Source organism: Boleophthalmus pectinirostris, unplaced genomic scaffold (genome assembly GCF_026225935.1).
Source record: "Boleophthalmus pectinirostris isolate CB_2022bp ecotype Guang Dong unplaced genomic scaffold, ASM2622593v1 HiC_scaffold_14, whole genome shotgun sequence".
Taxonomy (NCBI): domain Eukaryota; kingdom Metazoa; phylum Chordata; class Actinopteri; order Gobiiformes; family Gobiidae; genus Boleophthalmus; species Boleophthalmus pectinirostris.
Window position 1 is genome coordinate 19,548,754 of NW_026571047.1, and position 116,125 is coordinate 19,664,878.

At 37.4% G+C, this 116,125-nt stretch overlaps 7 protein-coding genes and 1 non-coding gene across 12 annotated transcripts; 4 read left to right on the top strand and 4 right to left on the bottom strand.

The window, feature by feature from the left end:
• Nucleotides 1–25,471: 25,471 nt before the first annotated feature.
• arl4d (ADP-ribosylation factor-like 4D) lies at nt 25,472–28,035 on the bottom strand. The gene is made up of 2 exons (XM_020918190.2): nt 27,889–28,035; nt 25,472–26,669 (listed from the first exon to the last, which is right to left on the bottom strand). The coding sequence occupies exon 2, from the start codon at nt 26,584–26,586 to the stop codon at nt 25,978–25,980; it is 609 nt and encodes a 202-aa protein (XP_020773849.1). The 5' UTR covers nt 26,587–26,669; nt 27,889–28,035; the 3' UTR covers nt 25,472–25,977.
• An 8,548-nt stretch (nt 28,036–36,583) lies between these two features.
• LOC129407878 (interferon a3-like) lies at nt 36,584–38,365 on the bottom strand. 2 transcript variants are annotated; one of them, XM_055150378.1, is made up of 6 exons: nt 38,152–38,365; nt 37,407–37,491; nt 37,244–37,327; nt 36,989–37,138; nt 36,808–36,900; nt 36,584–36,717 (listed from the first exon to the last, which is right to left on the bottom strand). In XM_055150378.1, exons 2-6 carry the CDS (start codon nt 37,461–37,463, stop codon nt 36,634–36,636), a joined length of 468 nt encoding a protein of 155 aa, XP_055006353.1. In that variant the 5' UTR covers nt 37,464–37,491; nt 38,152–38,365; the 3' UTR covers nt 36,584–36,633. The 2 variants fall into 2 exon arrangements, with proteins under 2 accessions (XP_055006353.1, XP_055006352.1); XM_055150377.1 differs by having other exon boundaries at nt 37,407–37,825.
• An 894-nt stretch (nt 38,366–39,259) lies between these two features.
• Nucleotides 39,260–53,666, top strand: plekhm1 (pleckstrin homology domain containing, family M (with RUN domain) member 1). Of its 2 annotated transcripts, none has more exons than XM_020918181.2 (12): nt 39,260–39,470; nt 40,832–40,913; nt 42,877–43,115; nt 43,969–44,613; nt 45,824–46,406; nt 47,085–47,247; nt 48,099–49,043; nt 49,127–49,272; nt 49,881–50,074; nt 50,294–50,357; nt 50,820–50,977; nt 51,057–53,666. In XM_020918181.2, the coding sequence occupies exons 2-12, from the start codon at nt 40,860–40,862 to the stop codon at nt 51,163–51,165; spliced, it is 3,300 nt and encodes a 1,099-aa protein (XP_020773840.2). In that variant the 5' UTR covers nt 39,260–39,470; nt 40,832–40,859; the 3' UTR covers nt 51,166–53,666. The 2 variants fall into 2 exon arrangements, with proteins under 2 accessions (XP_020773840.2, XP_020773842.2); XM_020918183.2 differs by lacking the exon at nt 39,260–39,470 and adding an exon at nt 40,016–40,211.
• Nucleotides 53,667–53,814: 148 nt separating this feature from the next.
• LOC110154348 (kelch domain-containing protein 1-like) lies at nt 53,815–65,471 on the top strand. Of its 2 annotated transcripts, none has more exons than XM_020918340.2 (13): nt 53,815–55,089; nt 55,558–55,628; nt 55,760–55,877; nt 58,101–58,213; nt 58,907–58,997; nt 59,090–59,188; nt 59,684–59,758; nt 60,609–60,667; nt 60,752–60,864; nt 62,018–62,090; nt 63,482–63,566; nt 63,965–64,044; nt 65,099–65,471. In XM_020918340.2, the coding sequence occupies exons 1-13, from the start codon at nt 54,982–54,984 to the stop codon at nt 65,247–65,249; spliced, it is 1,236 nt and encodes a 411-aa protein (XP_020773999.2). In that variant the 5' UTR covers nt 53,815–54,981; the 3' UTR covers nt 65,250–65,471. The 2 variants fall into 2 exon arrangements, with proteins under 2 accessions (XP_020773999.2, XP_055005949.1); XM_055149974.1 differs by lacking the exon at nt 53,815–55,089 and adding an exon at nt 55,117–55,460.
• Nucleotides 65,472–66,402: 931 nt separating this feature from the next.
• Nucleotides 66,403–79,338, bottom strand: LOC110154304 (LIM and SH3 domain protein 1-like). Of its 2 annotated transcripts, XM_020918293.2 has the most exons (8): nt 79,171–79,338; nt 78,410–78,504; nt 77,269–77,353; nt 73,253–73,360; nt 71,710–71,817; nt 68,548–68,617; nt 68,383–68,459; nt 66,403–67,934 (listed from the first exon to the last, which is right to left on the bottom strand). In XM_020918293.2, the coding sequence occupies exons 1-8, from the start codon at nt 79,237–79,239 to the stop codon at nt 67,761–67,763; spliced, it is 786 nt and encodes a 261-aa protein (XP_020773952.1). In that variant the 5' UTR covers nt 79,240–79,338; the 3' UTR covers nt 66,403–67,760. The 2 variants fall into 2 exon arrangements, with proteins under 2 accessions (XP_020773952.1, XP_020773953.1); XM_020918294.2 differs by lacking the exon at nt 73,253–73,360.
• Nucleotides 79,339–80,008: 670 nt separating this feature from the next.
• Nucleotides 80,009–80,080, top strand: trnac-gca (transfer RNA cysteine (anticodon GCA)). The gene has a single exon. It is a non-coding gene; the product is annotated as a tRNA-Cys (tRNA).
• A 462-nt stretch (nt 80,081–80,542) lies between these two features.
• LOC110154302 (plexin domain-containing protein 1-like) lies at nt 80,543–100,997 on the bottom strand. Its single transcript, XM_020918291.2, has 13 exons — nt 100,791–100,997; nt 91,841–91,974; nt 88,619–88,753; nt 88,479–88,548; nt 88,110–88,232; nt 87,169–87,287; nt 87,002–87,101; nt 85,986–86,081; nt 85,831–85,912; nt 85,351–85,411; nt 84,354–84,477; nt 83,497–83,657; nt 80,543–81,173 (listed from the first exon to the last, which is right to left on the bottom strand). The coding sequence occupies exons 1-13, from the start codon at nt 100,864–100,866 to the stop codon at nt 81,048–81,050; spliced, it is 1,407 nt and encodes a 468-aa protein (XP_020773950.2). The 5' UTR covers nt 100,867–100,997; the 3' UTR covers nt 80,543–81,047.
• An 11,277-nt stretch (nt 100,998–112,274) lies between these two features.
• Nucleotides 112,275–114,193, top strand: LOC110154190 (dickkopf-related protein 3-like). Its single transcript, XM_020918147.2, has 3 exons — nt 112,275–112,520; nt 112,618–112,792; nt 113,988–114,193. Exons 1-3 carry the CDS (start codon nt 112,380–112,382, stop codon nt 114,191–114,193), a joined length of 522 nt encoding a protein of 173 aa, XP_020773806.1. The 5' UTR covers nt 112,275–112,379.
• Nucleotides 114,194–116,125: the final 1,932 nt, after the last annotated feature.

Genomic DNA, 116,125 nt, shown 5'->3' on the forward strand with positions numbered 1-116,125 from the left:
AACGGCTTAACTCTTTACCCCATGAAGACGAAATTTGACGACCGCCCTTGTATCCTTAATGACGTGATTTGACACCTCCGCTGTGTCACTAAAGAAGTAAATTTGATGACGAGTTGAATAAGCTAAATGGAAAAACAACAGGTAAAAACAGGTGTACATTGGGCTATACTGTATCTGATGATATGAAATCTGTTTAAATACTTTGACAAATATATTTTAATTTTTTTTAAGAATATAGAACTCAGAACATGCATATATCAGATGCTGAATGTAGTTTTTTGTTTTCAATTTTGCACAGGATCAGGTAAACTCTCATTTTCAGTAAGCTGTTATACACCTGTAAATGGGATGAATCACATTTATACATCCATAAATGAATAGTTCAGAGTCTAAGGTTTCCAGAGATACCAAATATGTCTGTGTTTCAATAAAGTTCATGGCAAGGCAAGTTTATTTGTATAGCACAATTCGTACACAAAGTAATTCAAAGTGTGAAAATCATTTACAATCACTCGTGGAAGTCCATTTTCTTTTATGCAATTATGCTCTATGGGTAGCCCTAGAAATATATGTATGGGTTGTTCCTGGTAGGTGTCCAAGGGGGAAAGAGTTAAAGTTCACAAGAGTAAATTTTGCATAATATAGGCCCTTTAAATGTGGACAGATTCAGACCAGGTAAAAGGATCGCAAAGTTGTCACCTGTTATATTTGCTGGTTAATAGTCAGTGTTTTATTGTACAGTACAGGTTCAGTATTTTTACTTATTTTGGTAAAACCTTTCATGCTTTTATTACAGACTTAATGGTCTTCTTTTATTATATGTACCCCTCATATTACAGTACAAAATTGCACTAAAGTAGTTATTTATTGGTAGTTTTCAGATCAGAATGATGGCATACATAGAGTGATCAGGCGTCTCTATTTAGGACTGTCCCAGTTTTGAGCTTGGTGTCCCATGTTCCAGCAGATTTATCCAAAACCAGTGATTTGTCCCAGTTTTTTAGACAAGTCTCATGCATGTGTCGCTATTTTTGATCAATTTGAAAACCGTCAACAGTACAGGGGGCGATATATTGTCATTTGTTTTGCTAAAATACAGAAAACCATGCTTGAAAATGACCATAAGGTAAAAATGCACTCAACAGAAGTCCTCTCAGATTATGACTGACCCATAAGTGAGTCGAGAATGGACAATGTTACTTGCTCTTTTCACAATTTTATTTATACCAACCCAACCCGGGTATGTCCCAGTTTTTAAATTTGAAGACCTGGTCACTCCAGTCATACTTTCAGATAGAGCAAGAGCCAGATTTTCAGATAGATTTTATTGATAACATTGTACTTAACCATGAAATATTATAAAATTATATTAACAAATGTTTACTGACTAGACTCATTAAAATCTGCAACAACCCCACCTCCATCTGTTTTAAATATTACTGGACTATTAAATATTATGATGTCATCTGAAACTCAGCTATGTCTGTACGGATTACATTTAGAGAGAATTAGGTTAGTAGGAAGTATTTGTGACATTAAATACATTATATAACAACATTCTTTCTTATAACACATGGAGGAGTTATGTCACAATTGTTTCATTGTTTGCAGAGAGAGATTAGTTCCAGATTATGTGGTGTAATTCCACTTGCATTAACTACTTTGACCAAACACAAAACAATATATTCAGATACATCACATGGACGGTCAAGTTCACGATGGAAAAGGCTTTGTCTCTGTTAGAAAATTCTGAATATCTGTGCTGGTCTACTGTATATTAAAAATGCATGTATAACCACTTTTGAGCAAGAAACTTTTCAACAAAGTCAGGCTGTATCATTTCATCCTCCAAGCAATATTCTGAACATTCTTGACAAAGTAACAAGATTCGCATAAAGACAAGCAACTGCAGAGAATGCAAGTGTCATCAGGCTAAGTTACAAGTCAGTTCTATGGAAAAGTCAGGTCTTTTTGATGTATTTCGTGCAATAAAACATCTGCCATGAAAAGCAGCCTTTATCATTGGCTGAAATGTTACACAGCAGGGCTTTAATTAACAACATACAGGGCAAACTTTTGGTCTCTTCATGCCATTCCCAATTAGCTGGATAAAATAAGGGATACAAGGGAGGGCATCTGGCATAAGAGAATAAGAGAGAATACACATTACACAGTTTTCCATAACAAATTACATTGACATATATTTAAAAGTTAAGTTTAAAAGTTAAACCCACTATAACAGCTCATGTGTGACTTGTTAAAAAAGACCTGTTGTGCTTGTGTCTGCTTTAGCTTTAATCACCCCAGTGCATCATTCTTTTATAATTTGCACATTTTAAATCACAGCGTATCTAAAATTACCTAATTTTAGATTTGTTCTATCAGCAGCATCAGCTCCCATTGGGGATGTTATGTTATCACAACTGCTCATCACGATTATGAGCAGCAGATTTTTTTTTGTACCAAAATGACTAACCAACGCTGCCCAATCACTGATTAAAAAAATAAAACTGGAGAATGAAGAAAGTAAAGAGCAGTGAGCGTGTGGTTGGTGCTGGTGGTAAAAACTGAGGTTGATCGTTTTGAAAGTAAGCATTTAAAGATTATTCTACCACGCATGAATCACTCTAAATAGAACTTCTAGAGGGTAAATGAGAAGGGGAAACAACTATAACATGGTTAAAAGCTCTAAAAAGCCAGTTTTGCAAAATAGGTCTGTTTTAAATGTAAAAATGTGATGAGTAACTGTTGACTTCACCCTTTGGGCCCTCACTCTTACCCCTCTTGTACTATGTGTCTAACCTTGACAGTGAAGGCTCAGCTCCAGTGCCTGCAAGCTCCACTGTGCTATCTTTAGCTGAGTGCCCAAGCTTTCACAGTGCTCTCCTCTTCTCTCCTCTCCTCTTCTCTCCCTTGCAAACTCACTCATGCATGCTTTTTACTCAGCTGAAATCCACGCATGCACAGTTGTAGCGTGCATATGCGTGCCTGCTGCAAGAACTGTTACCGGGCAGATTAGATGGGGCAACCTACTTCTGGATCTAGCACATGTTTAGATCTGAGAGCAGAAAGCAGAAAGCAGCGTTGTCTCTCACTCTGCCTCAAGCACACTCGAGCCATGGGACCACCAACCAAAGCAGCTGGACTCTGATTGGATGACATTACAGCAAATCAAATCACTCAACATGGGCAGTAATTATCAATGATTTATAAAGAAAATGTGAATACTAATATAATTGAAGTGGTTTGTGCAATATAGAGTCACCATTTTTGCGTTTCGTGGTTCATTAGGTCTGTGAGGCTGTGAGTTCCCATCAGCAGTGTACACATGTTTACATTAAGCCTAATAGGATTCTTAATTGTCTGTTTGTTCAGAGATTCTGTTAAATGACCCAGCAACAAATTAAGCACTTATACTATTTGCACATGCAATTGTACATGCAATTGTAATATGCATTTGCTCTGAAACATGTTTTTGTAATGGGTTGTTTGTCAGTTTGCAAAAGCTTTGTTGATTATTATTAAATTGCAACATTTAGTAGCAGATGGAAATGCATCTATAGAAATGCATTGCTATAATTAGATGCATTTTTCCTCAGTTTTGCACCAGTTTTCACTTGGTGGTAATATTTTATAATAACTGCATCTTAATCAGTGTTGAGAGTAATGCATTGTAAAAGTAACAAATTAGTGTAGTGCATTGCTTTTTGCTGTAACGCAGTAATATAAGGCATTACAGGGAAAACATGGTCATATTTTACTCAGTACAAATGAGAGTAATGCACATCACACTGCTTTTTTAATCTGGATTGAAGTGGTGGGTTTTTTGTTTTTCTTCATATAAATTCATTAAGATCACAATATCAGCAGCCTGCTCCACGGACTGGGGGTGCTCTCAGGATTCCAAGACCTAGTCCAACATTAGACCTGGTTTAGACCTGGTTCAGTCCTGGATCGGCTCTGGTTTAGTGTTAGTTTAGTCCTGGTTTAGACTTGGTTCAGTCCTGGTTCAGCTCTGGTTTAGTGTTAGTTTAGTCCTGGTTTAGACTTGGTTCAGTCCTGGTTCGGCTCTGGTTTAGTCTTAGTTTAGCCTGGTTCAGTCCTCAGTTCAGTCCTGGTTTAGACTTGGTTCAGTCCTGGCTCAGTCCTGGTTCAGTCCTCAGTTCAGTCCTGGTTTAGACTTGGTTCAGTCCTGGTTCAGCTCTGGTTTAGTCTTAGTTCAGTCCTGGTTTAGTCCTGGTTCAGTCCATATACAGCGCAAAAGTTCGGCATCTTCGCACAGTTATTTTGGTGAGAGTAACTTAAAGTGCTGTTATGGTCACGTAATATTTTACATTTTAAATACAGTAATATTGTAATGTAACAAATGACTTTGAAATGACAGTAACAATAAGACAGTCATAAATAACACATTACAGTTTTGAAGTAACTTGCCCAATAGTGACCTTAACTAAGCATAATAAAGAATTAACTTATGGATGAACGTATTTTCTGTTCTATGTTTTAACGTTGTTTCCTCATCAAAAAATATACCTGACGTTGTGTTTTGTTTCATTCACACATGTTTAACACTCACAAACCCTTTGTATTTTGTCTGTTCTTTTCTCAAAATGAAAACACTGTTCCACCTTGTGATGTCATGTGGTAATACAGGAAGTTCTCAATCACAATCACAATTTCACTGCAGTCATTTTGGTCAGTTTTTGCCCTGAAATTGCCAATAGCTACTAAACAAAAGGTAAAAGGTCACTATTAACTTGAAAAACCATCACTACATGACATCACAACATGGAGCCGAGTATTTTGAGCTTTGAAAATATAGACAGACTAATAATAAAGGATTAGTCAAACATGTGTGAATGAATCAAAACACAAGTCCAGGTTTGTTTTTGAAAAAGCAACAACTCAAGTCAATTTTGTATAGAGGAATTAAACTCTATTGAACTTTCAAAAAATAGTGAAAAAATTAAAATAAAATAAAAATTTGCTATGTACATGGATAGGATTTTCTGAAATGTCTCAAACTCTGAAAAAAAAAAATGCAGAAACAACGATTACTTAAAAAATTAAATTGTAGGAGAAATGCAGAAGCTGTTCTAATTGTGTAGTGTGGGAAAGAGGAAGTGATCAGGGCAGGATCAGGTTATGTCACCTTGTAAATCCCATTAAAGACGTCTGTACTGAGCTCAGGCCAGTTCCCATAAGGCTGTGGGGTTTAGAGACAAGCAAAAGACCAACTTTACTTTTAAGTTCACACCATTATTTACAGATTTTAATTCATATTTTGGGATTAAGTAGTCAAAAAGTTCTCCAGTGTTGCTTTCATAGACAAAAATGTATTGATTTTTGCCACTATGTTGAGTTTTAGAGATTATTTGATTCATTCCTTTGGCTATCACAGCTTTCTCAAAGTTAGTCCCATCATTTCACAGTTTTCCTTTGCAGCAAATAAACCAAAACAAAACATACACCACCACTACATGGGTCACGACAGGAAGAGTCTGAGCTGAAACAAAAGGTACCAAACGCATGAACAACAAGTTTGCATTCACAACTCCACTCACTGTACATAGAAAAGACAAAACCTAGCTCAATGCACAATTCATCAACTCCAAAGCTCCATATTTTCCGAAACACAACAGGCTATACTCTTTTTAAAAGGTTTCTACAGTGTTGAAATGTTTAAATATTTTACAAACCAAAATCTCTACCAGAAATTTCTATCTTCCTCGTTTTTATTCTATTTTATTTTTTTAATTTTATTTTTTTCCCCCATTTATGGTCCTACAGACTAATAATAATGTTAACGAAGGCGTAAAAGTTTATCGTTTATGATCGTATGAAATAAATGACAATGAGAATTTTTTTTTAATGTAAGGATTTTTTGTTTTTTGTTTATGGTCATACAGACTAATAATAATGTTAACAAAGGCGTAAAAGTTTGTTTATGATCGTGCGAAATAAACTACAATGAGAATTTTTTTTTTAAATGTAAGGACATTTTGTTTTCATTTATGGTCGTGTAAACTAATACTAACATTAACGAAGGCACAAAGGTTTATCGTTTAGCATTGTACAAAATAAAAGTTAATGTTTTCCTACTTCTAATAAACACACCGTTGGTATAGACATCGCCTACTAACTCGAAGGTTTCTAGAGAAGTTCTGTTCCTGCTTTATAATGCAGTTTGAGTTCACACTGAGCCTATATTCACATGAAACAAAACCAGCTTGTAATTTTCTCTGTTTGCAATAAGAAACCAATCAATAACGTATATTTTTTCACTCAAACTTCACAGTAACAGCAGTATTCAGTCGCATATATAATTGTCAGCTGAAAGGACACAAAGCCATATTGTTAATACAGCTATAAGTGAATGATCAAGTTCAACACGTGTGGATTTCTTTGTTCTTTTTATACAAGTGAGAAAGAATAAAGAGAAAATGGGTCAAACAGTTGTCTTTGTGAAGTTTTGAAAAGAATACTTAAGAAAGGAAAGCTCAGCATGGGGCGCTCACACAATTTAAGTCACGTGCAAAAGTCATAAAACTGTTATAAAAGATTAGAAAAAAGTGGAAATGGTACAAAACAGCACAGAATCCGCAAAAAGTTCATTTGCGAAATCAGTCAACCGGTGTTTCAAAAAGTAATCAGAGGCTTGCAGTTTATTGTTTATGTTTTGTAGATGTCAGATGAGTTTAAGTGCTATCCAGTTTCTGTTTTTCATACTTTTTTCCCACCTCTTTCTTTGCCGAGGAGGGTCTAAGAGGCGGTATGCTCTGGAATAGTTATTTCCTATCACTGTTAGTTAATCTGTAGTCTGGTTAGATTTTTATTAACGGGACAGTTCGGCATTTTGGACATAGGGCCTCATTTCCTAGTGAACCAGAGTGTTGGAGACGTGTGGAGACACTTTTTAAAATATTCCATCCAGTCCTTGTATTTGCAGAGGTCGCTGGTGCTAGGCTAGTGCATGTCAATGGTCATAGTTATCCTGCCACTAAAAACAGTCTTACCCACTCCACAAAACACCTAAAACAAAACAGTTATTACACCAGACAGTCGATGTGAATGTCTGTGTTGACAGAATAATGTTTGAAATAAATCTAACCTTGCGTCGCATGAATCGTCGCATGTTGAGGGACTATTTTCTCATATATCAATCCGCCGCTGCCGAACTTTCTATCAGGAAGAACAACTCACTGTTGCTGCTCAGACATAAATCCTTCAAATGCAACGTTGGTTTTACTTCTGAAATTATTCTATCGATACTGGTGTCAGTTCACTAGGAAATGAGGTCTTATGTCCAAAATTCAGAATTGTCCCTTTAACATGACCGTTTCAGTATTTGATATTTTAACTTTCTGTTGGCTGGATCAACAGTTTTGTTGAGCCATGCAAGGTGACTGCAGTTGTGATTTTGTACCCACCGTAACATTGAAAATCAGATCTACAAGTCCTGGTCACTTCTGGATCCAACAAACTCAAATCACAAAGGGTCAAAAGGGCAGCATCTTATATGACACAATTTATTTTTCTTTGTACTACCTCTCTGACAGCCAATTCTACAACGTGAACCCTGTCCAGTACTAGGTAGTGGAGTTGACTTGTATCCCGACCTCTCTGCATTGCACCATCTAATATTCACCAGAGTCTCATTTTGTGTTCTCTGAGCTCAGACCACCAGGCCACGCTCCAGGAACCTGATATGCCATCTCCCTCTGTCCTTCTGCTTCACCTTTTCACCAGTGGTCCCCTGACACCCCTCTCTGAGCTGCAGGCAGTGTACACGGAGGAGAGGCCTGCTCTAGGTGGTTATGCTGCTGTTGTCACAAACGGTTGCAGTTAAAGGTGCATTATGACATTAAACATATCCATCTAGCACTTATTCAACACGGGTGTTTCTATTGCTCATAAATACAGTGATTGCTGTGAATAGGGGCGATTCTCCACAGATCTGAACTGTAACGTAGCATAGTTTTGTCTTCCTTGTTATAGATAGGTTTAATCCATACTGTAGAACATTTTAGACAAAGCAAAACCATTTCCTTTAAGTGGTAAATGCTCATTATATTTTACAATGATGAAAACAATTATTACCGTATTTTTTGGACTATAAGTCGCTCTGGAGTGTAAGTTGCACCAGCCAAAAAATGTGTAATGAAGAAGAAAAAACATATATAAGTCACACTGGACTAAAGTTGCACTTTTTGGGGGAAATTTATTTTATAAAATCAGAGACCAGGAAGCGACATTTCATCAAGAAAGTCAAGTTATAGTAATAACAACAGAAGAGAGAACAACAGACTGTTAACCTCACATATGAACAGTTCTTCAAATAACTACAGCATAAACAACAGAATATCTCACTCTACATCACTAAATCCACTGAATTCTTCATCCTTGCTCAGAAGTGACACAGCGGCAAGTGACGGAGGTAAAACAGAGCGCCGCTTCCACTTCTGTGTAGCTGTCGTCAAACTCAGCATCAGTTCCAGTTAGAATTATTCCGGCCTTTCTGAATCCCAATAAGATGGTTTCGGTTGTCTTTATGATTGTTTAAAATTTTAATTGTTAGTGGTACAGAAGTAATGGTTCAATCGACTGACATGATACAGACAGGACAGTGGCTCTTTCTCTTCTGCAGCCGACATGCACAGTAGAGTACGAGGTGACAGTGGCTGTCAGTGTGAAAATATTAACATATAAGTCGCACCAGAGTATAAGTCGCAGGACCACCAAAACCATGAAAAAAAAAAGTGTGACTTATAGTACGAAAAATATGGTATTTTTTTTCTTAAAGATGCACTATGTAACGTTTTTTGGTGGACTGATTTGCTTGTATCATGGAAAACCTTTTGCTTTTGTTCATTAAACATATCTACATTGCATTTATTCATATACAGGTGTTTTTATTGTGTTGAAAACATTTGTTTGTACTGTGAGTTCAGATAGATTTCACATTGCATACAGAGCTTGAGGTTGTCGTCACACCTTATCAAATTTTCAGTTATACCAGTAGAGACTTTGAGATGCAAAAAACTTAAGTTCAAGCAGTGACTGCCCACTGTTCTGGAACTAAATTTCTCATTAATTTTTCCCATGAACTTTCTGAAAAAATTTAATATTAAAAGCTTGCTCAGGGCTAATCAGCTATGCGGTAACTAATGACCACAAGTCCTATAACTTTATTTAAAATCTGTTTCTGAAATGTTATGGACTGACAAGTTATTAAAGCATTTCACAGAATTTAGCGTTTTAATATTTCCTCAAAATATGCCCATCACTGTTAATAATTTAAAGAAAATCATGCACTTCAATCACAAACCTTATATATAGACTAATATACAGTCTCATTATGCTGCTCAGTCTTTGGAGGAGTTCAAATTCTGTCTTTCATTACAACAGCACTTTGCCCTTGACAGAATGACAGCTATTTAGTCACTCATTTGACGCCTGCAGCCTATTCCTTCACACTTTCACATTCAGATTCAGTTGCAAATGAAAAACTGATTTAAAAAGCCTGTACCTGATTTTTTACCCATGTATTTCAGCACAGATCTATTGTATAAGCAGCTACTGAGGTGAAAATAAGACCACTGTGTTCTGTATGCATCTAATTATAAAGCGCCGTATTGTCCGATAATCAGGAAGTGCACTGCTAGCATGCTATTTGCTGTTTACTTTACACTCATGCTCCCATCTCTGCCTTGTGAAACGCGTTTACAAACTCATAGTGAATAATTAGGATGAATGAGGAATAACCATAGAATGAAGTGGACTAAGAGAGTGTGACGTCACCCTAGTGTTCAGCTTTAGTCAAATGAAGCTCATCGAAACTGGCAGGTATGGGGCGAATTTGAAGCCAAGTTCCTTTTTAGAAATAGGAATTGATTTACAGACAAAATAATGAAATAAACACATCAGGATCATGTAAACAGATTGATACAAACATTTTAAGATCAAAATGAGGAGCGTGACAGCAGCAGTTACAGAGAGAGGTCACGTTTTGTCAATACTAAGTTAATTGGAGCCAGAGGTCCCTATTTGGAATGCTGTGGCTAGCAGATAAGCTATGTCTATGAAAATACTGTATTTTTTGGACCATAAGGTGCATCAGATTATAAGGCAATATCAATAATGTTGAATTCTCTCATCTATTTTCACACATAAGGTGCACCAGATTATACGGTGCATTAAGCGAAACAAACGGACGACACTTGAGACTGATCCCTTAGCCCAGACATCCACGATCCTTTGGCAGATCGTGGCGTAATTTGCCTGGCGTCGCCTTTCTGTCTTGGTGAATTTGTATTATGAATGTGAATGTGGGTGGATCATTTAAGTTTGTTTTTTTATTTCCTATAACAAGGCCTCAGATATACACTGAGTAATAATGTGTTTAATGCAGTTTTGCACACATTTGTTTACATTTTCCAGAAAAAAAAATTAAAACCACATCGCTAATTTGCATAAACTATAAGCGCTGAAAAAACGTCTTGCTCCTTGTGCGCTGATGAGGTCAGATTCTGTCGGTCTAAAGGACACGACTCAGTGGAATATGTGTGTTTTTTATGTAACAAAGGCAACAAGGTGACAGCGGCAGTGTGTGTTGAGTCGACGCAGAATTATACTTCGTCCTTTCCTCCACAAGGCCTCTGACTACAGTAGCCATAATGCTCCGACAATCCATCAAGCCAAAGTCTTACTAAAACATTTTGACAGATTTTTGAGTGCTGTATACCACATAAAATTGGTTTGAGGTCAGTTAACACAACCAGAATTAATACATAAGGCACATTGTCAATTTTTGAGAAAATTAAAGAATTTTAAGTGTGCCTTATAGTCCGAAAAATATGGTAACTTAAGATCACTGCAATGTGTTTAAAATGAACTAGTTCTGTTCTGTTTTCCCACATTTAAGACAGTAAAAATTAGGTACATCATTTTTAAAAGTGAAACGCTTTTTGCTTGGTTTCAGATCATTGGATTCACAACATTTTTTTTTAAGGGTCACATCTCCTAAATGCTATAAACAATTTCATATTGACTTTCATAGTTCTTCTTCCTTCTTGTGATAGTAACAACAGCAAGCAAGCAAAAAAACTAAATGTTATATGCCCTCCCCCAGTGCAGCTCTCCTTGCAGTTCCCAGTGTCATTAAATATAAATAAATAAAATGGCTGGCTTAATGGAGTGTGACAGGAAAACTCAAAGCCTGGATCCTGGGGTTTCTCCACATTGCACCATTTGTAGGAAGCACAGACAAGAATTGCACCATCCTGGGATTTCAAAATAATAAGAAATTCAATATATCTATTTCTGACAAGACATTTTATTAATGCTCCATTGATTAAGCTGCAAAACCTACCTACCTCACAATGAAAATAGATTCAGATTTTGATATTTTATTAGCCAGGATGTGAATTTAGCAGATTTAATATCACGTTTAGTTTCATGATTTCATTTTAGACAGTTAAGTTGAACAACAAATATATAAGTCAATATACAAACTAAGGTAAATATTCTGTTCTTTAATTGATCTGGTGATGAGCAAACCTAAATGTATACTTTTAATAAGTTTAAATTCTTCTTTCAAATCAATTAAGGATAATATTTTTAATTCATGTCATTTTAACCTGTGCAATTACGCCCTTTTTTTGGCCTTAAAGAAAGATGTCCCTATCTTAACTCACACCTTTTCCACTTTAAGTCCACTATATTTATTGAGCCACACATCTTTCTCCTATCACACAAGGGTTGACAGTTTGACCTTTTCACAGATAATTTCTTAATGATATGCAGCAACACATAAGGGCAGCGTGGCAGGGTGCAAGCATATCTCCTGTCTAGACCAGAGTTAAGGCTATTTGTGATTAGCGTGGTGGTGGTGGTGGTGGTGGTGGATTTCTGGCCACAATCCCAGTTTTTGACCTACATGGTTGAAGACGGCAAACAGGATTAAAGCAGCAGGAACTTAGAGCTTAGTTTTCAACAATGGGGTCAGAGGAGAAATAAGAAGTACTGAGGAACAGAGCATCAAAAGATAATACTGGGAATACAGTGAGTAGTTGTGTAAATGTTGACAACCATAGGGAAGCATGATAACATAACTTTATCAATATGAGAGGCCCTATATTATATAAAATTGACTCTTGTGAGCTTTAAACCATGTGTTATGACCCAGTGCTGCTAGGGACAGGGGAAGTAATGAAACAACCAATGGTAAAACTAAAAGGGTAATTTATTTAAAAGGAATGTAGAGTACCTAAATGTACAACTAAAAGTAGGCTAACAAAAACAGAGTACATAAATGACAATAACAGAAACACAAACCAGTCTCAGTACTACGTCACAAAGAACTACTGGTGTCTCAAGGTTCATAAAGTTGCACAAAACTACAGGGAGACACAACAAATGTGACATGAAATTCATAGACAGAACAGCAGCCAGGAGCGGCAGGAAGCTGATCCTTTTAAGGTGTGGCAGCCTCAGGTGAAGGCCCAGGATTGGCCACATGTTAGGGCGATACACCAATCAGTAGGAGGGACCAAGGGGCCAGACTGAAGTGAATCCACCAATCACTGCAGGAGCCTGGCAGATGGAGGCTTGCATGCACACCCACGCACACGCGCACGCACTGACGCACGCATACACGCACACACACACACACACACGCACACACACACACCCCTACACACATGCATGCACCCACACACGTATACACACGCACACACACACCCATGCACACACACGCATGCACACACACACACACACACACACACGCACACACACACACAGGGATCATCAGCAGGAACTTTAACATACTGTATATGGCTGTCGGAGGAGCTGGAGGCCTGTGGACGTAACACCATGTTATACTGTTGTTACCTCCTCAAAAACATACAATACATGGGGTTGTGTTTTATTTCATTCACACATGTTTGAGTATTCCTTTCTTCTTAGTGTGTCTTCATCTCTAAAGCTCAAAATGCTCTGTTCAACCTTGTGATGTTGTGTAGAGGTAGTTTCCATAGCAAAGGAAAAATTCAATTCTGTCAACTGGAAGAAAAAAAATGATAATGAAATAACATTACATCACAGATCAGATCAGCGTGATATGATCCTTTCAAAGAAGACTGACAGAAAGATGTTAGTTATATGTAAAGGCTTCAAATGGAGGCAAAAATATTCTACATTTCAGCCGCATGGGGGAAAAACATTTACCCCCAAAACAGAAAATAATTGGTTTGACTCATGGCAGTAATTTATCTTCATTGAGAAATACAAAGAATGCCTTCTGTCTCTTTGTACTGGTTTGCTGTGACCAAAGTTTTCACAGAATGTAAAACTTGTCATTTCAATGTGCCCATAAATATCATAGCTTTTTATTTACACTGTTCTTCCAAACATTCTTTCAAAAATTTCAATGAACAATTTTTGCCAGAACCAGGGAGTGAGAATGCCCCAGCTCACCTAATTTCACAGTAACACCATTAGTGGAAGAACAATACACTTCAAAACAAACATGGTGACAGCTGTAATAGGGGATGGCAGGAGGAACAGAGTGTCCACTGTGCACCGCTCATTTGGAAGCGGAAGCCCCAAATACCTAATCATATCCGCATGGGATCCTCTGCACAGTACTGGTCCTGTCCCGACAATAGTGCTGTGAAGTTACTGTAGTAAAGTTACACAAGTTGTAGAGACAATAAAAAGGAGACGTGCCTGGTGGGTCGTGTTGTTATGATACTAAAATTTCAAACTCTATTTCGAAACTAAGGAAAGGACTCCATACTCAATACCGAAATTGATACAACTGTGATAATTAAGAACATTTGTAGTAGTTTCTTTTATATCATATGACCTTAAATCTGTGTATTGTGCTCTTATACTTGTTCTGATGCAGCTCAAGGTCAGTCTAAAGCTATTCAAAGGTTAATTTCTGTCCTGTGAATGTGAATTTTTAATATCTATACCTGCTCAAATGAGTATTTAGTTTTAGTATTTATTAGTATCTGATTTTTTATACTTTTGACAATTCTCTTAGAGAAGAATGAAGGTGCAAAAACAGAAAAAAAGAAGTTATTGCAAAGACTTGTATCATGGTATTTGATGCACAGTAATTGTAAATGATGTAGGAGGCAACAACTCAAATGAATGTAATCGTAAAACAGACTGGAGTTCAGATGAGGGCAGCGCTGGGAGAAAGGGATGACTACACAATTTTTTATCTTCCCTGGCTTTACTTCACTCTAGTTTCGTACGCACATGAAGTATGCAGAATTGCTTGTACCTGTTTTCCATTATCTTATTTGATCTGTGCATTTTTCTTGTGGTGTGAGGTGTTACAGCGTTGTTTAACTCCCACACAGTCCTTTCATTTGCCCAAAGATTGGTGTTGTAGATGTTGTTGATGCTCTGATAATGGTCAGTGCCGCAGCCACGAGCTCCGGAGCTCACGTGCATCTTCACATCTCCCTCCCACGTGTCGCGTTCCTCTGCATCTACAAGGTGCAGCTGAACTCTAACACCAGCACTCACCACAGCTGCCCCAACCCTGCACAGAGACGGAGAGGGGGAGAGAGAGAGACGAGAGGGGGAGAGGAGAGGGGGAGAAAGGAGAGAGGGAAGGAGAGGGGAAGAAAGGGACAGGTAGGAGAGGGGAGGGGGGAGAGTGAGGGGAGAGAGGAGGGAGAGAAAGAGAGAGAGAGGGAGAGGAGGAGAGAGGAGAAGTGGAAAGAGGAGAGATGGGGAGAGAGGAGGAGAGGTGAAGAGGGAGGAGAAAGAAGGGGAAAGGGAGTGATGGGAGAGAGAAAGAGAGAGAGAGAGAGAGGAGAGAGGAGGAGAGAGGGGAGAAGTGGAGAGAGGAGAGATGGGGAGAGAGAGAGAGAGAGAGGAGAGGTGAAGAGCGAGGAGAAAGAAAGGGGGAGAGGAGAGATGGGGAGGAGGGGAGGGAGGAGAGAGGAGAGGGAGAGAGAGAGAGAGAGAGAGGAGAGAGAGAGGAAAGAGGAAGAGGAGGAATAGAGAGAGAGGGAGAGGAGGAGAAGAGGAGAGATGGGGAGAGAGAGAGGGAGAAAAAGGGAGAAAGGAGGAGAGAGAGGGAGAGGAGGAGGAAGAGAGAGGAGAGGAGAGAGAGGGAGAGGAGGAGAAGAGGAGAGAGGAGAGATGGGGAGAGAGAGAGGGAGAGAAAGGGAGAGAGGAGGAGAGGGAGAAGAGGGGGGAGAGAGGAGAGAGGGGGAGAGGGAGAGAGGGAGAGAGAGGAGGAGAGGGGAGAGGACAAGAGGAGGCGGGAAAAAGGAGAGAGGGAGAAGAGGAGGAGAGGGGAAGAGGGGAAAAAGGAGAGAGGGAGAGGAGGAGAGAGAAGGGGGGAGAGAGAGAGGGAGAGGAGGGGAGTATGTGGCCTTGAAGTTGCAGGCAGGATGCTGTGTCAACAGAGACGGCACTTAATACAGACTGGTTCTACATGTGGGGCAGAGGGCAGAGTGGACTGGATCTACTCAATATAAACATGTATAAGACTCGTCAAATCAACCAGTACTGTTTTTATTGTGTAATTCTTTTTCTTAAGTCTTAAAACCCACATAAGAAACTGCCTTGTGTTCTGCACTAAACCATCTGCTGTTTTTATTACTGCTGATAATACTGAAATGCACTGTACTCTACACTAGTGTTTTTAGTTTTATTTAATTATCTATGGTTACTGTAGGGGTTAGAGATGATGTTATTTCTTGCTTGTGTGGAAACTGGATAGAGAGAAACGTAATTTTGATCCCTTGTATGTTTAGTACATGTGAAGAAAGCTAACTTTGAACTTTGAACTTTGAACTTTATAGTGTAAAGTAGGATCTTTCTCCACCAAAGTTTTTGACTTTCCAAATTTTAGTCATACCTGTAAAAAACTGTAATTCCTTTCATCTAAATTCAACTTCCTCCTCCTACTACTGAAGCCTATAGCTGCCCTGGGACCAAGTGACAGAGAAGTGGATGCCAATCTGCAACAATAGCCTCTCCAGCCAACACAAATCAAGATGTGTGAAAAACGCCTCAGTCGTTCAGGCAGAATCCATGGCAAAGGAGATTTGGGATTAAAAAGGTTATCCTGTTTTGTAAGTTTTGAAGTTTTTAATTTCATAATTGAGACGGCTCATTCTAATTTAATTGAATTTCTCCTTTTCCACAACAAATCACTTATTCAAACCACATACACAAACATAACATAGACAAAGTGGATGTAGTGCCTTTGCCCAGAGATACAATGTCACCTAGAACTGAACCACAAAACGTTCACATATAGCCAACAACTTTACCACCAAGTCACTGCTGTGTGAAAATTCCATTCGTGTTGCCCTGCAGTGTTCAAAGCGGGTTAACTTGCTTGTTTCTTGTTTGCAAATGAGTGTAGGGAGCAGAGCCAGAGGTTAGGGCATCTGCGTTAGGGGCACGTGCCAGCTGGGTCTGTGGGTAATCCCAGTCTGTAATCAGTGAAAAACAGTGTGACTACAAGCTCAACATCTGCTACAAGTTCTGCTTCTAACAAAACAAGAAAAACAAGAGAGACTTGGAAAATGTACTCTTGAAAACCTACCCATAATGAAAGGGTGTGGTTTATTTGAGATTAAGAAACTGTCCATAGGTTTCAGAGTGATGAAACATGAGCATTGTTGCCATAGCGATCAACAATTCAGCAATAACAAAATAGTCCATCTTCTGGTTGAGTGGTGGAAAGTACTCAAAATGGTTTCTATAAATATAAACCAATGCACTCTGCTCTTGCCAATTCTGGAAGAAACTGATGGTTTAAGATCATATCAAGGTTAAAAGTTATACAGTAACAGTATATAAATTGAAGCAATATGGAAGTTTTTGTGAAATTTTCAGCAGATTTCATTAAAATGTTTCATCACTTTCAGGCAGATGTGGGATCAAGTCGTTGTTTTGCAAGTCTCAAGTAAGTCTCAAGTCTTTGACCTCAAGTCCGAGTCAAGTCCCAAGTCAAAAAAAGACAAGTCTAAGTCGAGTCCCGAGTCACTGGCCCATAAGTCCAAGTCAAGTCCAAGTCGTCTGCTTTGAGCTTCAAGTCATTTCAAGTCTTAAACCAAAGTACCAATAATAGCTTAGATTTTTTGCAAATTATATAAATTTTAAGATAAATTGTACTTTAAAAAATTATAGTATATTTATATATGGGTATTTACAGAGTTCTCCACCAGGGCTCCCCTTTGTCACCTGTTCTGTTCATTGTATTTATGGACAGAATTTCTGTAGTTCTGTGGTTCTGATGGATGGATGGATATTTATAGAGTATATAAGAGTTGTAGAGTTGTTAATTTTTTCTTTTTAAATGTCTCAACAAGATATTAGTGTGAATCTTTACAGTCAGAATAGAAAGAATTCAGATTTAAAAGTGCTTCTCAAATCTTCTCAAGTCACAGACCAAGTCCGAGTCAAGTCCCAAGTCATTGACCTTCAAGTCCAAGTCGAGTCCCAAGTCTTAGTCCATTTTATCAAGTCAAATCTCAAGTCCTAAAAATAGTGTCTCAAGTCTCTCAAGTCCCCACCTCTGCTTTCAGAGGTTTGGCAGAGTGGTTAGCTCTTTGTTCTCTCTGCTTTTCCCAATCTCTTTAATAATATTTATTTCAATTGTGCATCAACTTACTCATATAGGAAAGAATGCAAGACTGTAGGATAATAACTATGCTGGAGGATATTCAGTTTCCCATTTTACGGCTCCAGTTTGGGTACCTGTCACCATTCAGAATAGAGAATATTTTGATTTGCTATAGCAACGATGCAAAGGATAGGTTGCTAAAATAAATATAAATACATTTGCACATTTGTTTCTGGTTAGATGATATCTTTCTTGCTATAGGATGAAGTGTTTACATTGCACTAGCCAGTATGTAATGTTTTTGGGATTTGAGAATGAAAATTACACACCCATTAATTTAGTTTCAAGATGTCCACAAAAGTCTATTCTTATATACTGTGCCAACTGAAAGTCAGGACTTTCTTAATACCATGACACTATTCCCTTTACAGTCTCACAAGTTCAGTGGTGTCTGGGAAATTTCAAACCACCGAATCCAATATTTTCCTCATATAGTAATTCCCCTGTGCAATGAATCATCCCAGAGGCCTGGAAATGTGTTTAAATGAAAACATGATAGTCTAAACGTAATAACAGGGATGGTTGTGTGACTAGATCCACGGTGCATTTAAGTACAATCAGACATTTCAGCTCCACCCGATGTATAAAATGCCCTTTTCACTTGCAAGAATTATGGCTTTAGAGCCTCCATAGATAACCCCGGGGGTGTGACCAGACACAGTATGGCAAACTAAAGCTTTTCAATCCCGTTCTCATCCATCTAATTCTGTGGGTTGACTCTAAACGAAGGCCCAGTGACAGCTTTATGACCTTTTGGGGAATAAAAGCCAGAGCAACTAATCTCTCTCCCTCTCACACAAATACTGCAGAGGCTATAGGACGGTCAACAAGAAGCACACTGCATGGTACCGCCAGCAAGCCACGTTTAATCTGGTTTTAGTAGTAAACTCAAGTGATTTATGTGCGGTTGTTTTTGATAACATTAACATAAGATTTGACTACACCTGGTCGTTCCTTTGCTTCCTTTACTATCTGATTGGATTGTAAGATTCTATTTACTGAATGTGTCTTTTGTGTGAATATCTGTACTGAATCTAAAGCATGTAGACTGCAAAGAGCTGTACATAAACATAAAATAAAAAAGCATCAATGATTAAAAAAAAAGTCTGAAAGTCTGTATTTATTTATTGTATGGATAGGTAAACAATTATTGACACATTATTGAACTGAGTTGAGCAAAGTGAATGTTATTAGCAGATATTAATAATTTGCAGAAGCTTTTGTTTTGAAATAGTACTACTTGCAGTAATAGAAGTATCTTCTACACAGGTAACAGAGTGAAAGTTAAACTAAGAAAGACAGGCATCGGTGTCAGCTGTAGTAGTTAGTAGTAGTAGTACCAGCAGTAGATGTAATCATTGTTTTAATTAGAGCTGGGTATCATTAAGAAGCTGCCAATACGATACTTACCTCGATACATAGGGCACGATACGATACCTATCTCGATATTTTCGGATCGATACTATATATTTTAAATTAATTCAATACGGTTCAATAAAAAATAATCACAAACTCATGGCTGTGATACTAAAAGTCTTTGTTAAACTACTTGTGCAAAGTTAATATGAAAAACACCCATTTTAATCATCAAAAAGCATTTCCTTCCTCTAAACAAACAACAAAACTGTAGAGCTGTAACAAAATACTTTAGTAAAATATACCAAAAAATACTCTTGGCAATATATCGATACAGCTGCCCATGATATCGATACTGTATCATCACATTAATTGATACGATATATTGATATTTTTTGCACACCTCTAGTTGTAATAGTAGTAGTGGTGGTTGTAGTAATAGACCTTGAATAGCAGTAGTTTACAGTAGTGCCATTACTCTTTCTACTCCCAGAATGAAACTCTTTATTAACTAAAAATTTGCTTTCAGTAATAATAATAATGTAAATATATCTCCAAATCTTCCCTGAAATCCGCTTGGAGGAGGTGTACTCTTCTGCATTGAATAGTATTGATCCGTGCTTCCTCCCTTATCCCCTGCCCCCTCTGTGTAGTCTCAGCTGCAGTGGACAAAAGCCCCCTGCCCTCAACTCTGACCCCTGGACCACCTCGTCCCATCACCGTTAGTGACTCACTGCAGCCCTTGCGTTTCCATGGAGATGCTAAATTACATCGTCTTTGGTCCCGGTTTGAGACGCTGATAGGACCTGGATCTGTGCCCATTGTCCTGTTTCTCTACGGGGCAATAGAGAGACAGTAAAAGCAGTTAAATTCAGGTGGCGCTTGGCTGTAAAGGAGAAAGGAGACATTTTATTGTTTACAAGCCCCCAGGTGGGTAGTTTGTTTCAGATTGGAGCGCCTTGAGATGGTAGTACAATATTATAGGAGTATGTCATATTTGAAGAGCTATATCCTGTGTGCAATATGCATGAAGTCATTCAAGTGGTTAAAAATATCCTTTACATCAAGCAAATTTCCAAGATTATGCATTTTTACAAGATTTCACAGTGGGCATTCTTGAATTTAAATCAGAAAGTCTAAAGATTAGATAGTATAGGAATATAATGCCAAGAAATAAAGTACATGTTTGTATGTTTTTAGTTTTTAACTGTAAACACTATACTATAATATACCATGGAATTTGCCACTGTACACAAAAAGTGTATTTCCATTCTCACAAGATGTTCTTTTGCCTGAAAAGCTCCATAAAACTGTATGAAATTTAACATTTGGGTGTCAGTAGCTCAGTTAATAGACTGTTGATTGATCCAAAGGTTGACAGTTTGAATTCTACTCTCAACATCATTGAGCAAGACACTAAAAGCACCTCGCTCTCAGGCTGCGTTTATATGATGACGGTCTGAACAGAAGCTGCAAAAGTGACGTCGCGTCTTCACTTTTTATTTCACGTTTTGTCGAGTGTTTTCAGGAGGAAATCTGCGTGCATACAGTGACACAAAATTGTGTGGCATTCAACTGGGTATGTTTGTACTTAAAGCAACAAGAGCATCTTTGGACATACGGATGTTTTCAGGCCACACATTTTCATCAGCTACTCCTTCCACAAAGTTGTCCCACTATCGACTGGTTCTCCAGGTCTCGTCCATATGCGTCTGACTTACCTGCGACCAACTGGTGCATCCAGAATTTAAAAGAGGTGATTGCAGATCCTTCTCTGTTCACTAATAGTATCTCTGCATATTCTGTACATTTGTTGGGTTGTTGGTTTCAGATTTTTTAGCTTTTAACCCCCAAAAAACGCTGTCACCATCTAAACGAAAGGCACTTCCAATAAAATATTTTGTTGTTTTTACCCGCAAGCGTACTCCTGTAAACAGGCCCTCAGTGTCCATGTGTACACTGGTGTGTGTGTCTGTGTTTGTGTGTCTGTGTGTGTGGGAGTGCGTGTGTGTGTGTGTGTGTGTGTGCACGTGTGTGTGTGTACATATGTGAGTGGGTGAGTGGTTCCTTGATGTAAAGCACTTTGAGTGGAAAAGTGCTGTAATTTTACCATTTACCATTTAGCAATTTTCACTAAGACAAAGAGATGACTCCACCAAACCTGATAAAACGCCAGTAATTGAATAAATGAAAGTTAAAACAATAATGCAAAACAACACCATTAGGCAAAACAAAACCATTTTCATGAGGCAAGCAGATGATGGACCAGAAATCTTGTGTATTGCGCCTTTAAAGAATAACTTGCTGGTGTGACACGGGGATAAAATTTAATATACTCTAATCATATAGGGTCTGTGTACATTTTTGTCGCCATCACGATGTAATTTTTTGGCTTGGAAGGTTTCACAGTATGGTATTAAACATAACTATCTCCTTGGAAACAAGCAGGAGATGCCACCAGACCAAGATCTGTGCGGAGGATGACCTGCTGACTGTAGGTGTGCATGTTCTATGAGCAACAAAAAAAAACATAACTTAATGAATGAAAGATGGATAAGTTTAATGCCACACTGTGAACCATTTCAGACAAAGTAATAACCACCTCAATGTGATCAAGCAGGCGATGAAGGTTACACAATGCATCCTTAAGTGAAAATAGTGTTAGGATTTACAATGTATATTTGTGTTATTTCCAAATGTTTATTTCTTTAAAATAAGTCACATAAAGTTGAGTCAACTTTTCCTTTGTTTTACTCTGGCACTGATGTGAAACCTTAATCAAATCGCTGTTGTATTTTGCACAAACCAAAGAATATGCTTAATTTAATTTAATTTAATGCCCAATTTTTGTCACCACAGGCTGGCCGTGTGTTTTGTCTGTTGCAATCAGCACATCACTATGCAAATGTATTCAGACACCAGCTGCTGTGTGGAGAGGATATCGCAAAGACACCCTTGAAACTAGCAACTTTTTTAATGAGCCCTCTGTACTTCATGAATACCGTGGACAGGTAGGTCGGAGGAGTCAAGTGCGGCTATTGTGAATGTTGCCGGACTTGGCCAAAGCAGCGGATATCTTAACTAATGCCGGATCTCATACAAATAGGGTCAGAAATGTGTGAAAAGATGATCAGAGCGTGATGTTTGTTGCGTAATATGATTTATGAGTGACAGATGAAGCTTTAGTGGGTAAGCTGGTGGATAAAGACTGCTATAAAGATGTGTGTAATTAAATAGGCTCAAGTAAATCCAACGGAAATGTTATCTAATGTTTTATAATGCATTTGAGGTCAACTTTTTCACTACATTGTATTGTTCATTAACTTTTAATTTTGTGCATCCATGCTAAACTTCCAAGACTGGGTATTCTGAAACTGGTGTATCTGTGGAACCTCTTCTCCATCGTTGCCACAGCTGTCCTGGGACAGACTGACATACACCTGGCTACCTATCTGCGACTCCCAACTACTGGATTAAGGGCCTGTTTACACGAGAACGCTTGCGACGAAATGACAAAATATTTTATCGGAAGCACCTTTCATTTAGATGGCGATGGCGTTTTTGGGGCTTAAAAACGAAAAATCTGAAACCACCCTCCAGAGTGGAAAAGCTGAATATGCTCAGCTGTAGCGTTTCCGCCTACACTGCCCAAGACGCAAAACTCTGGTCAGATCTGCTCACGTTGCGTACTTGTTTACCTCACATACATCGCCACTTAGCGTCACCACCTAGCGTCACCACCTAGCTACCTGGCATGCATACCCAATTGAATTCCATACACTTTTGCGTCACCTTGTGCTCGCAGATTTCCTCTCAAAAACACTTGTCTAAACGTGGAATAAAAAGTGAAGACGCTACGCCACTTTTGCGTCTTCTGTTCAGACCGTCATCATATAAACGTAGCCTAAAACTAGTGTAGCTGTAAAACCTCTTCTACTTCATTGCCACAGCTGCCCTGGGACAGACTGACCTACAGCTGGCTATCTATCTGCAACATTGGCCTCTCCGACTATCGTACTCCCAACTACTTGATTAAGATTAAGTGATTAAGTGTCATTAAGGGACACAACAGCAGTATGCACTAGCTGGATCTGGGAATACACTGCAATCAATTAGATAATATTGCCTCTAGAAGCAATATAATATATCTTGAATTTATGCATTTTTGTTTACTTTTAAACCACTTTAAAACAGTGGCTGTTCAATGTCCAAATATGTCACCATGTTTAACCAAATTTTTTTTTTAAAGAAATGTTTGTATTGAGGGGTTGTCGGTTTAACCCTTGGTTTAACTCTGAAACTCTTGACTTTGAACTTCAAATGAACAGTTTGAAATAAATTTTTATGTATAGTGAATGTGTGGTTTTATGTACTTTTCTGTGATTGTTGTTGTACTTTTCTCTGTCCTGTAGATGATTTTATATCAACCTGTCAAGGGACTGAAGAAATTAGCCACGCTGGCTATAATCTTTACATATTTACATTTTTAATGTTCATTAATATGTGCAGTTCTTTTACAAATAAATAAATAAGAAATACTTTTTTTGTCCATTACTACCAACAGTAGTAGTTTCATTATTCTATTAGTTTTGCATGATTGCCCCAATTTTTTTTTTTTTTTTTTTTTTTTTTTTTTTTTTTTTTTTACAATCCTGAGACACCTAATGAACGAAATGACAACTGACCTGAAGGGGTTTATAAGGTCAAATCACAAAATCTGCTCCTACTGCTAACCTTTTCACCACTAATTGATGTAATTTGACTGTTAGCAGCTGCAGACTGGGAGGTGGCAATCAAAACAAATGGGCTGTTTTGGCTTCTGTGGGGAGGGGCAATGGGGGGTATAAATACAAACACTTAATTACTTTCCGCCTTGGATAAGAGGAGGTGCTTGGAAACCTCTGGTACCAAGAATGACCTAAGAGAGAAGAGATATTAGGAGATATAATGTAACTTTCTGGAAAATAAAGAAGGCAAAACCAGATGTAATCCAAAAATTAAAGATGGACTATGTAAATGTTCTGTTGGAGTAATCTGCCATCTTGTCTGGAATGTTACAAAGTATGACATTTAACAGACCTGCCTTATACTTATTCTAAATATAGACTTAACTGGATCCATACTAGTATATAGTGGTCTATGTCTGTACTTTTGAGAACTCGTAAAAAGAAATAACCTAACCAACATATCAGTATATGAACATTTACTACATACATACATATCACTTAAAGGGACAGTTTGGAATTTTGGACATAGGGCCTCATTTCCTAATGAGCCAGAGTGTTGGAGACGTGCGGAGACACTTTTTAAAATATTCCATCCAGTCCTTGTATTTGCAGAGGTCACTGGTGCTAGTCTAGTGCATGTCAATGGCCATAGTTATCCTGCCACTAAAAACAGTCTTACCCACTCCACAAAACACCCGAAGCAAATCTGTTATTGCACAAGACTGTCGATGTGAATGTCTGTGTAGAAAGAATAATTTTATAAGTAAAACCAACATTGTATTTGAAGGATTTAAGTCTGAGTAACAGCAGTGAGTTGTACTTCCTGATAGAAAGTTTGGCAGTGGCGGACTGATATATGAGAAAATAGTCCCTCAACATGCAACAATTCATGAGATGCAAGCTTAGTTTTATTTCAAACATTATTCTATCAACACAGACATTTACATTGACTTTAACTACAAGAGTCCCTAACACTACTTCATACCAATGAGAAACACTGATAAGACTCACAATTGCAAAAATTCAGAATGGAGAACTTATCGTTTCAATACAGTGCTTTGTTTTATTACTTCTTTCAATTGTTACAAAAATTGTACAGTCATAATAAACACATCTGTTGTACTAAAGCTTTGTGGCAATTACAGAAAGGTATGTAAGAATCATTTCAAAACTACTATTTCTTGGTGCTTAATTGATAATTTATATATCATTTACATTAAAGTTTCTCCAACCCAACATTACCTCTTGATAAACCATTGTAGCATAACATCCAACCATACGAGTGGGTCAAATACTGTGCGAGCATGTGTAGAAATATAAACATTACAAGGTGTGCGAATCCAAAACCTGGAAAAATGGACGGAAATGCTTCAGAAAGGGCATAAAAATAACCTTACTCCAACGTAATATCCAAATCAGAAGCCACCTAGGGTAAACAGACATACTAGTCCGGCCACAAGAGGTAACAAGTCGTATACTCTTTGTGCTAGCCCAAACCTTAGATAAATAGATGATGCAACAGGGAAGGGCATCTGGCATTTAAAAAAAAACACATATGCCAACTTAAAATGCAAATCACAGCACAATAGGAAGCTTCTGTTTGCCTTAGAGGATCAAACGAGAGTCCATCAGATAACATGTCATGTACACTTGTGCTCGCCAAAACCCTGGGTAAATACAGTAGATAGAGACAAAACCCTCATCAAAACATCAGGTAGGGCATCAGGTGTAAAAATAGAAACATTAGGAGGAAGATGGTTTGTTGTGGAGAGCCTCATATAAAGTAATATTACTATTCCAGCCACACACACTATATATTTGTGCCAGTCCCAAGCTTGGTTAACTTGATTATTATTATTATAAACTGTGAATTGTCAACCATACATAGAAAATAAGATGTGAATATAAAGACATTTTAGCATATCATAAATATTCTTTAACATCTACTTGTAAAATGTCTTCTAGTGAAAAATCCTTGAGCACTTAGTGACGACTAATTGCTTTGAACAAGTTCCTTCAGCTATCACTTTAAGACCACTGCCAACTACTGTGAATGTTCAATACTGCATCAGCTCCTTTGGCCAAATCCATTATCTCTGCCCCGAAGGTTGAGTGTGGTTTAGTTGGCACAAATTGTTCTCTCATTCAACAGACCATTGCGATTGGAAGCTGTGGATTATGTCCCAGTAGAGTCCAATCCGTGCAAATACCATGTTTACTAGTTTACCTCTTCCTAGTTTTGTTATGTTTCACCATTTTCTTCTTTTTTATAATCATTTCGTACAGTTTTTCAAGTCCAGGCTGGAGTCCTTGCCCGTCTACAGCACTGCAGCCTTGTATGTGGTGCAGAGTGTACATGGTGAGTTCATGAATGGCCAGCATCTTTTCCACTTCGGTCACGGACAGCGCAGATTCCTGGTCTTGTTTATTAGCCAGGATTAGCACCGGGACTCCCTGGTTTTCGGACGTGCGGGTGATTTTGTGCAGCTCTACTCTGGCTTCCTCCATTCGCTCCATTTCAGTAGAGTCCACCACAAAAACAATCCCGTCTGTACGCCTTGTATAGGATTTCCACAGTGGACGGAGTTTATCTTGACCGCCAACATCCCAGACCTGGAAGTTGATAGCTCGCGATGCCCCCATGGCTACTTTGATTTTTTCCGTGTTGAAACCTTTAGTTGGAATTGTCTTCACAAACTCCTTTAGCTTCAGTCTATACAGCAGTGAAGTCTTGCCTGCAGAGTCCAGTCCTATGACAACTATATGGAGCGATTGGAAATTGGGCAAAAAAGACGGAGTTCCAGGAGCGATATCGGTTAGCTGGTTCCCCATCTTTATCTCGAATATTTAAATCCAAATGATTCCTGGTTTACTTCAGTTACATGGGCATGGGCTGGATCAGATGGTCTGGCCTCCTGAATAAAAACACATAAAGCAAGTTAGCGTATAACTATCACACAATAGCTTCACACATTGGTAATTTTGTGTGACAGAGTGAATACAAAGGGAGTATTAAGAAATTACAGATAGCTTTAGAAAAAGACAGGGGTAGTAATTACCAACAGTCCTTTCAGTAAATTAATGTTTACTTTCAGATAACAGACTGCATTTAAATATAAGGGGATTCACAGCATTGTGTATATAGCAATTAAAGGTTCAGTGGGCTATTTAGGTTTCCTGAATGCCAATTTCACATACTGAGCAGTTTTGTTTTTTTATAAGCATATAATTTTACGATTTTTACCTTTATAGTCTAAAATTGTACAATTTATCACATTTAAAGGTTATTTCAGCCACAAATATGTTAAAGAGCCACATGTATGGTCCTAAGAGTTCCTGTAATCCACTTTGGGGCTCTCAACCACCAGAGACCATCTGAGTATAGATTTTTTTTTCTAGTTACACATTAAACTAGTCTTTAATTAAAAGTTAATATAACACTAACCTTGTGTAAACCAAATCAACAAATCCACAAACACTGAATACCAGTTTAACGATTGCACAGTTATTTAACAGCTGAGCTCTATGAAGAATATTTTAATTTTAACCATTGTTTTACTGTTTTTGGAATTATTTGTTTATTTTATACAGATAGGACAACATTACAGCGTTAGTTTACTGCAGTTAATTGGGTGTCCTGCTCGGGTTATCTCTTCGTATTTGGCCCTGGTTAATCCTCTTATGCTCTAAACCTGACAGAATGTGCAGTGCAGCGGCGTGTACTTCTACTACATGCAACTGCAGTAATAATCCCGTTGTTGTTGACATCGTGATACCCATCTAACTACGAGTGCTTGCTCCAGTGCATGCTCCTGGGAGCACCGCACGGCCATTGTTTAGTTCTTGGAAAATAGTGATATGTTGTTGTCTAATAGTTTTAACTAAAGTAATTAATTCACAGATGATCTCTGCATTTGTGATGTTCTTATGGGAATACTGAGAGTTCTCGAAAATGCAACCTTCACGATTGGATGATTCCTATCGGATAGCGTGCGTAAAATACCCCAAAAGCCGTTAAATTTTACTTAGTCTATCGCATTGAAGCGAACAACAAGATTTAGTCGCTCAAATTGTCAGCAAAGAAGAAACTAAACAAGTTATCTCCATGATACAGTGCGGTTTCCAAAGTCTTACCTCCAGGATGCGCTGCGTAAAACATCATCCACACGAAATAAACACATCCATTGCTTGGATAAAATTGCGATATCCAAGGTCTCTTTGGATGTAGCTCAGAGGCGGCAGCAGCAGCAGAGCTGATGGATGAACGCTGAATGCGAGGAGAGCCGCGCGAGGGAAAAGCATCTGAAGACAGGGTGACGTAAGGATCAGCTGGGACCCTTTGAAGCGCCCTCTAGAGCCGGAGTAGAGCACTGCAGCACATCACAGGCAAAACAAACAAAATGTACAGAATATTATTTTATGTGGTAAGGAAACAGTATGTAGAAAAAGTGAGGAACCATGCTTGGAGAAGACAAACAAAGTCCAAAGCAAGCATGATTTTATTTGATCAGTTTTGGTTTTATTATTATAGTATATAGATATAAAATACAGCCTATGACCATATGATATGATATGATATGATATGATATATCGTGACATAAGGAACGAGATGAGATAATACAATGTGCGGGTTTCAAAAGCTTATAGAGTAACAAACTGTAAAATAACAGAATGTTGATCAAGTTGCAAGGTAGGGCACTTTTTCCTCACAATTCAACTGTCACTGAATGAAAGTTTAATCCCACTAAAAGGCTGGAACTCAGTGTCAACAAACTATGGATAGCAAAGAATACAATTTATAAATTATTTCTATCTTTTGAATGCTTAGATTATCAAAATATATACAGGGCCTAGCAGTTTCCCAATTTCTCAAACAATCTACATTAATTAATATGACCATAAATGACCAAAATATTATTTTGCATGTTTACTTGATGGCTGCTAAAAAAAACTGGCCTGAATATACTCTATCGGTGTCTCCACATTTGACATTGCTCAGGACCCGTGTGCTGGTCAGTGTCAAAGGACAGGCTTTAATTCCGTTTAATCGCTGTGATGTTCACTCCCCCTTCCAAATGGTTTGAAGTCCTTTTCTTTTTTTCCTGTTCATTTTTAAGGCCTCAGTCCCTGCAGGGTTAGGTCCTATTGCTTTAAGAGGGTGAAGCCCATATAGGGTTTTTTTTCTGTTTATTTGTTTTTGTTTTTGTTTTGTTTCTTTCTGTTTATCTGTTTTTTCTTTTTATCTTGGGGCTCTGGAAACCTCTGGGCCAGGCTTCGAACCCACAGTGGACTGAGACACCATCTCTGTCCAACTGGAATGTTTTCTGATTCTGAAGAAGAAAAAACAAAAACAAAGATTGTACCAACCAAATGAACAATTCTAAGTTTTAGTAGCCCCAAACGATTACAATTCCAATTCATAATAGCACTGAACATTTTAAATGACAGAAGAAAAAATAAACTGTTAAAAGATATTGTACATGAGGGACAGCAGACACTATCTCCCCCCAGTGGTCATTCACCCTCACAGTCAGAGTCAGTCAGAGAGGCTGCTGGAGTGTAAGTGTAAATTTATAAAAATGTAATTACAGTTTTTTCAATGACATAAAGTGCAACAAGGAATGTTAACACAAAGATAATGTAAAAGGAAATAGGCTTACAAAAAACAAATGAACACTGACAAATGCACAAAAATATTTGACGTTGTTTATGTTTTGTCCAACAGGACAGCAGGAGGACGGAGAGGTCTCCAGCGCCTGCCCCTCGGACCACACGAGCCCGCCGCGGTGGTCCCTCGGCAAGGAGCAGCTCTCCACCCTCCTCTTCCGCTCCGGTAGGCCTGTTCACAGCTGATCTTTTCTCTTGTTACAATGTTGTTGAAAAGACATTTGTGTTAACCTGTGTGTTTCTGATGTTCCAGCTCCAGAGAGGACAGGCTAGGGCCCTCCACCGCTGGGACACCCGTGACTCGTCGGCAGGTAAGACTCACACATTTGTCTCCACTAAAACCTGTCTCTTGGTGGTTTAGATTGTTTGTTGGAGTTTTACATGTTTTATACCTTTTCCACTTTTTTTCCTTTTCAACCAAAATTGCACTTTTGTAGGCTGCCAGCAGCAGAAGACCTCTGCCTCGGCGGACCGGTCCTTCTGCTCGTGCGCCGGTAAGTTTAACCTTGAATATTCAGTGATCACACATCAGTATGAAATGTCTAATGCAGGGGTGTCAAACTAATTTTGGTCCGGGGGCCGTATCCAAACTACTTTGATCCTAAAGGGGTCGGATCAGAAAACTCATGGCATATATACCCCAAAAACAGCAATAAGTTCAAGTATTTGTGCAGAGAAACGCAAATCTATTACAGAAATCTTTTTTAATTGATGAACTCTTTCTTTTACAAAATATTATAATATTATGAGAAAAAATGCTATTTCAACACAGTGTTTTAACATGAACTTGTATGCAAATAGGAATAAGTCAATTTTTCTTGGAAAATCCTGCACTTGGCGTCCACTTTTCTATTTTTGACATTTTGCTGATGAGGGTGTCACATTCAACAGTCAAAACGATCGTCCTTTAAGAGCATTTGGAAAGAGGCAAGTCTTCATTTGTGCTGCTCTGGTGGGAGGGGCCACGCACAGAGGCGCTGGAGATGCTGCTCTGCTAAGCGGAACAGAAAATTACCAATATTTTAATAGAAAATATGATTAAAATATTTTAGTAGAAAATCAGCCGAGGGCCAGATTAAAGGTCTTGGAGGGCCGGATCCGGCCCCTGGGCCTTATGTTTGACACCTGTGGTCTAATGGGTCATGGTCTTTTTTTTTCTCCATCCTGTTGCGAGTCGCAGCCCTGGGCCCTCCCCCTCTGGCTCTGCCGCCCCGAGCTCCTCTGTTGCCCCTCGCCCTGGTGCACAGGTAAGTCTTATGTTTCTCAGAATGAAACAATGTGCCATAGTTCATTGTTCAAGTCTTAAATTCAAGGAAACCTTTTCTGTTTTCAAAAGCCCTCCAGGAGCCACCTTCCTCGGCCCTCCACTTCAGGGTCCCAGGGCCAGCGTGACCTGGTGAGTGTGGTCATTTCCCTATGGCAGTGTAGTGTGCTTTGTGTTTAATGTGTGTATGTTTTTTGAGCGGCCTGGAGAGCCGCAGCTGTCCCTGCCTCTCTGACTCCATGTGTGAGACTTGGACCGCTTCCTGGAGGTACACAGCACCCTACTATTGATCATGTCAAATGGACACATAATGCTATAAGGTGACTGTGCTCTCTTTCAGATCCTTGGTCCTATGCTTCCTAACCTGCACCACATGGAGGAGGAGGTTTGGATGTACGTCTCCGGCTCAGACTCCATGCTGGTGACACCCCCCTGGGTGTCTGCCTCCACTATCCGTGAGGTTGAGGAGAGCATGGGGTCCATCTTCAGTTTCAGCTGCTCACTCTACAGCAACGAAATGTAAGTCTCGAAGCTGTGTGGTTTAACTGTTCTTTTTTTTTTTTTTCACAGTGACAGGTATTGGGAAGTACTGTAACATGGTCTCAGGTGAGTAGTACTGTCTTTTTATTTGACAATGTCATTTTGAGTTCAAGGTTTGTACCACAGCAGGAGGATGCAACACTCTACTCCACACTGCTGCCCAGTCGTCATGTGTGATGCCATAGTTTAAAGAATGCATTTATTCACTACATGCAGATGTTACAGATGGATGATCAATGGAAAAAGGAGACTAGAGGGATGCATGGAGAAAGTCAACACCCATTAGGACCACCCAACCGTGCCTCTCTGCTCATTGGTGCCCCAGGTAAGCAAATCTTACATGAAACCACAGTGCAACTATCCATCATGTATGTCTCTACCAGTGCTTTCATTTGATCCTTAAATCTTAAATCTAATGCAGTAGCCTTTGATAAAAAGTGGTACAGTAAAAATGTTGAAAACTGTTGAGTGCAGTTGAATAATGTTCATCATGTTTTCTTAGTGAAAAGTATCTTTGATGATGGCGAGGCCTGTCATAGTTCATGTATATGAGCCAACGTAGGTAAAAGACATGTCCGAGTAACTGAGCACGCCTGGAAAGAATCGCGGTGTGACACGTCACAGCGGCCACTATGAGACGCTTCTGACAAAAACTGAAGGTACCAAGAGAATACATTATCATCTCCTATCTACATTTTCTAATATGAATGAACAACTAAACGTAAACGATACTGGACAAAAGTTTATTTGGTCGAATATGTTTCACAGCTTGGATGAGCCATCTTAACATTTCTCTGTTTTGTTTTTTTCAGCGTAGTACAATTCTGAATGGTTCTGGACAGGAGAGGGAGATTCCTTCATAAGAATGCTACCAGGTTTGTTGAGTAGCTTTTTAAAATAGAATTGAATAGAATTTTCAACATGTACCACCCTGTCATCATGAATGAAGAAATAAGACGGAAACTGTGTGAAAACTCTGCTGTGTTCCAAGTGTATTGCAGAGTATGTCCTCTACAGAAAAGCTCCAATATTCAGAACTGCTCATAATGGTCTAGAATATTTTAACTAAAATCATGTTTATTTTCCCCCCAGCTCATCCAATGCTTTCATTTGAAAAATGGACTCTACTGCCACCTGCTGGAGATGCCCCGAAGCTAAAACCAAATGAAGCTGAAGAAGTTTACTGTTGTCATCATGATGCAAATACGTCTATCACAAGGAACTATCAGATGTCCGGTAGGTTTATTGGCAGGTCCCCAAAATGCTCTTTGGTTTTGTAGCCTTTAAAAAATAATCAAAGCTACATTTTTTTATTGACATGTGTGCAGTAATTTGCAACTGATACTGTTTTAAGATGATTAATACTCATAGTGTTTTGCTGCAATATAATTTGGTTGTTGATTTTACCAAACAATATAGATAAGAGATAAGGTGACCAAGAACCTGGGAAGAACCGCTGTTAAGACGCCACCCGAAGACTGAAGTAACTGTGAAAACATGTCAAGGTAATACATCATCATCATATCTATATCGTCTAATATACATTAACAGATAATTATACCCCCATAGTAATAATGTTAGTTTGAGTTGTTTTAAACACACTTTAAACAATGATTGTGTGTTGTTTTTCAACATGGATGGAAAAGCAAGTTAACTGTGGCAAAGACAAGATTTTTATGTCCGTTGAGATTTCTGTGCAAGACAGCCAGGTGGATAAAATAGACCAGAGTGGCCCCTATCTTGTCAAATGTGTTAAAATATGACCTGAAGTGGCATCATAAGAAGGGCAAATAAAGCAGATACCCTCGGACTTAAGTTACACAGAGGATGGTTATGGACAGAAGAGTGAGATGCCTCCGTAAAAGGACCCCAGGTTTGTTGTAACTCTTAGCACAATCTAACATGTGTTAATTCCAAACAGGTTCAAACTGAATTTCTGTTATAGCTTCTTGAACTTGAACCAGAGCCATGCTGTCATGAGTGAAGAAATGAGAAAAACACATTGTGCAGAAGATGCCCTTTATGGAAAAGGTGAAATATTTGAAATTGCTTATAAAGGTTAACAATATTTTCAAATCTAAAATCATGTCTCCTTTTTTCCCAGCTCCACTGGACCAGACAGAGTGGTGGTTCTTCTTCTCCAACATGTCACAGTCCATGTCATGGGTCCTGGCCTGCTTCCTAGCAGCCATAGTCTCAGTGTCCAAACAGTCCATCGCCACGTGTCTAAACCAGTACAGAACTGTGGCACTCAATAAAAATCTTTTGAAATTTTCATCAAATTATTTGACATGGTTTTGTCATTTCAGAGTGAGAATGAAATTTAATAGCTTTTGAAAAAAAAAATATTTTCATGGTAACGTTTTCTACTTGTAAGAATGTGTTGGATGACTTTTGAACATCAGTATCAGATGAAAAAAAAAAATGAATAGGCCTAATTGACAATGCAGTAAACATTTATTTTCCTACTCACGTGAGGGGGTATTTGGACTGTTCTCGATAGATATACTTAATATTCATTTAGCCTACTACATATCAAAAACAGTTGCTATCTTATAAATCATTTTATATTTCAACATTTGAGTGGCAAAGTGAAACAAAAAAACAGTAATAATGTACTTAATGTGTGGCTGAATCAGGACAAAGAGACTAAAGACAAAAATGGTTACATAAACCTCAAGAATTATGAAGCGATGATGCTGATGATGAAGTTTTCTATTCAGAGAATGAAGAACAGAAGCTCCAGATGTGGTTTGGAATCATTTATTTAATTGATTTTGACTTTTACTGAGGCAAATACTAACCTATGCATAGCACTTTTAAAATGTAATTATAAATAAGGCTGACACCATTAACTGGAATAGGCAATGGCAGGTCAACTACTAAAACAATCCTTAGTTGCAGGTCTACTCAGACTGCACTCTAATTTTAGCATAACAAACCTTTCCTGTGGTTTTGAGATCCATATGTGTTTGATTGACAACGCTGGAGTTACTGTAGTGCCAGAAATATGGTGTGAATCCTGAAGCTGGTCTTGCAGTAGGTGCTAAAAAAATACAAAACCAGGTGTTGACATGAGACTGCGCCTGTGATATTTGGTTTTAATTTGCAAAAAAATATCTTACTTTAGGCCATTTTTATCACTTTGTTGCATTGGATCAAACTTACTCTGCTCCTGGTTTAAAATCTGCTGCTTCTCCAGCTTTTCAAAGGTTTTCAGGTCCAGTGAGGTGAGTGCCATGGGTCTAAAGTCGTGAAGACCCTTCGGTGCATTTGGCCACAGTGACAACAGTGGAACAGTGGTCTGAAGAGCGAGAGACTGGGTAACTATTTTCTCAAAAATACCACTTAATTGGGAAGACTTGAACCTGCAGCCCGATATATTGTTAGGACCAGGGCTCTTGTTTAGTCGGTTTAAAAAGTTTTTCTACCTCAGCAGAATCAATGTTGAAGGAAGAGCTGTCCCTTACTCACTCCCATAAATAGGCAGTTTTGTCACAAACATTAATTGAGGATATAAATTCAATTAATTTGCCAATTTTAAGTTACAGTTGAAGCCACCTGAGAAAAATTGTTTCCTTTTTTCCTCCAAGCGTGCCATAGATTTCATTTCTCTCCACACAGATTTGAAGTCAGCCTGGTTGAATTTGGATTCCATTTTCCTTTTATACTCCACTTTTGTTTTTTTAATCTCAACATGGATCACTTTTGTTATTCTGGCAAGCTCTGCTATGTCTTCCATTTTAAATATGTTTTTTTTTTCTGTTTTCTGTCTCCAGTTTCTTCAGCTCCTTTGTGACTCAGAGCTTGTTATTGGGATAGGAGAACACAGTTTTTGTTGGAATTAAACTATCAACACAAAATGAGACACAGATGCAGTTCATTAATAGGGGCTGATTATTCCTCAAAAACAGACCAGTCCATACAATCAAATCATTCCTGGAGAGTCTTAACAACAGTGAAAAGCTTGAAACATTTTACTTTGCCCCAAATACATTTTCTTTGTACTTTCACTGGATTGTATAATGTTATGCATAACCAGAATTGCATTTATTTTATGTGTATGGTTGTCAGAAAGACATACAAAACAAGACACTAAACAATACCAAATCTGGTATCAAAACTAGATACTTATTTGAACATTTTATCAATACTGAAGATATCATAAACAGGACAAAACTGGATTTTTACTCAATGTTTTTAGAATCATCTTGATATGTATTTGAACTAATAAAACGCCATAAGAATCTACTGTTGTTTTACAATAGAAAAGGCACAAAGTTTTCATATGTTGTAATATGTTGCTGTCTACACATTTTAATTAAAGTAATTCATTCAAAGATGATCCTTGGATTCTTTGTGATGTTTTTATGGGAATTCCTTTCTGATAGCGTGCGTAAAATACCCCAAAAGCCACTACATTTAACTTAGTCGGTCGCAATGAAGCGAACAAGATTTTGTTGCCCAAATTGTCAGTAAGAAAAAACTTTTCTGCGGTTTCCAAAGTCTTACCTCCAGGATGCGCTGCGTAAAACATCATCCACACGAAATGAACACATCCATTGATTAGTTCATGGATAAAATTGCGATATCCAAGGTCTCTTTGGATGTAGCTCAGAGGCGGCAGCAGCAGCAGAGCTGATGGATGAACGCTGAAAGCGAGGAGAGCCGCGCGAGGGAAAAGCATCTGAAGACAGGGTGACGTCAGGATCAGCTGGGACCCTTTGAAGCGCCCTCTAGAGCCGAAGTAGAGCACTGCAGCACATCACAGGCAAAACGAAACGTACACAGTATTATTTTATGTAGATGTAGTATGTGGGAAAGGTCAGGAACCATGCTTGGAGAAAACAAGCAAAGTCCAAAGCACACATGATTTTATTTGATCAGTTTTTATTTTATTATTATAGAATATAAATAATATAATTCACACTGTGGTCGCATGTGTTTGGGTCTCCTCTTACAGGACATACAATTCATCAAAGACAGGTGCCACAAAAATAAGGCGCTAAAAACAACACAAAATAGTAATTTCGTCATATTGTTCTCTGTCCATCCATTTGCAGGTCAGCGAGGAGCCTGCACTCCACAGGTCAGGCCTGAGCGTGTCAACTTTATTGTGAACTTATTTATAGGATTTTTAATTGTTGATTATCAGGCTATTAATAAAGAACATTTCAAATTGTGATACAACAACACAAACGTCTTAAAATTCAATTTTTAAAACATTGCATTTTATTAGTTTTAACGGTGTAAAAATACAGTACAAAAATGTGTATTCCATTTTAAATATTCTTCATGAATACCAATAAATGAATAAATAAATAAATAAATACCAATAAATAAATAAATAAATATGAGGTCAGTTATACAATTAAAAAAACTAATTATGATGAAATTATTTTTGTGGTTCAAGAGGAAGCCAGCAGGTGCACTTTATGGAGATGAATTCGGACTTCCTCCCGGACAAATTCCCAGGCATCAGCGCTGTAGTCCTGTAGGAAACAATTATACAGTTTAATCAACATTCAACAGCAACAGTCAAAAGTGTAGAATAATTATCTTTTTTCCCCCCTGAAGCTTACCATGTGCTCCAGGACGTGCCGTGAAAGTCTCTTAAAATACAGACTCATCTTCCTGTGATTCTTCTTGTGGTGATTTGTGGTTTGTTTTCCAGCCTGGACAAAGACAGAACAGTCAGTCAAGCTCCATTTCACGACTCTTACTGATGCGTATTCACTTTTGATCTTTGGATATGACACTTACACAACGCCTCACGCCGTTTGCCTGCTGCGAAATAATGTTCAAAAAGTCATCCACTGTGTTCTCTGGCCAGGACGCATGTGTTTGGTTCTCCTCAAACAGGGCATAAATCTCATCCAAGACATGTGCCACAAAACTCAGACGCTCTTCCCGCTAAACAAATAAACAAACAAAAACAACAAAAAATAGTAGTTATAATTGTAATATTTATTATTTAGGGTTTCATTGCGCCGAAAGTTTCCATAAATCTTCACTTACCGACTGTTTGGAGGCATGTTTGTACAACTGATCTGGGAAGGCCACAGCATCATCCACCTCAATATCATCAATGGAGTTTGTTTTCTAGATAAAAAGACGTATTAATTGTAAATAAACACGTAATATCGGCTGCTCCTCCAGTGCGTAATTGTCCTGAACTTACCATTGTTTTGAGAAGAACCAATGCGCTTTCGCTGTATTGTTTAAAATCCCTGTCCATCCATTTGCAGGTCAGCGAGGAGCCTGCACTGAAAAGGAGGCACACCAACAGGATCTTGTTCAGCATTTTGTTCAGGAGTTTATCAAACCAAATGTGTTGATAGTTGCTCAGTAAAAATCCGCTGTTTTGTGATATGGATCCAGTACAGATTTATTCTCGGGCTGATTGTTTCTGTCATGACCATAGCCTCAAGCCTCCATTTATGTAGGTGTACCTGAGTTCTTTGACTCCACCTGTTTTCGTTTTCCTAGACTCGGGAAATCACGGTCAGGGAGAGTGACTTTCAAGGTGGAAGGATTTCCCACATTCTCTGGTAACATTGGATTGCATCAGCGACAAGACAAGACTATTTTACAAATAGCCTAATAAAAAACGTACACAAAAATAATCACTTTTCCTAAATAATGTAAATATATATATATATATATATATATATATATATATATATATATATATATGCTAAAAGGTTATTCAAACATTAAAACATTAATAAATAAATAATTATAAAAACCGATGCGTAATTGTGCATAAACGCATAATCAGGTAAAAATTGTGGCGCGTAATGACGCTTATAGTGCGTAATTTATTTACTATAATAATGGTATATAGGTTATTACGTCCATATAGCCTACATTTGAATCAACATTTGAAGAATTTGTACATAAATATTATCTTTTTTGTTATTTACCTGATTGTATCTGTTTTTAACAGAACGATTTCCAATTCACTTTGTCATGGTTTAATCACCGGTTGTGGTTTCTAACCTGGATAATTGCTTTTGCATTTCTCACGGGGACGTCCCTGTGCACGCGCGCCTTAGGTGTGTATCCGAAAATGAAAGTGGATTGCGTCACTGAATGAGGCAACACGCACAGCATACCTGCACTTCACCTGACGTTTACGCGGAGGGATTTCTGTTTATTTTTACACACTGTTCATATTTGGCACAAAATACACAAAATAAAACATGTTATACAAGTTTAGACTTATGTAAGCTAATGTACTATTTTCTCCCTATAACGAAATAAGACAATAGAAATTACTTTGGTTGACTCAATTGCGACGCTTGGTGTCAAACGTATGTATTGCATCATGTTAACACACAAGGTGACCAGAATGCATTTCTTTTTAGTCTCTTAATCTTCTTTTTCTTTTGACAGAAGTATTCAAAACCACCTAGCAGAGTAAACCAGACACCTGTAACAAACAATGAAGAGAAAACTTTATTGTGGTGAGTGTTGTTGGGTTTTTATCTTTGTGTTCAAACGCTACTCTACTATTCTGTTTATCGCTGTAAAATATAATAAACTTATTTATAAGCAACAAGGAAGTGAGCTTGGAACAGTTTAAAGAACATGATGTCCTCCTCACATGATGGAGCAAAACATCAAAATGCCACTGTAACTGTGATGCGTTTATATACATTGGAAATATTAAAACTTCTATAGTTAAATCTATAATTTTAAGCCAGTTGGGGATATTATCTATACCTATAACATCAACGTAATTTATGATGTAACTGGGTGTAAATAAGTGTTATTGGCTAAATATGTCAAGAAATTAAACGTGTACAATTGTTAGCTTGACTATAATTAAACTCTCGGTTTAAAATAGTAACGTTATAACTAGTCCTTTATAATTTCTTGTATCTAGCATGTATCTAAATATACAATCTTTTCTTAAATAAATGAAGAGTCCAAACCTTCTGCTAAAACTGTATGAATAGTAAAATGTACTCATATTTCCCAGAACGGCGAAGGCATCGTAAAGACTACCCTACCCACAATGCACTTGTCCTCAGTTGGGCCAGTGGTAGGGGGAGAGCGCAGTGTCACGGCTGTGCGTAAAGAAGACAAAAATCCTGTGTTTTTGTACTTTTTGTGATTTTTACCTCCTGAAACGATGGAGGAAACGTGTCCACACCTATGACAATTTAACGGGATTATTTTTGGGCTCATAATCGCGCTGTTTTTGCCGCATTGATGACAAGATAACCAACCTGTTTCGGTAAGACGGCTAGCGCGAAAGCTAATTAGATACAGTCAAGGCTGGTGTTGTTGTCATTTTCCTTGGTGTTATATAACGCTTGGTTTCTTTCTGTAACACGTTAATTCACAAAGATTAATCATATATTTTGTCGCTAATGTAATAGGCTTAGTAAAGCCATTTAATCGATATGTTGTTCATTACAGCTTCTTATATTCTTGATTTTGACCGTAGACGTACGCTTAAAAGGCTAGACTTCACATTTCAATAGTAGTTGTTTTTTTTGCTCAATATCTGTAATATTACTATCATGCCACATACAGTTATGTGACTGTGCATACTGAGCAGTTATTGACATACATTTTAATAATAAATAGTAGCGATTTATGCTTTAATTTGTGATTTCCGGTGACTTAATAGAATAAGTGTTAGGATTGAACCGTGGTGTGTAATAATGGTCTATCAATACTTCATATAAGGGAAGTCTGTGTGCTACTTCCTTCTACAGTCTCTTAAATATGGGAATCACATGACGCTGCTGAACACAGTTATTCATCGCTGCCATGAAATTGCGGATATTTCACAGAGCGCACATTTGTAGTTGTTTGCGCAAAGGAAGGGCAAAAATAGGACATCACATGCTTTGCTCTCTCACAGCCAGTCTGGAGACATTACTACTTTGTACTACTTGTGTTTACCAAGTTTAGTGTCTTAGTGAGTTAGTGGTGAACAAAGATTTCTGCTAAAACTACGTTTGCACAGGTAATCATTCTTTAATTCAATCTGTAGTAAAAATGTGTATGGATTTTTGAGGAATTCCTCTTGGTAAGATTTTTTAGATGCCAGTACTAGAAGGATAAAGCACAAATTGTCTGTGGTGGAATGTAACTAATTAAAAGTACTAAAGTATTGTAATTAAGTGTAAATTTTAGTTATCTGTACTTTTCTTAAGTAGATTTAAAAGTGAATACTTTTTACTTTTTCTTTGCTACATTTGAGAGTAGGTATCTCTACTTTATACGCCACTACATTTTTAATTGGACTGAAAAGTAAGTGTGGGATAGTGTGAGACCTACAGATTTATTCACTTGTTTCTACTGAACAAAATTAAACAAAATCATTGCATTTGAAGCTTTAATAGATCTCAGAATTTGCATGAAATACTTTTCTTTTTTCTTTTTAAGTACGTTTTTAAACTGGTTCTTTAATACATTTACTTAGTACCTCTTCCACCACTGCAAACTGTTACACTTTGTTGTCCAACTGTGGCAAAGGTTTAAAAAATAATATGTAATAATACTGAGCCACCTTATTCAAAAACTGTTTGTAATCTGTATTTTATTTTGTTCATTATTTTAATATTTTAATCTCTATATCTCTAGGTGTCCCATGTGGACTGAGTGACATGCCATGTTAGCCACGCAGATGCCAGAGACACTGCCCGATCCTAAAGATGTTAAACAGGTAAAACAACTCTTCATTTACCGGCAGGGACCTTACTTTTGCTTTCCGATCATGACTTAACTAGAACGCTTATATGAGCAATACAACGGCACAGTTGTATTTATTCCTAGTTTTCTTAAAGGCAACTTTTTAGTTGGGGGTCCATCACCTGCTTGTTTTTATAGATATCTCATTGCTTTGCCTGGAATGTTCCACAATATGACAAGGAGCTGTACCTTTCATTTATTCATTTATTCATTTACAGGTGGTTTTACTGCTCAAAAATACCTATAGAAATAGGCATTCTGAGTGTGAGCTGGGTTGCCTCTCCACAGATCTGACCTGTAACTTGGTCTGGTTTGGTCTCCGCGAAGATACAAATGTTTAATACCATATTGTCAAACATTCCAGACACAGTAATTACATTTCCTTGAAGATGTAATGCCACACATATTTTTATTAGCTCACAGCTTCTAAGAGTGAAATCACTTCTGAACTGTCTTTTTTCATGGTCTAAGATACCATGATTAATAATTAATATGGGACAGTTACTGTTACAATATTGTCCACGCAATAAGAGTTTACAGCACTACGATGTTACTTATTCAATTTACTAGTTAGATATTATTCAAGTACCAAGATTTAAGGTCAAATAAGTAGGCTTTATATTCAGTTGCAGCTAAATATTTCTTGATAAAGAGGTCAGTTCTCTATTTAAATGTGTATTGTGTAATTTTCCTAGTTGAGGCTCTGTCAAATGCTTGTCTCCATGGAGATGTTATTGCTTTGTCTGTAATGTTTCACAGTATGGTGTTAAACCTTTCTAAACCTGGAAAACCAACCCCACTCACACTCAGAATACCTGTTTTTAAGTGTTTTTGAGCTATAAAACCTGTAATTTAATACAAGTAAAATTGAGCTGTTTAATGTCATACTATGGAATATTCCAGGCAGAGCAATGACATATCCATGGAAACAAGCAGATCACGGATCCCCAACCAAAAGTTTACATGGTGCAACTTTAAAAAGCTAAAACGTTGTGCAAAAGTAACCAACTCGGCAGTCTCTTTCTAATTCTGGCTTCACAAGACAGGAATTTTACAAGTGTGCTTGACTGGGACACTGATTCTGCTTAGTCAGTGAAGTCAAGGAAACTACTTGTACACTGACTTTTTTTACTCAGTCAGATGACATAGGTGTTCTGCTTTGTTACATAATCTTCTATGCATGTTTTGTAACTGTAAATCGCAACATACTACAGGAATACTGACTCACTTCCCCATATTTACTCTTGATGACATTGTAAACCTTTCCTAATAATGTATTGATTTTTCCTTGAAGACTTCCTTGTTTGCTAATAAGAGAAGCATAATCTCATCCACTCACATAGAGGATAAAGATATTGATTACTGATTGGATTAACAGAACATGCTTTGATTGGATAATACCTAAAACAGTTAGAAAACCATGTGTAGCTTGTGGCTTGGCATATGACACCATAACCATTATCAACATGTATCTGTAATTAAAATTTGTATAACTTTTCTGGTGGAGGGTTTTCCTCAAGGAGATGTTATTGCTTTGTCTGGAATGTTTTACAATATGGCATTAAACCTATCTATCTTTTTTTTTTAGCTATAAAACCACATGTAACTGAATAAATGTAAGGCAGAGCTGCTTAATGTCATACTGTGGAATATTCAGAGCAGTGGTATATTTATAGAAAAAAGCAGGTGATGGACCCCCAACCAAAAAGTTACATAGTGCACCTTTAATTCTCCTCTTAGTGGTACCCAACAAATATTTTTACAGTCAATAATAAATCCGAATCGTATTCATTTTCCTTGTTTTAGGTCACAGTTTTGTCTCATTTAATCAAGTTTTGTCTTTCTTAGACTTTTTTGATTAACAGATCTCACTCACTTTCTCTCTAGTAAATGTGTTGTAATTGGAGCTTTAATTTCCTTGTTTTCTTTTGCTGTAGATTAAAGACAGGTTGGTCCAGTCGCTCAAGGCTCTTCAAAAACGCTATGTGACATCGGACGCGGTGGTCACGAGTGAAGATGGCGATGCAAACCTCCTCTGCTCTGCCCTGGAGGCTGTCTTTATCCACGGCATCAGGAGCAAATTCATCCGCTCCGAGAATGGGAACAGAGGCAGGAAGAAGGAGAAAGCACTCCCTCAACCCGCCTTCTGGAGCCTCCTGAAAACAGTTACACATCGGTATGTTCTTTTTATTTTTTTATTGTTAACTTTATTTATTGAATTTTTCAATTTAAGCTAAATATTATACAACAAAACAACTGTGACAAGTTTACTGTTGGTGCCAAATAACCATTGAAATACACCGTAACCATCACCTGACATACATATAACAAAAAGTAAACATACATTTCCACATGACTTGCATAACAAAAAAATAAGTAAAACAGTACATAAATTAAAAACACACACTCACACATAAAAAGATTTGCACAACATAAATGACACACCAGTATGTTCAAGACAAAGATGTTTTAAATTTAAGTCTGAGAATTAAAGGTTCACTATGTAACTTTTCTGGTCTTCATATGTGTCTGTGAAGGGCTCATATTACACTGTTTTCTGATCTATGTTATAATGTTGTTTCCTCATCACAAACATACCTGGATTTGTGTTTTGTTTCATTCACACAAAGCCCTATCCTTTTCTCAAACTGAAAACACTCTGTTCCACCTTGTGATGTCACGTGGTAAAACAGGAAGTGTTCCACTGTGTTATTAAATTCCACACACCTTCATTAAATCATTTGGATAGTTTCAGCCGTGGAATTGCAAATCTCTCCTGAACTAAAGGTAGATTTTAACTTGAAAACTGCCACGACATGACATCACAAGGTGGAACTGAGCGTTTTGAGCTTTGGAGATGTAGTCGACTAAAAATAAAAAGTTATTCAAATGTGTGAATGAAATAAAGCACAACTCCAGGTATGTTTTTGATGAGGTAACAACATTATATCACGACTTAAAGCTCAGTTTTGTGAAAATAGGACCTTTTAAATTATGTTGATCTAATCTTAATGCCTTCCTTTCTCTAGTGACGTGATTACTGAACTGGAGAAACTCAACTTTGTGACAACAGAAGTGGGCCGCTGTCGTGCATGGCTAAGGCTAGCTCTCAACCATGGCTTGTTAGAATGCTATCTGCTGTCACTGTTCAGAGAGGAGTCCAAACTACAGGCCCACTACCAGCCCAACGCCCTGCTATTAAACCCAGAGGAGAGAGAGGTACTTCTTAGCTACCTCCAAGGGCTTTCCTCCCTTACATTTGATCTCTCTTATAAATCTGCTGTCCTGAAAGAGTGGACCACAACCCCTTTAGCCTTAGCTGGACTCTGCCCCATGTCCCATCTCGACGCACTTCAAGTCAACGGAGACACAACAGTTAAAAGGAACATTAGTGAAAGTTGGGATACAACCTCGCAGACATCCAGTTCTTCAGATGCGTTGGATTTGACAAAGGAGGGTTCGGTTTTGCACGCAGGACGGGGGGAAAATGGCGGAACGGATCTCACCTCGTCAAATCTGAGTCTAAACACCAGCGGGTCGTCTCAGCTCTCGTCCAGTCTGAGCTCTGACAGTTTGCTCCAGGGACAGGAGTTTAGGAGTCCAGCCGCCGAACAGTCCTCCACCAGTGACCTAGATGTGTCTGGCACTGTCAGCTCCAAAACACCAGCAAAAGAGTAAGTGGTTTAAGTTTCAAGTTTTGTGTTTTTGTTGGACTATTGTTGAATTATTTCTCAGGTTGAAATTGTGTTATATTGCAATCAAGTGGCAAACAAATTGGTAGTTTTGAGTATTTTGTAGTTCTTACAATTAAGAGTGGGTGATATGCCAAAAAATGAATACCACACATTTCTTTGAGGCAGATCACTATTTATATTTTATCATGATTCGTGCAGATTATAGACCGTATAAACGGACATAGCCAAACCACCAGCCACCGCGTTACAAATAGGAAGTAAACATGGGCATGGTTTTGACTCTATCATCAACTCTGGTTCCAATTCACTTTTATTTAGTCTGGAAATTAATTCGAATTCCTCATATTTTACTGGCTCCAAATTCATTCCTATAACAGCAGGCTTGTGTGAGCTTCATTTGACTGGAGCCGAATGCTGTGGGTGACGTCCCTTAGTCCACTTCTTTATACAGTCTGGTCAGGTGTAGATCTAGAATAGCCTAAGAGGTAACTAAAGTCATCTGCTTCTTCTGAAAGTTCACACTTCATTACAGTTTTAAATCAATCTTCTTGTCTTGCTGATTTTGACCAATAAGACGTGAGTTGGAAAAATGTCTGAACAGACAGCTGAGAAAATTTGTGAATGCTGAATAGCAAAATAACAAACACCGGAACTATATAGCGACTTCACCTGAATAATCACCATTATAAATTAACAAAATTTTAATATCCTTATTTTAAACTGAGCAATAACAAAGGCCAGCTATCATCAGCTGTCACACAGCAGCTGTTAGCTTCCCCTATTCTTCTTGCAATTTAATATTTTGGCCTTGTTTTCCAACATATCCTTTGTATTTCCACAAAGGTACTTCTGTATAATATGCATAGTTTACCATATCAGCCTCCATTGTTTATATACAATGTAAGTGGATGTTATGTTAGCAAAAGACAGTAACATAATCTATGAAAATTCTATGGACCGTGACCAAGTAGGGGAGAGTCTTAGTATTTTTTTTAAAGATAAAATAACTTTTTTTGTACCACATAGGGGAAAGTACCTAAAAATAATGCAATGAATATATATGGTATGTTATATTTTTTCCAAGAATTCATAATTTTGTGGTGTGAGTATCATTTAAATCCTTTTTGATCATTTGCTTTATACATTCTATATCATTTCTTCTTTCTCTTTCTTTGTTCTGTCCCTCTAGTTTGTCTAAAACCCAGGATTACTTCAGTCAGGACTCGATGCGTGAGGACTCCTTCGTCTCCAGCCCGGGTCTGGACCAGCTCTCTGAAAACGCTATTTTGAGCAGCTCTGACAGTGAAACCCAAGAAATGCCAATCCAAAGCGAGACCACCCAAGAGGCCACCCTTACCGCACCTTCACCTGCACCTTCACCTGCACCTTCACCTGCACCTTCACCTGCACCTTCACCTGCACCTTCACCTGCACCTTCACCTGCACCTTCACTTGCATCTGCACCTTCACCTGCACCTCCACCTGCACCTTCTCCTTCACCCCCTGAGCAAACACTCATTCAAGAAGAGACTCAAGAAGATAAACCCCCTTCTATTGACTCTAACCAAAACGCTGAACTCGATTTGGACCCTGACACACCTGAAGAAGTCAAATCCAGTGATGAAGAGGAGAAGTCAGAGCCTGCCTCAAACGAAGAAGACGGTTTAAACATGAGAAAAGACAGTTCTGAAGACAAATCTGAACCAGTGATCAAACCGGAAGCCCGCCGCTCTGACAGCGTCCTCAGCAGACAGCCCTCAGAGTCACTATCAGTAAGTCACGAGTCTTTATACATAAACTGTTTGTGGTTAAGTGAATTGTACTGTATTTGAGATTTGAGTTCAGTGACTATATTAATACAGTATCTGAGTTAAAAGGGTTTATTGGACAGGGTACTATAAAAACATTCAGTCATTTATTTAAAAATTTTAAAGGTGCACTGTAACTTTTTTATTATATATGAGTGGAAAAATTTGATTAAATGATTAGATTAAAAGAAAAAAAAATGTATAGGACATATTCACGGGTAAAAAGGGTTGAGAGAAAATGACAACCACTGTTTAGGGCATGGAATTTGAGTCTTTTTTGATAGTAGCAGATTCAAAACTAAGTAATCTTATAGTTGGAAATATTATATGTTTGCAAGTATCTTTTAGCTTCAGGTATCAATTACTGTAACATTTAGTTTTAATGCTGATTAGGTTTTGCTAAGTCATGCTTCTTGGAGTAAAATCACTTTCAACTTCAACAACTTTCATTCATGAGTTACATCTTGTGACTTAACTGAATTAGTGCAGAGTAAACTGAAAAACTCAAGTAAGATACAAACGGCAAGTGAAAAAAGGAAGTCACTGCACTATTTTCTAGTCACACGTATCGAAATATTTAAATGTGCTATTAAAAACCAGTTACATTAAGAAAATGAGGAAGTTTCTCTTTTGAATTTGCAGCATTCTCGTTCGTGGATCTCAGATGACGATATTTACAAACCGACTCTGGAGGAAGTCCCAGATCTGAACCAAGACGAGACTTCAGTCCAGAGTCCAAACCCACCAGAATCCTACGGCCCCCAATCCACGCCCCCTCCCAGTGTCGTGCATCGCAGAAAAACTGGTAACCAATTTCTCCTTTAGCTAAACAGTCTACTTATGTGTATTAGATTCAAGGGTTTATTATAGAAAGTCTGACAAAAAAGGTTGATCAGCAACTTATCCTGCCTCTACACTGTGAATCAACCAGTTTAATTTGTAATTTAATAAAGTTTTTTTGTTTAATATTTTATTTATTTGAATCCCATTAGCAGAAACCAGTGCAATCAGTGAGACTTACTGGGTCCACTGAAATATAAAATCTCAATTTCAACATTGTACATTAAACACAAATATACATTCACTGTTTTGATTGATTTTTAACTACTACTACTGACTATAAAATAACATTTCTTTAAAAAAAACAATACTACATATAGATTTAGATGTATTTATTTAAAGGGACAAATATCAATGAACATATATGTCATAATGAGCCCAATGGCCATTTTCCATCTGTAATTCCGGTATATAGTGTAAAGTTATTCAAGGTCAAAATTAAAGGTATATCTGTGTTTTGAGATTGTGTGGTACATTGTGTCTATACTTAGATAATGAGTTAATCTTTTATCTTGATAGCACAATATTTGGATGTTCAAGATGACAGCTGATTAAAGGCAAATTTAGTCCATAAAGTAAATGAATGCTGGTCCATGTAAATGATTCACTTGGTGGCATCTATAGTGCAGTGTTTTGTCTCAGTGACTAAAAGGTAAACACTGGTCACACACTGCACACCTGTTACAGCCTGAGAGAGTTTTTTGTCATTCATAAAGTACTTAAAGGGTCATGACCATTGTTATTTACTTAAATTCCTGTACCGTTTGTGTTTAGAAAGTTGAAAGCATGCATCTCATCTATCATTGTCTTGCTCAGGAATTTCCAATCCTTTCCGTGGGCTGTTGAAGCTCGGACACCTGGAGCGGCGTCATGCCATGGGAATGTGGCGTGACTACTACTGTGAGCTCTCTCCCTTTGAGTTCAGACTTTACCTGAACACCGAGGAGCGTACCTGTGCAGAGAACTGTTCACTGGTGCGCTGTGACGATGCCCGCCTCTCTTCCTCAGACGGGCGCTTCGAGCTCTCGTTTTCAGGAAAGAGGCTGTACTTGCGCGCGGCGGATCGTGGAGAGGCCGAGGACTGGCTGGACCGGATCCAGGAGGCGGTGCATAAGTGCAGACCAGCACCCCGTGTGGAGGAGCCCTGGGAGGTGCTGCAGTACCCCCCTGCGACCTCAGCGCCCTCCAGTCCAGACCTGGGAGGGTCCTCTTCAGACTCGGGCATCAGTGAAGAGGCTCCTGCTTCTAAAGTATTCGACTGGACGCGGCCATGTGACGTGGAGAGCGACGCCATCAAAGAGTCTGTGCTGTACTGCTGCACTGACCCTGAGGCGCGCTACTGGGCTCCTCTGGTCTTCTCTCTGTCTTTGGAGGCCCTCAAAGGCTTTAAGCTGCAGGAGAGCAGGAAGCAACTCCGGATAAACCATCCCATTCAGGACATTAGGGACGTAGTGCCGGACGTGTCGATGGGAGGAGCAGAGTTTTTCAAACTGCTGACGGTGAGAGAGACCCTCAGGCTGAGAGCGGAGAACTCCAAAGAGGCACGCTCCTGGAGGGACTTGGTGCGTGGAGCTTTGGACTCGTATCTGGAGAGTGGAGAGGACATGACCACAGAGGAGCCCATCGTCACTCCATCAGGGATTAATGGAAACCTCCACAGACTGGTGCAGCACAGGCTCAAGGAGGATGCCACTCTGTTATCTCACCTGTGCACTGTGCCTACGGAGAAGGGACTGGACTCTCAGAGTTTCAAATGTGCAGGTACTTTTATTCTGAGGCTCCTTATATAGAGGTCTCTTTAGGATCTGCGTTTAACTTTTGACCTTTCTGTGTGTGGGGTCCAGGATGTCCGCGTCAGATTGGTCCGTCGCGCAGTAGAGCTCGGCTGTGTGAGTTCACAGGGCAGTACTACTGTGACTCCTGCCATGTGGGAGACACCAGCATCATCCCCTCTCGTATGGTGCACAACTGGGACCTGGTGGAGAGAGAGGTGAGTCTGACTCCTACACACCTTTAATAGAGTCAGAAGACAACACAGCATTTTAAAATCTTGTTGTCACTAATTAAGATGGTCTTAAGATGTCTTATAAATGTTAATTAATTTGTGGTTGAGCAAATTTAACTATTAAGTACAGTTGTTTTTTTGTTTATGGATCAGTCTAAGGCTACATTTATATGATGACAGTCTGAACAGAGGACACAAGGCATCCGGTCTACACTTTTTATTCCGCGTTTAGAAAAGTGTTTTCAGGAGGAAATCTGTTTTTACTCACAAGTGTTCTTATGTAAACAGGCCCTAAATGTCTTATTTAATATTTGTCTCTTCCAAAACTAAATAAAAGTTGCTTTCAGTATTGATTTCCTGAATATTAACAATGTAGGCTTTTTATCAGTCCTATTTAACAAAAATAAATCTTTCTCCAAGGTGGTCCAAATGATCAAATCTTAATCTCATGTCAATTTAATTAATAGCGTAGTTTAAGTTTAAAAGTTTATCATTATTATATTATCACATTGTACAACCTGCTAGTGAAGTTTAAATGTATGTAATATGTGAAACAATGTACTTATCTCTTTTATGTTTTTTTTTATGTATAGGTGTCAAAGAAGGCGCTGCATCTGTTGGCAGAGGTGCAGCATGAACCTCTGTTGAACCTGGATCAGCTGAACCCAGACCTGGTTTCTCACTCAGAGTCCATGACCCAAATCCACAAACTCAGACAAAAACTCCGGCTCTTAGGTGACTACCTGCTCACCTGTCGCAGCAATGCATGGAAGAAATTACAAGCCAGGTTGGTCAAGAGATATTACTGAGTATTCTCCTTTTTTCTATTCTTACATATCAAAAACTCTCCAAAAGAAAACAAAAAACATTAAATAAAAAACAGAAAAAAAGACACTGCTACACATTTAGGCATTTAGAATAAGAGAGATTTTACAAGTTCATAATTAAAAAGTTCACTACTAGTAAATGTCTAAATCTTGTAAATCCTTTGTGTTAATACCCCCAGAATGGGACAGAGGCCTTACCTTTTGGAGTCCAGTCAGCTGTACAGCATCATGGATCTACGACAGGTATCCATCACATTTAACTATTCATATTATTGTATTGTAACTTTCTAAAGGTGCACTATGTAACTTTTTGGGTGAGGGGCTCACTACCGGTTTGGCTCCATGGAGATGTTACTCCTTTGCCAGAATTGGTTCACAGTATGATATTTAAGTTACTGTATCTATCTCCATGCAAACAAGTGGATGAAGCCACCACGTCAAGATCTGTGGGAGTGCCACACCACACCCTGTATGAATCAAAAGTTTTTCATGGCATTTTTGAGCAGTGAAGACACCTGTATGAAGTATGTTATTTATGATGGAAACATTTAATGCAATACTGTGGAGCAATATCCTCTTGATCGTCATATAAGTGGTGAATTGTCCCCCCGAAATGTCACAAAGTGCACATTTAATAAGTAAAATTATTGTACCGTGACCTGTTAACTGAACTGTTCAACCTATATTTGATGTTGTCTTTTGCAGATAGCAGAGGGACAGTACCCTGTATACTTGATCACACTGGTGCAACTCGCGTCTAACCATGTTTTCCAGTGTGACCTTTGCACTCAGAGAGGTTTTATCTGCCAAACATGTCACTCTAATGAAATCATCTTCCCTTTCCAGTTTGACAGCACCACTCGGTATGTTAACCAGCAAATCCACTAAGTAATGTTCATATTATTTTATTATTAAATTTATCTATGTTTTCCTTCAAAACAGGTGTAAAGATTGCAAAGCCGTGTTCCATCTTCAGTGTAGATCAACTGGCGATCCATGTCCGAGATGTTTGCGATTTAAAAAATACCAAGAAAGGGACATGCGAGACTGAGTAGCATGCAGTACCTCACATGTTTCACTAGAGGGCAGACTTTTCCAAGATAAAAAAAAAACTAAACAGATAGTTATTACATTGAACCTCAAGTGCAATTATGAAAACAACTTGTCTAAAGTAGGAATTGATGGAGAGTTTAATCCAAAGCCTTGTTAACAGCTGTGATACCAGCAAAACACAGCCAATGTTACTGATACCTCTGCCTTCAGTTTTGCCTCAACATCAAACGAAGGGCCAGACATAAATGAAGGATGTTGCCAAGAATTTACCCTTATTATTATTATTTTTTTTTTACAAAGTTGAATTTTTTGTGTTTAATCAGATTGTTAGCAAAAAGATGATACTGTACATATACACTAATGAAGCACAGCATTATGACACTGAATATTTTGATTAACTTTTTATGGCAGAATGTAAAAAAATGTTAGAAAAGTAGTTAAATATTGTCAGAGAAGTGCTTGAAATTTGCAAGAGTAAGGAACTGAGACCAAATTGTGTTGGTTGGACTGGATCAGAGCACCTTTTGTGGGTTGTGCTCAGTATTGAAAGGTTAGTGCAAATATGTAGTTTGGTCTGATCGTGTTGCTCTGGTTGCCATGGTGATGTGTTATCATCTGTAGCTATAAACAGGCCAAAAATGTTGTATTTTTGACTGTTTATGTTTTGTTTTATGGTGTAAGCTGAGATAAGGCTAAGGTGACAAATTCATTTTTTAAAACTTACTTCTGCTAACATGTTAACTAACCCAAAGCATTTTCCTAACCGTAACAAAAAAAAGTCTGTTGAACAAACATTTTATAGTGAAGACGTTTCACCGCTCATCCAAGTGGCTTCACTCTAAACCAGGGGTGTCCAAACTTCTTTAATCAAGGGCCACATTTCAAGATCCAGATGAAGAGAATGGCCAGTCCAGGGCCATAGACTGATGGTCAGTACAGTGAATCATTTAAATTTGTGCATTTCTAACAGGTTAGAATGAGCCACCAAACCTTTATTTATGCTCAGATCATTAATAGGACACAGAATATTTAAGAATGGCTTTATCAAATAACTTAATGTAATATGGGCCAATTCACCTAGAAACCTGAGGTCCAAGAAAAAATGGTCTGAGGGCCACAGTTTGGACGTGCCTGTTCTAAACCTTTTGTCCAATTGACAGAATTCAGTTTTTCTTTTGCCACGTATCATAGCTGGAAGACTTAGGGTCAGGATGTCTGTGTAATCCCTAACTATTTAACTGTCTTCCTCAACTTAGCATCTTGTTCCTAAGCCAACATTAACAACTTGACTTAAAATTAACCATAACCTGTTTTGTAACCTTAAAAAAATAACCCTATTCTTAAATGTGATCACTTTGACCAGTCACAGCAGACCGTCCCTACCATCCCTACATCCGATCATTAACTGTTTTGAAAGAGATACCAGACGATAGGAACTGCGGTGAACCAATGAAACGAAACTGTGCAAACTGAGCTCGCTTAATAAGTTATCATGTTTTTTACAAGAAGTTGCCAGAATTCAGTTTTGAATATTTGGCATGAAGTCATAATGTTGTGCCTGATTGGTGTATGTCTAAAATGCATTATTATAGTATTTAAATGTATATTCACAGGTGTAATTTGGACAAAATGATAAAGGCACTAGGGTTGTCCAGATTACAGATTTTGACTGTGCCTTCTTTGTTTAGCTTTACTTTATTTTTGTTTTTACTTCCAATGTTGTCATGGAAGAGTAGCATTATCATAATTATGAGTCTGATTGCTCATTTACTGTCTGTAAAAATGGAGAACCCAATTTAAAATAACACAATGATGGAAAACACTGATGCTGCTTTTATTCAACAATGATTCATTTTATAACACAAACTTAAAATCAAAACATTTAAGGACCTTTTTTTTCTTTGCAAGTTTGCACATAGCGATGACTGTTAAAATGTTATGAATCTCAACTAAAATAGATTTGTAATACATTTTAGCACACTTTCTGTACATATGCAGTTTTATCACGTAAAGGTGCACTGTGTAACATTTCTGGTGGAGGGTTTGCTATGTGCTATGTTATTGTGTTGTCTAGAATGTTCTACAGTGTTCATATTGTCAGATCAGTGGAGAGTGGTCACTGTTCACAGAAGGAATTATTGTATTTTTGAGCAATAGAAACGGACGGATAAATGCTGGATGGATATGTTTAAAGTCATTCCATGGAGCATTCTAGGCAAAGCAATAACATCTCCATGGAGAAAAGTAGGGAGCTTTTAATTACTTTTCCTCCAGAAAAGTTGCACAGTGCACCTTTAATGTCTGAGTAATGTAGCACTGATTTTATTTACATTTATGGAATACATAACGAACAAGCAGGTTTACTCATTGGGTGCATTCATTCGTCACTTTAAGTTTGTCATTTGTGACAACTGGTGGCTACTCTGCAAAGCTGTTGACGTGGATTGATTTGATGTATTTTTTATGTGTAAATATAAAATAAATATTAATAATAACTTATCTTCTTATTAATCTCTCTTTAATGATTATGATTATTTAATGATAGGGCCTATACAACACTTTTTTCTGAACTATGTTATAATGTTTCCTTATCAAAACAAGTCCAAGTTGTTTTGTTTCATTCACACATTTTTAACAAATGAGTCGATTTTGCTTAGTTTAGCAGAAGTGGGACCGAGTCGTTGTTTTGCAAGTCTCAAGTGAGTCTCAAGTCTTTGACCTCAAGTCCGAGTCAAGTCCCAAGTCAAATACAGGCAAGTCCAAGTTGAGTCTCAAGTCACTGGCCCATAAGTCCAAGTCAAGTCCAAGTCATCTACATAAAGCTTCAAGTCATTTCAAGTCTTTAAACCAAAGTACCAAATACAGCTTAGATTTTTGCGACTTAAACTTGTTCTTAAAAATCATAGTATATTTATATATGAGTATTTATAGGTTATATAAGCGATGTAGAAATGCAATTTTTTTCCTTTTTAAATGTCTTGACAAGGTCTTTATTCATCATCTTCATTACAGTCAGAATGGAAAGAATTCAGATTTAAAAGTGCTTCTCAAGTCCAAGTCGAGTCCCAAGTCCATTTTATCAAGTCAAGTCTCAAGTCCTAAAAATAGTGACTCAAGTCTGACTCGAGTTGGTTTACAGTCCCTTCTCTTGCCATATCCTAACCCTAATAACCCTCCATAGAATATCTGAGGGAGAAAAACTATTATATCTGCAATTTTGGCTTACAACTTCTACTTCTGCATCATCTTTAAAGTAGAAAAGCTGTGTATGTTTTACTTTATGCTTGTCTTAATGTGATTGGACGGAAGCCCGCAGGTGTCATCGATCAGATTAATGATGATGTAATTGTTTGTCTAAAGTGAGTCTGCTGTTAGCATCGCCACTGCAACACCTGACATCGATCAGCGAACACGCACTGGCGACTTTAGGCAAACTTTTACCAACTTGTACGCGGAATTAGTTTCGTATTTGAGGTTAAATGAGTTTAGACATTCAGCAGGTGTGTCCGATATGCTAAAGCGCATTGTTGTTTAGATTTGCAAGGATGAATAACAACAGAGGATAAGCAGATGGGAGGAGTGTAGCCTGTAAAACGCGTTCCGCAAGCAGCCAAAGCCACAATACGGAGTTTCTGGAGCCGCGTATCCATTCGTGTATCCAGTCACCCTGCCCCGGAGCACCACAATTCATACCTCCACTCCCTTCCTACCCAAGTCTTTTAAATACTTTTAATCGTTTCGGGGTTGAGAGACGCGGCACGACCAGGGAGGCAGCAGGTACGGTACAGGCGGATGTCTGTGAGCGTTCGCGGTGATGGATGGCGCGTTTGACGGTCAGATGAGCCTCAGGAGCCGGCTGGAGAGGAGCAGTCACACGGCTTTCATAGATGACGGCGTTCTTTATGTTTGGGGAGGATACCAGGTAAAGTAATCTGAATGTGAAAATATTATTGAAACGCTCTACTGATGAAATAGAACGAGATGGACCGTGCGTAATTTCACATTCGTCTGTCTGTGCGCAAAGTTGGCATCTCGGTTAAAGTTGAGTCTAGTTTGTGCAGTTTTGTCTTTCAGGGAATTCCTCGCGCTAATTATAGGATACCTAACACTTAAGGAGGGCCACTGAGCAAAAAATGACAAAAGCAGGAAGTTTCTACCTTTGCACATCCTTGACTAGAATGTGGAAATGGCAAATGGCAAATATCAAAGAGTGCTTTAAATGCTTTTCAAAGACACAATTTTTGTGAATTTTCTTTATTTTTATTGAGTACATATTGAAGCACTAGGAAAAAGGTAGGCTATGTCTCCAATAGTGGAAGTAGTAGTAAGGTCAAGTGGGTCAAATTGTATTTTTTATTTTTTTTCTGATGTTTTGTCTTTGTCTCAGCAGATGGCTGATGGAGAAGATGCGGTGTTGCCCAGTGATGAGATATGGCTCTTTGATTTGTACAGTGGCATATGGTAAAGTCTAATGTCATTTTTGCTTTCAGTCGATGTTTTCAATAGTTTTTACAATGGCTGCTTCTTCTTTTTCTTTAAAACATTGAAATTTATTGTTATGTACTATTTTTTTTTTTTTTTTTTTTTGACAGGGAGCAGAGAGAGCTGACGGGAGATGTTCCACCTGACCTAAATGGTTTCTGTGGCTCCTATTTGAACGGGACGCTGTACATTTTTGCAGGATCTGATGGCGGGGGCTACACAAACGATGTGAGTTTCTGCTTTAAAGTTATTTATTATTATTTTACTTATTTTTTGTAAAGGAGTGGCTACAATTTGAGCATATTAATGGCTGAAGTTCAGTTGGCACAGTGCGTGTCCACTGATCCAAAGACTGTGATTTTCAAATCCTTCTCCTGACATTAGGAAAGTTGTGGTTGGTGTATCCCAGTTCCCACAAGTGTATGCTGTTGTTGTGTCCTTAGGCAAGACACTTAATCTGCCAGTCTGCGGTTTCTGTGGACACTGTGGTTTTCTATCACGAGGGAGATGAGCTATGCCACGTTATAATTCAGATGTGTGGAGAGTTCCCCTATTCAGAGAAGGAACTACTGTATTTTTGAGTAATGGCAATGAATATATGCCAACTGTATATGTGTAATGTCACATCATGGAACATTTCAAGGAAAGCAATAATATCTCCATGGAGACAAGTAGGTAGCGGACCCTCCACCAGTGAAGTACACCTTTTTAAATCTGTTTTATGTTTTCATGAGTATTCATACTATATTACATGCATTCTGCCCATAGAGATGCATGTAGAACACAGCCAGCATGATGTCACTGCAAAATGTCAGTCATGGTGAAGTGTACCATTAATATTTGACAAATATAGATTTATGTCCAGGAAACATACTGCTTTTCTTATTTGCTTTGTTCACCAGTTGTACCATTCACTGCTACACATCTTTAAAGCATAATACATTTGTTTTGTGGCTATTTTTGTACTAGTAAATTGTAGCAGTAAAAAGGCCCTGAATTCCAAGAAAATATGTGGTTTTTCCAAGTACTACCAGAACTAAATTGAGCACATAACAGGACTTCCAGGTCTCATCTAGGGTTAAACGAGGTCTGGAAATGGACTACATAATATCCTGTGTAGTTCTAAACAAAAAATTATGTTGATAAAATAACCTCTAAATTAGGCAAACTCACAGTTTAAGAAACACTGAATACTTAAAGGACCAATGTTGCCCTATTTTCTGATCTGTTACAATGTTGTTTCCTCATCACAAACAGACTTGGAGTTGTCTTTTTTCTTTCACACATTTTGAGCTTTTGAGACTAATAATTCAGGGTGAATGAAACAAAACACCAAGTATATTTTTGATGAGGTGACAACATCAAAACATGACTTAAAGTTCACCAGACTAAATATTGTGCAATATGTTTTAACAAGTTCAGCAAAAACGACTCCAGCCTCCCTTACATACCTTGCGCGTGCCGTGTGAGTTCATCTAAAGTGGGACATCTCTGTATGGTGGTTTCTTGTTATCTCTGATATGAGAAAGTGTCACAGGCAGAACTTGCTGTAACTTGACTCATGTGTTTTAGATACAGATGGAACAGCGTGTTTCTATGGGTGTGCTTTTTAAAATACTATGGTTAAAGAAGAAAGAAGGCAGGAATGTTAAAGGTGAACTCAAGTTTGCGCCTTGGGCAGTTGTTTTTTATGTAGAAACTTGTTAGAACATTATTGTTGTAGATGGTCAAAAATTACTAGAAAAATTGTTTGACAAGTTTGTCATTTTATAGCACATTGTCGTGACTAGATCCTTTCTGTTAATAATATACAGTAGGTTCTCAGTAAATATTACCTTGGTATTAAAAATACATTTTATTTGCCTAAAGGCTCAAAACTTCAAACATGATGGCAGTCAACATTTCTGTCTGAGACAGATTTATTCGTTGACAGTTGCAGAGCAAATATTAGAATTTTTCTGTTCATTACAAAAGCATTTGCTTGTGGTAAGAAGAATCCTTTGTTATCCTCAAATCTAAAAGCACTAGTTTTAAACATTTGCACTTATGCAGCTCCATTAAGACAAATATGTGACACCACCAGGCCAAGTCACAGGTCAGACCTGTGGAGAAGGAGCCTACTCACAGCACAGATACATGCTTTTCAAACTATTTCTGAGCAATAAAAAAATGCCAATAATTGAATCAGAGAGAAAAATGACTAATGCCATACTGTGGAACATTCAAAACTATAACGTATCCATCAGACAAATTAATGGTACACTAGAAAAGTTACACATTTTACAAACTTTAACTATGGTCTTGGGGTTAAAATGAATGTTCTAATGTTATATTTTAAACCTCAAATATCGATCCACACGCCCCCCTCCCACCCCCTGTGCTCTGTTACTCATAGAGTTTAATGACGCTGATCTAATCCTTCTCTTTCTCCTTCCTCTATCCCTTTTGTAGATGTTTACACTGGACCTTCATAGTGACTGTTATGTTTGGAAAAAGCTAACTGACACCAATGGGAAGACGCCATCCCCACGAAACAAGCACTCCTGCTGGGTCTACAGGGACAGGTATGTGGTGAAAATTATAGTTCACTAATCTGGATTAATGCTGCTTTCAGGTGGTGTCAGAGAGATGGGAATCATGAAAGTGGTACAAATGTTATGATATGATGCTGCCTGTCTTCTATGGATAAACAGTTTGATCAGTCTCCGAAACAGTAGTTGATGTGTTTTTAAAGCGATAAGTATCAATTAGTGTCTATTTCAAATAAATTGTTATTGCCATTAAAGGTCCTATATTATGCAAAATGTACTCTTGTTAGCTTTAAACCACCATTGTGATGTAGTTACCTCACCAATACCTGGAGTTGTTTGGTTTCATTCACACATGTTTGACCAACCCTTTTATTATTATTAGTCTGTCTACATCTCCAAAGATCAAAATGTTGTATAGCGGAAAGTTTCGAGTTAACACCTACCTTTTTAGCCTTCGATCAGTAGACTGGCAATTCCAGAAATCCAAGTGACTTTAGTGAAGGTGTATGGAGTTTAAAACCACAGGGGAGAACTTCCTGTAGAACCGCATGACATCACAATGTGGAACAGAGTGTTTGAGAGAAGAATTCAACCTAAATATGCAGGGTAAACATGTGTGAATGAAACAAAACAAGTCCAGGTGAGTTTTTGATGAGGAAACAATATTATAACATGGATGAGATAATTAAGTAAAAAAAAAAAAAAAAAGCTTTTTTTTTTTTAAAGGTTAATTTACTTTGGTGGCTACGGATGCAAGACAGTTGGAGATGTACAAAACAGTTCACCATCAAGCTTCACTGTAGAAGAAATGTCATGGGTAAAAAAAACCAAAACAAAATCCTTCTGTAATATGTGTATTGGCTATAGAGTTTTTAATGGACATTACTGTAATTTTACTTTTGTCTTTAGACAACAATTGGAGGTACATTATTCAGGTGCTGGGGCTGGAACAATGAAGTGAATCTTTTTGATACTTTAACCTCAACTTGGAGCTTACCAGAAACAAGGGTGAGTAATATATGTATTTTCTGATCTTTTTAAAGGCCCATGTTCTGCAAATTTCTGGTCTGTTATAATCCTTCCTCATCAGAAACTTACCTGGGGGTGTTTTGTTTCATTCACACATGTTTACCCTGCATATTTATATAAGCCGAGTTCTCTCAAACAAAAATGTCCTGTGACAATACAGGAAGTGTTTCACTGTTTTTAAACTCCATATACCTTCATTACAATCATATGGATTATTTGAGATGTGGAATTGCCAATCTGAAAAACTAAACTGCCGCTTCATGACATCACAAGGTGGAACAGAGCAATCTGAGCTTTGGATATGTATAGACTAATAATAAAGTGTTACTCAAACATGTGTGAATGATACAAAACACAACTCCAGGTCTGTTTTTGATGAGATAACAGCATTCTAACTTGGCATAAAGCTCAAGTCAATTTAGCGTATTATAGCACTTTTTTAATTAAACCATATTTTGTCCTTTACTTGTCCAGGGTTCAGCTCCGGCGCCCAGAGGCTGCCACGCTGCTGCTATTTTAGGAAACAGAGGCTACATCACTGGTGGTGTGGTGAGTTCTGCTTATCCAAATATATTCAAACATGTTTACATAAAACACCTGGGCCACTCTCTCTAAGCAGAAATGGTTTGGCTGTAAATGTTGAACAGTTACACACAGTGACCATAAGGGCTGGATCAACTGTGGGAAGAGAACACAATGAATGCACTTCTAAAAACTAAACTAAACTAATGACTAAACGATGAATATTCCAAAGCCACACCTCAGAACATGTGGATTTCATAAATAAACCCCATAAATGAAAAATGTTATGGCATATTGAAGAAATATTTAACTATTTATATTTAAAGTGCTAGTATGTCACTTTCTGTATGATTCTATGGAAATGGAAAGTTAAAATCATATTTTTCCACTTATCTATTCTCCATGGAGATACCTTGGAATATTATAGCCAAAGAAACATCTCCATGGAAACGAGCTGGGTCAAAAATACTGTAACTGCATTGTGTAACATTTCGAGTGGAGGGTCCATCACGTGCTTTCTACCTACCATGAGGGAGACAAGCAGGTTACAGCACTACTCTACATTACAAATCAGATCTGTGGAGAGTCGCCTCTATTCATTAAAGGAATTACTGTACTGTATTTTTGAGCAATAGAAACACCCATAATAAATAAATGCTAGATGGATTTGTTTAATCTCATACCATGGAACATTCCAGGCAAAGCAATAACATCTCCATGGAGACGAGCAGGTGGCGGACCCTCCACCAGAAAAGTTGCTCAGTATATCTTTTAAAATATCTGCTGATATCAACTGATACCAGTGCAACATAATTGTTCATTGTTAATCTAATTAAAAAAAAAAATCATATTTTACTTTTTTCTCTTCCCCCTCCAGGAAAGTGCTCAATTAGACCTTTACTGTTTAGACCTAGACACCTGGACGTGGAGTTGTTTGTAAGTTTTTCCGTTTCACACAACAAAATTATAGCTTTATAAGCCTTTATATATAATTGACTCCTGGTAACCTTTATTTTTCAGGGTAAATTCAGGTTCTTCTGCACCAATGGGCCGCACTATGCACTCAATGACCGCTACACCAGATGGGACACTGTTTATTTATGGAGGTTTTGGGACTTATGGACCCACACTCAGTAAGTTTTAACTTTTTTTTTTTTCTGTAATTGTTCTAAAAATAAATAAATATTTCAAACATATTACAGAACAAAAGATGACAAGAAATGGTAGAGAGGCGTAACAATTAAAGGAACTGACACAGAAACGCACACACATTTGAACTTTTAAACTGTTATGCAAGTATAAACACAGACTTCCAATGTTGAGTCACAATTTCATTTTTAAATTTACCCTCCCCTGCACACGTTACACCATCTCTCATTCTCTCCTCCCACATGTTTAGTGTAGAAGGATCAGGGTCTGTTTTAACATTTTAACATACTGTATAGTCACATGATTATTGGAGATTAATATAAAGATCTGCAGAGACTTGCCTTTATTCACTTGTTTCAGCTGCCCTGTGTTATTTGTTTTGTATATATAAATAGACATGGCTAAACCCACTAGCTGCCACTTTCCAAACAGGAAGTGACCATGGGGGAGTTTCCAGCTCCATTGGCTTTGGCTCCAATTGACTTAACGTTGAAAAATTGTCACCCCTCTCTCTGTATCTGCTAGCCAGGCTGGCTCCACCTAGTGCTTCTGCTCAATTTAATTCCTCTCCAGCGACTAGGTCAGGAATCAGAATACACTGGACTATTTGCAAGAATCCTGGAAGTTGTAGACCAGACTAGAGCTGTGAAGCTGACTATTACTTCAACACTACTGAGTTCCGGCGTGTTACATACATCTTGACCAAATGGCAGCAATTGGTTAAATAAAAAAAAGCACCCGCCTACCATCAAGCGAATGGATTCTAATGCTGAGAGGTCAGGCAATTTCCACGAAGTGAAACCGGCTGATGAATCAGGCTGTGTGTCTGCTGCTTTTGGTCTTAAAATGTTTGTATTAACCCGCTCTACATGATCCTAGTGGTTTTTATTCCACTATTTTGTCCGTAAATTGCTATTCTGAATAAGGAACTGGCTCCAAATTTGTTCCTGACTGCCAGCCTCATGAGCTTCATTTGACTGGGGCCGAATGCTATAGGTGATGTCATAGTCCCTTGGTCCAGTTCTTTATACAATCTGGTTGAATATTTTTAATCTGTAAAGCACCTTGTGAGCTGATCTCAGTGAAAGGCACACTATATATAAATGTTACTTATGATGTGGACTTTGCCTGTTACAGATGATGCTTGGCAGTATAACTTGCACAGAAAAGAATGGATTCAAGTGGATCACCAACATAAAGACAAACCCAGGTACTGTTTCAATAATACATGAAATTGCATTAATCATTCACCCTGCACTGTGGTGGTAAAGTCATTCTGTAGCCTCACCTGCCCTGGGTATATTAGACAGAGGCTTTAACCTGTAAACATTTTTGACTGGAACTGGTCATGGCACACAGCGAGACATGTTTCAGACATTTTTTTTATTTTCGTCTCATCTAAGTGGAGGGAGATTAAAGATCAGGGAACATGAATTTTCTGAGCACTTAAGCCATGATTGAAACTATAGACAATAGGCTCTACTCATGCTTGGGTCACAAACGAGGAAAACGTTTGGAAACATGCAATGGTAACTTCCAGTGTAGTTACACGACAATGGGCTCGCCTGACATGGATCTATTAATTTTTGTGGCGTTGGACCACAGCGACTAAGGCCTTTATCATACATAGGCAGGTGGGTGAGGTGCAGACTGTTTTGTCCTCGGGCAAGACACGCATCTTTCTTTTTTTAGGTACTTTGTATTGAACTATATTTACATAGATCATTTTTACATTTTGTTAACCGGCTTTAACAGTCTGAAAATAGAAACTGATCCACTGACTTCCTGTTAAACTGCAGAACTGAGAGGCCCCAACACTTCATACCGGCATTTCACTGAGAAAGTGGCTATGTGACATGTTAGAGCCTAACATGTCTCACTCAGACTTCATTTTTTTTAATTTTCGTCTCATCTAAGTGGAGGGAGATTAAAGATCAGGGAACATGAATTTTCTGAGCACTTAAGCCATGATTGAAACTATAGACAATAGGCTCTACTCATGCTTGGGTCACAAACCAGGAAAACGTTTGGAAACATGCGATGGTAACTTCCGGTGTAGTTACACGACAATGGGCTCGCCTGACATGGATCTATTAAAACAGACTGTGATAAAACCCAATGAAGTAAATGTGATCAGCGTAAATGAAGACTGCATACATACGTGCTGTTTGGAATCATCTTGAATTTGGCCCCTCGTCTCTTCTAATCACATGTACCCAGTGTGATCGGAGTTCTGTCTCAGTGGGGAAATGATATAAACTGAGATAAGGTTGTAATTGTTGAATAGCTGAACATAACAGAACATTACAATGACATGGAGATGAAGAAAACTGGACCTGGGAAGTTGTAATCGCAGCTTTCCAAACATCTTCCTGGTTTTTGCCATAAGTGTGAATGGAGCCTATTGTGCCTTATTTGACTTAGACAAACTTTATTGATCCACAAGGGACACAGTATCTCACACTAAGTCAGTTATTCTAATATGCATGAAAAGTTCAAATACAGATGGACAGTTTAATGAGGGAACATTGTTATAACATGATCATGTTTCTTTAGCATAATGTTAACTTCACTTAACTGTAACATAACTTTTGTCCCCAGGGTGGGTCATACCTCATGTCTCGGAAACGACAGTGACATTGTGGTGTTTGGGGGAAGCAGCAACTTGACTCTCCAAATGGACCTGGTATGTTTTAGTTCCTCTCCACTCATACTGTGAACTCCTGTTCATGTGTACAGTTTATACACCGGGCTAATAATAACCCAGAGACATGTAAAGCTGTTGCCTAAAGGAACCTATAAGTGGTTTAAAGGCTCAGTGTGGTCTGGGGTCTGATGTGGTAATGTTAGTTTGCACATGTGAAAGCCAAGGCTAATTTAAACTAGGTATGTTTTGGGTGAGGTAACAGGGGAATTGGTAAAAAAAAATGGGCAAAAATATATCACAAAAATACAAATTTGACAAATTGTGTGCTTGTTTCATTACACTGGATAATGTTACTGATTATATTTTTTATTTGTAAAGCACCAAATAAACAATGTTCGAAAGGATCTCAAAATTCTCACTTTTATTTTTTTCATCAGGTGGCCATTTTGCGGTCTCCACGACAACAGCACTGCAGTGATGTGTTGATCTTTCAGACCCAGCCGTACCCTCTCTCCAGGTATGACGTAATGCACACTGGTACTTCCTGGTTCAGGTCACATGACGCAGCCTGTGCCACTGTGTACAGTATTATGTAAAGTCTAAAGGGGAGTCTCAACTGTTGGCATTAAATATTCATTCGCACATGCTTAAGTTTCAGCTAAATCCACTGAGACCTTTCTACTACTTATTCAACTGCATGAAACCGCCTCTAATATGCACCATAGGCCAGTCAGATAGTTACTGCTGTGTTTTTGAGGAACGAATAGTATTATTGTTATATATTAAGTAATTTTGTGTAATATCTGATGTGTGTTTATCACATTTATCTTTTAGGAATGTTAATAGTAATCACATTGGTAGAGTTTGAAGTATATAAATCATTTGTAACAGCGCTGGCGGCTGAAGTAGCAGTGACAGATGTTAATACTTTCTACATTAATCTTATCATAAAGGTCTTATATTATGCAAAATTTACTCTTGTGAGCTTTAAGCCATGTTAGAATGTTGTTCATCAAATGTACACCTGGAGTTGGCGTAATTTAGGCCCTTTAAGCTTTATAAAATGGAAATGCCTCCTGCCCATACACTGTGGGACAATCGTAGATACTTTGCTGTTAACATGGAATGAATGACGTAATGTTAGTCATTTTAGAATTTATAATATACATTTGTATATAATGCTTTTCAGGACACTCAGACACTTTACAAAAAACATTAATAGAGCAATATACAAATAAGAATTTAGACTTATAGGATACTTTTTTGGTGTGTATATGTGTATACCCTGTTATATAGGTAAGTTATGTAGACAATGTTTTATGCAGATGCAGGTTTCACTACATATACTTGAATACCTACTTGTATCTGAAGTCTGCTTATCCCATTCATTATATGGATAGTAATTTTGTATTATTTATTGGTATTATTTAACAGTGGAGTGGAAGTAACTGAAGTCAGTACTTTTGTACATTAATCATTTTTAGATATTTATCCAAATGCTTGAAAAACAAAATATGTTGTAATTGTAAGTTGTGAAAAAGCTTTATATAAATTGTTCCTCTTCTCTGTAGGTTGTGTGAAGACTTCATAGGAAGAAACAACATGCTGTTTGAGAGCCACCTGAACTCTCTGCCTCCAAAAATACAACACAAACTAGAAAAGAGATGTGCCTATTTCATAGCAGAAACCTTAAACCCTCTTACCGCAGATTTAAGTGCCTGATTTTAAAATGCAGTTCTTTAACCAGTTCTTTTTTTGGTAGGATTTGTTTATAAACATTTTTAACTTAATAATTTTGTAATAATAGTTTTGTAAAAAATACGAATTTGCCTTGTTTTAAAAAGCTTAATGTTTTACCAGTGATTTAATGCACATTTAAATAAAGATGTTATTTTATTTTGTAATATGTAAAAAATATTCAGTTATTAAAAACTTTGTCTTAGACTTGTGAATTCCCTTGTTTTTAATAATCCTTAATATTACTTCAGCACTTGAGATGGGGTGGGGGCAAAAATATTGATGATCACAACTTTTGTGTATATCTTTCCTACTAAAGCACATAAAGGGCTTTCTATATTTTATATTATGATTAGCATTAACAAAATTCTCCTGGAGAACTTTTAGTGTGGCAAAAAACGTGAACAACAGCAGTGGAATAAGCCATTAAAAATTATATAAATATTCAAATGTCTTATAAAAACTAATTATCCATGGGTTTGAAATAAAAAAAAATTAAATGTTACCTTTTGAATGTTTCAAAATGTAAGAGGAAAAAACCCTGAATAGATGATGATCTTGGTGAAATATTGGTAATGAAACATTTTCACACATAGATCCTATTACAGGCCGTGCATATTTGTTTCTAGGTTTTCACTTTTGACAGTTAAATGAACAGCTGGACATGCCCTGAAGAGAATTGTCAAACTCCAATCTCAACACTTGACAGGGTCATTTCAGCTGCAGTCTACTGACCTTTTCACATGTACATATTTGTGAACAGAAGTTGTAAAGTTGAAATGCATAGGTGCAAACAACTCAGCAGTTAATGTTTAGCTTGTTTGTCCACCATTCTGAGTTGCATGTTATGCTATTTAGCTCATTTTCTTCTAAAGATTGGCTCTCTGTTTCTATGGAGATGTTTCTATCGCTCTGCCTGAAATGTTCCACAATATGATACTACACAGCTCTACCTTACATTTATCCACAGATCTGACCTGTAACTCTGGTTTGGTCTCCATGACAATAAAAATATTGAATACCATACTGTGAAACATTTCAGACAAAGCAAAAACATCTCCATGGAGAAAAGCATCTGACGAGCTCTCCTCCTGAAAAGTTACACAATGCACCACTTAAAGAGTCAAATAAAGCCATATTTATAAATCTTTTTACTTTTATTCTTACATAATTTGGCATTTGAGGGACAGTACAAAGTGAACAGGACAAGCCATTCACTAGTGCTATTTTACACGTGCATTTCCTATCACCACCAGCTAATATTAAATTTGCATCTTGGTTTTTCACTTCCTCCCTTTCATGAAGCACAACTGAAAGAATAGTTTTAAAACAGATGTGTGAGACATTTGAACAGACAAAGACAACATGCTGTGGCAGGCCTATCAGCTGATTTACACATAATAAAAATAAAGCTTAAATTTACCGAAGATTTACAGTTTCAGATGGGCCATTACCAGAGGTGGGACCAAGTCTTTGTTTTGCAAGTCTCAAGTAAGTCTCAAGTCTCTGACCTCTTTTGCAAGTGAGTCAAGTCCCAAGTCAAATACAGGCAAGTCCAGATCGAGTCTCGAGTTACTGGCCCATACGTCCAGTTCAAGTCCAAGTCGTCTGCTTTGAGATTCAAGTCATTTCAAGTCTTTAAACCAAAATTCCAAATATAGCTTAGATTTTTGCAAATTTATATGAATTTTAAACTAAATTGTACTTTAAAAGTCATGGTATATTTATACATAGTATTTATCTAAGAGTAGCAGAAATGCAAATTTTTCCTTTAAATGTCTTGACAAGAGTGCAAATTATTATGGTCAGAACAAAAAGAGTTAAGATTTAAGAGTGCTTAAAAACACTTCATTTATCAACTAGTCTAAGTATCGAGTCTTCTCAAGTCACAGGCCTCAAGTCCGAGTCAAGTCCCCAAGTCATTGACCTTCAAGTCCAAGTCGAGTCCCAAGTCTTTGTCTATTTATCAAGTCAAGTCTCAAGTCCTAAAAATCCAAGTCCTCATCTCTGGCCATTATTGACAGAACAGTACCCATAATTTTAAGTAAAACAAAAAGTTTGAAAAATAACATGAAACTGACTCTGAGCTTTAAGCCATGTTAAAATGTTGTTACCTCATTAAAAACATATCTGAAGTTGTGTTTTGTTTCATTCACACAAGTTTGAGTAACCCTTTATCATTAGTCTATTCACATCTCCAAAGCTCAAAATACTGTTGCTCCTTTTTACCTTTTGTTCAGTAAACTGGCAAGTCCACAATAACACAACTCGAAGTATGTTTTTGAAGAGGAAAAAACATGACATAGATGAGAAAATAGTGCAATATCGGTCCTTTAAATTCCCAACATACAGCTTCAAATAGGCCATTACTGACAGAATAAAAAAAAATTGCAGTAAAATAACTTGAGCGAGAAATGATAAACTCTTAAACATGATGCAGTGGTAATAGCCAATACTCTGAATTAACCCTTTAGTTGACTCCATGGGCCTACAGTTTCAAATGGGCCTGATGTAGTTGGCAGGGAGCATTCCTCTTTGCCCCGTGCGCTGGTTAAACCCAAACACCCATCCTGCGTCGATGGTCTCCACATTTAGGATCAGATCTCCCTCCTGCAGTGACACTTCATCTGCCTCTGCTGCTGTGTAACTGTACAGGGCCTGGTAACGAGGCTGAGGAACAAAAACGTATATTTTAGTTGTTAAAATTGTAGCATTGTAAGCAGTTTTTATTCTTATGTAATGATTTACGCAGTAACTGTCCACGCACTCAGTAGCTCTGTCTATTTGTTATTATTGTATATGGTAGGTTGTGTTCACCATCTGTAATTTGATGTCATATGTTCAGACGGAGCCTTTCTAAAACTATTATGAAACCGTTATTTCACTCTTGGATGTCAAAAATCATGCCAGTTTTAGTTCCATGTGAATAATCTCAGTAACACCTACTGACCATAAACCAGCTCAACAAATCTGTTAAACTGTAACTTTCTCTGCAGAATTTGAACCCGTACTCCATCTAGTTTCAGTTTTATCCTGGAACAGCCAACGTCAACTTCCTTTCTGCTCCTAACTGCAAGAAAACCCTGAAAAATCTCTTTTGTTTATGTAATTGCCGTACCCCTCCAGCAGGTGGTGCCAAAGGACGAGGCTGCACAGCTGGTTGGATCAATCTCGGATCATTTGGTTGTTCATCTTCTGCTCAAACAAACCAAAAAGATAACAACAAATGCAATGTTTTTATTTCATTTGTTTAATTTTACAGGTGTTTTTCTGAATAGTTTACCTCTTCTATTTTCAGGTGGTGGGGCATCACTTCGTATCTTGCTCTTCTCAAACTCCTCGTGGTACTTAATCTGAGAATAATAATGAATACGTTTTTATGTATTATATGTATAATGTATTAAGCTTTCACATGTTTTGCTTTTGACTAGAAGAAGGCATTCAAGCTACTTCCTGTACCGCAGCTCTGAGCCAAGAACTTGAGGAATTCAAAATAGTTTAGACTCTGCCCCTTGACCAACTGCGTGTGTTACACTGTCCTCACTACACCTCATGGGAGCAGCTCAGAACACCACACAAGAGAGACTTTGTTCCACTCATCTAATCAACAATTATTAAACTCGTTAAACTAAAATCCTTAAAGCCCCACCGTGTAGCTTTTTAGCCAAAAATAGACTTGTGATTTTTTTGTTTTTTATTGCACTGAAAAACATGTATCCTAACAGTGAGTGGGCTTATATCTCCACAAACCTGACTTACTTGGTCTGTTGGCTATAATATTCCACAGCATGGCATAAAACTTATATATCTCCATGGAGAACATTCTGAAGTATGGTTTTAACTAGGGATGTAACGATAACCGAAATATCATGATATTGTATCGTCAAAGTTCTCACAATAATATTGTGGACCATCACAATATATCGAATTACAAGTCTCTTTGCTTAAATTAGGAGTTATAGTGCAGCAATAGCTAAAAAAGACAGAGAGAACTACATAGACCATGATCCTTTGCTCCATTTCAGTGTAGACTACAAGAAGAAATTACAGTTCTAGGCACTTTTAAGTCTTAGTTCTTTGGATTAAGTCTTGTCAAGGCATTTTAAGAGGAAAAAGTAGCATCTTCACAGTTTTGTTTGCCTCCACAAAATATCAATAAATATTGTACCGTGAGTTGTACATCATGAAAATATTGCATAAATGTCGTAAGACATTTGGATATTGTTACATTCCTAATCGTGAGACTCTCACCATATCGTGAGCTTTCCCACGATATCACAATAAATATCGTACCGTGAGGTTCATACCATGACAATATCGTATCATGAGACTTGGATATCGTTACACCTCTAGGTTTAACTGTATATTTCAGTGGAATCATGCAGTTACCGTGCCATCTATACAGAAAGTTACACAATGTTGCTTTAAAATACTTTGCCTAGATTGTTCCACAATATGGCATCATAAACTTGTTTTGCAGGTATTCAATTACAAGTGTTTATGTTGCTAAAATAATACAAAGACGTATTCTTACAGTGAACAGGCTGGCCTCTCAACAGATCTGACCTGTAACTTGGCCTGGTTTAGGCCACAGCTGTTCTGCAGTGAACAGTTAGTTTCTGCTCCTCACGCAACTTTCATCAAAAGTTGTGTAATAATATAACACATACACACAGACAGACTCCCAACACACACAGACACACAGTTATGTTTTAGTTATGTGCATTTGACTAATCCTTCAAAGGCTCTGGGGCGACCTGTCAGGAGCAGTGGACCCATCTTGAGGCAGGATGTTGAACAGGATTCACTTCACTTAATTCATCTTAACAGGGTTTACTCACTGACAAAATTTCAAAACTTTTTCATAACTTTTCATGGCCTAATGTGAATTTTCCATGACTTTATAGCATCCTACATGTCATTAGCCTAATAGCATAGTTGCTTAAGTCATATTTGAACGTTTTCAGAAAACAAGAAAAAACAATTTTTAAGCAAGCACACTGTTATTTTTTATTGATATTATATAGATGACTAAGGCAGACAGGCATTTTAGACTCTAACAAGTGTTCTGAGGCTGAGGACATAGGCAATAAGTGTAGCAGTGGCAGGACATTAAAGTTAGGGAAATATCACAATTTGGCCAAAATTGATCAAACTTTTAGGGCGAAATATAAAATGTTAACCCTTTCCATTCACCTTACGGTTTGGGATAGTTTTTCAACATTCAAAATACTGCCAGTGTATTTATTGTATTAAACAAAAGCACATACGTTTGGAAATAATCATAATAGCCTAATGAGAACTTAACAGAACGCTGCAGTTGTGTGAAAGAGATAATAAAATTCCATGACTTTTCCAAAACTTTCATTGAATTGACAAAATTCCATGGCTATTCCAGGATTTCCATGACCGTGGGAACCCTGTCTTAACCACAAAAAAGTAATTTGTATACCTACATTTGACAGTGATGCTCCCAGTGCATTATAGTTGTCTTTAAATGTAATTGCCCATTTTATAACAAACCAGTGCAGCACTATGCAGACCAAAGACAGTTGAGATTCGACTTACGACATTACCCATAATTCCTTTTTGCAACCGCTGCTCTCAAGAGAAGAAGTGTGTGTGTGATTGTGTGACTGTGTGTATATGTATGTGTGTGTGAGTTGGGGGAGAGCAGACATTCTGTTTGTGTCCACAGCTGAGAGACTTTGACCATATAGGGCCGTAGCTCCTCTGTGGACAGGGAGACATGCCAGAAATGTGCGTGTGTCTTCAAGCATTGATTCAAAGAGACTTCTCACAAGAACATATCTGATCTTTCTGCTAAAATATAATCTCTAATATGAAGCCTGAACAATTTTTGAGACTAAATAGGTGCTTTTATGTTCCTAAAATCTTACTTGATGTTACTCAGAGACGGTGTTTTGTAATTCTACTCTTAATTTTTACAATATGTAGACTGTCTTATTTCAGTTCTGGTTTAGTCCCAGTGTAGTCATGATTTAGTGAATTCCTAACAATTTATTTCAAGTGCCAGTTTAGTTTTGGTTTAGTCTTGGTTTATTCCTGATTTAGTCCTGGTTTTGTCCCAGATTAGTCCTGGTTTAGTCCTGGTTTAATCCTGGTTTAGTCCTGGTTTAGTCCAGGTTTAGTCCCATAATATAGTCCTGAATTTCTCCTTGATAATTCCTGGTGTAGTTCCTGCATCCTGAATCACATTTATCTCAATAAACCTATTAATGGATATCAACTTCCTGTGTTGAGGACCCATTTAAGGACTGTTACTGTGTTTTATGCACTGGATTTTCAACACTCTGAAATCTTTGAATATTTTGTCTGGCTTTGAGGTCTTTGTCTCTTTTATGTCCTCAAGCAGAATGAAACTTGGTATGTTGGTATATGTTTGACTATAGTGAACATATTACTGTATATGGTGTGTTCTTACATTACTGATTTGGTCCTGAGTCTTCTTTAGCCTCTGCATCTCTGGAGTGTCAGTCACCACACTGAAGCCTTTGCCCTTGTTCTTTTCAAAGTCCTCTTTGTAGAGCGCCTGCAGCAGTTTAACATAATCAATAAAAATACAATAAAGATCATGCGTTTTGTGAGAACAACAATAAGATGCAGTATAAAAAACAAAGAAGTAAACAAATATTAATCCAAAAATAGACTATGCTTAAAGTTGCATTATGTAACTTTTCCGACAGAGGGGTTGCCATCACTTGTCTTCATGGGAATTGCTTTGCCAGGACTATAACTTCAATCAATCAATCAATCAATCAAACTTTATTTATAAAGCACTTTTCATACAAAAATGTAACACAAAGTGCTTTACACAGATTAAAAACAATCCCACATTTCCACCCACCCACCCACTAACCCAACCCCCACAGCTGCCCAACTCGACACAACCAAACATCACAGACACCCAAACCCCCCCCACACACACACACACATTAACCTGCTAAAATACATAAAACGACACATAGTAAAAAAAACTTACCTTAATAGACACAAAGAGAATGTAAGACAAGCAAATCACAATAAAAGTTTTTGAAGATTTCTTCTGCGACTGACTAGAATGAAATGAATCCAGTGAATATAGAGTTAATTTCATACTAAAGAACATTGTCTCCATCTCCATGGAGACAAGCAAGTAGAGGACAACCTCCAGAAAAGTTACATACTGCACATTTAAAATGCATTCTAATGAGAACATCAGATACAGTAGGTTAAAGGTCCCATATTACACAAAATTGACTCTTGTGAGCTCTGTACCAAGTTATTATGTTGTTCCCTCATCAAAAACATACCCGGAGTTGTGTTTTGTTTCATTCACACGTTTGTGTAATCATTTATTATTAGTCTGTCTACATCTCCAAAGCTCAAAATGCTCTGTTCTTGTGATGTCATGTAGTAGTAGTTTTCAAGTTAACAGCTACCTTTTAACTTTAGTTTAGTAGAGCTTGGCAATGCCAGAGCTGAAATTATCCAAATCATTCTAATGAGGATGTATAGAGTTTAAAAACACAGTAGAACCCTTCCTATGTTACCAGATGACATCACAAGGTGGAGTGTTTTCTGTTTAAATATACAAGGTTTGTGCATTAAACATGTGTGAATGAAACATAATATAACGGCAGATATGTTTTTGATGAGGAAAACAGTGTACTATGAGCCCTTTAAATATTAAAGAGGTATACATTATTTCTAGGTTTAATGTCAGATATTAAGCCTAAATGAACTGACAAATTATTCATTAAAGATGCATTGCCAGATTGTTGTGTAAATAGGAAAAAGGGAAACATAAAAACAGTTATATGGAATAAAAACATAAATAATACATATATAATTAAGACAAAGACACATGCAAGAAAAGGCTGAATTAACTTTTTGTTAGAAAAATGTGCTGTATATGACTAAAATGTTAATAATAATTTCATATAAATAATTAGAAAAGCTGTTATGTGATTTGTACATGAACCTACATGACTGATTTGATCCTGTGTTTTCTTCACCCTTTGCATCTCTGGAGTATCTGCCACAACGCTGAAGCCTTTGCCTTTGGTCTTTTCAAACTCCTCTTTATAAAGCGCCTGGGAATATTCAGTCCATTAACAATCTTTTCAAGTGCATATGACAGACGTTTATGATTCTCTAATTTGGGCTTAAATGTGTGTTATGTAACTTTTCTGGTGGAAGATCCATCAAATGCTTTTCTCTGTGGAGATGCTATTACTTTGGTTGAAATGTTTCATAATGTGGCATTAAACCTTTCTATCTTCATGGAATCCAAACCAGACCAAGTAACAGGTCAGATCTGTGGAGAGGCGACCCAGCTCACAGTCAGAATACCTGTTTTTCTAGGTATTTTTCAGCTAGAAAATCACCTGTAATTTATTGAATAAATGTAAGGCAGAGATGTTTAAAATCATACTGTGGAACATTCCAGCCAGAGCAATGACATATCCATAGAAACAAGCAGGTGGCAGACCCCCAACCAAAAAGTTACATAGTGCACCTTTAATTTGGTGGGATTATAAGTAACGTAAATATAAATTATCGTTTTACATCTATCAAGAGGCTTGAGAAGAAAAGCTGAAAAATATGTTGAAAATTAGTAGAAATAAGTAGAAATTTCAAGTATTTTAATAATGACAAAAGTCATTCTGTCTAAAAGTTAGGGATGTTTTAAATGTAAGAAACACATTTCTGATACTTCTGATACTTTACACATGATTTCAACAAAATAAAGGTGTTTTCTTATATTTGTATTTGTCAGATAATATTTTATGTGTACGTTAGAGGAGTTTTTCTAGGGAACAGTTATGGAATTCCCTATTTCCAACCAGGAAGCAAAATTTTAAAACTAAAAAAATTGTCAAATTGGGAAAACAAGTGTGAATTTTTTTTTTCAAAAATCTCAAATATAATGACTGTGTTGTACTAAAATGAGTAGTCTATCCTGTCATAGGTACTGTGTAACTTTTCTGGTGAGGGGGTCTGTCACCTGTTGTTTCTACGGAGATGTTGTTGCTTTTTCATCAATGTCCCACAGTATGGCATTTAACTTCTTGCATTTTTTCAATTACAAGTGTTTTTATTGCTCAAAAATAACTTGAAAAACATGCATTCTTACTGTGAGTGGGATCACCTCTCCACAGATCCGACCTGTTACTCGGTCTGGTGGCATGTCCTGCTTTTCTCCATGGAGCTAGATAGGTTTAATGCTGTACTGTGTAGCATTCGAGGCAGGGCAAAATCATCTCCAGGGAGACAAGCAAGTAATGGACCCTCCACCAGAACAGTTACACAGTGCACCTTTAAAGTCGTTATCTGTCAGTGCTGAAAACTGAACATCTGTCTCTTATTACAATTCTAGTGTCAATAATGAAAACAACATTCTTACAACTCATCTGAAATGTGCTCGAATGTGTGTCCATAAAAGGAATTGCATGTAAAACAACAACAAATAAACCAAAACAGAAATGCAGAGATATAATTCTGTATACTGTAGTAGTATAGCATACACACTGTAGTATACAATAAGAACAAAAAAACTAACTTTTTGCTGATTTACAGATAGTGTTGTCTCAATAAATGCTCAATCTAAAACTCTCATCCTCTATTTTCTATACAAACCCAAATGCTCTATACCACAGGTGTCAAACATACGGCCCGGGGGCCAGATCCGGCCCTCCAAGAACTTTAATCTGGCCCTCGGCTGATTTTCTACTAAAATATTTTAATGATATTTTCTATTAAAATATTGGTAATTTTCTGTGCCACTTAGCATAGCAGAATCTCCAGCGCCTCTGTACATGGCCCCTCCAACAAGAGCAGCACAAATGAAGACTTGTCTCTTTCCAAACGCTCTTAAAGGACGATCGTTTTGACTGTTGACCGTGACACCTTCATCAGCAAAATGTCAAAAATGAGAAAAGTGGAGCCGAGTGCAGGATTTTCCAAGAAAAATGTACTTATTCCTATTTGCATACAAGTTAATGTTAAAACATTGTGTTGAAATTGCATTTTTCTTAAAGTTTCAGGTTGTTCATAATATTATTATATTTTGTAAAAGAAAGATTCTGTAATAGATTTGCATTTCTCTGCACAAATATTTGAACTTATTATTTTTGGGGTTTATATGACATGAGTTTTCTGATCCGGCCCCTTTGGGATCAAAGTAGGTTGGATACGGCCCCCGGACCAAAATGAGTTTGACACCCCTGCTCTATACTGATTTTAATACTACATAGACAATTAACTAAAAATAAAAAGTGTGGTTTCATACTAGTTATAGAGATCTAAAACCATTCAGGAAAGGTCAGATTTTGTTCTATTCATGTAAATATTTCAGTAGTGAAACTTACAGCACTGATACACTTAGTTTTGTCTAGTTTTAGTATTGATTAGTACCTGAGTTTTGATTGAGAAGTCTAATTCCTAACATTATCTTCTATACAAAATATTACCTGAATTCCCTGAACAAGCATTTGACTTGGAAATCTTCATTCTAGTTACATTAATAGTGTTAGTAATGTGTGTCTACCTTCCCTTGTCTAATTATTTATTGAATACAAAAGGAGGGATACCAAAACCCCATAAGACACACACACACACAGTGAGTCAGGGAGCTGCTATGAAGAATATGCTGTCTTAGTGAGGAAGCCCGAGTGCCAGGACTTTTATGGTTATAAACACTGAACAGAGCCCCACAAAGTCCAGCACAGAAAGAGAAAGGGCTACAAGCTAAAGCTGAAATATAATCCTCATAGGTTTTATCATAATACATGTTAAAAAAAAGGATTATTTTCACCATAAATGGAGAACTAGTGAGTAATATAAGACAATGAGGCTATGTTTAGGTTAATGACTATACTTGCTTATTACCGTACTATATTTTCATGTGTAGTGCTGTTAAAATCGGCCGCCATCGTAGGCAGGTCTGTTTCATTTCAGCAGCTGTTGGCCCCATTTAAAATTCTGGGGTGGTCATTTCACTGAAACACTTTCTGATTCAATAGTCATAGTTAACTTGGTTGGTCGACAATTCATTATTTTATGATTTCAATGCATGTTACAGTATTTTGATCTTCTGTTTGTCCTTACAGATATAACTGACAAAAATATATTTCAAACTTGATCCAGAATCTTAATATGCTACTGTACAATCTTAAGATAAACTGTTTTCATTGTGTAAACACTAGCTGCACTAGATTGAAAAATGACTTCCGAATGTCAGTAGAAACGTCTTGCTTTAAAAGCAGTGTCCAGACTACCTTTAAAACCTCTTTTATCTTGGACTCTTCCTGGACAAATGACGTATTAGACAAAATAGCTACATTCAAGGTCCCAGTGAGCTTTAAGCCATGTTATAATGATATTACCTCATCAAAAACATAGTTGTGTTTTGTTTCATTCACACATCGTTTGACTAACCCTTTATGATTAGTCTGATGTCATGTAATGGTAGTTTTCAAGTTAACAGCTACGTTTTACCTTTTGTTCACTAGAGACTGGCAATTCCAGGGGTATAATTATCCAGAAGATTTTAGTGAAGGTGTATGGAATTTAAAACCACAGAAGCGCATTTCCTGTATTTACCACATGACATCACAAGATGGAAAAGGTGTGAATGAAACAAAACAAAACTCCAGGCATGTTTTTGATGAGGAAACAACATTATAACATAGATCAGAACATAGCGTAATATAGGACCTTTAATAATTCTAGATCTCAGTCAAACTAGCTGGAGGTTGACAAAGACAAAGATGCCCTACATACACAAAACAATGAATCTCAACCGCTCAGTATCTCATCTAGATAATGTGCACTCTAATGCATGTTCAGGTTTTGCTATTGTGCCTTTTTAATTAAAATCAGAGAAACATCTGAGACAGAGAGAGGAGATGAACACTTAACATGACAAGATAAGGACAGTACATTTGAATAAGAGGAACCAGCTGACAGGAAGTAGACCAAATATGGGCGTGGTTCTGACCTGGCTGTTGAGCATCGTCTGTTGTTTGAGGCGCTTATTTTCAGGGGTGTCCGTCACTATGGTGAAGGAGGTTTTTGGGTAATGCCTGAAACAGCAGAAGTACAGTTAATGTAAAATATTATGACTAGTACAAGAGTAGTCAATAGAGCCATTATTACCACTTCTACAATTAGGCCTACTGCAAATATTGCCTGCATGGTCAGTCTGAAAGAACAGTTACTGTACAACATTTTCAGAATTAGTATTTTAAATATGTATTCACGGTACATGTATTCAGGTACTTCTCAACACTGATTATTAGTTGAACATTTTCAGGCTTCAAACTGCACAGAATCTTGCTATTTTTGCTACTTATTTTGAAATTATTATTACAATTTACATTTTTTTCTCGTTGTTATTGTATTATATTGTGATGTGTGAGCTACTGTGTCCAAATAATTTCCCTTGTGCATCAATAAAGTTTAATCAGTGAGAAAACTAGAAACCACAGCTCTTGTATTTAGTCTTTTTCTTCAAACACTGATAACAAACATAGAGCTGTTTTCAATCCTTTGTTGAGTTTTTGCTCTATAATTTAAATGCAACTTGTTGAAAAAGTATTTTAAGTATTCAGAACAGGTTACAACATTTTAATGCAGGTATTCAGTATTCTGCTAGTAAATACATTTTCAAAATATTCTTACTATCACTGCTAATAATGAAAATAATGAATGAAGACTAGTAGTTTTGATCACACTAATATTATATTGTTACAAATACTGCTTCTACTGCTATTACAAAATTATAAAAGTAGTATGATACATTTTTTTTGCTAGTTCCAGATGAGAATAGTAATGCTCATCATCACAACAAACTAAACCAAACTCCAAATTTCTAAACATGATGGCCAATCTCAAAGTACTATAACTTCACACGTAAGTATTGAAAGTGATGAATGAAAAATGTACTCCAGCTACAGTCATTTTTGCTCACACTGGTACAACTTACAAATTGTCTGTAAATGCATTTTTCTAACCTTGTTTTGACTGCATGTACATTTTTTGTACTTTATTGTGTTCTAAGAGCTTCAATAGCTTCAATGACTTCTACTGGATCATATCTGCTCATACTAGACTATAATTTACATTTAGTCAAAACTCACATTGAACAATAGGGTTTTTTCTCAAAGCCCTTGTAGTTGCTCATGCTCAGGGCCATCTTGCACACTTCACAGCTGAAGCATCCCTTGTGCCAAAACTAGAAGAGAAATTCAAATTTTAGAGATAACTACAAGAGAGATAAGCAGAGATAAGCAGCATGTTCGTAATATCTGCATAACAAGGTCAAATGTATGTGTGTGAAACAGAAATGAGGCTGTTTTTTCTAGTGATGCACCAATCCGACTTTTTCATTTCTGATACAATCTTGATACTTTGACTTTAAATATTTCGGAATTCCCAGTATCAACTGATACCAGTGTAGGAAAATGGCACTTTTTTTCTTTAAAACACAATTATCTTATTACACAAAAGATCCAATTGTGTTACGTAACTGTTATTTATCCTGTAAATAAATAGTCTTATTACATTCAATTAAAGGCCCAATCAGGATATAGGTTTAATCAGTATTATGTGCCCAATACCTGATCCAACAAAAATTTCAGTATCAGCACCAATATTTGATCCTTGTATTGAATATCAGTGCATCCCTTGTTATTTTAATAACTGGATAGAAACGTGCACACTATCATAACAATAAGTGATATGCATTTTGAGTATTAAAAACAATACATTTGTCTATTTCACGTGCCTGTCTGTGTCATGCTTATTGAGGGCTATACTTCAGAACTGATGATAGGCCTACTAGATATTACAACAGAGTGAAAGTTATTATTATTATTATTATTATTTTTATATAACCTACCTTATCGAGGCAGTTGATTTTCTCTGTTGGATAAACTGGTTTCTTGCATCTTCCACAAGGAGGATTCATTGTGAAAAGTGCCCTGGGCCACCTCAAGAGACACAGAATAATTAGGGAAGACCGTATTTGCAGAAAAATAATGTGGACAGACTAGATAGAACTGTGGAACCGATAATCAACGGGGAAAAGACCTCCTCTGGGGTTGAATGCAATTAATATGGGAGTAAGGAGGAGGGGCCACTGGAGCTGGAAAAATGCCTTATGTTTTTAATGTCATTTTTTTCATCACGATTGTGCTCGGTTAAACAACATCTCATTGATCGCTGAGTAGGATCGCATCGTTGTCAAATCACATTGTTCATGTGAACTCTCGCATCAAACATTAAAAATATTAAAATGCAGGAAAAATGTCCCGCTCTTCTGTGGACGACGCTTTGGCGCCCTCTCCTGGTTGCACACGGCAGATTTCAGGTGAGCTTGCCAGATCGTAAAGTTTATAACTAATGTATTTTTCCTGCGATAACGTTAATATGTTTTCTCATAAGTACACATAATGCATATTATTACATACTCTTTATCCACAGATGCTAGGAAATAGAAAACCCCGCTGATTCAGCCACGTTGTTTATGCTAGCCACCCTGATGAACATGCTAACCTGAAACCCGCTAAGCTAGCGAAAGCTCAGCTAACAACGCAAATAGTCAATGTACTGCATGTTGTTTACTTTACCATCAAGAAGGATGTCATTTTATATAATGGTAACAATATTCAAAATGGTCAAATAGCGTATATTTTAAGTGTCGTTAAAAACTTCAGATCTCTTCTTCGTTAGCGTCTGGGGGTATAGCTCAGTGGTAGAGCATTTGACTGCAGATCAAGAGGTCCCCGGTTCAAATCCGGGTGCCCCCTCTTTTCCTTTTTGTTTCGTTACTAACAGATTTGTTGTAAATAAATAACACAATATAACAGATATAGTCATATTTGTAAGATTAATATCAGAGCTGCCTAAAAAGCAAATTTTGGCAAATTAAAGGCACAGAACACAATATAAAGACACAGTATGTAACTTTTTAGCCAAAAATACAATAACAGAATGGTTTGTTCTCTTTTTTTTTTATTTTCTGGTTGTGTTATGCACAGAAAAACATAGTGTCCTTACTCTGAGTGGGCTTGCATCTCCACAAACCTGACTCTTGTTTGGACTCCTGCTTGTTTCCATGGTAATGTTGTTTCCTTGGCTGGAATCTTCCACAGTATGGGATAAAACATATCTATATCCATGTAGAATACTACATATGGAATATGGGTTTGTCTTTCTTTTACCATGTAATCATGCCAAATTATTCTAATTTGTACCAATGATCAAACAAATACATTTTTCAGCTTTTATTAAAAGACAAAACATAATTAATCAAAGAAAGTTCATTCATCATATCTATTCAAACAAATCAAAAATTTTCCAGAATTCAAAATTACTAGGCTATTATACTTTTTAGGAATTTTAATAAATGTAAACCAACATATTCTCACACAAATGAACACAAAGAAAATGTAATACACATCATAAATTTGATCTGTACATGGATTTGCAGTATGAAGGCTTGTTTGATTTGTTCCCTCACATTTCCCTGATGATAATTTTATACACATATTCCCACCCAGCACTGTAAATGTCTTCTTTTTCCAGGCTTTCCTTCACCAGCCGTCAGATATTTAGAAATTCCCTTGTGTAAAACCAGAGGCCGCTTCAGTAATCACCATCCAGTATCCGAGGATGGAGGGAGCCAGTCGGTGGGTGGCTAGGTCTCCCACAGTCATCAACAAAAGGTCCAAAAATATGTCCTTTTGTGTCACTATATATTTTTTTCTAGATCCATTAAAAACATGGTTCAGCTTCGATGAAACCTTCCTTTTCGTGACTTCCAAGTTCAACCTCAGCATAACTGGAGTGGCAGCCCTGGTTTCGAAACTTCATAGAGGGCCAGTAGTTGTTTGTGTGTCGCTGTAAAATATAAAAATCATACAGCCATGTTAAGGTAAGCACACAGGGGTTAGCTATACTGGTGGGCTATATGAATATAGTGTCTTTAAAGTTCTTAAAAGTGAATGATTCTAGAGGCAAAAGAGTAAAAATTAGGGCATATGTCTCATTCACTTTTATGATTAGGAGCACGTCAGTGAATGTTCTGCAAAGTTTCACGAATTAATCTCAAAAGTTAATGGCTGACACTGACTGACACTGATAATTGAGTTTGATATATCAATGGAATCAGGGTCATGCAGTGTATAACTGATAGAAATTTCAGCACGATCGGACTAAACATGTGTGTGTAATAATTTTTACAATACTTTTAGGGGAGTCTTTGCTCCCCTGCTGGCCAACAGTGGAAAATGCCCAATATCCATAATCTATTTATTTGCTCATAATCATGCATAGAATTAAATCTCTGAATCTGGTACAAATTCGATATTGTTAACATTTCATGTCTATGCAAGGGGGCACTATATTGTTCACTTTTCATATTTATAGTGCATTATATTCAGGCCAATATCAGGCATTAGTGACTGATTCAAATTTCAGCACGATCGAACTACCGGTAACCATGTGTGAGTAATATATATATATATATATATATATATATATATATATATATATATATATATATATATATATATATATATATATATGTGTGTGTGTGTGTGTGTGTGTGTGTGTGTGTGTGTGTGTATGTGTGTGTGTGTATATATATATATATATATATATATATATATATATATATATATATATATATATATATATATATCAGCACGACCGTACTAATCCTGTGCCTGTAATACATTTTTAACTATTTTTGGGGGGATTCTTTGCGCCCCTACTGGCCAACTGTGAAAAAAGCCCCATGTCCATAATCAAGTTTTTTGCTTGTAATCATATAATTTACTCCCCAAATTTGGTACTAATCCAATGTTCCAATAATGTTTCATGTCTATGCTAGGGGTCGCTATAGAATTCACTTTTATTAGATTTCATATTTCATTACATTCAGTCCCAGATCACACAATTTTGATTTGAATTTGAGCTCTCTAGGACAATGCCTATGGCTGTGAGAGGTCTTAAAACAAACAGGAAATTAAAATGTTTTTTGCCGGCGTGCTAAAGGCAAACCGTACGGAGTATCCCAAAAACTGCTGATAATTTTTGTGAAGTTATGTCTGTAGATGTGTCTGTGTGTCAAATCTGAGCTCATTTGGACCAAACACCAGGGACTTGAATCTTTTTACAGACATGAAAGTCAAAATGGCGGTGAATTTTTTATCCAATATAGCCGTTGTCCTCTTTGTCATAGAGGATGTTCCAATTCATCTTTTGGCTTGTTTTTTTTTCATTCATTTATTTATTTGTTTGAGCCAGGTACAACAAAATTCAAAAACAGTAATAAAAATAGTGATATGCATATGAACATATTTGGGACCTGGTGCTCAAAAGGAGTAGGATGAAGTTTAAAAAACTTATAGAGTCCTACCCCAATTGCTTTACATAATCATGTGGTTCACACTTTTTCTTTTTAAATATATCACCTTTGGAGTGCTTACCTGTCATTATGCAGAAATATACACACATATATACAAAAACATATCCACACATACATACATACATACATAGACATGTACACACATACGTACATACATACATATATGCATCATAGATATCCAGTACATATACTCAGTATAATTGTTTATACACACATATGCATAACACACATATACACACATGCAGAAACATATTTTCGTTTATGCTTGTACATAGTAATAATGTTATCGAAGGCACAAAATTTATCGTTTATGATCGTACAAAATAAACAGTAATGAGAATGAAAAATTTAAGAATTTTTGTTTTCGTTTATGGTCGTACAAACTAAACTCTCATTACTGTTTATTTTGGTACAATCATAAACAACAAACTTTTGTACCTTCTTCATTACTATTATTAGTTTATCCTTTGGCTTGTCTCATTGTTCTCTATCAATCCCGAATTTCATTTGCCTGCATCGAAATATGCTTTTCAGCTGCCCATAGAGTTTCAACTTTTGCAAATTCCAGGGGGAGCTGCTGAGTGGGGTCACTTTCGGCATTGTTGCGATGCCCATTTTATCAAATTTTTTGCCAGACTGGTCGATCTGATACCCGGTTTTGGGACTTTTTGTCGACGTTCAGGCCCTCAAAATTGGGATTGTTTGCAAGGAAAAATAATAATAAAAGAGCATAAGAAAAAATTTTTTTCAAATATGTCCATATGACCTGAATATGCATTTGTTCCTCTATACCTGCATGAGGTAGAATGGTGGGGCCACTGTGGGGTGTGTGTTGATGTAGTACACAGCCAGTAGAGTCAAAACCACGAGCACAACCAAAGCAGCCACTACCCCTGCGATGATTGCTGTGTTCTCCGATATCCCAGAGGCATCAGAAGGGTCGGACTCTTCATCTGGGAAAAACAAATATATTTATTATTAAAACAAAGTACTGAGGAAAAACAGATATATTTAAGACACTGTTCTGTTGTTCTTTGCTATTTGATGACAATAGGATTCAGTGCACTTTTCCATGGTATTTGCCAAACTTCAAGCTGTGCTGAATGATTCTCCTTTTCATGGTTGTAAATAACTTGACCATCTGGCTATATCTGCCTGACATCAACATATTCAGCTGCAATGGACAATGGACAATGATGTGATTTTAGGTATGATTTACAGGCTCAATCTGGATTGCAAGTGCATTGTTATTCATTTGTCGAGTAACTAAACATGACATTTTATAAATACAGTTTAAAATATTAAGCCATTCTCAAGCTAGAATGGACTGTCTTGCCATGAAACAATATCTGATAACTGTATAGGTGAATTCCTAGTTTATAACATTATATAATAGTGATTTTTGTACTTTTAAAAAAACATTTATTAAAGCTATCTATTTCTGAGCTATTTCCAATAGCTTGTGTAATGATCTGTCATGTGTAATTGGTTCCTTGATTAGTTTTATCAGTATCATTGGGATAGAAACCTGCTTTTTAAATTTAGGGTGTGCATAAACGTTTGTGGAGACCATTTTTGGCAGTCATAATTGTATTTTGTTACATTGTTCTTGCCAGGAAGAAAACTCCAAGAGGAAGTATTGGCCTTGCCTGTGGTGGATGGGTGGTCTTCGAGCTTGGCTGCTTTCTTTGTTGAAGCTGTTGGAGAGGACTCGAGATGAGACACTGTGGTTTCCTCAGGTACTGGGTTATAATCCTCACATCTGCCTTTTGACTGAGGGAGAAATACACAGAATCAATACTACTTGCAAATACTTATAGGCCTGTGACAATTAAAATAGAAACATATAAACAATACACAACAAAATATATATTAAAGACCACTAACACAGTGATCCTAAAGCATAATAATTAAGATAGCCCTTTTATAAAAGATCTAGATTAGAAATAAAATTTGAGCTGCACTAAATAAATGAATGAATGTTAATTATTAAACAGCTTAAATGCGTATTACACAAACATAAGAAAATATTCCAGTGCAAGTAAAGGCCCATATGATATATACTGAGCTCAAAAATAAGGTTAATCTCTAATTTATTGAATGAAAGTTTGCTATAGTAAATACTGTGGCTGACCTACTTATAGAGGAATATAGATCAATGTATGTCTTCACTGATAGTGAGTGGTATAAAGCGGGTAGCTAAAATGTCCTAATACCAGATGGTGATGTCTAGACAACCAGGTCAGAGCTCCTGGGATGTTACATTGGTCAGTATGCATCAATAGTCCAGACTACAGAACAGATGTGTATGGTAGGGCTGCGAGATTAATTGCAGTCATAATTTAGAATGGATGAATGAATGGATGCAATTAGCAAATCACAAAGGCTGCAATTTTTGAAGTATCATGATTTCCCCCACGGGCAAAATGTTTGGTCTTGTTCTGTATAAAACTACTAACCCCAAAATTTGATTCTCGTATTAGTTTCGTATTAGTTGGATGTGTTTAAAATATGAACTTTGAACAGAAATACAGCTACTACTTGTCATAAAAATCGCAATTAGATATTTTTCTAGAAAGGTTCAGCTCTAGTGTATGTACTGTGTAAGATGTGCATGTAATGTCCTGCTTTTGTTTGGCTGCTTACCTCTTCTGGACAGTTAAATTCAAGCCACTCTTGTCTGTGCCGGTCTATGCCATCAGAGCATCTGAAACATAGTGGGATAGTGCCATTGTATTATACATTTAAAAGAAATATTGTCAGTAGTCTAAACATTCTCAGAAATGCATTAGCAGGGGTGTTGTACAGATCATCTTGGTGGGCCTGTATTGCATCTTCTCTTTATGAAAATGACATATTACAGATTTTGTGAAGGGCCCCTGCCTGCTCTGGGCCTTGGGTAAACAGTAGCCTTTACCCTCCTCAGTTTGACGCATTAGTCAAAACAAAAAAAGTAAACAATACCTCCCTGAAACTGATGGATGAAAAAGTTACTTTTAAAGGTGCACTATGCAACTTTTCTGGTGGTGTGTTGGCCTTGTTGCTTGTCTCCATAGAGATACAATTGCTTTCAGGGACTACATTAAACTTATTCATCTTCATGGAGTACTTATTTATTTATACTACCTTTGAACTGTGTTGCACCATCCGCAGCCCGTTGTTAGATTAGATGTCATGCACAGTTCACATGTTGTGTGCTGAGAACAAGCTAAACACATACAAAAGTTTTAAATATAAAGATATGAACAGTTAATCTATACAGACAAGTACATAATACTTACTCGGCAAAGGTATAATCTCAATGGCAGATTGACTGACAATCTTCGTGGGGTCAATTTCTACACGATGATACTCGTAGATTGTGTGCTGTGTTGAACCTTCAAGTAAAGAAAAACTAGTTACATCCATTACATTATGAAACTAGATATTGGTCTTAAAATAATAATACTGTTATCTTATTATCTGTCTGCTAAGCCCCTCTGAATAAATTATATCGACTATCAAATATATATATCAATAATATATTGTCTTATTATGTTGGACTCAATATACACGAGGATCAAGCTGGAGACACAGGGAGCGGGAGACGAGGAGCGAGCAGGAGACACGGGGAGCGAGTGGGAGACAGAGGAAACGGAAGACACGAGGAGTGTGCGTGAAACAGGGAGCTGGAGACACGGGAAGTGGGAGACACAGGTACAGTGGCGCTGAGTCAGGCCCGCACTTTGATTATCAGCTCAGCTGAGCTTTCTAGAAGACCATGTGCCTTTTTTAGAAAAGCTGTATGAAAAGCTTTTCTCCACCATGAACTTTAATAAGTACAATAAGTACAGGTCCAATCTCACTAATGAACATCTTAAATCTATACTGAAGATCTCGTTTGTTTCCTCCTTCAAGCCAAATATGTCTCAGCAAGGGCAAGCAGCCAGGGCTCAGGCAGCAAGAGGTCAAAGAAGTAGTAGTAGTAGTTTAAACTTATATTCTGAGAAAATGCTCATGATCAGAACTGTTATTATTAAACACTGAGAACACTGGACAACTGTGATTTTTTTTTTTTTTTTGAATACTTGAAACCCTATTTTGTCAAATAGTCACACTTGATGCAGCCCAACCTCACCCAAACTCTACGTCCAGTGGCCCCCAGGTCATTTGAGTTTGAGACCTCTGCTTTAGAGTTTGTATTGTATTAGGTACATAGCGATCTTCAATATGATCTCTTTTGTAATATTCTGTAGCTATATTTCTCACTTCAAAATATTTTATGGGGACAGGTGTATGTTTGCATTTAAATTTGTACCTGAATTGAGTGAGGAGGGCACTAAGGCCAGGAAAGCATCAGAGAGCCCCACTTTCACCGGATGGTCAGTGGAATTCATTTCCGCCACTAAAATAGGGATCTGTGAAATGAATTTTGTTTTTTAATTGCTCAACTGGAAACCACTGAAGTTAAAACATTTTCCTCACCTCTTTGTAGTTAAAAACAATTTTCCCATTTTTGTGAAGAACGGTTTGAAATGTAAATGCTCCTTCGTTTTCTCTGTCTTTTAGTCGCACTTTATCCCACTCTACCACAAAGAGATTTCCTGGAGACAACAGAATCATATTACACATTATTAGAGCTACAAGTTCAACCACTTTTGTTATTTCAGCCTGGAGAGTCAAGACAGACACAAAGAGAAAGAGTGGTTTTATAGAATGAGTAAACTTTGGCGCAGAAGACATAGCGATAAACGGCATGAAGGGGATGATTAGACGATGAGAAGTGTGAAGGGGACTATGAGAGGATGAGAAGAGAGAAGACGATGATGAGAGGATGAGAAGCTGAGGGGGTGCCAGGGAGGAGGTGGGGCACAAACCAATCTGGCCGTGTACGTATAATGGGGGTTTATATTGGGCAAACAGAGCACTGATTGGACGAGGTGAAGGTGTAGGGATGAGTAATGGGAGCGAGGTGATAAAGGCTGAGGAGGAGGTAAACTCTGGAGATATGGTGAGAGGTGAGAGGAGCGAAGTTAGGTCTTCCAGGCTGAGTTTTTTGCGTGCAGTTATTTTCGTAATAAAATTGGCAATAAAATTTGCCTCCATGTTGTCTTAGAATCGGAATTTATTGATCCAGAGAACTTGTAAACAAAAAAAGAGAGAAAATACAACAGTGATAAATTTTTTATAAGAATTGAAATTTAAATTTTAGCCAAAAAATCTGTCAATAAAATAAGTGAAGTTTTCCATAAGTAAAATATAGTCAATAATTTTATCTTGAATGATCTCAGACAAAAAAAATCTACCAAAATGATATATTACAAAACAAAAAGTAGCTAGTGAATTGCATTATGTTTTTATATATGTTTTCTACACCTGTTTCACAAGCATACACAAAACTTCGAAATACCTTTGACCACCCTTACCATTGTCCGAGTACCTCACAGTGGAGCTTGATGAAAAACTGGGGTCAAAATTGGCCATTAGTGGAGCGACATATTGTGTAGCCGTCAGCATCTGGTGAATGACCTCTCCCATGAAGATAAAGCCTGTGTTTTAAACGGGTATAATTACAGATTCTGATTTCTGAAACATGAAATAACTTTGAATGAGTTGATACTTTGCAGCTGATGCCATCAACCTTCCCTGGGGGTGTGATGCTAACTGTAAGCACTGCTTGATTTGACAGCGTTTGCAAATTTGTGTATTGTGTCACCACTGATGAACATTATGTTATAGAAATACATGTAGAACACCCTCAGCGTGATGTCACTGCAAAGTATCAATAGACTTACCTCCTGTTGCTATAATAATTTGTCTCAAGTGGTGTCCATAAAAGGGGAAATCAAAGGAAAGTGCTACTCGCTTGAAAAGAATTAAGAATAATTAATTTATGCATAGATTATAGATTTGTATATATCAGTATTGCTCTTACCGCAGCTTGTCGGTGTGTGTTGGATAAGATGCCATGGATTCTGATTTGACTCGCACTCAAATTTACCCACAGTTCCTCTGTTCGTCTGTCTTTGGGTCCATAACTCTCCCATCTGTAGTAATTCTGGTTGTCCTCCTAAGAGAAATATAATACTGAAATTAGTATATATATTTTTTTCAGTAAATCCAGAAAATAATCAATACAGTCAATTCTTTTGAAAGGTCAAAAGTCCACAAAATGGTTGACTAAATCCCATGTGTCTTGTTTCAGACTATCATAGTGTACACTGTATTGCACCACTACAATTTTTATGCAAAAAAAACCAAAACTTTTTTCCTTTGTCCTGTTTTAGTCATTTTAAAATTTGGATTCTGACACAGTTCCACTCTAATTATACATTTTATGTATTTAAATAAAGGGATAGTTTCTTATTTAAACATAAATATTTAAATCTAATCATATTTAAAATGGCTTTTTAAAGTTATTTTGTAGTTTCTCTGTTTCTGTTTGGCCACTTGGGGGAGCTGTTTGTGCCTCACCCATGCTGTATCATTGACAACAGGTTGTATGTCTTTGATACAGGCTCTTCATGTTGATGGTGTTATTAATGTAGCCACAGTTGAAGGTGATAGAGAGCAGTGGTTGTGGGCTATGGAAAATGGGACAGTTAAATGCAGCGCTCTCTGCCTCTCTGCCTGCTCCATATACACACAGTCTGACCCACTTTTTCCTCCTATCTCCAGAGCCTGTTTTTCTAAAGGGGGCGTGGGACTTTGAGGTGACGAGGACTTAATAACCAAATATTTTTCCCTCACTGATGACTGGGAATCACAGTGTACCTCTTAAACTGATTCAATAATGCACTGCTCCTAATACCCATTACATACCACATAAATACTATAAAGTGCACCATGTAACTTTTCTGATGGGGCTCTGCCTCCACCTTGTCCACATGGAGATGTAATTGCATTGAATGTTGCACAGTATGGCAGAAAACATATCTGTATTGCACTGATTCAAGTGTTTCTTATTGTTACTTTATAAAACAAGTCTTACTGACTATGACCAGGCTTGCCTCTCCATGGATATGACCTATAACTTGCCCTAGTGAAATCACCTGCTTGTCTCTTGTTAATACCATACTGTGGAACATACCAGGTCAACAACATCTCCACGGAGACAAGCATGGAGGTAACCCTTCACAAAAAGATAGTGCATCTTTAAAGAAACTATTCTTTTTTTTTTTTTTTTTTTTTTTTTTTTCTAAAACTATTTGTAAAACCAATCCATGCACAGCTTTTAAAGAAGGTTTTTGCACACAGTTTTCCATTTTCCAAATAAGCAACATAATTGCTCCAAACTTTTAAAAAATCATGTCAATATATTGATGGGACAGTCACCAAAGTACCTTGAGATATCTAAGTAAATATTTTTACCACACCCGCTGATGACACATTTGGTGATTTATTGAGGAGATTCTGGTTGGCTGTGAAATCGAGGCTCCTACAAAGTGTGATCAGACGTTTTGAATGGAAAAGGCAGCACAGCACGAGCTCCTCTGGTGATCTTTTTGTCCAACTGAGTCATTGGCGTCATACACACCAGCACCATGCACACTACACAGCCATGCTAAAACAAACTGTAAGTTGGCAGGACAGAGCTAAAGTCTGTTTTCAATTTTCAATAAAAAGAGGAAAGAAACATACAACATGCTTTATTTGGGTTGAGTTCTTTTGGCTGATTCCAGTAAAAGAGACAAAAATACACACATGAAAATCGAGAGTCTTATTGTACAATTTCCCCTGCAGTAACTATTTTTTTAAAGGTGCACTATGTAACTTTTCTGATGGATAGTCTGCTGCCTGCATGCCACTATGGAGGTGTTACAAGTACTTTTGCTAAAAGATAAAAATATACATTATATGACTTGCTATGGTGATGTCACCTAGCCAGGCTGGCGCCACCTAGTGCCTCTGTTCAATTTAATTTCTCTCCAGCGACTAGGTCAGGAATCAGAATACACGAGACGTTTACAAAAACCCCGGAAGTGTGAGTCCGCACACCAGCAAATCAGCGAAGAGCCATACATTCTGTGTTGGCAACGATTCCCGAGATGGAGGATTTAAAGCCGGAACAAAGAGAATGTTTGGTGAATTTTATCAAGAGGAAAAACGTTATTGCCCTTCTTCCTACGAGATTTGAGAAAAGCTTAATATACCAGTTAGCCTGTTAGCGGTGCATTACATACCTCACAACCAAATAGCAGTGACTGGTTAAATAAAAAAAAGTACCCGCCTACTGCTGAGCGTCTAATGCTGTGAGGTCAGACAGTTTCTACGAAGTGAAACCTGCTGATAAATATATCACCTGCTTGTCTCCATGGAAATAGATACGTTGAATGCAATTCTGTGGAACTTTCCAGGCAAAACAACATGTCCATGCAGATCGCTCCTTCAGAAAAGTTACATACTGCCCCTTTAAGAATGAAAGCCAGTAAATATGAAACAGGACCATGGCAGACCACTTCACAGAATGAATACTGATTTGTTTTGGCCACAATAGTTTTTCTGATCTTTTACAGATACAGTACATGTACTTTTCATGCTTCAGATTTATTCCAGCTCAGTGTTACTTGAGCCTTTTGAAGTTTCACTTATTGGTGGTTTACAGTCATGCCATACAGTTCAGTATTATCTGTTATCTCAATATAATCTGCAGCATGCATTGCACCTCAAACATGAGCGTGGCTTTCATCTGGGGCAGGGCTGTAGTCCTTTGGTAAATTGTATCTTAGTCAGCCAAAATTTGTTTTATTTATATTATTATATTATTTACAGGAATTATAAGCAGAACGGAGAAGTGGATTAGCTCAAGATTTGGGAGTAAGTCATTTGTTTAATCAGCTTTTTTCCATATGAATACACATTTTCCTAGTACTTTTCCTCATAAATAGTTGTTTTTGAATGACATCACATGCAGTACAGTTACATGGTCAGATCATAGACAGTTGTTTGTTTGAGAGCTTTTGCCACGCCCAGTTTTGGTCAACTTATCAATCAGCAGGACATCTCTTTAGTCGATGACAGCCCTTCCTCAGGGGCCATAATTTAGTTAGTTTCCTTATAAGTAGAAACAACCCTTGGACTGACAGAATTAGTTATGACATATTTGGTAGCTTGGTTAAACCTTTCCATTTCCTTTTATTTGTTCAAATTTCCTTACCAGTACTTTTGTAATATTGACCGACAGTGAACTGGTGTCCACTGTGCTTCGTGCTTCTCTGTGCAGAGTCTCTCTCTTTTGCACACCAGTCGCCTCTTCATCTGTCCGCCATGACGCCCAGCTCACCAAAGCATCTAAAACAAAACAGACTTGAGTTTGGTGAGTGAGTTCTGTCAACACATACATACAGAGGCCAAGAGTTCACGCCAAAGGGACAATGCTTGCAAATTGAGATGATTTATACACGTCAAGGCTTTCTTCCATGTTTTGATAGATGATCCATAAGTCCCCATGGATTTCCAAATGTGTGAAAGCCATATTAAATTAACAAAGTGTACTGCTGCGTAAGCGCCTTAGCCTAATTTAAAACAAGTGAAGTTATGCGCACATCTGTAGTTTATTATTTCGCTGTAATTTGGATCATTAACAGTCAAGACATGTTTGCCGTAAATCAAAGGCAAATGCATTTTGAGCTCTTCCAACTTTCAATTAGAAGGAATACAAGAACCAATAAATACATATGATTAAGGAAAATAAGTTTTATTCAAACCACACAATGAGATGATGGCTTCAATAGAAAGGCTATCGAGGTTTTTTGTCCAAAGATTGATGTAACTGTGCTGTCTTTCATTAAGCTCCTTGTTGATAGGCCAAGTAGTTAGCCTCTATGGTGCATGTGGGGCCACGAATCCTTTTTTTTTTTCCTTTTTCCAACTTTGTTTATTGAACATGTTTAAAGGTGCATTATGTACCTTTTCTGCTTGAGGGCCCGTCATTTTTTTTTCTCCATGGAGGTGTTATTGCTTTGTTTGGAATGTTTCACAATATGGTATTAACCTTTCTATTTTCACAAGACCAAATCAGACTCAAGTTACAGGTCAGATCTGCACAGAATGCCTCTTTTTCTAGGTATTTTGAGCATTAAAACCACCTGTAATTAAATACAGGTAGAGCCATTTAATGTCTAATGTTTAATGTGGAACATTCCAGGGAGAGCAGTGACATATCCATAGAAACCTTTAACATTACGAGACAAACAGTGCATTATATCAGATAACACAATGATAACAATATTACAAAGGACACATCTGAATGTCCACGAATACATGTATTTTTTTCACTGTTTCAGTCCAGTCTCTGTGGGTTTTATGTCATCTGCTGAACAGATCAAACAGCATTACACAGGCCATTGTTAGCGTAAACTCACCCATGACTCACTGCTTTTGGTTTGACTTTGAACTAGTTTTGAGACCAGTTGCACTCCTAACTTTCAGCAGATCTGTCCTTGTTTATTTATGAAGGGACAGACTGATGAGAATATGATTGTGAAAAATATACTTCAAGGTTTGTATAAGCAGCAGTAATGTGATGAAATGTTATGCAATCCTGAGACTAAAATAGTGCTTTTCTTCTTTATTCTCTTTTTTTTCAGGCTTGGGGTTGGTAAAAAGTTATATTGATTCTAATGTAGTTAAAGGTTCACGTGTAACTTTTGGAGATGTTATTGCTTTGCCTGGAATGTTCCATAGTAGAGCATTAAACAGATCTATCTCAGTGGGGACAACCTGATGACACCATTAAGCCAAGTTACAGCCAGGTTTGATCTAGCCAGGCTGGCGCCACCTAGTGCCTCCGCTCAATTTCATTTCTCTCCCGCGACTAGGTCAGGAATCAGAATACACTAGACGATTTGCAAGAACCCCGGAAGTGTGAGTTCGGGCACCAGCCAATCAGCGAAGAGTCGTTGGTAACGACTCCCGAGATCGAGGATTTAAAGCCGGAACAAAGAAAATGTTTGGTGAATTTTATCAAGGGGAAAGACGTTTTTGTCCTTCTTCCTACGGGATTTGGGAAGAGCTTAATATACCATTTAGCCCCGTTAGTGGAGCATTACATATGTCACAATCAAATAGCAGCGATTGGTTAAATAAAAAAGTACCTACCTACTGTCGAGCAAACGAATAATAACACTGCAAGTCAGTTTCTACTAAGTGAAGCCGACTGATGACAGGTCTGACCTGTTCAGAGGCAATCCTGCATAATCCTGCTTTTTTCAATGTATTAGTATTAGTAAAACCATTGTAATTGAATAATTGCTGAGTGAATAATTTTAATACCATACTATTGAACATACCAGACCAAGTAACATCTCCATGAATGACTGACCTTCCACCAGAAAATGTTACATAATACACATTTAATAAACATCTAGATTTGGCTTTAAATTTTAATTATAGGAAAGATTATGCAAAGCTATAATACCAAAAACAAAACACCTACTCTGCTCTCTGCCTTTTCCTGATTGGGTTTCCCATTGTAAGACATGACACAAGCTAGAAACCTAAAATGCCCTTTTTGATTAAAAAAATATGTATATGTTGGAGGATGTCCCCAGACAACAGTATACATTATACATGCTTGCGACTGGCTTAAGGCCTACTGTAACTAGATTTAACATCTAGCTTTGATGTCAAATTTTACAAAAAGGCAACTCAAATCAGCAGGAAGACATTACTATATTATGCAATACTGTAACAAAATAGGATTTGTTATGGAAAAACACTCTGATTCAGGCAGCATTTCAATGTAAAATGTGTTAATTGGGACAGATTTGCAGCAGCTCAGATGAAAGAACCTCCCTATTACAGCATCTTTAATTGTGCTAGTCTTCAGTGGCCTTCAGTAGTTTCATGTGCTCCAAACATGTTCAGGGGAATGTGCACAGCCTGGTGCAAACATCCTGTTGACTTTAACCGGCATCCAAATTTTAAATAATTACAAAAGTGACACGTGTGACAAATTCACAGGTCCCCCAAATCCCAGTGTGAAACCGCCACACATGGAAATGATTCAGACAGATTTTCTAAATATAAAAACCTGCACAATAAAACTGTCAGATGTGTTGCCAGTTTACATCTTTTCATCCTTATGCGGCAATCCGTTACATTTTGTGCTGCCAGGAGAGCTGACCTTACACAAGAAATCTCTCTGTAATCTCTGTTATTTAACTATAAAAACAACCCAAAGCTGAATTGATCCCACCTCAACAAATAAATATCATGTGAGATTCATCTGATAAAGATTTGTCAGTCTAAGAGAAATATGCTAAAATTGGTATCTGGTATTGAGGTGACAACTATTGGACAGTAGTAATTGGACTGTAAAACTCCAAACATCTCTGGAGTAGAGTCCGCCACCTGCTTGCCATGTTTTTTTCTTGCCTGTTGCGCACTATGGCATTGAACACATCTGTAGTGCTGGGCACTATGGGGGAAAATTTCATTTACCAGTCATTTTCATTTTAATCAATCTCAACTTTCTATTCTATTTCATAAAATTTTTTCAAAAAAAGACATAAATGGCTTTTAGTATTGATTTAATGAACATAACCAATACATACTTTTACCTATTTAAACCATTTAATACAAAGAATACACATTTCTGAACTCTACTCCGAACCCCAGGCCTTTACTGACAGAGGACTGGCTGAAGACCTCTCAGTTTAAAAGCCCAGCCATATCATTAACGATTACACATGAATGATTTACGATCTCACAATCTCTCAATCAATTGCCCAGTACTACTGTCTTGCATTAATTAAATTTGACGTGTCTACTGCTTTATTTCTTTGAGCGTGTCCACCACATGTCTCCTGCAGAAAGAGCCGCTGTCATGTCTTATATTACTGTATGCCAGTGTCTCATAGGATTTCAGGACCTCCTAGGGGGCGGGGCTAGGTGTGTCCATCAGGTATGAATAGGTGGTCACTGAAGTATGGACCATTTCTTCTTATCATTTACTCACCTACATATAACACATATGGGTCATTAACACATATCCCATTCACAGCAGAACTCATTTTATCACACAGTATTAAATAAACTGTTTTAGTGCTCTGGCAACATCACAAGCTGGTGCTGCATTTTCATGTTAACCGCACAGACAGCTACACTTTCTGCACTGGGGTTGCACACACAGCCGCTGTGTTGAAAAATAAATAATCCAATCCATTTGTACTTCAGACTCCACCCCTGTAGCCAAGTGGTTCTAATAATGAACACTGGGCGGCAGGGGAAAATCATCAGCACAGTCTTGGGTGATGTGATATAGTACTTGAAATTGCAGTGGCCACTGGAGGCAGTACGCAGTTTCCTAAAAAGGATGAGAAAGAGTAGATAATACTAAACAATATATACAGAATTTAGAAGCAGAAAAGTTAATTTAGTGTTTAGTTCCACTTTAACTTGTAGCCATAGAATCTACCTTGTCTGCATTGCACCAACCAGATTGCAATCTATTGGGCACAGGAAGTCACACAGGATAATGCTTAACTAGGACACAGCAAATTCATCCATTTATAGTAAGCTGTCGTGTACAGTTCATTCAACCCACTGTTTCTCAGCCTGTCTTTATTCCCATTGAAAAAACAAACCTCTTTGTTTTAGATATTAGCTTTACATCACCTCTTTTAAAGTAAGTGTGATATTCAATACAACTACTAAAGCTCGACAATGTAACAAGTCTGTATTTTGGATTATAGCTGATGGACATTCAGCCTGTTGCAGCATAATGTCTGGGAATTTAAAAGTGGATTCTTGTGAAATATCTTGTTTCTGGTAATTTTTTGCTCTTTGGACCATTGCATTGTTATGCCTGAATTTAACCATTGGAAATATGAGTAATGTGTTAAATATGACAAATTTGCCAAAGAGCCATCCTGTAAAAGTCACTGCCAATGGTTGGTGCTTGCTTTGGAATGCTCCACAGTATGGCATTAAGTGATTAATTCAAGCATTTATTTAATTACAGGCACTGTTATTGCTCAAACCTACACTGAAAACACAGCATTCTTACTGTGAGCAAGGTCGCTTATTCACAGATCTACTCTGTTACTTCTGATAGCTTGTTGTGTTTATTTTCATGGAGATACATTTAATGCCACACAATGGAACTTTCCAAGTAAAGAATTAACATTGTATGGAGACGACCAGGTTGCATGCCCTCATACAGAAAAATTACATAGTGTGCCAATTATTTTTCTGTTTTAGTTTGCATAGGTGTTTGTTGTCACCACTTTTGATGATGGTTGAATCTGATAAAAAAAAAATAAAAAATTAAAATTAGGGTGCTAACCATTCATCATAACATCTTCTCCGGCTGTATATAATGATATTGCCCTTTGTTATAACATCAATATGACTGCATAACTCATGATACCAGTGGGTTTCCAAATATAAAGTCTAGTCCAGTGTTGTAAAGGAGGCCTAGAAACAGGATGTGAACCACCTGCAGACTCTGGCAGGCGCGTTAGTGCTACAGTAATCATCACAGGGCCAGGTCAGTGCTATGTGTGTCGCAGCACCTCAGCCCAGTGCTTTTTACAGCTCTGAAACCTGCCCCGAGGCGACTGTGGCGTGGGAGGAAACCATTTGGCACCTCAGTGTCCCAGGAACTGCAGTAGCCATAACACAAATGCTGGGAATGATTGAGAAAGATCAGATGTTATTAAAATCTACTCTACTAGTAACATTTTTGGTGGGGGGATTTGCCACCTGCTTGATTATCACTTTGCCTGGAATGTTATAGTGTCTTGCATTTAGTTAACTGCAGTTGTTTTTATTTAAAGTGGAACTAAACACTAAATCAACTTTTTTTTGGCTACTAAAGTGTGTATATAGTGTTTCAATAGCAGTGTCTACTGTTTAGCAATGTCTACCTAGTCCTTTTTTAAAACAAACTAGGAAATTTACAGCCTTGTGTGAAAAACTGACTGCACGCTGCCTCCAGTGGCCTCTGTCATTTCAAGTACTACATGACATCACACAGGACTGTCCTGATTACAGCCAAGTGTTTCTTCTTACAAACACCCGGCTGCAGGAGCGGAGTTCGAAGTGTGAATAACTGACAGACCAATCACACTGTTATGTTTGGGATCTATAAAAATATAACATGGCATGGAAAATTAGGGACCTGGTCCAAATATTCAGACCCTTGGATGTCAAAATATTTAGAGATGAGGCAAAAGTGTTTAGTCTCATGTGCATTTTTGTAAGAATTCCTCATCAAGTTTTATGACCAAGACATCTAATCTCTCTAACTAGGCTTAGAGGAGTCACTTGTTTGTCTCCATGGAGGTAGATGTGTTTAATGCAACACAGTGAAACATTCCAGGCAAAGCAATAGCATCTCAATAAAGATGAGCAGGTAGCATGCCCACCTCCAGAAAAGTTGTACATAGTGTATCAAGCTTTTTTTTCCCCCCTCTTCTTTAGATGTTTATTGATTTTTTTCATGGCACTAAAGTCTGGTAGCTATTGTAGCAGATGTCTGTACTTTACAGTAGTGTAATGGCTTAGGCTTGAATCCAGTTATACTGCCACTTAGTATATATTAAAGGTAATTTCAGTTTAAAAAAAAAAAAGGTTAGAATAGAAACACAGATCCGTATAAGATTTTGCACCTGCTAAGCTAGGATGTAACTGTCGTCATTTTGGCACTAGTTCTTGTTTGTGAGCTCATGTAATTTGCGGCATACCTCTGGGCTAATGACCCATGCTAACTAAAGACACCTGTGTGACTATTTGGCTATTGATAATTTTCAGTGATCGCCACAAATACCCCAAAGCCTAAGGCAAAAGTCTAAGGAAATTAATGCTAAATATAGCTGTTGTTTCTTACATTTAAGTAAGAAACAACAACTTAGTACTGGCAGTAATCACAGTCAATTAGTGGTTACATTATCCAACATTTAAGGCTAATGGGAGCCAGTGTGAAATCTAACATCTTCATGGTGAATAGTCACAATTAGCCAATCATAAAGACTGCAATTATGTAAAGGTGCACTATGTAACTTTTCTGTTTGTCAGTGGTGTTAAAGAAGACATAATGCTTGTGTCTGCTATATAGATATAACCTATGACTCCCGTGTATCATTATGTTAGAACCTGGACAATATATAAATTGCAATATTGATCAAAAAAATTTAATACAAGAAACAAGTCAGCTGACTTCTGCGTTAGAAAACTGTGGTGCCCAGTGGGAGCTGATGTCACCTTAAATGTCCGCAACAACAAAGAGCCGTGTGGCTAATGGGACTTCCTATGAATGGCTGCACATCACATTAGTGAGTAACAGATTTTCTTTAATCTGCACCAAAATGACTACATGGCCCTGCCAAATCCTACATGTATCACTGATGAAGAAAATAAAATTGGGGAACAAAGTCAAGTACAGAGCAGTGGTGTATGCTAGTGGGTGTGAAAAAGAGCATTGATCCGAGCAATGATGTCTTGAATACAGGATCATGAAGATTACCTAAAATGCATAAATCACATTAAATGCAACTTTGAGAGGGAAAATCTGAAGGGGATACAACTATGGTTAAAACTCTAAAAAGTCGATTATGCATAATAGGTCCGCTTTAAACTTATCTTTCTACACAAAAACAAGCAGGTGTCATCACCAGGTGGAATTACAGGTTGGATCTGTGAACATGCACTTCACTGGAGTCCACCTGTCACTTACCCGAAGCATGACAGAGGCTGACCAATAGGGGGAGTTGGATTGTCAGAGCATACCTTATGTGTTTAAAAAAAAAATCCCAAATGCCCAAAATGTTGGAATTCCATTTTTTTTTAAGCTTCAGCAACATTTGTAGTCAGATTTAAACTTTTTTCACTACTTAAGTTTTTAGTTGGCTTGCCCCCTCTGTCTATACAGCATGTGGCAGTTTTTCTGGCTGTCCTCTACAGAGCCCGGGCCCCTGATCAGTGGAAGTGGGACCACAGGAGAGGCCATAGAAACTAGAGCATCTCTGATTGTTGGAGGAGGAGGAGGAGGAGGAGGGTTAGCGTAAGAACGAGGCTGGCTAAAAATACTATATCTCCAAGGAGAACTAAAATACATGGCGACACACAGAGGTGAAGAAGTATACAGCATCTGTTTAATAAAATGTGAAAAAAAAATGAGTAGATTAAATTATGAAAATAGATATGAAGTTTGACAAGTACAAATACTGATGACTACATGATTGAACCAAGATCCAAGACTGCAGCTCTTGTAGGGTGTTCTCAGACTGCACTGGTCAGTATCGATTAGAAGTGCTTTAGTCCTGGGTTAGACCTGGATTAGTCTTGGATTAGTCTTGGTTTAGCTCTGTTTAGTCCTGGTTTAGTTTTAGGTTAAACCTGGATTTCTGGTTTAGTCATTGTTTATTCATGCTTAGTCCTAATTTACCCCTTTGTTAGACCTAGTTTAGTCCAGGTTTAGTCTTGGATTAGTCCTGGGTTAATCCAGGATGAGACCTGGGTTAGTCCTCGGTTAGACCTGCTTTCAACCTGATTTATATTACAGTACATTGAAGTGATGTTTTGCAATGGTCAGTATCTATTAGTGAGGCTTTAGACCTAGTTTAGGGCTCGGTTAGACCTGGTTTATTCCTGGTCCTGGTTTAGACTTAGTTTTGGCCTTGTTTGAAGTGTGGAGTGGAGAAGATTAAGTAACGGATGAATTCCAATTTAGAGCTTTCCTCCCATGACCCATCAAGTGTGTGTTTACAACATACCTTTACAACAGTTCTTTCTTCCAAATTTGATAACAAAATCACCAAGGATCTGTTTGCAAATATGATTATCCTCTTGGGACTTATTACCGTGGCATCCCTCTCAAAAACACATGAAAACTTTTATGTGCTTTCCTGGCTTGGGTCAGGGAAATGTCTGGGGACCGTTCAGTTTAAACAAAAATGCATGAAGAATTTTACAGACAAAATAGTTTTCAAACATTCTTGAACCTTTGCAAATCTGTAGCCAACTTTTGAAATACCAAGAATTTGCACATTTTGTAGCCTTGACTTTACTATCCTGCATATATTTGACACTTACTTTACAAGAGGATATAAAAAGTGTCAATATCACAAATCATGCATACCTGTGGATAAAGTAGGGCTTACCTTCTTGCTCTTGTGACCATACTCGTCCCAAATCAACCTGGGACAGAGAGATAAGGAGGACAGCCCAGACCCCCATGTCCCACCAGTCCAAACTCCAACTTTTATTAGTGTTTTGGTCTTCTTTTCAGCCCCTTTTCTGTGTCTACTGCTGCTGTTCCTATTGCTGGACTTGCGGGGTTCCTCACTCCTCCGCTCCCCCCGCCTAACAGAGCTCAAGTCCTAGGTCCTCTGCTTTTCTCTTCTCTCTCCCTCTCTTTTTCTCCTTCTCTCTCTCTTTCTCTCTCTAAGCAAATCAGGAGTGGAGTTATGAAGCGATACAGCTGACATAGAGAAGTGTTCACTCCTCTGTCCTACCATTCTTTTTTCTCACTTGAAGAAAAAAAGTGTATATATTTCATTGGCAGAGTGGAAGAGCATGTGTCCCCCTTGTGGAGATAGAATGAACTTAACACAAAATACTGCCAAGTAGTTTCTAAAAGTGCAGAAAAAATGACACTTCCTAGTAACATTTAGTAACAGTGAAGGCAAGTGTGAGCATGCATGTCATGACTAGAATCACTATTTTGATTATTTGAGTGTTGACTTGATAAAATGGACTAAGACTTAAAGGTGCACTGTATAACTTTTCCGGTAGAGGGTCTGCAACCTGCTTGTCTCCATGGAGATATGACTGCTTTGACTTGATTATTCCACAGTATGGAAATAAATTTGGAAATCACATTGGAGACAGGTTAACGGTTAGATGGAGAAGAAAGCCTGCACATAGACAGACAGATAGATTGATAATTCTTTAGTGATCCCCAAGGAGAAATTCAACATGGTAAGAATTCATGTTTTTATAAGTTATTTTTGAGCTATAAAACACCTGGAACTAAACAAATACTAGGGAGATATTTTTAATGTCTTACTGTAGAGACAAAGAAATAGCAAGTAGCAGACCTTCCACCCTTAAAATTTACACAGTGCACCTTTAACTTTGACTTGATTTTTTGCAATTCTGGACTTACTTAAGACTTTCAAAACTTGGTCTCATCTCTGGAAATGATTTTCACATCTACTCACCAGCAATACCCAAATAACAACTAACCCACTAATAACAAAGTCAAAAAGCAACACCACAACTTACTACTGCCAACCAACTATTACCACTACAATATATCCTACCTTTACAAACTACAAATGTGTAGCCATACATAACCACCTGACTACATAGTTTAGGAAAAAACAGTAGGACCTGAGGAAACACATTTATGTCCCTTTAGTCCCAGACCATATGCAAACTGTACACAGAATGTCTCCGTCCAGTCATTGAACCAAGGACCTTAACCACTCTGTACAAACAGTTTTTCTTTTATTAGCAACCTCTGCATACACATTTTTTCCAACTCTGAGGAAAAGGCAAAGTACATCATCCTGATGTTGCAATATTTTTGGATAATATAATGTCATTTTCAACACAAAATAAAACTAGTTTCTTAATATTAAAGGCTGGTTTTATACTAGTTCTGATATAGATCAAGACCAATCAAAAATTCAATAAACGTAAAACTTCTCTCCTATTTACGTGGTTTTCTTTCAGTATTATTGATCCTTGTCCAAATGAGTTTTTAATTTAGATTCTTTTGGTGCTTTTTGTATCAGTGAGTATCTGGATGTCATTTTCATCACATCCCATCTGTTTAATATCATCAGTGACACATTAAAGACACATTGAAAACAGCAGCATACTTTGAAATAATTGAATTTGTCCAAATTGTTGTCAAACATTCAAACACGGAAATGTTTTAACTTAAATGTATTCTTTTGTACAGCATGGATATCCACAAAAATGACTAAGCGACGCTGCTGAATCCTACGCCTATCACTGGTTAAAAAATGTAATTTGACAATGAAGTAAGTCGAAAGCAGTGGGCGTATGCCAGTGGTGGAGAAAACAGGGGCTGATCAGCAATACAGTATTCATTATGTCTTGAAAATAAGTGATTACAGATTTTTTAAACATACACGCATGATTCCAAATAGAACTTTGAGAGGGTAAATGAGGTATAACTTGGGTAAAAGCTCTGAAAAGTTGATTTTGCATAATAGGTCTGCTGTAGGTTTACCATGCAAGTCTGCTGATTCGTGTTTTGAAGATTTTTTATTTTTAATGCCCTTATAATTACCAGAACAATTATAACAAAACAAACCTTGCACCCTCTTCTTATAGTAGTAAAATGTTAAACATCAGATTAATGTAACATGTTGAGTTGTCATGCTCCAGATTAGTGATCCATATGGTTTCCTGGAATGGGATATGAACACATGTGGTTTACGTTCTCAATTTGATAACGACTACAAATCCCATGTAACAGCTCAGTAATCTTTATTGTTTGTCTATTTGGCCTCATCATATTTTGGTAATTTGATCATATTTACCAAAGTCCAGTACTGACCTTTGCCACACTGTCCTGCATGTTTTTTTCCCTTGGGTTGCTTTTTAAAACTTGGCTCAAAAAGACACTGGCTGTTTCTCATTATGCTGGGAGTCTTCTGTCTCTTCGCAATTGGGAACAGGTTGTAGAGAAGATTATTTTAAACTTTACCAGAGACACAAGTCAATGCTGAGGTCAACATAGAGCTTTATGTTCGGGGGTGAGGTAGGTGTTGGTTGATAGGAAAATCGTCTTTATCGGCTACCTACAAAATTGCCATAAAGTGGAGACAGTTATAGTGTACCGATTAGTACTCCCTTCTAGAAGCTAATGATTTGTCGCTTGTAACTGTGTTGTAATGTAAAATGAATACAGATATCTGTACTTGTGTTTTTTTTTTTCTTATAATTTGATGTTTGCATGAATTACTCAGTCAGAAGTATCTGAGTGCAGAATTCAAACCAATGTACTTTTGTATAGCCCCAAAAGCACCACTTTAAAGGCACCATCTGTAAGTTTATTTGATTTCACTAGTATGCCTGAAGTAAAAATCTGCTCTGGTCAGACTGTGTTGAAATAAAGATCACATTAAAGTCTAATAGAGCTTCTGGTAGAGCATGCCTACAGTTAACATCAAACGCCCAGGGAATGATGATGACATTCGCTGCAAAGTATCAATTTGGCCAAAACTGGGTAACCTTGCACAGCAAGATGGGTTCCTGTGATATTTGTGAGTTCACAAACTCACAAGAGTCGATCTTGGCGTGCCCGCACTGTAAGGATAATTGTGTGGGCGGACCAATCACAGAGCTGCGTTGTGCGGAAGCCAAAAGCCAAGCACCCAAACGAACCAAAACAAACATAGCAGTGCCGACAGACGTACTAAAGGCAATTTTAGCATCAAATTGTTTGTGAAAAATTTGCAGAGGGAAGCACTTTGTGCAATTGGGGACAGGGAAGAAGTCTGCTTTTTTCCTAAATGTATTTAACTAAAGTTAGATTTTTTGGGCTTGTTCTGCTGTTGTGGCACTTTGGCCACTCAGATTCGAATAGTCGACATGATGTTCAGCATTTTCTGATCGCTTTCAGCAAGAGATGTTCCAGACTGATCATATGTAGAACTCCATTCAGAGTGCCACACATATCAATCTGGTGCATGCCAGGTTACAAACTGGGTATTTACTGATTGATTGAAGATTTAGCATTTTGCAGTATTTGCAAAACGTTATAAGAATACATGCTGTATTTACTGATTGAAACTAAATTGTTATCAACATAGTTTTTGTGGTGCCAGTTCATAAATGTCTTGAAGCATAAATATACTTTAGACTACAGTCTCAAAAGATACTTTTTGTTACTCTACATCACTCCACCAATGTTTTTCTGGTAACAATTAGCTTTGCCTTTTTACACCCAATTTATGAAGGCCTCTTCGTCTGGCCTGTCTGTCTGTACAAGGCCGTAAATGTCTGCTCTGAGAACACTGTGAAATTGTTTTGAGGTCTTTCTAGCACCTTCCTTTAAAACAACTTTTTATTTAGACTTTACTTCTCTTTCTAGGACTTTGAGTTAACATGAGAACAATGTGTACTAGTAATTCCAGATGGGGACACATGGCTTAAGGCAGACTAATATTAAGAGACATTCTAATGTTTACATACCAGATTCAAGTGTACAGTGTTACAAAAGTTATGCAGTACTCCTGTTTCTCCACCAAACTGGAAACATTATTTGAATTTTAGGCAGTGACTTGTGGTGCTTATTGTAAATCCTGCTTAAATCTCCCACTGTGGCTAAAGATCCATTCCGATATGTTTTTGTTGATTGTTGCCTGTGTTGATACACTATTAGCAGACATTAGCAGAGTCGTTAGCAAACGGGCAGCACATTAAGCACTGTTTGGAGACACTTATCTGTTGATGGCACTCAGAGACAAGGGACATGGCGTAGTGATAGGGGCAGGAGGAGTCTGGGATTTCTAGACTGGAGAACCAAATCACACCAAATACACAAATCACACATTTCTTTAGGCCTATAGATTTATACTATACATGTCTTTTCAAGATTCAAGGATTTATTGTCATTGTCTCATTGTTGTAACAATGAGCATTTAGTAGTGCTAACAATACTGCAAAGAGTTCAATTCATAACGTGCAAATACTGGAATGTAAATATGTACATTATTGAGGTACATGTAGCACAATCACATCACATAAAACAGAGGTATAGTATAAGGCAGATAGATAAATAGATAGATAATTACTTTGAACATAATTGGATTACATTACTAGTTACACAATTTCAAGGGCCACATATTACTATCTAAATAAAGTCCACCGTGTGCTACATTAGATGTCTGTTAGTACTTAGTTCATCTTTTATTTTAATAGCCTACTTATTTTCCCATGAATAAACTGTTCTCCATTATTGTTCATTAGCATTATTAGCTATGGATTATTATTATTATTGTACATACATTCAAGCTCTGTCAGGGATAAACCAGATGGCTTTTTACACCAAAAATGTATAAATAAATACATAAAATACATAACATCAATAAATATAATACAATAAAAAAGCCCAATGCCTGTATTGATATAGTTTTTGTATTATGCATTGCTGTAGTTTTCTGAAAATCTTGAACAACTTTTGACTTGCAATAAAATAGAGTCAAAGTCACCTTAATAACTTATAAAGGAATGACAAAAGTATTTCCTGTGTAATCAGTTATGAGTTGTTCATGTTAACTGTTCCTTCTTGAATAAAGACAATAATCGGCATTTGGCAACCGTAATATTTTATCTTGCTTGAAGGTTCTTGAGAAAATCCGTTTAGCGTTATCTTGCCAACTACAAATCATCTCATAAAAAGGAAAGAGACAAGTGAAAGAAACAGAGAAAAAGAAAATGTAAATGTTTTTATAACAATATCCTGTATTTTTTAGAATGTTCATGTTTTGAGTACATGTAATTTAGAACAGCCTTGTTAAAGAGGGGGCATTATGCAAAATTGACTTTTTGGAGCTTTCTACCATGCTTTAACATTGTTCCCTCATCAAAAACATGCCTGAAGAGGTTTTCGATGTCATCCATGCATGTTTCAGTAATTTAGTGATCTCTGACAGCCCCTATTCAAACCCTTCTTATTGTGAGCTTTAAAATTCTGTCCAATGCTCAGCCCACGAAATTGAACACAACAACTTGACAAACCTGATGCAATGTGCAGTAATTTCATTAGTAAGATGCATGCTGGTTGTGTTGTTGCTCTGAAGGGGAGTGACTTAGTGCAGAAAGCAAAGGGAGGAGAAACTTAGGCAGTCAAAAATTTATAAAACATGTTAATATGTTTTTGGTGAATATAGTATTTTCAAATGAATAAAAGTTAACATTGTGATTAGGGGCGTGCAAAAATACTGAAATGTCAATATATTGTAGCGTTTAATCTGCTGATACAGTATCGATATCGGAGGCTGCTGTATCGACATATATACACCAAGAGTATTTTTTGGCATATTTTATTAAATTATTTTGTTACAGCACTACAATTTTGTTGCTTGTTTAGTGGAAGGACATGCATTTATGCAACATTTGACATATTCACTGTTTTGATGATTAAAATGTGTTTCATATTAACATTTAACAAAGACTTTTAGTATCACAACCATGATTTAGCCTTTATTTTTACTGAAATGTATCGAGTCGATTTGAAATATATTACACTGAATCAAAAGTGCACTGTATCGAGATATGTATCGTATCATGGCCTATGTATCGAGGTAAGTATCGTATTGGCAACTTCTCTAATGGTGATCTAAATATGTTTTGTTTTAACAGTAGGGGTGTAATGATATCCAAGTCTCACGATACGATATCGTCACGGTATGAACCTCACGGTACGATATTTATTGTGATATTGTGGGAAAGCTCATGATATGGTGGGGAGGCTCACAATCAGGGATGTAACAATATCCAAATGTCTCAGTATGATATTTTCCCGATATACATCTCACAGTATGTTGTTTATTGCGTTATTTTGTGGAGGCTAATATGCTACTTTTTTTCCTCTTAAAATGCCTTGACAAGGCTTAATTGAAAGAACTACGACTTAAAAGTGTTAGAACTGTTATTTCTTCATGTAGTCTACACTGAAATGGAGCAAAGGACCATGGTCTATGTAGTTCCCTTTGTCATTTTTTAGCTATTGCTGCACCATAACTCTTAATTTAAGCAAAGAGTAATTTGATGTCATGATGGTCCATGATATTATTGTGAGAACTTTGACGATGCGATATCACAATATTTCGGTTATTTTTACTCCATAGTTAACAGTTAATACCCCATAGAAGTGTAATACCCGCTCTTTAAGCATGATGATATTCAGTGTGACCTTACTTTTCTGCGTTGGTATTTTAGTCACACATTTTTATTCACAAGTACTAATTCAAAATGTATACAGAATATTCACGTTTTCTCAATACACAAGTACTCAGTGAGAACACCGTAACTGCTCTAAACCCCCCTGCTGGTAACATGGTGTAAGAGGCTGAATTGATATTTACGTATTGCTAATTGATCCGGTATCTCCCATTGTAGCCGCTAACTGACTACCAATTACGTCATTAGTCTGTGTTAGTCTGTTTTGATAAGGCCCTATCAGCTGTAGATCCAGACTGCTGATATCCGCCTCTGTGCCCCGTGCTGTCTGCCCCCATACAAATGTAAATACCCCACAATTACCCCGGCATCTCTCCTTGTGTTAATGTAAGCGGGCCTAGCAGTAGGAGCTAAGTTAGCATTAGCATATGATCACATGTTGAGGGTTGCTTGCCCCAGGACTCAAGAAGCAAACCAGAAGCTTGTAATAAATTATATGAGTCCCCATAGCTACGATTATTTCTATTGGAAACTATTAAGAACAAAGCAGGACTCTAGCGTTTTATAGATAGGATGTGCTTGAAGTCAATATGTGTTCATTTTCATAACCAGCTGTTTTTGATTCTTACTCAATACGCAGTGATCCTCTCTCTCATGTTAAGTTTTGGGGCTTTATCTGGCCTCATCAGCCATCAATCATAGTTACATGCTGTGTAAAGGGGCTATAAATTAGAGCTACTGATTGCCATGGAGATAAATAATCACATTTTTATTTGACAAAGCTCTGCAGTTCACATAGAAACCTAAAAATAATCTTTATGTCTTTGGACACTACAGCACTACAGATTATACTTCATATTTTTCTGCATTTTCTGGACTCTTCAATCGACAGCCCTGTGAATATTTCTTGGTAGTATTTTTTTAGTAGTATTAGTAATTTGGCTTTTTGTGTGAGGGCACACACATGGACAATGGTTAGTTTCAAATTTTAAGTTTTTCCATGATCTTGAAGTTTTATGTTCAAAACTAAAACTGCATGAGGTGTGTAGGCGCACAACAATATTATGACACAATAAATTCATTAAAATTCACTGTGTAACTTTTCCAGTGGAGGGTTCGCCATCTATTTGTTTCATGGTGATGTTATTGCTTTGCAGAGGATGTTCCACAGCCGGTTTCACTTAGTGGAAACCGGTTGACCTCTCAGCATTAGGATTCGTTCACTCATGGTAGGCGGGTACTTTTTTTATTTAAACAATCGCTGCTGTTTGGTCGTGACACCACTAACGGGCCTAACTGGTATATTAAGCTTTTCCCAAATCCTGTAGGAAGAAGGACAATAACGTCTTTTCCCTTGATAAAATTCACCAAACATTCTCTTTGTTCCGGCTTTAAATCCTCGATCTCAAGAATCGTTGCCAACACAAAATGTATGGCTCTTCACTGACTGGCTGGTGCCCAAACTCGCACTTCCGGGGTTTTTTGCAAACCATCTAGTGCAGGCATGTCCAAACTATGGCCCATGAGCCAAATGCGGCCCTCAGACAATTTTTTTCTTGGCCCTCAGGCTTCCAGGTGAATTGGCCCAAATTACCTTGCATCAATTAAAACTTTACTTTTTACTGCAAGTTTTTTAATATTTAATATTAAGTGTGTGGTTTTGATTATCTTAGAATGAATAAAGACTGATGGCTCATTCTAACATGTTAAACATGCACATATTTTAATTATTCACTGTACTGAGCACCAGTCTATGGCCCTTGATCAGCCCTCTGCTTCTTATGTGTTTAGATATGTGGCCCTTGATGAAATAAGTTTGGACACCCACGGTCTAGTGTATTCCGATTCCTGACCTAGTTGCTGGAAAGAAATGAAACTGAGTGGAGATACTAGGTGGCACCAGCCTGGCTAGTTCCAGAGTATGGCATTAAACCAATATTTTTTGTATTTATCCATTTACAGGTGTTTTTATTTCTCAAAACGACAGCAAAGTCGTGTATTCTTACCATGAGCAGGCCCACTTCTCCACAGATCTGACCTGTAACTTAGCCTTCTTGTCTCCATGGAGATAGTTACATGAAATACCATACTGTAGCACATTTCAGGAAATGAGTAGGAGGAAAGAGCAATTTCTGGATTCACATAATCAGGAGAATCCATTTTGTACTTCCGTCGCTGCTGCATTTTAACTCAAATCCCTCGATGGATTTTAAGGATGACGCTCTGCCTGGAATGATCCACAGTGTAGCTTTAAACAGTCCTACCTTACATTATTCAATTAAAGCCAGTTTTATAGCTCAAAAATATCTAGAAAAACAGCTATTATGACTGTGAGCAGGGTCGCCTCTCCACAGATCTGACCTGCATCTTGGTCTGGTTTGGTCTCCATGAAGATAAGGATTTTTAATGCCATACTATGAAACATCCCAGACAAAGCAATAACATTTCCATGGAGACAAGCTTTTGATGGACCCTCTACCAGAAAAATTTACAATGTAGTAAAAATTTAAGAAAACATTGACTGGGGTGGTGTGTCCAAACTTTACTCTGTTGTTGCAAAAATACTATTTTGTTTTTGAAAGAACGTCCAGAGGGAAGCGTTTTGTGCATATGTGGGAAATGGGAAAGATGTGGTTTTCTCTCAAGTGGTTTTTGCAAAAGTTTGATTTATTACTTGCTCATCTGCTGTTACGCTTCAACCAATCAGGTGGAAGTAGTTTTCTGAACACTCCGCCTTTTCCCGATCTTTTTTAGCAGGAGCTGTCCCAGATCTTGAGTGCTACATACATCAGTCTGGCTTCGGCACATTAAGGAACAAAGCCATTACAAACAAAATAGCCCTGAACACACGTTGCTGTAGTTTTTTACCATCAGCATTGGGTACTTCATTGACTTTCTTTATGACATCACCGTCTCTGCTGCCAGACCAGTTACGTGAGACTGTTAAAAAGGACTAAAGTTCCCTGTGGACATTTTTGCTCATTTCCAGCTTTAGAAAAAATAGTGATAGCTTGACTGTGTCGAGTCAATTCCCAGAACACCAAATCACACACTTTAAATTATACGATTATAGGGCCCGCATTACGCTATTTTCTGATCCATGATGTTGTTTCCTCATCAGAAACCTGGTACCTGGTGTTGTGTTTTGTTTCATTCACACATGTTAAACTTGAATGCCCTGTAAATTTAAACTGACTTCTTCTCTCAAACAGTTGGAACAGTCTGTTTCAAATTGTGATGTGATGTGGTAATACAGGAAGTGCTCCACTGTGTTTTTAAACTTCATACTCCTTCTCTAGAGTGATTTGGATGATTTCAGCCCTGGAATTGACAATTTATGCTGAACAAAAGGTAAAAGGTCACTGTTAAGACGAAAACTGCTACTATAGGACATCACAAGGTAGAACATTGCAGTTTGAGCTATAGAGATATAGATCGACTCATAATAAGGGGTTACTGAAATGTGTGAATGAAATAAAACACAACTCCAGGTATGTTTTTGATGAGGTAACAATATTATAGCATTGCTTAAAGTTAAATATTACTCTGTCTACATCTCTGAAGCTCAAAATGTTCTATTCTGCCTTGTGATATCATGTAGTTTTCAAGTTAACAGCTACCTTTTACCTTTAGTTTTGTAGAGATGGGCAATTCCAGATCTTAAATGACCTAAATCAGACATGTCAGACTCGGGCCTGGGGCCAAATATGGCCCACGATATAATTATATTTGGCCCATGAGATCATATCAAATATATATTAGAGCTAGCCTACATGTAGGCTACAGAGACATGATTTATTTAAAATGTTATTATTTTATATTATACTTGTTCTGGATTCAGTGTTTAAGCAAAACTATTATTAAACATTTATTTTAATAAGAAAAGGTTTAACATTACATATCTCGAAAAAACAGAAAACATGCAGATGTTGTTGACACTTTTCAATAAATATATAGTTTGGCCCACGATTTAGTCCCAGTTTTTAATTTTGGCCCTCTGTGAATTTGAGTTTAACACCCCTGCTCTAAATGTTTATAGTGAAGGTAAAACATTATAATAGGTCAGAAAATAGTGTAATATGAGACCTTTTAAAGCACATCTGGACATTTAAAAAGCTGTAGTACATCTTGTTTTTGTCTTGTCTCTCCCATCCCTTCTGCTCCTGAATAAGTGAATGCTGATGTTAATTACATTTAATGAGATCATGGGGTCGTCTGTGGGGTGCTACTCTGCAAATTGCTCTCAGCGTGAAGCCTGCATTGGAATAGGAGCGGAGAAAGGACCTATCCGAGACCTGTTTACTTACATTTTAGGGGTCAGGGCCTGCGGTGGCTAAGCTGTCAGTCAGAACGCAATGAAACATGTCATATATTTGTCTCCCATTGTCTGCTGTGTTGTTTGTCTGGGGGAGATAACCACAGAGAGGTGCCTCCATTGTGTTAGCCCCATCACTTTGGATAGCCCCTCCCCTCGCCCACTCTCCGGGCCCTGCTCCACGAATGGTCATTTTGACACTATTTTGTAGCTGCAGGGGGTGACTTAAGCAATTTAGGTAATCTTTTATTAACTACTAATTGTCCCCACCTACCACGTTGCTTAGACAAATAAAGGCGTTGGGGGAAGCAAGTCCTAGTGGGCTTTAAAAGTCTGGGTAAGAGAGGAGACATCATTGCAACAAGTTATCCAGCAGGCAGCACTGGTCCTACACATTTTGGTGGACTTTCGGACTTACATTATAATAGCTATTCATTTCATTTCCGAATCTGTTTTATTTTACCCCTCATTTTTTGATTTTGTGAAAATGTTTGGAAATATCATCTGTTTAATTCTTTGCTTTGCCTACACCGAAGCTCGCATTTGGGCTTGGATGCTTAACATGCCCCATAACCCGACCAAAGAGGGCGCTAAAGCACTTATGGACCCCGCTCCAAAACCAACCACGGTAAGAGATTTTTTTATTCGGCTGCAATTTTGAGGATTATAATTTCAAATCTTGCTATTGAAATTTACTGAAATGTGCTTATTTTTTTTTCTTTTAGGCTCAGTGTGACCACGACAGGGCGTGTGGTCGTGGATTTACATGTGATAGACATTTTGGTTTGTGTGTGCCACTGCGAGGAGAGGGGCAGTACTGTAGGAGAGATACCCAGTGTGTACGAGGCCTCAGCTGCATGTTTGGGAAATGCCATCGCAGTATTCCCAACGGACAAGAAGGTAAGGAAAAAGTTTCTATTTTGATCATTTCAAATAGTAAATCCCAAAGCACTAGAACATACTGGTTCTGAGTACTGATCTAAGCTGCAAAATCTGGGTCACATATGGGTCAAAAGCAGAGAACAACTTCCTTACAGGGACAATACTAATCAAAACAGAATGAGATTGTCACTAAATCAAGATAAATCAAACCAGGCCTTAACCAGGATTAATATGAAGCCAAAATCTGGACTAAGCTAAGGGGCGTACTTACCTTGTACAAACAGAGTGTACTAGTAATAGAAAAAAAATGAAATGAAATTGTTCAAATCAAGATAAATCAAACCAGGACTTCAGCAGGACTAAAATGAGGCCAAAAACAGGGCTAAGCAAAGAGACGTTTTTACCATGTACAAAATCAAGTCCACAATCAAATTTAAGACAGGCCATAGTTTTAAAGGATTAAATTAGGACCAAAACAAGATATGAAATATGAAAATTATCACAACAAGATTCAACTCTTATCCAGTACAAAACCAATTTAAACAAAGAGTTGGGGTTAGCTGTTTTGAATTATCTAATTGACCTTCCAGCTTCCTCATGACAAGACAAATTTGCACATTGCATAACATTAACCAGCTCCATGTGCTTTAGTGTAAAAAAAAGAAAGACAGTTTTAAAATGTCAAAACCAAAAAGAATAACAGACAAAAATAAATAAATATTCATTAGCTTCTTGTACAATCAACTTTTGGGGACTTTTCACCATTAAAAAGATATATATTTTTATTGTTAATTGCTATAGTAATGGTCCTAATTTTACATCATTCTGGTACCTGGATACCACAGAAAATCATCGTTTACAGTATCTTAACTCTTAAATAATTGACTACCAAATGCATCATTATCTGACTTTTGTACTGTGTCCTCAATAGCAGTAAAGTAAGAAAATTAAAGTAGTAATGGTAGGTGTTAAAGCCAAAAAATGAACAAAACCTAGTACCACACCAACACAATCTATCCATGGGTCCAGAATGATGAAAAACTTGCAGTTGCCATAGCGATTAACAACTTAAAATGAAATATATTAATGGGGACTATTCCTCTAACTGTTGCATATAACAGGAAGCTTAAACCGATGAATCCTCAGATAATCACTGATGGTATAAGGTATTCTGTCTTCTCTAATTTAACTCATATTTGGACTGTGTCGGCAGGTGCCAGGTGCAAAGTGGACAGGGACTGCGGAGCGTCCATGTGCTGTGCTCGCCATCACGGTGAGCTGGTCTGTAAAAGGCGTCTGATTCGGGGGGAGAGCTGCTACGTCCCAGATGGAGGTTTAGCTTTTAGCATCAACCAGATCTGCCCCTGTGATGAAGGACTGCTCTGCCGCGAAAACACCTCACCCTACTGGAGAGAGTAAGTACTGCAGTACTTAGACTTGGTCCGGGTTTAAGTCCACTTTGAGTCCTGATGTAGACTGGGTTTAGTTTTGTTCTTGTCCTCATTTAGTCCTGGTTTAGGTCACGTAGAGTGCTAGATTAGTCCCAGATTAGAACCTGTTTAGATTTGTGATTGCGAAGTGTGAACGCATCCTTAGTATACTTATAAATTGCAAAAAATAGATCATAATGAAGTTCAAATAAAAACTTAATTGAAGTGTATCAAAATACAAAATATACAGATTTACATATTTGCACATGTACATATTTATATAAGTAGAATAAAATATAAATATAGAATACAGAATAATCAAGGCTTTATGCAAGAGGTGATGAAACAAGATGACTGCTACTACTACAGTAAATTAATTACTGACTAAATTATGTATTCATTGTTGATTTTGATTTGTCATGATTATATTGTGGCCTCTTGTAACATTTTCCTTCTTTTTCAGGAGGGAGTTTATCTACCAGCTGGAACGGCCAACTTGGTCCTGTCAAATTCCTCGACCTTAACGTGTTACTGTGAAAGTTATTTATGTGTAAATATGTATCTACTGTATATAAACAAATGTATTTTTCTATTTTTTTTTTTTACAATAGCACTACTTCTATAGCTAAGTGTGTGAGTGTGTTTTACACTGTACTTGCTTGCATTTATAGTTCTTTGGTTATGTCTTCTATTCTGTTTAAAAAATAAAATAACATGTCCAAAGAGACCTGGCGTTTTCTTGTATGTTTCTTGTGCACGTGCTGTTTTAGTAATGAGATGCTAAAAATTATATTTCAAAATCACACCAAAGACAAAAATATGTAAAAACCTAAAACATTATGTATACGTTTTTTTTTTATTTCAAATGCAGTGTGATCTATATCTATATAATATAACATAACATAGCTTAAAGGCCTGTATTTTTGTATGATACTGGTTCATAAAAGTAAAATTTAAATTGTACTTGCAAGTTAAGATAGTGGTTCTTGTTGATTACGCCATTCAACATATTACTAAAATACAAAGAGTTACTGAGTATTGTACTGAGTTAGGGAAGTTATCAGAATTGCAATTTGAAGACTGCAGTTTTTGACTTACTGTAATTTCCTCCACAAATAACATTTAGATCTGTACAAGTCTAGTATTATTTGTCCTTTCATATTTCAGTCTTTTTGTCAACTTTTCTGGACGCGTTTAAAATGTGAATTTTGAACAGAATCATAATAATAAAACATAAATTGCTAATCTAATCTCAATCACAATGCTCATAAAAAAAATACATATAAATTTTTTTTTTTTTCCCAAAAGCTGTAGCCCTACTTCGAGAACTTTGAAAACATATTATAAACAGGTCATCACAGGTTGAGATTAACAGACTGTGAAATCGTCCCATTTGACTAAACCTTTGCCATTAATTGCTTGGTTAAATGTTTTGTTCTTGAGGGTCTCATGCTGCTTCTCATGAATATGCTAATGGACTCTAAGTCACCAGCCTTAACCATTGTCCATTGTCCACACTGACCACATTTCTTGGACTTGCAGGCGAACAGAATCTGCAACACTACCTCTCCCCTGACCCGACCGCAGATCTATATCTTCGCTGGATTCCCTCTTCGCTACGTAGTTGTGATGCTAATTGTCTGCAGTCTGCTTCTTAGCACGCAGGCTAAGGCACATTAGTGAGTAACTTCTCTGGTATTGCCTTTCACTGGTCTCTTATCACGAGCTGGAACTGGACTTCGGGAAAGAGAAAACATCAAAATATTTTTGACATTTCCAGCAAATTGTGCATGTGCTCCTACTGATGATAAAAAAATTAAAGTCAGGATTTCAGTTGTTGAATCTGGCAACCCAAGGCAAGGAGTTTTTCGATCTTTCTGATTGGTTTATGAGATTAAGAACCAAAACAAAAAGAAAAATT

What these genes read in the sequence shown, in the direction of transcription:
- LOC110154190 (XM_020918147.2), top strand. Translation starts at nt 112,380, where the DNA reads ATGTTTGGAAATATCATCTGTTTAATTCTTTGCTTTGCCTACACCGAA. An exon ending in CCGCTCCAAAACCAACCACG is followed by an intron (nt 112,521 to 112,617) that starts GTAAGAGATTTT and finishes TTTTTCTTTTAG; the next exon opens with GCTCAGTGTGACCACGACAG. An exon ending in TATTCCCAACGGACAAGAAG is followed by an intron (nt 112,793 to 113,987) that starts GTAAGGAAAAAG and finishes CTGTGTCGGCAG; the next exon opens with GTGCCAGGTGCAAAGTGGAC.
- LOC129407878 (XM_055150377.1), bottom strand. Translation starts at nt 37,529, where the DNA reads ATGCTGAACAAGATCCTGTTGGTGTGCCTCCTTTTCAGTGCAGGCTCC. An exon ending in TGGTTCTTCTCAAAACAATG is followed by an intron (nt 37,328 to 37,406) that starts GTAAGTTCAGGA and finishes CTTTTTATCTAG; the next exon opens with AAAACAAACTCCATTGATGA. An exon ending in GGCACGTCCTGGAGCACATG is followed by an intron (nt 36,718 to 36,807) that starts GTAAGCTTCAGG and finishes TGTTTCCTACAG; the next exon opens with GACTACAGCGCTGATGCCTG.
- LOC110154348 (XM_020918340.2), top strand. Translation starts at nt 54,982, where the DNA reads ATGGATGGCGCGTTTGACGGTCAGATGAGCCTCAGGAGCCGGCTGGAG. An exon ending in CTGTAGAAGAAATGTCATGG is followed by an intron (nt 58,998 to 59,089) that starts GTAAAAAAAACC and finishes TTTTGTCTTTAG; the next exon opens with ACAACAATTGGAGGTACATT. An exon ending in GGAGCTTACCAGAAACAAGG is followed by an intron (nt 59,189 to 59,683) that starts GTGAGTAATATA and finishes TTACTTGTCCAG; the next exon opens with GGTTCAGCTCCGGCGCCCAG.
- LOC110154302 (XM_020918291.2), bottom strand. Translation starts at nt 100,866, where the DNA reads ATGGGGGTCTGGGCTGTCCTCCTTATCTCTCTGTCCCAGGTTGATTTG. An exon ending in ATGGTCACAAGAGCAAGAAG is followed by an intron (nt 91,975 to 100,790) that starts GTAAGCCCTACT and finishes GTTTTGTTTTAG; the next exon opens with ATGCTTTGGTGAGCTGGGCG. An exon ending in AATTTAACTGTCCAGAAGAG is followed by an intron (nt 84,478 to 85,350) that starts GTAAGCAGCCAA and finishes TTTCTCCCTCAG; the next exon opens with TCAAAAGGCAGATGTGAGGA.
- plekhm1 (XM_020918181.2), top strand. Translation starts at nt 40,860, where the DNA reads ATGTTAGCCACGCAGATGCCAGAGACACTGCCCGATCCTAAAGATGTT. An exon ending in CTGAAAACAGTTACACATCG is followed by an intron (nt 43,116 to 43,968) that starts GTATGTTCTTTT and finishes TCCTTTCTCTAG; the next exon opens with TGACGTGATTACTGAACTGG. An exon ending in GGGACCTGGTGGAGAGAGAG is followed by an intron (nt 49,273 to 49,880) that starts GTGAGTCTGACT and finishes TTTTATGTATAG; the next exon opens with GTGTCAAAGAAGGCGCTGCA.
- LOC110154304 (XM_020918293.2), bottom strand. Translation starts at nt 79,239, where the DNA reads ATGAATCCTCCTTGTGGAAGATGCAAGAAACCAGTTTATCCAACAGAG. An exon ending in AAATCAACTGCCTCGATAAG is followed by an intron (nt 78,505 to 79,170) that starts GTAGGTTATATA and finishes TTTCTCTTCTAG; the next exon opens with TTTTGGCACAAGGGATGCTT. An exon ending in ACCACCTGAAAATAGAAGAG is followed by an intron (nt 68,460 to 68,547) that starts GTAAACTATTCA and finishes TTGTTTGAGCAG; the next exon opens with AAGATGAACAACCAAATGAT.
- arl4d (XM_020918190.2), bottom strand. Translation starts at nt 26,586, where the DNA reads ATGGGGAACCAGCTAACCGATATCGCTCCTGGAACTCCGTCTTTTTTG.